This window comes from Medicago sativa, chromosome 4, assembly GCF_051527215.1.
Source record: "Medicago sativa cultivar Bolivia chromosome 4, Bolivia_mono, whole genome shotgun sequence".
Lineage (NCBI taxonomy): Eukaryota > Viridiplantae > Streptophyta > Magnoliopsida > Fabales > Fabaceae > Medicago > Medicago sativa.
This window is the reverse complement of record NC_140752.1, coordinates 91656360-91765344: the sequence shown is the minus strand read 5'-3', so window position 1 is coordinate 91765344 and position 108985 is coordinate 91656360. Positions and strand designations below refer to the sequence as shown.

The following is a 108985-nucleotide window of genomic DNA, read 5'->3' as shown; positions in this document are numbered from 1 at the left end:
ATAAAATACAAGTTTATCTCATTTTTTAAGACTAAGTGACGATTATCATCTAAAATTCACATATACAACTTAAAGATCTTAAATAAAAGTGTCATGAACTCATGTTTAACAATATGGTATTTTTTTTTTTAAGAACAATATGGTATTTTTGTCTTGTTGTAACTCTTATTTCATCTAATTTTTCCTTAAAAAATTACTATCTTATATAAGATATTTTTAATTTATCTTATCTTAATAATCATCAAATAGCAAAATAGTACACAAACTTTGTGGTTTACTCAGTTGCGTTATTTATTGAACAAACTACATCTACTTAAAAACTTTATAATTTGTGCTTAATCTTGTTCAATTTTATTATAGTAAATAGAGTCAAGTTGATCGTTAACTATGAGTGTACAGTGGAAATTCGTTTTTTTAACCTTAAAATCTTGTTTCTCTTATGAAAAAGCAAAAAATCAGCAAGTTGGTACCAAAAAGAAGAGAACATATTTAAAAGTGGTCCACGTGCATAGATAGTCACGAGTAACGTCGGATCGTAAAGAGCTGATTCCACTCCACGTCAACATGAATATGCAAAACGTTAACCCAGAAAGGATTAGGAAATACTAGATTCCTTCCCTAAGCAGAATATATATTTGTATTTTTTGAATTAAAAGAGAAAAAAAATACTGCTAGTACTATTTCCAGATTCCTAGTACTATCATTCATTTTGAGATTAATAGTGCAATCAAAGCAATGAATGTCATGAATGATGATGATAAGATCATTTTTTTTCAAATGCATGACAGAGTGTCGTGTCTGTGACTCGAAAGTTGCAACTACTCTAAATAAATAGTATTAGTATTAAACTTACTTAATAAATATTATTCAATTCAATTATTATAAATAGTTTTCACTCACTGAGATCAGAATTCAGAACCCAATCTTCATTCAATCAACTATGGCTGCGTTACAATCTCTACTCAAGAGAACAACCAAACCTAACCGTTCCGATTTACTTGCATGCAGACCTTTCTCTTCTCTCCGATCCTCCTCCGCCACCGCCACCGCCCCTCAAACCATCACTACTCCGCCGCAGATTCCGCCGTTCGATCACCAGCCTCATCCGTATAATGGACCATCCGCCGATGAAGTATTCGCCAAGCGTAAACAGTTCCTCGGTCCTTCCTTGTTCCATTTCTATCAAAAACCCGTCAGTTCCTATCATCAAACTCATTTATCTTCTTTAATTTCATTTATTGTTATTTTTATAGAAGAAGAAATTGATGATGAATGATGTTTGTGTAGTTGAATATTGTGGAGGGGAAGATGCAATATCTGTATGATGAAGCTGGAAGACGTTACCTTGATGCTTTTGCTGGGATTGTTACTGTTTCTGCTGGACACTGTCACCCTGATATTTTGAATGCCATCTTTGAGCAGAGTAAACTTTTGCAGCATGCAACCACTATTTATCTACACCATGCTATTGCTGATTTCGCCGAGGCTTTGGCCGCCAAGATGCCTGGAAATCTTAAAGTGAGTCAATCTTATATCTTATTATCAGTTCTCTTGTGTTATAGTATGATGGATTGTGATGATGATATGATTGCATGATGCCTCTGGTTTGTTAATGTGTTGGGTTTGATTGTCAACTTTTGAATTGCAGGTTGTGTATTTTGTAAATTCTGGTTCTGAAGCAAATGAATTGGCAATGCTGATGGCAAGATTGTATACCGGTAATCTTGGTATGATTTCTTTGAGGAATGCATATCATGGAGGAAGTTCTAGTACAATGGGTCTCACCGCTCTTAACACATGGAAATACCCACTTCCTGAGGTTTGTTTCTTCATGCTTCATCAGAATATTTCAGTTGATCCTGCATATGATCCTTTTGAATCCAATAGGCGTTATAAATTACAGTATACTGTACAAATGTATTCGGCCAACCATGTTATTTTTCCTAAATGTGGTGGTTGCGGACTTGCAGCTATTCATAATTCATTTCATTGTCAACTTGTTTTACTCATTTGAGGACGGAATTCAAGATTTAGTAACCAAATGTAAAGTGTGCTTTTAATATACTCAAAACTAGTTCTCATTTGGATTTTTTATGACCAGCGTTTGGACCTTTGTGGGCTGATCATAGATATTAGGCAAACTTTAACATTGACACATATAATTCAGACATTGTTGATTTTCTGTTTGATTATTTGATGCCGAAACTAACAAACCATAAATTATTCTTGACAACACATTGATTCTTTTAGGGTGAAATTCATCATGTTATGAATCCAGACCCATACCGTGGAGTCTTTGGTGCAGATGCCAATAGCTATGCTAAAGATGTCCAAGACCATATTGACTATGGGACTTCAGGAAAAGTTGCTGGATTCATAGCTGAAACAATCCAGGTATGTACTATGTAGTATAATCTATCCTGTTCAATATTTAAGGTGGTAATTAGATTGGCCTACTTTTTTATTTACTTTTTCACCATGGCTTATTCTAGGGGGTTGGAGGAGCAGTTGAACTCGTACCTGGTTATTTAAAACAAGTATATGACATTGTACACGAGGCTGGTGGTGTATGCATTGCAGATGAAGTGCAAACTGGATTTGGCCGCACAGGAAGCCATTATTGGGGATTCGAGACACAGGGTGTTATTCCTGATATAGTTACAATGGCAAAGGTATATATATAAAAATCTTATATTTTTATTTAGTTCCTGAAACCTTGGCACCTTAGTTATGCATTTGAAGTGCAGCATTGCCTCTAATGAGGTTTATTAAGCAGGCATGTATATCTTTAAAGCTAAATTTCATGTTTTTCCTTAAATTTTAGCTCGATGTGTTTTGTTCTGCTATCTTTTAGTTATAGTATACTTTTATTTGTGCTATATTTTAATCACAGAATTAGAATATTGTTCTAGCTTTTCATCTTTATCTTCTACAATTACTCCATTGTATCTCATATTAATGTTGTTCTGTAATAGGGTATTGGCAATGGTTTGCCATTAGGAGCTGTAGTTACAACTCCAGAAATTGCAAGTGTGATGGCCCAGAAGATTCAATTCAATACATTTGGTGGGAACCCCGTATGTTCTGCCGGGGGACTTGCAGTGCTCAAGGTTCTGGATAACGAGAAGCGGCAGGCTCATTGCGCTGATGTTGGTTCTCACCTGCTTGAGCGTTTGAGATCACTTCAGCAACGACATGACAGTATGTCATTTTTTAATCTAGCATCTTAGAAATGGTTAATTTTGTAATACAGTTCTTTACGGCATTCTTGCACTTTCTAGCTATCTATGTACATGGATTCTTAGGTTGAGGGACCTCATTACTTGATTTGAGCCTGGTAACTGATCATGATATGTTATAGTCAGGATGTACCTGCATCATAACAAAAATTGTTTCTCAAGTTGCCGCAATTTTTATTATTATTCTCATAGTTATTATATAATTTCTCAGTCATTGGTGATGTGAGGGGAAGAGGACTAATGCTGGGGGTAGAGCTTGTTACCGACCGGAAAAACAAGACACCTGCAAAGGCTGAAACTGCTGTCTTGTTTGAAAAACTTAGAGGTGAGACAATTGTCATTTCATCATGCATATAAAGCCGCTCTTTCTAATATAAGTTCCAAATAAGAAGTATAACTATTTACCTTCATATGGATTGTAGAACTTGGCATTCTAGCTGGGAAAGGAGGACTGCATGGAAATGTTTTCAGGATTAAGCCACCAATGTGTTTCAGTAAAGATGACGCAGGTAGGATTTCATCTAGCTCTTGTACTGAGATGCAAGTTCCAGATTTTATATTGAAGCCTTTAATCCAGCAAAAGTTTTATTCCAATGACCATTCTCTTTGCTTGCAGATTTTCTTGTGGATGCCTTGGACTATTCTATGACAAAGTTGTGAAATGATTATGCATCCTGCTGGCATAAAGAAATTCCTTGATAATGGCGGCAAATTGCTACATGGCAACATCATTTGTAAACATATGTTCAGAAGTGTTTTTACGAATAATGAAATATTCACCCCATTGAAATGGGTTTTTCCTTCTTATAGTTGGTACTTTCTTTTTTTTTTAGTAGATAGTTGGTACATTATTTATGAGTTGAATGTGGACTAGTGTATATAATTCTGGGTTTCATGGCATCAAAAGGCTGCAATCAGTTATAGATTAATGTTAAATTAAAATGTAGGAAAGAATGACTTCACATGCATACCTGCTGACTAAATTTCAGATCATGAAACCATTGACCCGTTATGTAAATTGGGATTGTTCATTAAAGATCAATGGTTCAGATTTTGTTCTATCAAGCTCGACAAATTAGATTTAATGTTTGAAAATCATATTTTACTTCCTTGCCTAATTCAAAACACATCTAGAAAAAATTATTTTGTGATTTCGTGAGCATGCTGAAGAATAAACTTGTTTCGGATGAAACGCTTAATTGATGTTCAAAACACTCAGATTTGCAATTAAGTTATACTACACATTTTACACTACGAATATCAATAGATTCACCATAATCACCTATTCATAAATGGGGAGTTATATTTACAACTTCATAATGCACAACTTTGCCAGCAACCGAGACCCTGGACATGGTTTTTTGAACGTTAACACTTGATAAGCTGGGCCATAATCATGATCATGGAGCTAAAATTACAAGTTTGCTCTTCTATCTCTTGCATGAAGACTATGCAGGTTCACGAGGACGATTGGTCCAAAGTTTGCTCAAATCCCTTAGGCGTTGAAAGTATTCACCCAAAGCAAGCAGCCATCGAGCAGTTTGACGTACGGTAAGTATTCGAGACATCTGTTGCAACGTTTCCTGTCGAAGATGATCAGCCTGTTTGACAATAATAAACTTAATTGGTTCAATTTTCTAGTAGCCTAGTTTAACCTTTTTAATTTGGTAATTTGTGTGTTAATGGAATATACTCTTGCCATGCATACTTCTGATAAAACTTATACTCCTGCCATGGATCAGCATTGTTTTCCACTACTCATAACTGTTGTGTCACACGTTTTCCACTACTCATAACCTCATCTAATCTAAATTATACGAAGAAATATATAACATACATTACCTGGTTCACAAAGCTAGCCAGAGCTTCCAGCCTCTCTATTGCAATATCCATCTGTGGAATGTAAGTTCCTTCAACGAGTTGTCCTGCTGCAACTGTGTCAACAAGCATTCCCTGTAGTTTTTCCATACCTTGTGAAAGGGCATCTTCTGCTTGTCGGCATGACTTCTCAAGATTATAGGCATCAAACCGTTGTTCCTCTGTCAATGGTTCAATTAAAGGGACCAGAACCTGCAAATCTCATCACAAACATACATTATGCCATGGTAGAAATATGACAGCAGAAATAAATAACCCCATGTTGATCAAGTATATCGATTAGGTGTTACCTTTAGAAGTTCGGAGGGTCGAAAACCTCCAATCCACAAGAAAAACCCTTCAGCTGTTGTTTTCCACATGCCAGTGATAACATAGAAAACATCTACTTTTGCAGCATCAGATTTCATGCAAAATAGTTTGAAATAGTGATTCATGAGGCCATTTACAAGTTCCCCAATTTGTATATCACTGATATGAGCACTTAAAGCACCTTTCAATTCCAACATTTGTCTGTTTAGGTCTTCCACCCAGTGTTCATACTCCATCTTAAAAGTTGTTATTTCTGTAAATTAGGTGTATTTAGAGTCCAAAAACTAGTTTGAGAATAGAGTTCAATACAAGAAGGAAAACATACTCAAGGAGAGCCCAAAGCTAATATTATATATCAACCAGAACAGAATGTAGTGTCTAAACTTTACTGCACAGCTTAAGAACTCTCTGAACAATATTATAGTTTCAATTAGATTCATGAAAGTTGTACACAGTGCTGCCACTAGGTACATAATAGCCAGCTTACTTGAAATTTTGGAAGAAATTATTGGATTCAGAGTTTCAAAATTGGTTGAATTCACACCAAAAAATTTCCACAGGAGTAGTACCCTCTAATAAATTTTGTTACTTATTACCTTATTCCAAACATTTCTCTCTGCATTAAATAGTTAAGTGTACTTAACTAAACAATAGTTAATGTTGCATTTGAACTTTGAAAACGACGAATGAATAGAAACAAAAAAATTCTACAAAAGCAACATTAATTAAAGGAAAGGAGGGAGTATCTGAATGTACAGTGAGGTCATTGCTAAAATAGGATTTGAGTAGCTGCTGGTCTGGCCCAATGGTGAGGCCAATAAGCCCTAGTTTAGGTCCACCACCAAAATATATATCTGCAGTAAGTTTTTATAAAGCAAAAAGGACATGCATGCAAAAAGGTTCAAACTAAAGCACATAACCTAAAGAATTTTCTCAAAGTTTGCTTTATCCCTTGTAGTTGATTTTGTAGGTTATTGAGTTTTTTTTATAAGAGTATGTAAATGATTTAAAAATAAACAAAAAAGTGATTTCATCATAGGATAACCACATTTATAAGAGCAGTGACAAATCAATATCAAGAACCAGAATTTAATAACAAACCAACCTGAATTTACAGAGCCAGCAAAACCTAAATTATTAGAATCCAATCCACCACCAATATACAATCCCTGCAATTTTGTTGCATCAAGAGATTGACAAATGAGGAGAGAAAAACAAGTAGATATTGAACAATATGAAGTAGGAGTATATTATTAACTCATCTTCACATTACCTGTTTTGTATGATCTAGCTCTTGCTCTACCTGTAACAGCTTTAAACGACACGATTCTAACTGTTGTATATGAGCCTGTTATGAAACGTCAGGAATCAAATGCTTGTTTGTTTGGTACATCTTTGAATGTATGAAGTATAAAAGTCCAAACCTTTTTCTTCAAACGACTCTTACGAGCAGCCTCTCGATTTTGTGCGAGACGTCTTTGCATCTGCATGTTTCATCACCTTATAAGCATAAAAAAACGCAAGCCAGACATCCAAAATTTGGAAGCAGGGGACCCTCCTAATCTGCAGTGCAAAGTGAGTCCAAAATGTGGTTCTAAAATGCTTTTCGATGTCACTCTAAGTTTCTACAAAGTTTGAGGCATAAGGAAAGAATGGGATGTATCATCAATTTAGTCCATGAAATACTGATTGAGCAATTCAGTTCCTTTAACAAAATTTCAAAATGGTCTCTGAAAGTAAAAAATTTATCGCATCAGCCCTTTCAGATTGGTCGACTTTTCCAAAATGGATTAATGTGATTGAAGTTTTTTTTGTTCTTTTAAAAGTATCAAGTTGAACTTAACATTGCACATGGGTCCCCGTGTAAAAAATAGTCCATACATGTTTGATATGACGGTGGGTTGAACAAAATTAATGTGGTACCTTGATTATGTTGAAGCGACAAAGTGCGGCTTTTGCAAAATCACGATAGCTCACTGTGATTTTGACAAACTCACCGCGATATCAAGCAAGTAGCAACACAATCTTACCTTATTAGTAACTGTGTTAGCTTCTTGGTGGTCATACTTGATAGATGTTCCCAATATTCCAAAAGAAGCATCCTCTGACTATAGGTATTTAGCAGCATAAAAGAATGTAATTAGTAGAAGAAAAATAGTCATTGTCGTATATATATATGCAAAAGACAAGTATAAATTTAGTAAACTTGGACACGAACCTGATTATTTAACTTCGTTTCAGGTTCATATACACTTGTATCACCATTACTCTTGAAATGTTCTTCCCATATAGTAAATTGGTGTATGGGATCATATACACCAATATTTCTTGAGGAAACAAATTGAGAAGATGATGAAGGATCCATGTTCTATAGACAAACTAATTGGTCCTGCCATTTAGTCATATAAACAATCAATAAATTCATACCATGAACTGCCAAGAATCAATAAAATGCCTTGTAAAAGCAAAAGTCAAATTTATATACACACTTTTTCAAAAGCAAAACTAAAAATGATTACAGAACAAGAAGAAAAAAAGTACCGATCATAGAAAGAGCACAACACAAGCAACTTGTTTTCCAATAGTTCAAAGCTGTTATGTTATGTATTGATTTGATTACCTCTTTCTCGTACTTGGTTCTTCCTCGATTTACTCGGAAGATAAATATTTAAAATACTAGAAAGAAAATATATGAGAATTATGAAGCTTTTTTTATTTATTTTCTGAAAAAGACATGCCACCTTGGTGACTCACCATCAAAAAATACAGAACCAAATTCTCAACGCAAACCATTAACCAATTCAATCTCTTCCAATTGCCAGCTCCAATCATGCTTAAAGTTAAATATAAATATAATAAAATAAGTGGCACCACCTATTTACATATTACATTAATGATGATGAATAAAGGGAATTATTTATTAATTGGACATTGTGACATTTTTTTTATTATAATGTAGAAAAGTGGATTCATGGAGACTTGGTGTTGTGGAAATTAGAGAGTTTGTATTTTTATGTGTTTGTTGTGTGTTTGCTGACGTTGGGTCCATTTCTGCTTTACTTGAGCTGTTGTTTGTGCCACACGGAGAGTCAAAACTTTCACACCTATAAATTTGATGTATTTATCCGAAAATAAATATTAAAAATATTTTATGATTATTATGCAATCAGTACGTATGTATAGATTCTCTCAAAGAAGAAGTATGTATAGATTTTTTTATAATTTAAATTATATCACATTTTTCTATATAATTTTTCTACATAAGTAAAAAAGATATATAATTTTAATATTTAAATTACATAAAAATCTATAATTTAAATTATATAAAAAGAGACAACATTTTTTATTCCAAAAACTAATTTTATATAAATTTAAATAAATAGATTAATGTATGTCTATTGTCACATTATCTAATGTCTTTACGTACGTTATCCGCATACATTATGTAACGTAATTACATAAAAATCTATAATTTAAATTATATAAAAAGAGACAACATTTTTTATTCCAAAAACTAATTTTATATAAATTTAAATAAATAGATTAATGTATGTCTATTGTCACATTATCTAATGTCTTTACGTACGTTATCCGCATACATTATGTAACGTCTTTACCAACTTAGATAAGTTTACGGAAATATTTCATATTTAGTGGCAAAGATAACATATGTAAGGGTCGAAGTTCGAACCCCGAACACCTTACTTGTTTATCTTAAAAGGTGAATTTTAACAATTAGACAACTTGACAAAAAATAAACACCAAACATGAAACAAAATAAATAGATACTTTTTACTCAAAAATTTAAAATACGCACTATAAATTGTGAGTATGTGTGAAAGACGTTAAATTTTTTGTTGTTGTTTGAAGCGAGAGCTCATTGTCTACTTGAGCATAATCGCTTGGTTGAATGAGAGTTAGGTCCTGTAGAATGAAATAGACTCTTGACAAATTAAAATTTTAATTTATAAAGGAAAAAATGAGTAATTGCTTACGTTTGATCTTCTAAAAAAATAAGGGACCAGACAATTTCGGTTACACTATGTTTGATTGTAAAATTAGTTCAGAGATAGGATCGTAGGATAAAGTGTGAGGCAAGGGATATGATAAAAACTAAAAATTGTTCGATATCATAAAAATTTACATGATGTTGTTATATCTTGTACTACTCTATTTAATCTCCTATACATACATTTTAACATGGTAAAAATGAACAATCCACTTGGCAATCTAAAATCTCCTAACAAATCAAATGCCACGTGTCATACTATTGTCAAACAACTCACTTGAAATTTTTTTGTTGCTATTAAACCCTTCAAATTAAATTGCGTTGACTTATGGTGGATATAAATCAACATTCATTGTTCGATTTTTTTTGGTTGGTTAAATTGGAAAACCATTGACCCTAATCTTTAGCATTCAAATTAAGTATCGTTGATATAAGGTTAGTAAATCCACATTAATTGCTCGGTTTATTTTTTGTATTGGCAAATCATTGACACTAATATTTTTTTGGTTAATGATAAAATAGAAATTAACGACAATAAAATAAAATGGTGATTTTTTTTTGCTAGAATCGTCAAATTATGGAATCTCCTATCTCCTATACATACATTTTAACATGGTAAAAATGAACAATCCACTTGGCAATCTAAAATCTCCTAACAAATCAAATGCCACGTGTCATACTATTGTCAAACAACTCAATTGAAATTTTTTTGTTGCTATTAAACCCTTCAAATTAAATTGCGTTGACTTATGGTGGATATAAATCAACATTCATTGTTCGATTTTTTTTTGTTGGTTAAATTGGAAAACCATTGACCCTAATCTTTACCATTCAAATTAAGTATCGTTGATATAAGGTTAGTAAATCCACATTAATTGCTCGGTTTATTTTTTTGTATTCGCAAATCATTGACACTAATATTTTTTTGGTTAATGATAAAATAGAAATTAACGACAATAAAATAAAATGGTGATTTTTTTTTTTGCTAGAATCGTCAAATTATGGAAATCAACTAATTCGAAAAACTATGAGAAACCATTAAACATCTGTTTGATTTTAAAAGGTCGGAATGTTACACAAATAATTTTTAATTATTTTCACATGCAGGGTCACAAAATTCATGCAATGGTTGGAAGCAAACTTTTTAACAAGTTTGAACTTTCTTTGAAAGAAGAGGTTGTCTATATCATGTACTATGATTTTTAAAAGTGTCAATGAAATACAAGAAGTCATGACAACATCACATAAAATTGTCTCAAATTTACAGATAAGGCTACGATCTAACCAGTTGATCATGGAATTGTCCCTTATAATTATTATTTTTAACACATCCTTTCAGTTTTTCTTTCAAATAATTACCAATTTGAAGTTATGTCCGGTGAGTTTCAATTCAGTTTATTAAATTTTATTATACATAATAATATGATGTAAAATATTTTAAACGTCAATATTTAACTACATAAGTTTGTATAAATTTTCAAGCTATAATCGGAATGCTATGTAAAGTTGAGGTTTAAGATGAATATATTTTCCACCAATAAATATCAAAAGCACGGGACACATATTTATCTTTGATGCATAAAAAGTATCATTGATGAATAACAAAACATGGGTCTAACATTCGTCACTGATAAGTATAAAGAAAACAAAATAAACATTATCCTCTTATGTATAAAAAAACACGAGACATATGTTTGTCATCGATAAATAAAAAATAACAAACGTGTAATATTTGCCCCTAAAACACAAAAATGTGAAACAATATATATCTTTGAAAGAAAAAAAAACGAGGCCTATTATTTTTCATTAATACATAAAAAAATATGGGACAAATATTTCTTAGTGATAGATATTAAAAAGAAATATGGCACAACTATTAATCACTGAGTCCTATAAAAACACGGGAAAAATATTTGTTACTGGTAAATATTTTTATTATTTTAAGAAAAGTGATGCTAGATGCATTACCCAAATTCATTAAGAAAAGAAAAATAGAAATACGAAGAAAGAAAAGGGAAACTAGGTCAACACATTTTCAAAAAGGCATAAATCTAAAGTTATGCAAGCCTAACTTATTTCTTATGTAATATAGGTTAATTCTATTATGAAGAGAAGGGAACTAACAAAAAAATAAAGGGTTAGCTAACATATATGCGCATGACTATTTTTCTTAATGAATTAATTGATAAACATTATGAAAGCACTAGACAAATATTAAAATACACAGAGAAATATTTATAACTCATACATAAAAAAAGTACGGGACAAATATTTATCACAAGTTTTTTTAAAGTTTTTATCTCTGATAAATATAAAAAAAAAAAAAATTGGTCATATATTGGTCAATAATAAACACATAACATATATTTGTTATTATAAATATAAAAAAAACATAGGACAAATTACGAGTCAAATATTGTTCATTGATAAAAAAAAAAAAAGACTATTAAAATACAACTCATTAATACATAAAAAAATATGAGGGAAATATTTGTTATCAGTAAATTTAGAAGAAGAAAAAAAGGACAAATTTCTTATTAATACATAGAAAAGGACAAAAATTCGTTGATGAATATAAAAAATAATAGAAATATGGACCTGTCCCAGTAAACCACAAAAGCAAACCAAACAATTCAATACAAAAGTGATAATAAAGATAGAATAACACTAAACAACCATTGCCATAGACAATCTCGCGGCGAGCGCACGTAGGGGCGCGAAAACGAATTTTAAATAGGTGTATGGATCGTCAGCCAACCCAGAAACGACCCAAGTTTCAACAGCACCCTTCAAAATATCAGCAGATTATCAACATCCTTTCGAGCCAAAGCAACCAACGACAAAGTCGCAGTGGTCTTGAAATATTAGTCACATTTCAGGTCGAGGCATGAACAAACGACATAAATCTGTCACTGTCCACCAACGACGCAAGAAGCAACCACATCAGATAAAATCCTTTGGGTACGATGAACAAATACTACCGTCAATATAAAGCATCTACGTACCTAGCCATTTCAAGCAACAACAAGATAAAACCAGTCATGTTGAATCGAGATATGCAAATAGAACAACATCATAACTAAAGAACTCATATCTTCAATCCAAAAAACCATATTTATGATTTTCAAACCAAATCACAGGGCTGAAACAAAGCCACCACCCATCTTCATCTCCATGAAACAAAACAAAAACAAACGCCAATAAACAGAAACCAAAAAAACATAGCAAAAACCAAATTGAAACTAACTCATAACCGCGTCGGCACCAAAGCTCTACAAGACAACGACAATGTTGAACGAAACCAGTGACCACAATAGAATCAATACACACCAAGACTATGAAAGGATAGCCATGGCGGCGCTTCATTGACGACAATATGAAACCTATAAATATATTGTTCATTTATACATAAAAACACTGGATATATATTTATCACTAATAAACATAAAAAACATGTGACACATATTTGTCATCATTGCGAGAAAAAATACTGATATAATTAAAAATTCACGGGAAAAATAATTTTCAGTGATAAATAAAAAAATAAAACAATTTAAGATTAAAAATTAATAGTCTATCACCCGTGCATTGCACGGGTTAACACACTAGTATAGAGTATCTTTTAACAAATTAAACTCACCCTAAAAAAATTGTGTGTGATAAGCAAATCATTATCGTAGTCATGGTCATGTTTCCACTTCCACTAATAATATGCGCACCAGGTAGATCATGCAGATTAGTAGGGTTCCCTTGCCAACGTCATTTTTGGATCACACCAATACGGCAATACCCTTTAGTGAATGCAGGAATTAGTTAGAAAATAAAAATGGATATTATAACTTGAAGTCTTTAAAATCTTTATAGACACATGTATGTAAAGGGTTAAATGTTTTGGGTGACTTTTTCGCTTCAAATCTTTCAATGTTATCATCTAGGTCAAATGCCACTTTTAGTCCTTTTAGTTTGACATAATTCTTAAGTTTTATCATTTAGGTCAAATACCACTTTTGATCCTTTTAGTTTGACATAATTCTTAAGTTAGTTCTTTAAGTTTCGAAAGTTTCAATTAGATCCTTTTAGTTTGACAGAATTTCCAAGTTAGTCTTTTAAATTTCAAAAGTTTCAAATGTGTCTTTTTAGTTGATAAACTATTTCATCGTTACCCCTGCTGTCAGTATCCGTTTAACTGATGCTCATGTAGCCATTAAGTTGTTGACTTAGATCAAAATGCAGCCTTTTAAAAGCTTGAGGGTGTCAAAATGCTACGTTTAATGGTCACAAATGATCATTAATAGTGTTAAAAGGCACCATTTACATCAACAAATATCTTTCTAGCACTATTAAACGACATTTATAGTGCTAAAATGATATTTGTGACCTTTAAACGTAACATTTTGACACCCTGGAGCTTTTAAAAGGCAACATTTTGATCCAAGTCAACAACTTAACGGCTACATCAGCATCAATTAATTATTAACTGACGGCAGGGGTAACGGTGAAATAGTTTATCAACTAAAATGACCTATTTGAAACTTTTGAAACTTAAAGGACAAACTTGAAAATTCTGTCAAACTAAAATGATTTATTTGAAACTTTTGAAACTTAAATGACTAATTTGAGAATTATGTCAAACTAAAAGGACCAAATGTGGTATTTGGTCTATCATTTATTTAAACAAATAAATTTATATTTTATCACTTTTATTTTATTATTTTAATTATTAATTAAAAATGTTAAATCTCATTAAAATAGACACAACACTAAAATTTGTTTTAAGAGATAAATGAAAAGTGTTGGTTTGTGGCTTGTAAGATGATCTCTTTGAGTTTGACTTCAAAGGATCGGCGCTTTAAGAGATAAACACGTGAATCCTTTGTTATGATTTGTGATTTGCTATGCTTTGTGATTAATGATTTAATAAATATTCGTTTTCATGGGGATTTACTTCGCTAAGAGGGTTAATTTTTTTGAAAAACCCTTTTGAAATCCAAACATGATGGTCAAACATACGAAGACCTCTGTGTTATTTTGGTCAGGATTCGAACTGAGATGCTGCAAGCCACTACATATTCGAGCTTCTTGAAGGAGACAACATTTGAGGCAAGACAGGGCGCCATAGTTTTTTACTTGGTTCGTGTGTAAATGAAAATGTTGGTTTGTGGCTTTGATTTGCTTTATTGTAAGAAATATATAATCATTTTATTTCTCTATGAATGAATGAGTGAATTTATTTTCAATGATTTGCGTTTTGTTTTATAAATGATATGTGAATTTTCTAAATACACATGTTAAAGTACATATTAATGAACTTATTTAAGGATTTTCTTTAGTTTACTATTTTTACTTAAAAATTATAAATAAAAGATGTTTACGCGTGAAACCCATTTAAAGACTCTTTATACTCTTGAAACATACTTTAAACAATCAAAATTGACAATTGCATATCAAGTTGTGCACTTTTACTTGTGTTTTACACTTTTACTTTCATTTTCAAGATAAAATTTCTTATAATAGGTCCTTTGAACATTACATTTAGACACTTGTTAGCATAATTTTTTTTTGTGTACCTTAGCATGACCTTTTATTCATTAATAAAACACATTAGTTAATTATTAGGTTAGATATCTTTTTGTTGCCTATAAAATGAAGACTTTTTAAGTTTAATGATTTCTAAACTTTAATAGATTTTTTTTAGTACTTATAAATTTTTTGTATGTAGGTTTAGTCCCATCTAAAACAAAATTTGTTTAACTATCCTTAAGTTCTTTTATCTTAAACTTTTAACGATTAAAAAATATCATATTTAATTCAACAAATATCAAAAAAATAAAAATAAAAATTAGTAAATAAATTTTCTATATTCTTCTAAACATGTTCGCGAAAAACTTCTAAGCCCGGTGCCTTTTCTTCTTAATTCCAATTTTTCAGAGGTTTTAATTCTTCAAACCCTCAGATCTTGCTTCTCAGTCTCTAAATCTTCCTTCCTGGTAACCTCTCTCATCTTTCTTCTCTTCAATTCTCCCTAATTCTCACTTTTTTCTTCTTAATCATTTTTTATTTTTTAATGCTTTATTTTCAATTTCTCAGTCTCTGCGTTAAAATTTCTGCTTCTGAAAGTTTTTTTTTTTTTTTTTGCTGCAACACTTAGACTTTTGGTGAGTTGTTCAATTTTTTTTTCATGTTTCTCTATAAATACAGGGGAATAAAGAAGAATCAAGAAATCAATCAATCACTAAGTGAGGGTTCTCTTTCTTCCTCCGCTTTCTCTCACATTCTGCTCTTTTGAATCGCTCAACTTCATCGACGACACTTGAAGTTCAAACACACCAATCATCAACATCAACATGGTAACTACTTTACCTTTCAAAGGCTAACAGTGAATACCATGTTGCGACGAATCAGAAATTTCTCTTTAACAAAATTGAACCACTAGGGTTTATGTTATAGTCACTGTTAATTATTGTTATGTTTGCAATTATCTTAATTTTTTTTTACCTTCTTTTGTTGCAGCTTCCTCTTTCTCTTCTTAAGACTGCACAAGGCCACCCTATGGTAAGTAACAAAAACCTTTTTATTTATTTTACTTTGTGGTTTATAATAATAACTTTTGATTTTTCATTGTTGTTAAATAATGTTTTTTGAACTTGTTGTAACAGTTGGTGGAGCTGAAAAATGGAGAGACATATAATGGGCATTTGGTTAATTGCGATACATGGATGAACATTCATCTCCGAGAAGTTATTTGTACCTCTAAAGTAATGCTCTTTTTTTTAAGTGTTCTTAGTCTTGTCTTTTTAATTTGTTATTGTTGAAAGGCTGGTTTATGAATTTTGATTGAAACTGGGAATGTAGGATGGAGATAGATTTTGGCGGATGCCTGAATGCTACATACGAGGAAATACGATCAAGTACCTTCGAGTTCCTGATGAGGTATGTAATGGTGGTGATTGACAAGCTTTTAGTTATTTATAAAGAGATCAAGGGTCACGTACTATCAGCGTAAATAAGCTGACATCTAATGAGAATTTATTAGTTTGCCACTTCATATCATTAGTTTAAAGATTCAGTTGCAACTTGCAATAGTAGATTGATATGTTGGAATAGTGGATTCTTATTGGATGCACGTGTAAAGTTAGTTTACAATGACAGTGCACTCCCTTTTATGTTATTTAAGAAAATCATTGGTGAATAGGTTGCTAAGAAGGTGAACCTTACCTTGTGATCTATTGGTCATGGGTTTAGTTGGGAAAAACCTTGTGCTTGAGGGTTTAAGCCTCAAGGTTGTGCTCATACTCTTGTCTAGAGCTTCTGCATTGAGATGCCCTTTTAGTGAATCAGATAATTTGTTAAGTGATCTGACTTGTACATAGTTTTGTCAACTAATTTTGCTTTATTGCCTTTGATTTAGGTTATCGACAAAGTTCAGGAAGAAAAGAGCCGTACAGGTACGAAGTATTATTTTGATATCTAGTTTATTTTGAGAGTTCAAGTATGTCATATGTGCGTGTGTGTGATAAATCCTAAATTGACTTGGAATGGGCAAGCTGAGTAAGATATAAAGTGGAAGTACCTGTGAATCTGTCACCTTTAGATTTTGGATTGAAATATGGTGTCAGATCCACCAAAACTACATCTCTGTAGTGTTTTGGATGTCTCATAAGTAACAAACCCAACAAACTTTCTCTGTTGGGTCTAGCACTTAGTCTTTACCTTGATACATGAATATTGGTGTGCTTTTTATAATAAAGATCCATATATAATTTTCTTCTGATTGATTCTGACTTAGGGCACATCTATTTTGTTTATAAATGAGCAAACGATAAATTTATATTTATATTCCCACACAAGTTGAAATGCCATTTTATGCAGTCGTCCAGTTAAATAAAAAATAAAGTTTTCTGATCGATGTCACCTTTTTCAGATCGCAAGCCACCTGGTGTGGGACGTGGTAGGGGTAGAGGTAGGGAGGATGCTGCTGGTGCTGGTGGACGCCAAACAAAAGGCACTGGGCGTGGTTTTGATGATGGTGGGGCTAGAGGAGCCGGAGGCCGAGGCAGGGCTAGCCAAGGTGGAAAGCCTGGAGGAAGCAGAGGTAAATCATAAATGCACTCATCATATGTTTTACCACCTCTATGTGTTTTCTTCTATCTTAAATTATGTTTTTGTTATTATGATACAAAAGACTTAATATTAACTTTTACTTGTTATACTAGATTTATATTCTAATCAAATAAAGAAGCAAATTACAGAATATAAAAAAATAATACATGAGCTAATTGTAAGTAAGAAATAATTTAAGATACTTTGAGAATTTAGATATTATAAGATATTTATCATACGCCCTAATACCTCAAATTCACCATATCATAGTTCAAAGAGTTTCCTGGTATTATATTTTATTTTCATCTAGACTAGATTAGCTCTTGATAAATTAGAAAGTTATTCCGCGTAAAAGGTTATTATTGTTGAAAGAACATCTTACCAATTCTGTAATTTGACGGTTCTAATGTTAAATTTTATTGTTCAACAAATGCATAAAAATTATATAGGCATTTTAATTTTTGAAATGATAGCTTGAAGTTAAAGAATGTATAGTAATCAAATACCTTTTCTTCTTTTGGTAGGTGCTGGGCGGGGTAGAGGATGATCTAAGCAAATGATATGAAGTGTGAACTACTTCCAATGGGCCAGTTTGCTTCTTTGCTCTACTTTCAGAGGCATTTTTGCGCTTGTCTTTATGCGTACCAGCAGCAGACTTCACTGACCGTGTTTCATGTTTCCTTGGATTTTAGCTTTAAAGTATTTTTCTTGTATTTATCTACGGTCTCAAAAATGTTGGTGCTATTATATATTATCCGAGGAAGGACTCTGTCATTGGATCAATTTCTAATACCTTCCAATGGCAAAAGTTTTTTTTTCCCTCTCTTTCCCCGCAGTAAGAAGAGCACCCAACCTTGGTGTATTTGGGATGCTCCTTTAACAATTGTAGATGAAACGTTCGGGGGGTCTTAACATGAACTCATGTCCTAGTAATTTAGACGTTTGTTAGAAATTATCTGTTTTTTTTTTCTTCCTGAAGTTGAATGTTGATTTAAAATGTCTGGAGCAACCATGAATTTGATAAAAGTTGCTAGCAGTTAGCCGTGTATGAATGAAGCTGACACGAATAAGTTATACTGTAAATCAAAATTGTAGTATAAAAAGTCATCTGATAAAAATGTATTACATTAGTTTAGTCGTATCATGGTGACACTAACATAGTTCAAAACTATAAATTTTACATTAGTTATCATACATTACGAAATACCTCATCCGTTTCAAAATACATGTCCAATTTTTGCAATGTGCACTATTCACTTGACTTACTTTGATCATACTTTTTAACTAATGTATAAATACAAATATTAGCATGTAAGATGTTTGATTTGTTTCGACAAATATTTTTAAAATATTAAATTTTAATAATTCTTTACTTTAGATAATTAAAGATATTAACGGTTAAAATTGTGCATATTTTAAAATGGAGGGAGAGTACATCTCTATAATTGTTGGCCTTTCAAATTACTGCACCACTCCCTCAAAAAAAAAATTACTCCACCATATTGAGTAGTGGAGACCCAAAGTTGTTATTTTTCCTTTCTTTCTTTTCATACAGACATATAACTGTTTTATTAACAAAAATTAAAGTGATGTTTAAATCCATGCATATACCATCGATTATATATCCTTTTTTTAATGTAACTCTTATGTCAAATTATATTCAACCCTTAAAAATATAATACAACTATTAGATCTAAAAAACGTAAGTCACTAATTTCATACGACTTTGAACTTGTGTTAGCAGCAAAATTTATAGGAAAATGCAAACGAAAATCATAAGGGCGCAATTTAACAACCTTAAAAAGTAAGCTTTCATGGAAATTAATAAACTCAATGTATTGAAAATTGAACATTTTAAATTTTTTAATAAACATTTTTTAATTATGATTCCTTAAAGAGTGTTCTTATAATACTTGTTAACAAGATCCAAATTTATAAGGATAAAAGTCGTATTTAACTTTGGGAAATGCTAACAAGTGCCCTTAGAATATTTGATAAGAAACCCAAAAAGGAAACTTCATCTTAGAAATGATGTACTCCTCTATTCCAAATTATAAGCAAAAAAACTCAAATCACACTTATTAAGAAAACTACTCCCTCCGTTTCAAAATGAGTGTCGCTTTCGCCAAAAAAAATTGTTTCATAATGAATGTTACTTTCAGCTTCCAATGCAATAATAACTTTTTCTTTTCAATTGTACCCTCCAATTAATATTTTGCACACTACTTCCAAAGTATTACTTTTAAAACTAACCAATAGTTAATAAGGATAATTTGGTAAAATAACCGTTCTCTTTCTTTTAATCATTGCATTTCTTAATATGTGTGTAACCACCTAAAACGACACTCATTTTGAAACGGAGGGTGTAAAACATAAGAATTTAGAGTATAACTTTTTGTGTTTTCTTTGGAATAAGTTTCATAGGAAGATGTAACAACAATTTTCCTTGCAATTTGAAAAGGATGGAGTATTTAACACCTTTAAACTTTTAAAATTGACTTATTTCACTTCGAATTTTTTGAAGGTGAGAAAAACACAAGAAGGGGGGTTGAATTGTGTTTTAGAAAAATTCTTCGTTTCTCCTAAAAACTGAACACACTGATCAGAAGCTAAGTGAGACAGCTTCTGAAGTGATAATCAGAATCTAAATGCAGCGGAATAAAACAGAGAGAGAGAAGAAGAACGACACAAAGCAATTATACTGGTTCCTTCCACAATCCGGAAGTAGTCCAGTCCCCCTTGCACTTCCAAGGAGATTTCACTATGAGTAATATCTGATTACAAATGCTCAAGCACACAAGCAAGAGACTTCCAATGCTCAAGCACACAAGCAAGAGACTTCCTTTGCTCAAGAACACAATCAAGAGACTTCCTGCTCAAGCACAACTGCAAGAGACTTCCTAACTAAACAAAATTACACAGAAAATTGTTTAAGGTTGAACACTTGATATACAATCAGAGGTGCTCACAATACAAATCAGATACAGACTCAATGGACTTAAGAATTTCTAAGATATGACTTTGAGACACAGAAATTCTAAGTGAATGCAGAACAATTTCAGCAGAGGTTTGGTACTTGTGAAAATCTTGTGAGTCTTTCGTTCAGCGTTCTTGCATTACCAATTCTCTAGGTCTTCACTCCTTTATATAGAGGTGTGAAAGAGACGTTGTGAAATTGCCAGCACACCAAAGAGTCGTTGTTGAAGCTTGATCTTTCACCAATGATCTTTTGCCTGATTTGGTTGTTGTCCTATGAAGAACAAATTTGAAATCCATTCCTTATCCAAAGGAACATCTATGCAGGCGAGACCGTATTCTGGAGCTGTTTTCTTGTCTTGAAGTGCAGACACAAAACAGAGTAGTGGAGAACGTGGTTGTACAATTCGTACAAAGTACAATGTCAACGCTTTCGTCCAAATTGCAAACACATGCCTTCAAACACCTTTGAAATGACCGTTGCAAACTCCACTAATCCTTTGTTTGTGTTTTCGAATCCAATAGACAGCTTTTGCATTGATAATTCTTCAATTCTTGATTCTTTGCAAATCCAGTTGATATTCAGCTTCTGGTGAAATGGCTTCTGATGAAGCAGCTTCTGATGATGCAGCTTCTGATGAGATGACTTCTGTAGCTTCTGATGATGCAGCTTCTGATGATGTGACTTCTGGACCTCTTGTCTTCAGGAGCACTATTCTTCAGGAGCAGCTTACTTCAGGAGCGCTATTTCTTCAGGAGCAGCTTGACTTCAGGAGCGCTTTTTCTTCAGGAGCAAGTTGCCTTCAGGAGCGTCCAAGCTTCAAAATTTTGTTGTTTCCATAGCTCTTTATTTGCTCATTCAGAACCAATGATGATGTAACTTTATAATTATGGTCCTGTACACTTGAACAAATATTAGCTAATCCAATTTACAATTTTTAATACCTTGTTATCATCAAAACTCTTTAAGGTTTATTGTTAAACATATTTTGTTCCAACAATCTCCCCCTTTTTGATGATGACAAACAAAAGTATTTAAAATTGATCAATTGTTGTTAATCTAATTAACAAGTTGACTTTGGGGTTCTGAGGTTTGTAAGCTCAGAATCTGAGGTTTGTAAGCTCAAACTCCCCCTGAGTCTGACAGTCTTTAAGGTGAGGTTTGTAAGCTCCCCCTAAGTTCTATCCAGGTTAATTAAATTCATTTTGCGCAATAATTATTATCAGAGCTTAAAAGCAAAATTGAATCATTGAAAGAATTTACTTATAGATAAGAAGAATGGTTCAATTAACTTTACTTGAATTTTGATACTCCTTCGTTCATTAAGCTTATACCAATAAGGTAAAAAGATAGAAGTTTTTCAAAAATTTCAAATGCCATTAATGGGGCTCAGAGCCTTTAAATACTTGTCACATATACTCCCCCTTTTGTCATTATCAAAAAAAATAAAATAAATCTAAGCACAAAAGACAAAAAGATATGAGAAAAACTCAAACGTGAGAGAGTATACTAAGCAATGAACTAAATAAATCAGAGCAAAAATCATGTATATTCAATTGTCAGAAGCAGCTAAACAGTCAGAATCAGTAAGCATTCAGAGGCAAAGAGAATTAAAACAGAATGGTTTCAGAAGCAAGGACTAGGAATTCAAAACAAACAACAAACAAAAAGAAAAACACAAGGGTGTGCAACTAAGTGTTGGTTTGATGTTGTTTCTTCATCTCCTCCATTTCTTCAATCTTCTTCTGCAACAGTTCTTCAAGCTGTTGTTGCCTCTGGAGAAGAGCCTGTTCCCTTTCCTTAGCTTCTTGCTGCTGCTGTGCCATCTGTTTCTTCAGAAGCTTACACAACCTTGCTTCTCTGGTCAAGTAATCCGTTTCTAAGAAGAAAGGCTGGTTTGCCAGGAGCAGTGTAGAACTTCTTACTCTGAGACTCTGATTCAGATGCTCCATTAACTTCCTGACAGAAGCTTCCTTGCTTCTGATGCACTTAGCCCTTAAGCTTTCAATTAGCTCAGTTGCCCGGTTCTGAAGTGATGCCCAGGAGTCTTCATATGCACCTGTGAGATCAATTGTCCTTCTTTGATCCACCAGATTGTGCATCTGACTCAAGATTGTCAGAAGCTCAGAATTGATATATCTAGATTCCAGGATGTTTGTGGGTGGATGTTCAAGGATTTCAAGATCAGAATCACTGATTTCTAAGTCTTGAATAGGGTTAGGAACTGGAATGGTAAGGTGTGTTTGTGTGTTAGAAGATGAGGGCTGGTCAGAATCAATGTGTGTGGTGGAGGTTGAGGCTTGAACATTGACTAGAGAGATGTCAACATCCATGGGAGTTGGTTCAGGAGAGTGTTCAGGTAAAGGTTGAAATTCAGTTTCAGATGGTGGTTGTTGTGGTGAAGTTGTTGTTTGAGTGTTGAGTTGGGGGTCAGTGATGGCTATTGGTGATTGTGGGGGTGTTGTGGGTTTATGTGGTTCAGGTGTTTGTTGATGAGGGTTTTCTGAAACAACATTTTCAGAAGCAGCTGCTTCTGGAGTTGTTTCAGAGGCTTTTTCTGAGGTGGACTCAACATTTTCAGGAGGAATCATGTTGAGAGGTTGAATGTTAAGAGGTTGAGGGTGAAGGCGAAAAATAGTGTCAATGACTCTTTCTCTCTGCTCAGCCAGTTCAGCCAACTTCTCAATAATTATGTGACCAACTGGTTCATAAGTAGTTGACTGAGAGGGCTTATCGTTGGTTTTGGATGATGTTGATTGGCTTTTTACTGGTTTTCGAAATAGTTGAGCTAAGGGTATATCATCATCAGAATCATCAGAATCTGATAATGATGCGGATGCGGAATCTGAAGATATATTAATTACCTTTTCTGGTTCAGGATCAGAATCCTCTTTAGCAGATTCACTGGACACCTGCAACAGTTGCTTGGCTTCTGAAACTACAGACTCTCGTAGCTCAGCAGCAATTTCCAGAACCTTTTCAGCGGCTGCTTTCTTCTCTTGTAACTCTTTTAACTTCAAATCAGAAGCAGCTTGAGCTCTTAAGGTGATATGAGGAAAATCCTTGGTTCTCCTCAAGGCTGGCTTTCTCTTCCTCTTTGGTATAGCAGGTTGATCAAGAGAAATGTCAACACCCATGATCATCCTGGAGTCCATGTCTTCAATGGCTTCTTCAATAGAAGGTACTGATGAACTTCCAATTTTGAGCTTGTCAGCAGCAACTTTTGCCTTTTTAGTAGGTTGTTCAACCTCTAGATATTGCTCTGCAGTCATCTTCCTTTTTGACTTTCTGCCTCTGGCTCGTGGCAGAGCACCACCATACATTTCCTCTGGAATATCTTCCAATCTGATTCTCTCATTGGTTGCCTCAAAATGTTCCTTGATATAGTACAATTGCACTTCAATGGGATCCTTCTTGCAGATGGGTGGAAAGTCCTTCATAAGATCAGACATAACAAGTGATTCACTTAAATCTGTTTGAAGTTTGGTGACTTCACTGATTAGCTTCATATTCAATAGAGTATGAGCATTAATGAATTTTCCAGTTTTTGTGTCAAGTAGCTGATCTGTGAAGCCTTGAGATTGACTGAGACTGTTCAAGATACCTCCTTGATAGAATATCTCTGAGAGGAGTCTTCCATAAGGAACCCAGGGTTTATTCAGTAGCTGACTCTGCTTCAAACACTCTACCAAGTACTTGAACACGTATTTGGGCACATTCACCTTTTCCTTCTTGATGAAGTGCTGGAGAAGGACCTTCTGAGCTAGATTTGGTTTCACACAGTCACCACTTGGAAACAGGGTCTCATTCTGAATCTTCAGAAGCATCTTGGTTTCCATGCTCAATTCAGCATATTTCTTCTCCTTCTCAGAATTGTAAATCACCAAGTTGGCTTGCTTTTTCCAAATGCGTTTTTCAGCAGCATCTGAAAGATCAATTCCAGAGTAGTATCCAGAGGCTGCAGCCTTGAGAACATACTCTATGTGCCATTGTGCAATTCTTATTGGAATACCACAGATGCTGGATCTGATTTCATCTTCAACAAATGGCGCAAGACCCATTTCTTCTCTTGTTTTCCCTTCTAATTCAGGATACATTAGCACCATTTGACTTTCCTCAGATAAGGATGCCGCTTTGTTGTAAAATTTTGCTCTTACCCAGAAGTGTCTAACCAGAGCTTCATATGTTGGTCCATTCAACATTCTGAAATATTCCATGAGTCCTTGCTCTTCATAGTAGCTTCTGATAGAACACCTATGAAAATTCAGAGAATCAAAGTCCACTGGATTCTCTATCTGAACTTGCAAATCCCATTCTTCCAATTTCATGCTTCTTCCTCTGTAGTCATACTCAGGGACCATTCTTGAAGTAGATTCTGAATCTTTTCGTTGCGAGCTTGATGATGCCATTTGATGATTGACGAAGATTTGAAGAAGATGAAGATTTTTAGGGTTCTAAGGTTGAGAGAATGCGCTTACTTCGCAAACGGTTTGAGAGCAAATGTGTTTGTTGTGAGTGAGTAGTGTGTGAATTGACAAAGTGTTAAAAGTAAAACGATTGCAATTCAAAAGAGACAAACAAACATAACATTAATGACAAAATTGGGGGCGCGTGAAAAGTACTTTCAAAGCTTTTAAATCATCATTGCCCTTTTAGTTATACACCAACACATACAGGCCACGTAAGAAGTTCACAGAGTAACTACCAAGTTAGTGGGCCAGAAATTACTTTAAAAAGTAACTCCTAACGTTTCCACTAATCCAACTATTCAGAAGCAACAAATCCAGCTTCTGGACTTCAGATGCTGATGTCATCATCAGAAGCGAGTTTTCCTCAGAACCTCAATAAAGAGCTTCTGATGGACTACTGCTTCTGAACTAACTTCAGAACCTAAAATCCTATTCAGGAGCAAGCAAACATTTAATCAGACACGAAGTGCATGTTCAAATTTTTCTTTATAAAATCAAATCTTTCAACAGTTAAAGGCTTAGTAAATATATCAGCCCATTGATTTTCAGTATCAATGAATTGTATATCTAAAATTCCTTTTTGAACATAATCTCTGATAAAATGGTGTTTGATTTCAATGTGCTTAGCTCTTGAATGCAAAATTGGATTTTTAGACAAACAAATAGCAGCAGTATTATCACAATAAATGGGAATACTGTTAGCAGTTATCTGATAATCTTCCAACTGATGTTTCATCCAAAGTAGTTGTGTACAACAACTTGCAGCTGAAATGTATTCTGCTTCTGCTGTAGACATAGCAATAGTTGTTTGTCTTTTGCTAGCCCAGGATATAAGATTATCACCCAGAAATTGACAATTGCCACTGGTTGATTTTCTTTCAATCCTATCACCAGCATAATCAGCATCACAGAATCCAATTAGCTTATAATCTAAGGATTTCCTATAAAGGAGTCCAAGATTAGTTGTTCCCTTCAAATACCTGAAGATTCTCTTGACAGCAGTCATATGAGATTCTCTAGGATCTGATTGGAATCTTGCACACAAGCATACACTGAATAAAATATCTGGCCTAGATGCAGTGAGGTATAACAAAGAACCAATCATACCTCTATACAGCTTCTGATCTACTTTAGCTCCTTCATCTTCTTTGCTCAGGTTGCACGTAGGATGCATTGGAGTGTTCATCACTTTACAATCTTCAAGTTTGAACTTCTTCAGAAGCTCCTTTGTGTACTTTGATTGATGAACATAGACTCCATCTTTGCATTGATTGATTTGAATGCCAAGGAAGAACTTCAGCTCTCCCATCATGCTCATTTCAAATTCATCCTGCATTAACTCAGAAAATTCCTTGCAAAGAGATGCATTAGTAGAACCAAATATTATATCATCAACATATATCTGCACAACAAGAATATCTTTCCCAAGGGTCCTTCTGAAGAGTGTAGTGTCAACCTGTCCTCTCTTAAAATCATTTTTGATTAAGAAATTACTTAGTCTATCATACCAAGCTCTGGGAGCTTGTTTCAAGCCATATAGTGATTTCTTCAATTTAAAAACATGGTCAGGATATTTAATATCCTCAAATCCAGGAGGTTGCTTAACATACACTTCTTCTTCTATGACACCATTGAGAAATGCACTCTTGACATCCATCTGATATAATATTATGCCATGATTAACTGCATAGGAAAGAAGTAACCTGATTGCTTCCAATCTTGCAACTGGAGCAAACGTTTCAGTGTAATCAATGCCTTCTTGTTGACTATACCCTTGTGCAACAAGTCTGGCTTTGTTTCTTGTTACTTCACCTTGCTCATTCAGCTTGTTTCTGAATACCCATTTTGTTCCAATAATGTTCTTGTGCTGAGGTTTGGGTACCAGATCCCACACATCATTTCTTTGAAATTGATTCAACTCTTCTTGCATAGCTAGGATCCATCCATCATCTGAGAGTGCTTCATCAACTGTTGTAGGTTCAATCATTGAGATTAGTCCAATCATTGACTCTTCTTGTCTGAAATGTGATCTTGTTCTTCTTGGACTATCTTTGTTTCCAATGATTAGCTCCTCAGGATGTGAAGACTTGTGTTTGAATGTGTTTCTGGGAGGATCTTCTTGATGTGAGCCATCTTGTGCTTCATCAGAAGCAGTTTCATCTTGCGCTTCTGATGTGGGTTCAGCTTCTGGACTATCTTCAGACTCAGCTATCTGATCAGGTTCTGGAGTAGCTTCAGGAACCTGTATCTCTGCAAAACTTTCACCCTGCTTTGAAGTTTTATCTTCAAGCTCCTTGTCATCAAATTTAACGTGCATAGATTCTTCAACACAGAGTGTTTCTGAATTATACACTCTGTATGCCTTTGACCTTTCAGAGTAACCTAAAAAGATTCCTCTTTGGGCCTTGGCATCAAATTTCTTTAGGTAGAGCTTGTTGTTCAGAATGTAACAAGTACATCCAAATTGATGAAAGTAAGAGACACTGGGTTTTCTTCCTTTAAAGAGTTCATATGCTGTTTTCTCCAAAATAGGTCTAATATAGATCCTGTTTTGAACATAGCATGCTGTATTCACTGCTTCTGCCCAAAAATGTTTTGGTAAATGGTTTTCATGAATCATGGTTCTGGCCATTTCTTGTAAAGTTCTATTCTTTCTCTCTACAACTCCATTTTGTTGTGGTGTTCTAGGAGAAGAGAATTCATGGAAAATTCCATGTTTTTCACAAAAAGCTTCAAATGGCTCATTTTCAAATTCTCCACCATGATCACTTCTGACTTTCAAAATTTTTGATTCTTTTTCAGATTGAATTTGAGTGCAGAAGCTACTGAATACATCACACGCAACATCTTTACTCTTTATGAATTTCACCCAAGTCCATCTGCTGTAATCATCAACAATGACTAATCCATATCTACTTCCATATAAGGATGCAGTACTCACTGGTCCAAATAAATCAATATGGAGTAATTCTAAAGGTCTTGAGGTTGAGACAATGTCTTTGGTTTTAAAAGATGATTTCACAATTTTCCCTCTCTGACATGCACCACAAAGTGCATCTGAATGATAGTCAATGTCTGGTAGCCCTTTCACAAGTTGTAACTTACTAAGCTTAAAGATTAACCTCCAGTTAGCATGTCCCAACCTTCTGTGCCACATCCATTTCTTATCATTCACTGATAGTAGGCAGATCACCTTCTGATCAGCCAGTTCAGAAAAATTGATTTTATAGACATTGTCAACTCTCTTTCCCTTGAACACAATGGATTTGTCTTTCTTGTTGATTACTGTACAGTTGGGTTTTTCAAAAAGCACATCATAACCATTATCACAAAATTGACTTATGCTCAAAAGGTTATGTTCAAGACCATCTACCAACCATACATTATTAATTGAGGTAGAGGAATTACCAATAGTTCCTGTACCTATGATCCTGCCTGACTGGTTGCCTCCAAATTTCACATTTCCTCCCTCTTTCATTGTTAGGCTGAGGAACATGGACTTGTCTCCTGTCATGTGTCTTGAGCAACCGCTGTCTAGGTACCATGATCTTTGCTTTGGCACTGCTCTTAGACATACCTGCATCATTGACATTTTTAGATTTAGGTACCCATTGTTCTATGGGTCCTGGAAGGTTAGTACTTAAGGCTTTACTCTTCACTTCTTGTACCTTGTGCTGTGAGTTGGGTTGCTTCTGATTAACCATCACCTTAGGTTTTGGTACTTCAGAAGCAGTAACTGTCTTCTTCTGAAACTTAGGCTTCAGAACCCCAGATTTTGGTTTCACCAGACTCTGAGGAATAGGTTCTGATCTTTTCAGGATCCTAACCTTTGAAGTTTTGGAATCAGATTTGATCATAGCCTTTGACTTAGAGTTCTTTGGCTTTGAAGTAATCTTAGCCTTAAAACTGGAAGCTTCAGGTTCTGATTGAACAACAGTTTCCAACTCAGCCCCTTCTGGTACAAAGAATGTTTTCAGACCTTCCTTGATGCATTCACAACAAGACTTTAGATTGGTTTTCTCCAGTTTCACTTCTGGAAAACCAATTCCTCTGCCATTGTTCTTGTAAATGCTATAAATCATAGAAGCCACTCTGCTTCTGTCAATGCCAGATATAATAAAATCTTCAAGAGCAATTTCATGGTTACTTAAAGGTTTTTCATTACACTTTTCTTGTAGCTTCTGACATAAGAACCTGAGCTGATCTTCATATGTTTTACACATGAAGTCAAAGCCCCTCAGTCCTTGTTCAGAAGCTTTCAGATCCAATAAAGTTGATTTTTGCTGTTGTACCAAATCAGCATATTTTTCTTTTAAATCCTTCAACTCATTGGTTCTTACTTCAAAATGTGTAAGAAGTTCTTTAAGTGATTCAACAAGTTCATCTCTGGGAATTTTGGAATATACCTCATTTTCATCTTCTGAGTCTGAATCTGATCCAGCTTCTGAAGTTGCTGTTGCTACCAACCCAACAGCTACCTTTGCATCTTCATCAGCTTCCTCTTTATCAGATCCAGATTCACTACCCAAATCATCCCAGGTTGCCATTAAACTCTGCTTAATCTGCTTCTTGAATTTGCTTGGTTTGAATGTAGACCTCTTTGACTTGTCCTTTGACTTTTCTCTTTGAAGATCAGGGCATTTAGCAATGAAGTGACCTGGCTTCTTACAGTTGAAGCATCCCTTCTGATCTTCTTTCCTTGAGCTTCTGGAGTTACCCCTTCTGGAGAGAAACTTTCTGTTCTTCTTGGCCAGATATTGAAGTCTGTTTGAGAGCATGGCCATTTCTGCAGCATCTGGTTCAGAATCTGAACTTGACTGTTCTTCCTCTTCAGATTCAACCACTTTGAGAGCTTTTGATGACTTGCCTTTGGATGGAAGAGCTATTGATTTACTCTTCTTAGTAGACTCATGTTCATTAAGACTTAACTCATGAACTTTGAGAGAACTAACAAGATCTTCGACACTTAAAGTGTTTAAATCTTTAGCTTCCTCAATGGCAGTCACTTTTGGTCTCCATCTGGCAGGTAAGCTTCTGAGTATCTTGCTTACATGATCAGAAGCAACATAGCTCTTCTTTAGAATTTGTAGACCAGAAACTAAGGTTTGAAACCTTGAGTACATCTCCTCAATAGTTTCATCATCCTTCATTTTGAATAACTCATACTGATGTACAAGCAGGAGAGCCTTTGCTTCTTTGACCTTCTTGCTCCCTTCATAATTTGAACAGAGAGAAGCAAACATAGCTTTAGCAGTGGATTTGTCACTCATCTTCATGTATTCTGCTTTGGGTATGGCAGTGACAAGAGCTCCTCTGATAATATGATGCTTCTTGTAAAGTTTCCTCAGTTCTGGAGTATGTTTCTTTCTATCCACAGCAGCTCCTTCTTCATCAAGGACTAAACCACCAACGCCGTCTTCCAGAATATCCCACAATTCTTCATCTAGGCTCATGATGTAACTGTAAAAATTGGTCTTCCACCAAGAGAACTCTTCAGCATCTCCATTGAACTTTGGAACTTTTCCAACACTTGTTTTCTTACTATCACTATAATCATGTGAGACATTTTTATAGCTAGTGTCACCATCAGGAGGAGGAGTAGTCATGTTTTTCTCAGATCTTTGACTGTTGCACGGTTAAGTGATACACAACAGACCAAGGCTCTAGATACCAATTGAAGGTGAGAAAAACACAAGAAGGGGGGTTGAATTGTGTTTTAGAAAAATTCTTCGTTTCTCCTAAAAACTGAACACACTGATCAGAAGCTAAGTGAGACAGCTTCTGAAGTGATAATCAGAATCTAAATGCAGCGGAATAAAACAGAGAGAGAGAAGAAGAACGACACAAAGCAATTATACTGGTTCCTTCCACAATCCGGAAGTAGTCCAGTCCCCCTTGCACTTCCAAGGAGATTTCACTATGAGTAATATCTGATTACAAATGCTCAAGCACACAAGCAAGAGACTTCCAATGCTCAAGCACACAAGCAAGAGACTTCCTTTGCTCAAGAACACAATCAAGAGACTTCCTGCTCAAGCACAACTGCAAGAGACTTCCTAACTAAACAAAATTACACAGAAAATTGTTTAAGGTTGAACACTTGATATACAATCAGAGGTGCTCACAATACAAATCAGATACAGACTCAATGGACTTAAGAATTTCTAAGATATGACTTTGAGACACAGAAATTCTAAGTGAATGCAGAACAATTTCAGCAGAGGTTTGGTACTTGTGAAAATCTTGTGAGTCTTTCGTTCAGCGTTCTTGCATTACCAATTCTCTAGGTCTTCACTCCTTTATATAGAGGTGTGAAAGAGACGTTGTGAAATTGCCAGCACACCAAAGAGTCGTTGTTGAAGCTTGATCTTTCACCAATGATCTTTTGCCTGATTTGGTTGTTGTCCTATGAAGAACAAATTTGAAATCCATTCCTTATCCAAAGGAACATCTATGCAGGCGAGACCGTATTCTGGAGCTGTTTTCTTGTCTTGAAGTGCAGACACAAAACAGAGTAGTGGAGAACGTGGTTGTACAATTCGTACAAAGTACAATGTCAACGCTTTCGTCCAAATTGCAAACACATGCCTTCAAACACCTTTGAAATGACCGTTGCAAACTCCACTAATCCTTTGTTTGTGTTTTCGAATCCAATAGACAGCTTTTGCATTGATAATTCTTCAATTCTTGATTCTTTGCAAATCCAGTTGATATTCAGCTTCTGGTGAAATGGCTTCTGATGAAGCAGCTTCTGATGATGCAGCTTCTGATGAGATGACTTCTGTAGCTTCTGATGATGCAGCTTCTGATGATGTGACTTCTGGACCTCTTGTCTTCAGGAGCACTATTCTTCAGGAGCAGCTTACTTCAGGAGCGCTATTTCTTCAGGAGCAGCTTGACTTCAGGAGCGCTTTTTCTTCAGGAGCAAGTTGCCTTCAGGAGCGTCCAAGCTTCAAAATTTTGTTGTTTCCATAGCTCTTTATTTGCTCATTCAGAACCAATGATGATGTAACTTTATAATTATGGTCCTGTACACTTGAACAAATATTAGCTAATCCAATTTACAATTTTTAATACCTTGTTATCATCAAAACTCTTTAAGGTTTATTGTTAAACATATTTTGTTCCAACATTTTTCACTTATTTCCATTTTCAACTTCTTAACAAATGCTCTTAGAAAACTTGTTAACGCGACCCTTTAACGTTTAAGAGAAATGCTACAAGTGCTTTTGGAGCATTTATTTAGAAATACAAAAAAGAAACTTTTTATTGAGAATTGTGTGTTCAACCTCGGGACACCATTTTTTTTTTAGAAATTATAAGGATCAAAGTTATTTAATTATGGGAATTTTTATTTTTTTTAGGGAAACTATGGGAAATACTAACAAATATCTTAATTCTGTAAAAAAAAAAAACAAATATCTTAAAGACATTTATTAAAAAATTTAAAATGAAAAATTTACCTTAAAAATTATACATTCAACACATTAAAACAATACTCCCTTCGTCCCTTATTAGATGATCTATTTGACTCTGACACACATACCAATGCATATTTTTTATCTTTAATATCTTTAATTATCTATTTAAAAAAATTATGAAAATTTAATATTTTAAAAATATTCATCGAGACGAATTCAACAACATCTTATATGATATTATTTATCTTTGTATATTAGTATAAAAATACGGTCGAAGTATGTCAGATCAAAAATGTACATTGTTAAACGGGTCATCTAATAAGGGACGGAGGGAGTAGTAAAAAAGTAGTAATTTTTTCAACATAAAATTCTTTCATTAATCATTTTTTATTTTGAAGCCTGGCCTTTAACTTTTTACTTATTCGGGAGCTCAATTAATTGTTTGATGGTGGCATTTAACATGGGAAAGGTTAAAAGTTTCCCACCATGGGAAAGTTAATCTTAACCATTTGATCAAATAAAGAACACACTTTTATGATACACCCACAACACTAGATTTGTTTCCTCGCCATCTTCCACCACTAGTCCACTACTCTCCCCTACATTCTCCTCAACTCTTAGCCTTTTGACGGAAACCATGGACTGTTACCAAAGCTTCTTCCCCTCATGTTGATCTCATTACATCTAACATCCCAAAACAAATTCCTTAAAACATATTTATTGATAGAATTGGCAGCAATTTCCTTTCAAAATCAACAAAATAAAAAACAGAATCATGTAACCAATTTAAATGCAGATCCTTTTTTTTTTTTTTTTGAATAGGAATTTAAATGCAGATCCTAAAATAAATTCCTGGTAAAATTAACAATAAAATCAGAAATCAAATATGAATTTATTTATTTTCTTCCAGAAATCAACTTTCCCCCTTTTCATCAATCTTTACCAGAATACCTATTTAAGGTTTTTTTCTTAATTAGAATGGTTTGAAAAATCTTGTGAACATGGTTTGCATTTTCATGGCTTCTTGTTCAGCTTCCAAAGCCGTGCCTTGCGAACAGAGTTACTGATTTGTCTGTTATGAAAGATAAAAAAAAAAAAAAAAGTTATGAATCGATGTCTGATCTCCCTGGAATCGATGTCTTTGTTTCCTCCAATTTTTTTCCTTTTTAAAAAAAATAAAAATTGTTTGTTGAGGTCATTGTAAACGATACTAAGTTATGAATCTGTTATGGAAGCAAGTCATCTCTTTCTGCCATAGCCGAAGTCTTTGAGGTGGGGGGAGAACAGTGGTGTGGAAACAAATCTAGTGTTGTGGGTGTATGATAAAAGTGTGTTCTTTATTTAATCAAGTGGTTATATTTAACTTTCCCATGGTGGGAAACTTTTATCCTTTCCCATGTTAAATGCCACCTTGTTTGATGGTTTATTCCACCTTTAAAAGGTTCCCTATGCCAGATTATTTAACACCGAAAAATATCTTCGTGGTTTTGATTCCGTTTTAATTTACGAATTTATTATACCCTTGATATTTCAACAACTCTCCAACTCCCTGTGGTGTAGTCAACCCTACCTAAACCAAGTAACTAACCATGGTCAAAGAAGATAACACCTTAGGAATATTGGCAGACAACAGGAACACGAACAACCTCACACGTGAGAAGTCTCTTACACGTGTGAAGTATTTTTACAATTAAAAAGATTTTATAGTTATTTTAAAGAATAAAAAAACTTGACTTTCCGGTGAAGACCGGGTAATGAACAAAATTCATTCTCACAAAAAACCATATCAAATTAACAAAAACCCACACTTGTCCTTACTTACATCTTCGGGCAGCCCGTAATTCCATTTTTACACTTTCTCTCCACTGCCCAAACTACCCGAAACTTCGCTGAGAAATTACGAACCAGTACCTGGGTCTCTTCTCTCTTTCTCTCTCACTCACCTCTGATATTTCTATATTTCGAACCTCAACGTTTCTACGATCACGATCCAACGGTCCAAAATGTATGAAGCTTCTTCTCCCATTTTTCAGAGGTTTTAGTTCTTCAAACCCTCAGATCTTGCTTCCCGGTCTCTAGATCTTCCTTCCTGGTAACCTCTCTCATCTTTCTTCTCTTCAATTCTATTCGTTTCTCACTTTTTTCTTCTTAATTCACTTTTTTTTATGCTTAATTTTCAATCTCTCAGTGTATGCGTTGAAATTTCTGCTTCTGAAAGTTTTTTTCCCTCTTTTTTGCTCAAACACTTCCACTTTTTGTGAGTTGTTTAGCTTATTCATGTTTCACTTTAAAAAGTAAAATTCTAACTCCTCTAAAAAAAAAAAAAGCAAAATTCTAACTGTTGTGTTGTTCTTATGCTTTCCTAATTAGTTTGAATTCTTCGTTGAATAATTTTAGTGAATTTTCATAATTGAGAATATTGTATAATTTATGTATTCTAAGGTTTATGGAGAAATATTAGTTAAAATTAATTTTATTAAAAAAAAACAAAGTAATAATTGGTGTCATGATTTCTGAATCAAGAGCAGCACCTGTCGTGATTTCTGAGATGATCTAACGAACGGTGATGTCGATATCATTTAATTAATTATTAATTAATTATTTACAGGATAATATTCGTTTTGTTGTTTGAGAAGGGACTTGTTTGTTTGTCGTACGAAATGGAAACTGAACAACAGAGTTCGATGATGGACGCCACGCTCCGTTTTGGCGCGTTAACGTACGCCGCAGAAGCTCTTGTAACCATGTTAGCTTCTGCTATTGTCAAAGCCACGCTTTTGGCTCCGGTTAGTACTTTTTTCTTCGTCACTTCACAAACATGTCTTTAAATCTTTAAAGTATAATAAAGAAAAATGAAAAAAAGTGTCAAATTTTTTTACTGCTTTCAACCTTGACTAGATCTAATCTTATCTATATACCATGTACTATCTTTTGATTGAAAGCAATTTGTGTTTTTAGCAACTTCAAAGTTTTATTTTTTTGGTCTAATAGTCTATAATCAATTAGTATGAGGGTTTTCCTTTTGTCTTTATCAACAATATCATATCATGCGCCTAAGCCACGACTAATGCTAATTTGCGCATGTTCACGAGTTATAGGCCATGGTGGCCTGTGCAATTTTTAGGGTAAACGGATATGGTGTGACTGAGAAGGCTTAACTTGAACTTTTTTTGGTTTGGGGTGTGTACTAACGTACGCACCTTTTCTATAAAAAGTAGCCTTTCACTTTTATTCTTTTTTTTTTTTTTTAACGTACGCACCTTTTCTATAAATAATAGCCTTTCACTTTTATTCTTTTTACAAACTTGTTTTTTTAAGGGGAAACTTGCTTTTATTTATCCTTATTCTTATAGAATTAGAATTAAAGTAAAGATCTCGAAACAAAAAATAAAAGTGAAGAATTTTAGAGGAGATTTAAAAAAAAATTTGATACTCCCTCCGTCCTACAATAGATGACCTATTTGAAAATATTCACTATTTTGACCTAATATAATTTGAAGTATTTTTCTACTAATATACAAAGATAAATAATATCATATAAGATTTCGTTGGATTCGTATAGATGAATATTTTCAAAATATCAAATTTTTATAATTTTTTCTAATAGTTAAAATTGTGCATTGATATATGTGACAAAATCAACTGTATCATTTAATATGAGACGGAGGGAGTTTGTTTAATGGGTCTTGTTAACGAGTGCCACTGGACACTCTTAGCATCCCAGATTTATTAATTTTTCTTTTAAAAAGTAAAATATTACTCCATCCGTTTCAAAATGAGTGTCGTTTTAGGTGTTTACACACATATTAAAAAATGCAATGATTAAAAGAAAGAGAATGATTATTTTATCAAATTATCCTTATTAACTATTGGTTAGTTTTAAAAGTAATACTTTGGTAGCAGTGTGCAGAGTATTAATTGGAGGGTACAATTGAAAAGAAAATGTTATTATTGTATTAGAAACTGATAGTGACGTTCATTTTAAAACAATTTTTTTTTGCTAAAGCGACACTCATTTTGTAACGGATGGAGTACAATTTTTAATGCATTTAATGCATAACTTTTCATTAAAAACTTACCTTTTAAAATGCTTAAAAAGTGCCGAGAGTTTCTCGTTAACTTTTCCCATGTTATGTTTAATTCTTTCGACTAGAATTGATTCCAACTTGTTAACTTTTTTTCATTTCCCTTTATTTTTGAGGGAAATGTTAACTTGTGCCCTTAATGCACAAGTTAATGAATCAAATATAAATTGTTTATTGGAATGTGTAAATTTCATTTAATCTTTAACTTTTTAATGAATTGAATGCACACAATTTTAGAGAATATTTCCTATTTTGGTTTTCTTAACATGTGTCCTAAAGGCACAAGTTAACACCACCCTATTTTTTACTATCAATATATAAAATGATTTTTTGTCACTCGGACGGAACATAGTAAAGGTGTGTTGGGTATAAAATACTACTCCATCCGGTCTCAAATATAAGAAAATATTCCTTTTTTAGATTCATTGAATAATTAATGTATCTGCTTTACAATGTAGTCCAGATACATTAACTACTCAATGAACCTAAAAAAGGAATATTTTCTTATATTTGAGACCGGAAGGAGTATTATTTATCTTTGTATATTAGTATAAAAATAAACAAATAAAAGTGAAGGTAAAAGTAAAAGTGAAAAGAAGCGGATTCGTGGATTATTCGGTTTGGATATGCCATTGAGCGTAAAGCACGTACCTCTAACGCGTGTCGTTTTGATGGGTGTGGGGCACACTATTAAGCTATGTCGGTCAACTTGTGTGAACTTTTTTTAGAGGACTTGGTAAATATAAAAAAAAAAAATAAACAAATAAATATTGGTAAAACGAATAGTTTTTTTAAAGGTAACATGGATAACGTTTTTTATACCCATGTTGATGAAGAATTTGTGTGTCTAAGACGAGCATTTCATCTTCACAAAATTAACTGCTTGGCTAATTATTAGGCACCTATTTGTCATTTATTTCTCACTTTCTGATTCACTACGTGGAAAATTTGAATGCTTATTTAAAAGTGCATAGTATGTTCTAAAATACAAGTTCTATTTTAAAAAATAATTGTCCCTAAGGGCAAGTCTTTTTCCAAATAACTACATTTTTTTATAGCTATGTCTAATTAATTGTACCACTATTTTTTTTTTTTTGAAGCAACCACTAATTTGTTTTGTAATTCTTGAGTTGGCTATAATTAATATTACTTGTTTTTAACTTAAAATACTGGCTTAATCGTAATTTGAAATTATCTATACACAATATTAACACACTGAACATACTACATTAACTATACTATGGCTTATTTATGGATACAGTTATTCTTTGAAAACATTCTTCGAGGGTGTTGCAACTTTTTGTTTTAATTACTAAACATCTTAAACACTTGCTGTTCCTCTGTATTACTATCCGCTTTGTTTGTTTCACTTAAATGCATAAATGTGTATATAAGTTTTTATTTTTTTTATTTTTTTATTTTTATTTTTATGATATGTATATAAATTTTTTGGGAAATGTTAACTTGTGCCCTTAAGGCACAAGTTAATGAATCAAAAGTAGAAATTGTTTATTGGAATATGTGAATTTCATTTAATCTTTTAACTTTTTAATAAATTGAATGCACACAATTTTAGAGAATATTTCCTATTTTGGTTTTCTTAACATGTGCCCTAAGGGCACAAGTTAACACCACCCAAATTTTTTTCATAACATTATTAAATGGGTGTAGGAACTCTATGCTTTAATGTTAACCGACATGCCTATAACCAAAGGAGAGAGTAAAACCCAAAGTCAAGACAAGCAACATGATGCTGAAGGAGAAGATGGCAATGATGAAGAAGACGAAGAAGATGACGATGGAGATGGTGCATTTGGAGAAGGGGAAGATGAATTGTCATCTGAAGATGGAGCTGGATACGGCAACAATTCCAACAACAAGAGCAACTCAAAGAAAGCTCCTGAAGGTGGTGCTGGTGGGGCAGATGAAAATGGAGAAGAGGAAGATGATGAAGACGGTGATGACCAAGACGAGGATGACGATGAGGACGAGGATGACGACGATGAGGAAGAGGGTGGAGAAGAGGACGAGGAGGAAGGTGTTGATGAAGAAGACAATGAAGAGGAAGAGGAGGATGAAGATGAGGAAGCTTTGCAGCCACCAAAGAAAAGGAAGAAGTGAATTTAGCTTAGTGAAGCCTCGTATTTGTATTGTTGTGTTCAGATTTGGCTTCTAACTCCATGTTGTTTTTTCAGTACTAAACTTATGTGTTTTTATTTACTTTATAAGGAGGCCTATGTAGGACATGTTTTAATTGATATCTGTGTTTATCATTGCGTAATTAGAATGCTACATTTTACTGGGCAGACAGTCTTATATTTTCAAGAGAAAAATCACGATCCTAGTTTTAAACTCGACTATTCCCCCTTCACTTACCACTGTTTCCGTTGATATTTGATATTCCAATTTCTACTAGAAGGGAAAAAAGGAGAGGTCCTACATCTAGAACGGAGCATCCTCTTCTTCTAGCTGTTGGTATTGGTAGTACTACGTATTTGCATACTATGAAGCACCAATACATTGGTGTCGTTCCATATCCGTTGGATACTCATGGATGCTTTTAACCTGAAGCATCGGTCTTTCTTAACGAACAATTGGCTTCTGAAACAATTAGCTTCCGAGACAAATTTGCAAATACTATCACCAGCTTAAAATGTCTCGAGACCTTTATGGTGAATCCATAGTGGAGACTTGTGCATAAACGTGAGTGGTTTTTTTTATCAATGGCAACGTGAGTAGTTTTTAAGGATTAAGACTGAAGTGATAATAGTTTGTTAGATAATTTTTTTACCTGAAGTGATAATATATTTCTGTAAAAAATAATATTAAAATATTATTGATGTTAAAGTAAATATATAAGTATGCATTAAAAACCTAAAATATATAAGTATGCATTAATAAAACCTCCCTTCAAAAAAAAAAAGTATGCATTAATAAAACTTAATTAAATGGCCCAACTCAAACTCACAAAATTAAATTATATTGGATTTAAAAACGTTTAGATGACCCATATATCTCTTAACTTAACCAATATTTTTGGATTTTAAACTAAATTTAAAAAATTATATTGGATTTAAAAACGTTTAGATGACCCATATATCTCTTAACTTAACCAATATTTTCGGATTTTAAACTAAATTTAAAGAGTGTTGAAAAGAGAATGTCTCTAACATTCCTCTTACATTTATCTCCCTTTTAATATATTAACTTGGATTCTTTCAAAAAAAAAAAATATTAACTTGGATCAAATCTAAAATCGTTCATATCTAAGATATATTATTATTTTCTATTGCTAGACCAAATTCTTAGAATCCGTGTACTTACTTTTTATTGAAATTTCTGATAAAAAAAAAAAATCAAATGGTTTGGGAGCTCATAAGGGTTATGTCATGCCTTAAGGCTCAAGAAGCGTGCGTTAACAAATACTTATATGATTATCCGTCAAAGAATTTCTTACATCGATAGCAAAAATTGAACCTATAACGGTCACTTTTACTAGCGGAGTCAATCTTTGTTGATTTCACTTTTAAAATTCTAAGTGTCAATAGTCATTTTCATCATTGAATATATAGCAAGTACCGATAATAGTACCTAAATGAATCGAAATTTTAAAATAGTTACTGATTTTATACTCTCTTAATCAAAATAATCTTTGATGTTAAAATACTATGTTAATATTGTCAAAAAAAAGTCATATTAATCCCTTAATATACTTTCATATCAATCTCAACAAATACTTACCGTCATATTAATGATTAATTCTAAAATTTTGATTACTCATTACACTTTCAAAAACAAAACTGATTATTTACTAAAATTCTAACCTTTGAAGTGAATATTTACTAAAATTCTAACCTTTGAAGTGAATTAAATTGAAAAGAGACCAGCCATGTGCGAGATGGACAGAGCGGGATACCGTGAGCGGGCAGTGAGTGACCACCTAATGTGGCCATGTTGATCATGTATACTCAGCACACAGAACAAGTTACATTACATACATACATACTCCCTGTCCCACTTTTCCCTATTTCATCTCGTCACGTTTTACATTCAATTCAATGTGCGCTCCCACTTTTTTATTATTAATTAATTAATTTCAAATACCACCGTCCCAAACACAGTCCTATGACTCATTTGTCTTTTTGAAACAAACACCAGCAAAAACAAGTTGCCCCACCCACAAGAAAATGTATTGTTATTCACAAAACAGACAAACCAAACCCACTTTCACAATTGGACTTAATCTCATCCTTATCCAAAACCCTTCCCAATGTCCTTCCTATAAATAACTGTTCAATCACTATTACTTTTTCATCAAGCCAAAAAAACAATATATACCAACTTCTTCAATTACACACAAATACAACAAAATCTCATTAACTTTACACTATAGTAAGAGAAATATCAATATGTCTGACATTGCTATGTTAGTAGCTGAGGAGTATGAGAGAAGAGTCAAGAGTTTAAAAAATGCTGGTGGTGGTGCTGCTGTAGAAACATGGGAGATTAACATGTCTTCTTGTTATTCACTACTGGTTTCCAAGTTGAAGGAGGAGAAGAAGCAACTTGTTCAGAGTGTTTTGGAACCCAAAACTCAATTTGCTATTGCTGCTTCTAACAACTTCTTTTCTGCTTGATCAAATAAGTCATTGATATAATTTACTTACTTTGTTTAGTTTGCTTGCTTAATTGTAATTTATTTTTATGGTCTTCTAGTTTTCATGAAATCTTTTGTACATAGCTATGCTTGGAATATGAATCTGAATTAACGGTTTTCTTTAGAGAATTTCTCTCACAGTTTTTTTTTCTGCCTATATACTCTTTCTTTGTAAGGATTTAATCAAAATTGTTTAGCCACATAATTAAGGATTTAAAGGATATAAAGGATATTCACTTTGAGTATAAAATTGTCTTACCACATCAAAATTCAATCTTAACTCTTTACTATTGCAAGGTAGTTAGAAAATATAGTGTGACAACATGGCGTTCTCTCATTGGATACATGATCATTAAATTACCATATTCTAAAAAGTAGTGTGTGGATCATTTTAGGCTAAAATATGTTTTTGATCCCTGCAAATATAGCGAATTTGGGTTTTGGTCCCTGGTAAAAAAAAAATTTGAAATCCATCCCTGCAAATTTTTTTGTTTTTTAAAATAGTCCTTGGGTCCACTTTTTTGCTGATTAGTCACATTTTTGCTTATGTGGCCCTTGCTGACCATGCAAAAACGTACACATGGCACACATGTGGGAATTGTTTTAATTAAAATATTTAAAAATCATTTAAAATAAAATTAAATTTAGTTTTCAAAATAAAAAAAAGGTTTAATTAAATAAAAAATTAGAGAGTCAGCAAACCACTGCCATAACCACCACCTTCGACAGGTTCACAACCACGGCCATAACCACCACCACCTCTACCACCATAACCACCTCCACAATCTAAAGCAATAAATCCAAATTTTTACTCAAACCAATTCTTCTCAAATTGATTCAACACAAACAAAAGAAGAAAAACAAGCACAATTGATTCAAGGCAATCAGAATTTATCCCAAATTGATTCAACACATCACAGAAGCTTTATGGAATTGTTTGTCAAATAACAAAAACAACAAAATAGCATAAAATCAGAGAAACATGAACCACACAAGCGCACGACGACGACCACGATGGCTTGATATGAAAAGGAGATCAGAAATCGAAAACGATAGAGGCCTACTCGATTGCGGGGGCGGCCGCAGATCACAAGGAGGCGGATCCAGATAATGAAACGAGAGGGATTTGGATGGATTTCAATCTGAATTTCGACCATGCCGTTTTCTAGAATTTTGTTTTCCAGAAATTCGATTTGAAGAAAATGAATTGATGAATGATTGAATGGAATAGCAAAGAAGAAGAGGAGGAAGGAAAAGGAGAGATATATGTGAAGAAGAAGAAGAAGAAGAAGAAGAAGAAGGAGGAGGAACGGCAAATATGTAGGTTTGGGATGAATTTGCTGTGTTGAATTGAGTTTAGCTTGAAGAAGAAAGGCTGAAGGTTGGATTGGTGTGGTTTTGAGGAAGATGGATGTGTGTGTTAGAGATGTAGATCCAGATTTATGAATTAAAATTTGGGGATGAACATGAATTAATTTGTTGATGAAGATTAATGTTGTTTGAAATTAAAATTAAAATTACCCCCTTTTCTGCTGTTTTTTTAATTAAAATTAATTGCTTTTTTTAAATTCCAAAAATATGTTATTTGAATTTTTAAAATGTTTTTAAAATATGTTAAATTGCATAATTGCCACGTGGAGGACATATGGGAAACTTAACACCGTCAGCAACTGACACGTATGCAGAAATGTGACAAATCAGCAAAAAGGTGGCCTCAAGGACTATTTTAAAAAACAAAAATTTTTGCAGGGACGAATTTCAAAAAAAAAATTACCAGAGACCAAAACTCAAACTGGCTATATTTGCAGGGACTAAAAGCATATTTTAGCCATCATTTTATGACCGAAACAAATATCTTCATCATACCAATTGGCTTTTCGATGATGGACGAGTTTGAACAATTTCAAGGCCACCGCTAGTCAAATTATGCGTTATTAAGCTAAAAAAAATATATCCTCAAGTAGATGACAGTAAAGTGGAATTTCACAATTCACACTCCCTTTGTCATTGTCCTTTTACGGAAAGAAAATTGCTGTTGACACATTGCATAAGGCTGTGGCACACATGTAAAATACGATTTTGCCCCCTCGGCAGTTAACTGCCGAGGAAATCCAAAACCGGCTGCAGTTAACTACCGAGGAAAACCTCGGTAGTTAACTGCCGAAATTCAATTAAATCCATCGGCAGTTGAGTGCCGTGGAATCACTCCTATGAATTGAGGAACATCTACGTAATGTAATTGAGGAAATCTTTCATCTGTTCCTTTTTTCCATTTCATCCTTTTCTTTTTGTTTGTCGATGTAGGCTCACACAAAATTAGAAAAAAAAATATTGAAACCACATGCATTTTCAGATCTACAAGCCTCATGCGAGTGTTCATGGAAGGTTTGTGAAAGAGTCCATGTGTGAAAAAGCCTCATACACTGTTGAGACACTTAGATTCCAATTCTTCTCTTCTTCTTCAATTATTCTGGTCCTAATTTACCCAAGATTTTGCAACGGTAGTTTGATCCACATAACAAATTTCAATTGCCTTTTTTTGTTTGATGAATTTGGGAACTACCCACAAAGAAAAAATATTAATTTTGATGGGAAAAGGAAATTTGGGTGAAGATAAAAAATTGTTTGATTGTTCAGGAACAAGAAGTGATTGGGAAAAGGAAATTTGGGTAAAGATAAAAAATTGTTCATGAACACAGTGATTGGGAAAAGAAATTTTGATGGGAAAAATTGTTTGGGTGAATACAGGAACACGAAGTGATTCCTCGGTACTTAAGTGCCGATGGTTTTTTTTCCCCTTTTTCCTCGGCAGTTAACTGCCGAATTAACTTCGGTAGTTAACTGCAACCGGTTCCAAAAATTCGGTAGTTAACTGCCGCGGGGGCATTTTCGTCTTTTACATGTGTGTCACATCATTGTTCAATGTGTCGACAGCAATTTTCTTACGGAAAAATAGGCTGGAAGGTTAATTGTACATTTTGGCTTTATAGCTTTTTTTAATGAGGAATGATATTTTGACATCTAATTTTCAACAACTTTTTAGGGACAACCTTTTTCCTCCATTCTTATTGGACAATAACAATAGAGAGAGAAAAAGGAAGAGAGAGAATAAAGGTATAATGAGAGTATGAAAGAGAGTTGTCACAAAAGTTGTTGAAAATTGGTTATCAAAATATCATTCCTCTTTTTTTATATGCAAATTTGTGTTTATTAATACTACAAATTATACTTTGGGAGACGTAGAGTGTGTTTGGTTCAGCTTTGAATATAATTGATTCTGACAGAATTGATTCTGATAGAATTGATTCTGACAGAATTGATTCTGAGAGAATTGATTTATGTTTAGATACAATTATGTAAAATTGATTAAACAAACAGAATGTTGTTTGGATGATTTTGATCAAAATTGTTTTTGAATGTATAATTACTAAAATAGACATAGCTAAAGGAGAATTGATAAAGAAGGAGAATTGATAAAGGGCAATAAAGGAAAATAATAGGTTGTAATAATAAAATATAAAATTTATTGGAGAATTGATTCTAGAAAAGCTAGAAGCTAGGATTTGTAGCTTCATGGAGAATTGCTTTTGGAGGATAAAAACAATTCTGAAAAGCCAAACCAAACATGTTGGAATATTGTAGAATTGCTTTTGGAATCGTATAGAATTGCTTTTGGCTTTACAAAAGCCAATCCAAACGGACCCGTAATCAATAGTAGAACTGAATTTCGGAGCACGAGACTCGTGAATTACTACCTCCGTTCCTTTTTAATTGTCACATTTTGACATTTTACACAAACCAATCAATAAATGTTGCTACTTTTGATACAATAATTTCTATTTTTACTATAATAACCTTATTTATTTAATATCTCATTACATATATTTCTCTCTCCACAATAATAAATAAGGGTAATATTAGTAAAATAACATTTAATGTTGCATTGAACTATGTAAAGTGACACTTAAATAGGAACAAAAAAATTCTCCAAAAGTGACACTTAAAAAGGAACGGAGGGAGTACATGTGAATGATTTTTTGGCAATGATTAGTGGTATACAACGTAACGTGTGGTTTATAGAGAGAAGATAAGGGGTTGGATGGATGGATTTTTTTTTTTTTTATGCCCTAGTTGAAACCAAAAAATCAAAAAATGCCCTAGTTGAAACAAAAATACCAATACTGCCCTACTTTTTCAGAGTTGACAGGTATGTCGCAAGTTGGACTTGCGACCTACCTATGTCGCAAGTGGGAGTTGCGACCTATATCTTTCTACTTTTGTCTTATTATGCCAAATAAATAAATAAATAAATAGGTCGCAGTTTGGAATGGCGACATGCTTGTAAATAAATAAATATGTCGTCATTGCCTCTTGTGACATACAATAAGACAAAAAAATTGCAAAATTTGAGAGATGGGTATGTCGCCATTCCCACTTGCGACATAGGTAGGTCGCAAGTCCAACTTGCGACATACCAGTCAACTCTGAAAAAGTAGGGCAGTTTTGGTATTTTTGTTTCAACTAGGGCATTTTTTGATTTTTTGGTTTCAACTAGGGCATAAAAAAAAAATTCGGATGGATGACAACATTCAAGGGACAGCACTTGGGTGACATAATGTCACCGTGACATTAAATATGGGCCACACAACACACATTGCCATTTGCATCTGGGCCACACAACACATCCATGAGTACATTTGTGCGGCCCAGATTTAATGTCACGGTGACATTATGTCACCCAAGTATTTTCCACATTCAAGAGGGGCTGAGTTGAGGAAATGGTAAAGAAATCTTCCAATTTACTCAAAGAAGTAACTATGAGCTAAAAAATTTCGTTTAATAACAACTCATCATAAACATTAAATTTCATTAGTCCATGTTATATCTTATTATATGGATATATTATAAACAATAGGATTAATGCCTCAAATAGTCCATATAATTTGAGCGAGTTTTAAAGATAACCTTATAAAAAAAACATAGATTTCATCATTGTAATTTTAAATTTTTCATATTTTAACTCTTGCTCCATTAAAAAATGGTTAATATCTTACAAATCTTTCGTAATTTGGACGAGGTCAGAAAATAGTCCACTTAAAAAAGACATAGATTTGACCTTGTAATTTTGGTTTAGAACTGACAAATGCAAAGGGATGTTAGTCCAACCCAACATCATCAAATTAGTATGCATAAAGTAATCCAATTGGAGATTCCTCTTGCTATCTTGCTATTTGGTTGCAGATTATCAAGGCCAGCACCAGCACAGTAGTCTACTTGAAAAATATTGAGGGGCCGGAGTTACGTATAGTTCAAACAAGATAAACCAAAATTATAATCAAATGTTGACAAAAAAAATTATGAAATACATTGTTGGGAGCATCATGTCATAAAGAATTATGGCTTAAGTGCAATTTTGCCCCCCCTATTTTGGCTGAATCGGAATTTTACCCCCCTATTTTAAAACTCGGAACTTTACCCCCTCAATTTAATGTTTTTCGGAATTTTACCCTCCCTATTTTGAAACTCAGAATTTTAACCCCCCAATTTAATGTTTTTCGGAATTTTACCCCCCACCACATTTGATGTTATTATCCTCCTAATTAATTATTTAAATTAAATAATTTTTAGTTACAAAAAATAAATAACTTTTTAAAAAAATAGAAAAAACTTTAAAAAATACCTTAAAATGCAGAAAAAATTCTAAAAAAAATACTAGAAAATAAAGATAAAATGTAGGAATTACAATAAATGAATAATTTTAAAAAAAATCAAAAAAACTTTAAAAAATACCTTAAAATGCAGAAAAATACTAGAAATAAAGATAAAATGTAGGAAATAAACCATAATAAACGAAAAAAATTCCATTAAAAATACATGGAAAAACAGTATAAACGAAAAAAAAAAATACATGGAATAATCCATTAAAAAAATGTAGAAAAAATTCTAAAAAAATGTAGGAAAATTCCATGTATTTTTTTTTCCGTTTATACTGTTTTTCCATCTATTTTTAATGGAATTTTTTTCGTTTATTCTGGTTTATTTCCTACATTTTATCTCTATTTTCTAGTATTTTTTTCTGCATTTTATGGTATTTTTTAAAGTTTTTTCGATTTTTTTAAAAAATTATTTATTTATTGTAATTCCTACATTTTATCTTTATTTTCTAGTATTTTTTTTAGAATTTTTTCTACATTTTAAGGTATTTTTAAAAGTTTTTTCTATTTTTTAAGAAGTTATTTATTTTTTGTAATTAAAAATTATTTAATTTAAATAATTAATTAGGTGGATAATAACATCAAATGTGGTGGGGGTAAAATTCCGAAAAACATTAAATTGCGGGGGTAAAATTCCGAGTTTTAAAATAGGGGGGTAAAATTCCGAAAAACATTAAATTGGGGGGTGAAATTCCAAGTTTTAAAATAGGGGGGGTAAAATTCCGATTCAGCAAAAATAGGGGGGGTAAAATTGCACTTAAGCCAAGAATTATTAAGTATAAATTTACTCCGTTATTGTTCACATTATCAATTATCGAAAACAAAAAAAAATTATACCAAAAGCTCGATAAAAATAAAATAAGTTATGACATAACAGATCATCAAACCACCTTTATAATATCATAAAAAGATTATATCATTCTTCAAGATTAATGTTGAACATGCACTTTTGTAATTTATTTCTCTATAGAAATTTCTTATGCATGAAATTATAGCGAGGTCTGTTCGGACAATGCCGATGTGGTGTGGGCTCATAGCATACGCAATTTTCATGTTCGCAACATCCATAATAGCCATGCTCTATACAATTTTTGTTGCATTCTTTCTCGAAGCATTGTCTAATCACAATTTTTCGCTGCGCAGAATCATAAACTTTATGCTCGATCACTGTTCTACCATTTGCACTGCACCAAAAAATTACAGTCCATAAAAAATAAATTAATACACAGATGAAAAAAATAAATTAGCACGTAGAAGGAGCACATAGCTTATTTACCATAGCCACATTATGAAGAGAGTTAGAATAATAACTAGAGAAACCATATTTTGATTTCTCATTTTCTTAACTTGAAATTGTTTGTCGTAGTCTATGATTCTAAGCAAGTGTGTGTGTGTATATAAAATAAATAAATACAGACATGGGAAAGAGATTGAAAGGGAAATTATAATATATTTGTTAAGTTGTACGAGTTTATCTATAATTTATTTTACAAAGGAAATTTTTCAAATATATAATACCCCACTGATTACAAATTAAATGTATACAAATAATAATGAAATATATTTTATTTATTTAAAAAGATAGTAAAATAATCAAGGATAATATATTAAATAATTTATTTTAAACAATATAATTACTTAATCTAGATAATTTTCATTATACTTAATAGTGATAATTGTTAATTTGGTGAGTTTAATTATTCAAAATATAAATTAAAAAAAGGGTATCTATTGAAGGAATATATTTTAGAAGGGTTTGTTTAACATGTGCAACATTGCACATGTTAAAACAACTAATAGTAGTAACTTTTATTTTGGAAAACAACAATTATTCATACAAAAGTTTTATATTTAATATTACATGTACAAGTTTCAATACAAAATTTCTATTTTAAACTTCTTAACATGAGCAAATTTGCACATGATAGAAAAAACCCATTTTTAGAACAGTACAAATTTTTTTTTTTTGACATAATAGTACACATATGGTCAGATTTGGAATATAATCAAATCTTGGAGTAGTCAATGTTTGTCTCAGGCAGGTCGGGAGGTTCTAATCAAATTCGTATTGCAAAATATTCCCGTTATGTTATGTTATGAGTGTGTTTTTTTTTGGGAACTCTTATTAATGATATTGGAAAGATGATGATTTTTTTTTATGGGGTCATACTACTAGCAATTCTAGAGGATTACATTGGTTCTCATGGGAACATTTAACTACATCAAGTGTTTGGTGGAATGAGATTCAAGAGTCTAAAAGCGTAGAATCTGACAATGGTTGGCAAGCATGCTTGGAAATTGATTTCAAATTCAAATGCAATAATCACTGGACTACGCAAAACTAAATACTTTTCCTTAGGTGATTATTTTAGTGCAGGTCTTGGCCATAATTCGAGTTATGTTTGGCGCGGACTCATGAGTGCTAAAGATGTTCTTCAACGAGGCTTCACTGGAGTATAGACTCAGGTGAGTACATACCATTGTGGTATCACCCATGGCAGTTTGATGAGGGTCATCTTTCTCCGGTTTCCCAACAACAGTTAGCCTGGTCAAATCTTATCGTCTCATAGCTTTTAGTACCGCATGCTTAGCAATGGAATGTGGGGTTGGTCAATACATTTTTTTATTATGCTACAACTAATAGAATCCTTAAAACTCCTTTGTTTGATTTGGTCTTGTCTGATGCTCCCACTTGTAAATGTACGGTGGTAAAAAAAATTCAACAACTTTCAACACCCACTTTTTCAATTCCCAACACTCCACATCATTTTCTCTCCCTTAAGGCAAAGTTTAATTTGGACCACTACTTCTTTGGGTTCAACTTGGACCAGTTGAATGTAAATCATTGATTTAATATAAATAAAGTTCAATGGTGTAGATTAAAGATAGGGAACCTAAGATACAAGGTGTATCCTCTCTCATGCCTGCATGTACTTGGCTGCACTGAATTTTTTTCTTTGTAACTATTTTTTTGGTAGAATGCTGGGCATGTTGAATTGTTGGTGAACTTTTTGGCAGAAGTATTATGTCCTATTTATTGTTGTTCGAAGTGCTCTATTCTTAACGATTAGATTTTTTTTTGAGAGGAAGAACTTTTTTTTTTGTTACAGATTTATTAGAACGCTTACTAAGATATATATATATATATATATATATATATATATATATATATATATATATATATATATATATATACACCCTTCAGTCACAAATATAAGCAAAAATTTACTTTTAGGTTCATTTAATAATTGATGTATGTGGACTATTAAATAAACCACATACATCATTTATTGAATGAACCTAAAAAGTGAATTTTTGCTTATATTTATGGCCGGAGGGTGTAATTACTAAGTTTTTTTTTTTTTTTTTATATTTTTGATATAATCATTTAATTGTTTTCTTTGTGCATTAAATATTTACGTGCAATATAACTTTAAGGTAGATTGAAATTGTATTGAGTCTAATTCGTCTGGGTTCGATTAGTTAAGAAATAGTTCAGCTTGAAATTCGACAAATTTAATACGAACTAGCTTGAATTCGTTTCTGTTGGAACAAAATGTGTTTAACAATGAACCTTAAAGAGTTTTGATGATAACAAGGTATTAAAAATTGTAAATTGGACTAGCTAATATTTGTTCAAGTGTACAGGACCATAATTAAAAAGTTACATCATTTATTGGTTCTGAATGAACAAATAAAGAGCAAAAGGAATCAACAAAATTGAAGCTTAGTGCTCCTGAAGGCAACTCGCTCCTGAAGAGAAAAAGCGCTCCTGAAGTAAAGCCGCTCCTGAAGTTAGTAAAGTGCTTCTGAAGAATAGTGCTCCTGAAGACAAGAGGTCCAGAAGCCACATCATCAGAAGCTGCGTTATCAGAAGCCGTATCAGGATGCTGCCAAGGATAAAGGAAAGAAAAAGAAAATTGGTGTTGCCTCTATTCCTCTGAAAAGAAGAAAAGGTAAGGCAGATCTGGTAATCACCAAAGAGCAGCTGGAGGAAGCTTTTGAAGCAATAGAGAAAGAGGAGGCTGAGCCCAAGCTGGAAAAGAAGAAGGCTCCCCTTCAACTTGTGTGTCCTATGATTGAGATGACTCCAAGAAGGAAAAGGATGGCAGATGAACGTGCTTCTGATATTATATCAGACAAAAAGGAGCTAAAAGCACAATACATTCAACAAAGGGATGACAAGCTCAAGGCTTTGGGTATGGAAGACTGTGATAGGTTCTTCAAAGAGAAATTGACTGAAGTAAGAGCAATTGCTGGTAAGACTGCTGAAGACAACGATGAAGGTGAGAAAAACACAAGAAGGGGGGGTTGAATTGTGTTTTGAAAAATTCTTCGTTTCTCCTAAAAATTGAACACACTGATCAGAAGCTAAGTGAGATAGCTTCTGGAGTGATGATCAGAATCTAAATGCAGCGGAATAAAACAGAGAGAGAGAGAAGAAGAACGACACAAAGCAATTATACTGGTTCCTTCCACAATCCGGAAGTAGTCCAGTCCCCCTTGCACTTCCAAGGAGATTTCACTAAGAGTAATATCTGATTACAATTGCTCAAGCACACAAGCAAGAGACTTCCTTTGCTCAAGCACACAAGCTAGAGACTTCCTTTGCTCAAGCACACAAGCTAGAGACTTCCTTTGCTCAAGAACACAATCAAGAGACTTCCTGCTCAAGCACAACTGCAAGAGACTTCCTAACTAAACAAAATTACACAGAAAATTGTTTAAGGTTGAACACTTGATATACAATCAGAGGTGCTCACAATATAAATCAGATACATACTCAATGGACTTAAGAATTTCTAAGATATGACTTTGAGACACAGAAATTCTAAGTGAATGCAGAACAATTTCAGCAGAGGTTTGGCACTTGTAAAAAATGTTGTGAGTCTTTCGTTCAGCGTTCTTGCATTACCAAAACTCTAAGTCTTCACTCCTTTATATAGAGGTGTGAAAGAGACGTTGTGAAATTGCCAGCACACCAAAGAGTCGTTGTTGAAGCTTGATCTTTCACCAATGATATTTTGCCTGATTTGGTTGTTGTTCTATGAAGAACAAATTTGAAATCCATTCCTTATCCAAAGGAACATCTTTGCAGGCGAAGCCGTATTCTGAAGCTGTTTTCTTGTCTTGTAGCGTGGACACAAAACAGAGTAGTGGAGAAGGTGGTTGTACAGTTCGTACAATAGTACAATGTCAACGCTTTCGTCCAAATTGCAAGCACATGCCTTCAAACACCTTTGAAATGACCGTTGCAAAGTTCCACTAATTTTCTGCTGTGTTTTCGAGTCCAATAGACAGCTTTTGCAATGTAGATTCTTCAATCTTGAATCTTCTGCAAATCCAGTTGATCTTCAGCTTCTGGTGAAATGACTTCTGATGAGGCAGCTTCTGATGATGCAGCTTCTGACGATGCAGCTTCTTCAGCTTCTGATGATGCAGCTTCTGATGATATAGCTTCTTCAGCTTCTGATGATGTGGCTTCTGGACCTCTTGTCTTCAGGAGCACTATTCTTCAGGAGCACTATTTCTTCAGGAGCGCTTTTACTATCTTCAGGAGCAGCTTGACTTCAGGAGCGCTTTCAACTTTCAGGAGCGTATTGCCTTCAGAATCGTCTAAGCTTCATTTTCATTTGCTCTTTATTTGCTCATTCAGAACCAATTAATGATGTAACTTTTTTTAACTATGGTCCTGTACACTTGAACAAATATTAGCTAGTCCAATTTACAATTTTTAATACCTTGTTATCATCAAAACTCTTTGAGGTTCATTGTTAAACATATTTTGTTCCAACAATCTCCCCCTTTTTGATGATGACAAACAATAGTATTTAAAATTGGTCAATTGTTGTTAATCTAATTAACGAGTTGACTTTGGGGTTTCTGAGGTTTGTAAGCTCAGAGTCTGAGGTTTGTAAGCTCTAACTCCCCCTGAGCTCTAACTCCCCCTGCATAGATGTTCCTTTGGATAAGGAATGGATTTCAAATTGGTTCTTCATAGGACAAAAACCAAATCAGGCAAAAGTTCATTGGTAAAAGATCAAGCTTCAACAACGACTCTTTGATGTGCTGGCAATTTCACAACGTCTCTTTCACACCACTATATAAAGGAGTGGAGACTTAGAGTTTTGGTAATGCTGAACGAAAGACTCACAACATTATTACAAGTGCCAAGCCTCTGCTGAAATTGTTCTGCATTCACTTAGAATTTATGTGTCTCAAAGTTTCATCTTAGAAATTCTTAAGTTATTGAGTCTGTATCTGATTTGTATTGTGAGCACCTCTGATTGTATATCAAGTGTTCAACCTTAAACAATTTTCTGTGTAATTTTGTTTAGTTAGAAGTCTCTTGCAGTTGTGCTTGAGCAGGGAAGTCTCTTGATTGTGTTCTTGAGCATAGGAAGACTCTTGCAAAGTGTGCTTGAGCAAAGGAAGTCTCTTGCAGGTGTGCTTGAGCAATTGTAATCAGATATTACTCTTAGTGAAATCTCCTTGGAAGTGCAAGGGGGACTGGACTACTTACGATTTGTGGAAGGAACCAGTATAATTGCTTTGTGTCGTTCTTCTTCTCTCTCTCTGTTTTATTCCGCTGCGTGTAAATTCTGATTATCACTTCAGAAGCTGTTTCACTTAGCTTCTGATCAGTGTGTTCAATTTTAGGAGGAACGAAGAATTTTTCAAAACACAATTCAACCCCCCTTCTTGTGTTTTTCTCACCTTCAGTTTCAAGTTCACGAACAAACCAATTCAACTTGTTTGTTTTAATCAAACGATTTAAAAGTCATTTTTTTTTTGTCAAAAATAATGTTGATTGGTATTTGTTGAATTCATGTGCTATAGAAAATGTCATTTATCAAATAATGTTGCAGTCATTTATCAAATTTATTAAGTAATATTAATTTTTTTTGGTAGTGTAAGTAATATTAATTTAACAATGTAATATAATATTAAAATGTGTTGACAGATTAACAAATTAAAAAAATTTAACATTTAATTTAACTTAGAGATTTTGTTTTCGACAGTAAATTAGAGTGATTTTGTGAGAAACAACACTCAGTAATGGTTCCGTTTATATTTGATATAATAAACTGAAGGTTTTCTTACAATGCTTTTCCCATGTAGTGTGTATGGTAGCTTTAACTGGATATAAACCTACTATAGTGGGTCATTCTAGTGGTCCAAGTTGGACCCAAAGTTAAATGGGTGCAAACTAAATGGACCCCTCTCTTAATTCAATACCCATTCAATTTTATCCACTCCAATGGTTTTATCATTCAACACCCTACCCCGCCATCTTTTATTTCTTATTCTTATTTTATATTTTTGTTTTTATAATTACATAAAAATACAATTATCGTTTATAATTAAATTAAAAAAGGCTTAATTTTTAATTTTTTTTGTAAAAATAAAATGTATTTAAATAATTTATTTTTATTTTCTTAACTTAAAATGCAATACAACAACAAAATGATTATTATTGGGATTCATTTCACTAAAAAAAGCACTTAAAATCCAAAAGAAAAGCTAATAATAAGATTAAGAGAGTGAAAAACTTGATTTTTTTTTCTGTGTCCAAATCAAATGATCCAAGTCTCTATCTGTAGAGAAAAAAAAATCATGAATTTTGGTAAAAAAATAAAAAAATTATTTGTAATGAAATAATTGATCCCAAAACATTAAGAAAATGAAAAATCTAAGCAACCAATCATGTTGCAACACGTGGCCCTCCATTATCCAAAGTCTCTTTCTCTCTCTGTGTTTCCTGTCAATTCGCGTGCCTTGTCTGGCTGAGCAGCTCACGCGCCAGCTTTGCCCAACCAGGATTCACCACGTGGCCTTTCGGTGCAGAGTTTCAACATGTTTAACATTTTCATCACCTCTTTCCTCCACCTCATCTTCAATAACCCCACTCCAATGGTTCAACATGTTTAATCTTGCTTTCAATAGGCTCATTGTGGGTGGTAAGTTTGAAAAATGATGGTACGTATACGGTGCTTAGTGCTTATCCTCATATTACGTATGTTAATATTAATATGTTGCACCATCGAGTGACATGACATTGTAATATTATCTGGAATCTTAAGCTACCTCCCAAGGTTAAGAATTTTATTTGGCGAGCTTGTCGCAGTTGTCTCCCTACAAGGTTACAAGTGTAAAGTCAATGTGTTTTTTGTCAAAGCTCTTGTGCGTTTTATACATTTCACACGAAAATAGTTTCCATATTTTCTTTGAGTACGACAAAAGTGTTGCTCGTTGGAAACATACTAGTATCTGACCCTCCCTGCTTTCCATTATTGATCTTATTGATAGTTTTACTTCAGTTGTTTTTGCCTCTTTACGACATCTCGATGCCCAACAAAAGCAAATTTCTTGGGTGACATTTTGAAGTATTTGGAAGCACAAGAATAATAAGGTTTGGAATGAAACATTTGAATTTATTTCGTTGATTTATGAACAGGCGAGCAATCTTTTCAATAGCTGGATCAATGCCCAACTTATCAGGACCTCCGTCCCTAATCATACTTCTCACATAGAGACGATTGTCTGACGAAAACCAAGTGTGGGTCGTTATAAGTGTAACGTGGATGCCTCTTTCTTTCATGTGTTAAACAAAGTTGGCCTTGGTATATGTATTCGGGATAATGAGGGTGGTTATGTGTTGGCCTTGTTATCTAAAATAAATTTTGAAAACTTTTTAAAGAAAAAAATAGTACTCATATTAGAACACATTGCTCACTTATTGGTTATCTTTCACCAAAAGTAAATCAATATAATTTATAAGTGATTAAATTTAGGGTTAATTATGTTTCTAGTCCCTATAAAATAGCGACCTTGTAAGTTTAGTCCCTACTTAATTTTAATAGCATTTTTAGTCCCTAATTTTGTTTTTCTGCACTGAGTATTAGTTCCTACTCAATTCAAATTTGTTTAATTTATGCTTAAACTCTTAAATTTTTGAACAATTTTTTGCAGACATGTTTAGAACATTACTAAAAGTTCGTCCGCAAAAAATTATTGCAAAATTTGATTTCTACATCCAGATTTTATTACTTTTTATCTTTAACTTTTGTCGTTTTAAAAAATTCATATTTAATTCATTTCATGTCAGAAAATTCTAAATTTTAGTAAACGAACCTTTCATAGTGTTCTAATCTTGTCTCAAAAAAATCGTTCAAAAATTTAAGAGTTTAAGGATAATTAATCAAACTTTGTTTTAGCAGGGACTAAAATTATAAGTAAATTTTTTTTTTATAGGGACTAAAAATGCTATTAAAATTAAGTAGGGACTAAACTTACAAGGTCGCTATTTTATAGGGACTAGAAACATAATTAACCCTTAAATTTATTTGCTAAAAAAAAGTGATTAAATTTATGCATTTGAAGTTGGATAGTGAACTGCAATGCTCTTCTTTTTTGTCTCCAATAAGAGAATGATATAGTGAATGAATGCATCTTGACATTTGAAAACTCTCACAATTATAAAGAGGAATGAGATTTAATTTCTACATGTTATATTCATGAAACAATGTCATTTCCATCTCCTTTAAACCAGGAGACTTGTGAGAGTTGGAACATTCTAAAATGAGTGGGTAATCACTTGTAGTGGGATGAATATTTTTATCCTTTGTTAGTGTGGTGCTCAGGTTCGTATGGGTGTCAGTATCGGTAGACATTGTGTGAAAATATGATGTTCAAGCAATTAACATGGTTTGCTATTACCTTAATGCAAAAAAATTCTCAATTTTTTAGACTCTCCTTGTGATCCAACACAACTAAAAGAACATTTTTAACTTTTGTTTCTTTCATTTTCTACCCAATGGAAGAAAAAAAAACTCATCTCATCTTCTATTTTTATTTCTCCTCTCTAACTTTCTTTCCAAGAATTAGATATAGCACTTATGTTTAAATAAACTACTACATATTTCTTTAAATATAAGTCATATTTGAAAATTGTTCAAAAAAAAAAGTCATATTTGAAAAGAAAAAAAAATTTGTCTCTACTATCGAACTTTTTCTAAATTACTATATGAATTAATTATTATTTTATATACAGTTAAAACTCTATAAATTAATAATGTCAGGACCGGATAAATTTATTAATTTAGAGAGTTATTAATTTATCGATAAATTAATAATTATTAATTTAAAGAGTTTTTAAGTAATTGTACTGTACATACCAAACAAAAAGGCAAATTAGTCTATGCCTCTTAGAATTACGTTGCAGCGAACCTTGGGACTCAACGTAAATTAGTAATTATTGTGTTCATATGCATTGGAAATCAATAATGACTTTTGAAGTACAGTAAATGTAAACAAGAGGAACAAATGTGTTCAATGTATTCTTAATATATTTTTTCAGTTTCTATGAATTATTAATTTATGATTTTTCTTGGGACCGAAAATTATAAAGGGATCTCCCGAAAAATTATTATCTTATTATTTTATCGAGTTTTTCAATTTTTTACATTGACCCAAGTCGGGACCGAACAAATTTATTATTTTAGAGAGTTTATTAATTTAACGAATATTAAATTAAAGAGTTTCTACTATAAATTACTATAAATTGTCTCTACTATCGAACTTCAAGGCAACCGCACATCACTTTCTTTCGTTAGATTGGAAGCTAATGCTAGACTATCAGCCCACTAGCACTTAACGCCGTAAATTGTCACTCACTTAAATGTTGGCCAAATTGTCATTCAATTTCATGTGATGTTAGTAAGAGAAAGGTTTATGCGTGTTGCTCTATTTTAATGCAGTTAATAATTTCATATCGTTGTAGTCTTGTTGACCGTACTATGATCCTCCGTACAATGAGACCTACAACAGTCTGTATCCATAATTGATTTGGAGTGAAATACCAATTGCCAAAGATAAGAGAACGAAAGTTGAGAGGCGGATGAAAAAAATACAAAAAATTGAACTAAACCGTTAAACTGAGCCGAACTAAAACAAAAAAAACTAAATCATTTGTGACAATTTTGGGACAGTTTAGTTCAGATCAAGACAATTCAATTCGAAACAGTACGGTTCGGTTTGGAACAGTTCAGTTTGGTTTTGAAAACTTCTAAAATTCGATTTCGTTTGATTTTTTATATTTTTTCAACGATACCAATAATAACAGTTCGGTTCATCTTAGAACAGATTGGTTCGGTTCGAAACACAAACAATTCGATTCGGTTCAGTTTTCATCCAGAATCGAAGCATGGCCACCCTTAGGTAAAAGTTGTAGATATGATGACAATGAGTGGTTAACGAGTCTAAAAACGAGGTTAAAGATTCGTTATGTGGCTACTAACATGTCTTAGTCTCATAGTTTTCATCTTAAATTTATAATAATACATAGAAAGATAATGTAGGCCATAGTTTTTTTAGTAAGAAAAACTCTACATTCTCTACTCTCTTTCTCCTTCACTAATCGAAGAGTGGTGATTTTAGTTTTTTTTTATTGAAGAGTGGTGATTTTAGGTCTTTTTTTTTACTTAGAATCACGCTTATGTATCTTTTTTTCCGTTCTTTCAATCTAAATAATTGGTTTCCACGTATATCAAGTTTTTCTGTTGTGTTTTTCGTAATTTCGTTGTCTGGTGTGGTGTTGTGTTGTTCGTCGTTTTGTGCAGTGTTGTTTGATTTTGTGTCTTGTTACAATGTTTGTTTGAGCGTCAACATTGTAGATCCAGAATTATGAGTATTTCAGTGACTCAAATTTTATCATGTTAATTGCAGGCATTTACTTGTTGTATGATATTAACTTGGTGTTGTAAGTTTGTTTGTAGATTCACCATTTACGTTTTTAGGGATGTTGAACATATTATTATATCTGATGTACTCTATTAATTTGAATTTAAATGAATGAATAACGTTTTGTTTTTAAAAGAAAAGACGAAATTTGCATTCAAATACTTTTATAGTCAACAATACGTTTTTTTTACTCAACAACAATTATAATGAAGTAATGCCACCTTATTTTGTCCAAATTAATTTGAAGAAGCTTTGAATTTACCATATAAACAGTCGAAATGAATAATTATTGAAAATTCACACATAAGTAGATAAGTCGGAGTTCGAACTTCGATCATGATTTTCAATCTAACAATTTCGATATTTGAAGAGCTTATCCCTACTCTAATTTGCAACCACATCCCTGTTTTTAGTCATTAAAGGTGTGTATTCACCTCTCTAGCAACCACAACACTTTATTTCTAAATCAATAAATCTTACAAGAGATACTAACCAATTTTGCCGAGTTCTACATGTTCATCCTCAAATTCCAGTGGGACCGTGTTTCTTCTACCTTCTAATCTGAACTTTCGCTTGCATCGGATCGAGGATGGCGTGCACGAGTGGCGTTATTTTGTCCTTATGTGCTGAATCGGCGCAAAAGAGGGATGTTTGTGGGTAGACAGGATATTGGAGTTAGATCTTCTATTGGTAAGTTGCATGTTTGTCTCACAAAATTCAAATTGAATCTGCGATGGCGTCAGAGCTTGCCCCCCTGAATTCAAATTTAATCTGCTTTGTCTGCGTTTTGGTCTTTGTTTGTATTCCTGTTTTGCCCCTTATTGAGGTCTTTAAATACCTGCATCTTCTGGTTGATGTATTCACTTTCACAATTCGCAATTTTCATCTGTGAGGAGAGATTGTTGTTACTTTCAACTTTCAATTCAATATCGATCTGTTATTTGAGTTTGTTGTTTGGCTTGATGTCGAAGTCTGTGATTGATAACTCATTTGACTCAGTGTCCGCTGTATCACCTGGTAGGGAGGGATGGCGGCTTAAGGTAAGGGTTCTGAGGTTGTGGGAGGTGCCAAGCTTCTTGAATCCTGAGCAGCCCAATTCCATAGAGATGGTTCTCATTGATGATAAGGTAATATTGATTATTGTTGTTGATTTCTGTTTGATTTTATTAGTTTATCACTTGGTTCTATGAATTTGGGTTGAATTATTTTGAAGAGCTTGCAATCAGTATTTGATGTTTTGTTGACAAAGCAAATAGCAGATAACTGAAAAGGAAGAGTAGGAATACTAGAGTTCTTTCACCCATGCTAATTACGGTTGTTTAAGAAATTGACATTTATAATCTATATAACTTTGAAACCTTATTTTCATTCTAAAGATTTATTAAAACAAGAAACACCCTCTTGAACTTTGATAAGCTTGACTCACTATTTCCTTTTGTTTGTATTTGTTTCATGCAAACCTGCTAAAAGCTTACATTACAATGTGGATGGGTTGAGTTTGGTTTAGCTTTTTCTTTTTCAATTGCTAATTCCCTAGACTAAATCCCCTATTAATAAAATAAACCTCATTATTTGAGATAACATGGTGGTGAGATTAGAGTATATTACCATTTAATGCCAAAAATCCAAGGGATCGGACAATTTGGTTCTCTGTCACGTTAGATTTTCTGGGTGGGATTTTTTTTTTTTGGAAGTTGTAAAAGAAAAGGATTATTAAGTCAAAATTCATCACAAGATAATTTGTTAAGCAGAGAATTTATGCATCAGAGAATAGCTAAAGCTTAGGGATTCTACACTCAAACATACAAAAACAAACTATGGGTGAACCGTGTAGCAGTCCCAGTGCAATGGCAAATCCTACTGATTGCTTTGTTGTAGAATATATACAAGACACGATATATAGTATGCAGACAACCAAGTAGCCACTATAATATTTAAATTAATTCATATGAAATTGATAGAACATTTTTTCTTGATTAAAATGACGGATGGAATATTAATGGTGATAGCCATCTGGTAGTTCTTGCCTATGGCCTTCTCCAGGGCTAGGACCAGAGTTGTTAATCTCCTCCAGTAATTTCTTATTATGTGCTGAAGTACTGCTTATTACAGCACTATTAGTATCATTATGTTGTTGTAGTGGCCGGGCCATCCCATGTTGGAATTGGAAGCTCAACCCAAACAAAATAATAACAATAATAGCAAAGTAATATAATTTCACTAAGCTTCCAACCATTATTAGGCTTGGAACGAGGTGTATGTGATCTTGCTAATGTATTGATGTATATATGATTACTTCTATAGCTACTTGATATATATAGAAGAGCATGCTTCATGCATTGCTATTTATAGTGTTGCTCATAAGGAGTTTAATTGTTTTGAGACACCAACTCTTAATTTGCTAAAGTCTACGCTATCAAACATGGTGTATTTGTTACCTGCAACAAACAAAAAAATGTCACCAGTTTCACAATACTCTACTCGCTACTTACGACAATATTAATATAAATGGATAAGGACATTCAAAATCTATCAAGTATTATAATTCATATAACACAACTTCCAACAGTGACATCAACATTGAATAATAAAAAAAAAACTGAAAAAAAAAGATTAATAATGGGAATGTGTTTAAACTTTAAAGAGATCAATAGGATATGCATAAGTTATTTTAAAGAGATCAATAGGATATGCATAAGTTATTTGTGGGTGAAAAAATGTCAATAATAGTGCTTTTTATATGTGTTATGCTCCTGCAGAAAAAAAAATGTGTTTATACTAAATAACGTACTCTATTTGATATTGTTCAGGTAAAAATGCAGTATCCTCGAAGATTAACCAATGTTGCAGTTGATTTTTTGTTCGTGTGGGGTTGTACCGGATGCATGTGACTGGGAATTCTTTACACTGGAGATTGTCCTTCGAAGATACTTCATTGTACTGATGAACCATTGTTGTAGTTTCTAATGTTTAGTGTTGTTCTGTGTTAAAAGATAATTTGATCGTGACAATGTTATGTAGAATAAAAGTTATGTCTAACTTTACAAATTGTGTCGTGATTAGTTGGTATTAATTGCAATAAATGTAATCCGTAACCTCATTGTACTTTCCTATCGTCTGTCGTTATATTTATGACAAGTTTCTAATTATAGTTTGACTGTTAATTGTTTCGGTACAGTACGTGTTTATCCGAATTAAATTATTCGTCTGTGTGATTCAAACTGTAGCTTCGAAAGATATTTGACAACGCGCCACGACGCGCCATTGTTGCACATTCGTTGTCGCTTGAGTATACTGCCGAATTTATGCTTTAAGATTTTGGTGCATTAGTCCGTAACTGTCACACCGGTTCAGTCAACCCGTGCATCGGCACGGGTTACACACTAGTAAAAAAACAAAAGTATCACTTCCTACTATCCATGACTCTTGTTAAATTCTTGATTCTTTTTTTTTCCTTTCAAAACAATTGAGGTTTCAAAATAAAGGGATTTAGTGAGGTCTACAAAGGGAATAACCTTAGATTTTTATGAAATTCCTATAGTGGATAACTAATGGATTACTGAATAAAGGGAGTTACTCCTTCGGGGACATCCGATAAAAGAAAGGGATTTAGTGAGGTCTAATCCCACACAAAATTCGCAATAGATTAAATGTAGGATAAATTACATTTTTGGTCCCTTAACTATTTAGGTAGTATCACTTTGCTCCCTTAATTAAAATTCGATTTATTTTGGTCCCTTAACTTCTTTCCGTTACACATTTTGGTCCTTTCCGTTAGTTTTAATTCAAAAATGTTAGGTTTTCTTCATCTTCTTCTCCTTTCTTTTCATATTCATATCATCTCCATCAACCTTCAACAACAAGAACCCCAGAAAAATTCCACAAGAAATTAATCAATATACTACAACTAACTCGTATGCTCTTGCATGTGTCTACCCTAGGTGGTGGGCACTAGTCGCATTAAAGAAATTGCTCAGACCCCTAGGATTGTTGCAACCAACATAATATAGAGTCAATTGATCATGCATCAAATTCTTAACTGCTTCACCTACATTTTATCAAAGGAGGGTCTTCATAAAGAATTTTCATGTCCATCATCTACTACGCATAGTAACTGGACCAAATCACCTCTTTCAGATGGAAATTTAGCTTTAAAACCAAAAACAATATTTTTGTTTTTTGAATATTTTTAATGCGGACTCCAAAAATCAAAACAGTACCATTTCCAAAATCTTGCAAGAGATAGGATTCCATCACTGCCAAATTTGATCAGAAATTCAATTAATAATCATAGATCATAGTAGTATCTGTTGGGGGAAGAAAAGTATTTATAAACTTTGATAATAAGTTAGATCATTGAAGCCTATTTTTAAAGAGGAATGATATATGAACATCATTTTTGTATACCCAACAACTACTTTATTATTTTTTAATATTTTTTTAGTGATTTTGATTTTCGTACTCATCACAATCTTAAAGGGTGTTTCATTAGTTGTTCAATTTTGATTGTACAAATAACATTGCTCATTTTCAAAGTACACAGCACAATCGAACAACAACTAATTTTTTGAGGTTTTTTTGTTAGAGCATTGATATTTTGACACAAAAACTGCCGGCAGGGACATCTACGAATTACATCTAGTATTAGTATAGGTGTTGATTTGATTGAAATAGAAAGGTAATCATAATTAAAATATGAAGTTTGTTACTATTTGAACAATCAGCAGTGTGACAACTTTTGAAATAATTATAAATTTATAAAAATAAAATAAAATAGGTATTGACATGAAAAACAAAACAATTGAGAGAAAAAATAAAAACATAATACGAGTATGAGAGATAAAGTTGTCATAAAAGTTGATCAAATTTGTGTTCAAATATCTTTTATGTTACGATTAATAAAAGGTAAATGTAATTAAAAAATGTATAATAAAATAGTTTTAGTGTTTAGATTTGAATTAAAATATCTTTTTTATTTTGATTAATAGTAACTTTTTATTCATGTGATATAAAGTATTCATCGTTGTTTAACATTGATTAATCATTTCTTAAATAAATAGTGATTAATACTGTCGAAAAACTTTTTGAACATATAAGATGAGATTTCCCCTTATCCTCAATATATAAGAGTTTGAATTTAAGCCTCTTTCATTTAGTTAAAGTATTAGAGTTTTTTTACCACTTAGACCAAACACATTAATTATTACTTAAATCTAAAAGAATTCCACTCTATCTAAAAGAACAACAAAATTACTTAAATCAAAAAGAATTCTACTCTATCTAAAAGAACAACAAAATTGAGAATCTAAGATTGTAAATTATGCCGAGTATACATGTATTAATTTTGAAGAAACCCAAAAGGGAACAGAGCAAGTTACAAGTCTCTCTTTACATGCATGAAACTTGGTCTACAACATTAATCATCTAATTTAAGACAAATTTCTACTAAAAATCAGAGATATCTATACCAAATACTACCACCTCTCAATGAAAATAACAAACTCATAAACTCATCATCAATCCCATCAAATTCTACCTGATTTTGAAGCAAACAATACTTTGAAGCAACATCGTCCGACAAAACTTTGTTCCTGCAAAGTGGACAAGTAGCACAATATTGTTCTTGCAAGAACCATTTGTCCAAACAATCCTTATGAAATGTGTGTTCACAGTTCAAGCTCCTAACAATGTCCCCTTCCTCAAACTCAGATAAACATACCCTACAATCTATGTGCTCTGCTGCAGGCTTCTTCAACCTTCTAGTGGGGTTCTTCTCTTCAATGAAATTGAGGTATTGGGTTGTGGTAATTGGATTTTTAGTTGACTTTAGGTAACAAATGACAAGGATAAATTCGATCAGTATATATGTAAATAGGACTAGTGTTTTGACATAAAGCTGATATAAGAGCTCAGAGAGAATTGTCATTGTTTGTTGGTGCTATTCAATTTTTTCTGATGTACTAACTTTTTCTTCCATTTTATACAAAAAGAATGAATGCAGATTGGTCAGGTGCACTTTAATTATAACCTTTTGGGGAAGGAGAGATTGTTATTTTCATTTTTATTTGTATGTCACAAAATAATAAATATTTTTTTAAGTTTGGGTTATGCTAACCGGTGTTCTAAAAGCACTAGTTAAGGAAACAAAAAAAATGATAAGTTTGCATTGAATTTAACAACTTTTTAATTTTAAAAAAAAAAATCAAATCTATCACTTTCCGTCATTTCTCGATACAACATTTTAAAATTTGTCCTCTTAACCAATGCCCTAAGGGCGCTTTTTAGCATTTCCCTTTTAAGTTTTGTACGCGGTTTTTAAAAAATAATTAATTGTGTTGATTTAATGATAAAATTAGGACTCTTTCTGTTTTAAAAATACACGTTGCAGTCAACCACTACACATACACAACTTTGATCATTAATTACATGTAATAAAAATTTGATATTTTGAAATAATTTATTGAGACAAATGAAACATCTTACATACAAATATTTGTATTTATATATTAGTTAAAATATATGATAAAATTAAGTTATGTGAGTAGTGCATATTGTAAAATTGCAACTTATGTTTTAAAACGGATGAAGTAGTTTATAAACAAAAGCCAGCACTTCATAATTATTAAGGTAGGTGATTTCTCATCAATATAGGCAAAAAAAAAAAAGTAATTTAATGTGAAAATACACTCCTTTACGTCTTCCAAAGCAAAAGTTACTATCCGATATACTATTCACAATTCACACGCGGTGCATAATTCCAATATCCAAGTTTACAATTTTATCTAGTTTAAGCTAGGGGCAATTTTGGTATAACACCAATAAATAATAAGGAAAAAGTTAACTGTTTTTTTTTTGGTGGTGAACTGTTGCTTATGTTTTGTAACAAGTGAATGAGTTAACATTTGTTTATAATATGTTTCGGAGTGAGTATCATTTATTAAAATAATTTTATTAATTTTTTTTGAGGAAAAAAATAATTTTATTAATTGTGGTTAGTGGGAATGAAATGTAATAAATAAGGGTATAATAATGAAAAATATAAATAAGTATTTTTGAAAGAAGGAAAAAATAAATAAATATTACATCTGTATTTTAAAGTGACAATTATTTTGAAGCAATTAAAAAATGCTGAAGAGACAATTATTTAGAGATGGAGAGAGTATTTATAATAATGAAATGACATAATTTCGTTTTTATTTTTTTTTTCCTCAAAAAAATTCTTTTCTTTTTATTTTTATTTTATTTTTAGAATTTAATAATTATTTACTAGTAATATTAATTTATTCTTATATCACTTAGGAATGTCAACATTTATTAATTTGAAATTATATATGTATTTTTTTAAGATAAATTATGTGTGTGTGTCTATATATATATAATAGGAGTTTGTGGTATAAACTATAAAATTCTAGTGGCGAGGTGTGGAGAGGTGGGAGGTAGTATTGCAGAAGGAGGGAGGTTTAATTCGGTTTGGTGGAATAATTTGATCAATATAGACGAGGGACTGGTGTTGGAGTGGGTAGGTGGATTGATGACAATTGACAACATTGGTAGAGATATAGGTGATGGTAATAATACGGGGAATTAGTCACTTTAGTCCCTGAATGGGAGATGATTCGTCACTTTAGTCCCTGAATGAAGAGAAATTGCAAAACAGTCCCTGCATGGTCAATTTCAAGGACTAAAGTGACTAACGGAATCTACATTCAGGGACTAAATTGACTAACGAAGTTTGCATTCAGGGAATAAATTGACTAACAAAGTCTACATTCAGGGACTATTTTGCAATTTATCTGCATTCAGGGACTAAAGTGACGAATCCCTTCCGATTCAGGGACTAAAGTGACTAATTCCCCTAATAATACTCTTTTTTTGTGGGATTCTTGGATTGACGATGTGGTGTTGAAAAATACTTTTAGTTGCCTTTTTGATCTATCCATTAATAAAATGGCAGTGGTGATTGAAATGTATGCTCTTGGGTGGGGGAAGAGGATGGAGGCGTAGGTTACTAGCACGGGAGGAGGAGCAGGCGCAGTGATATGCTGACTAATATTATTCTGTAGTCTAGTATTTCAGACAGGTGGCTTTGGCATTTACATGCTTCTCAATCTTACAATGTTACAAGTGCCTATCATTACTTGATTTCGACGCTCAATAACGGGGAGGCGAATCATCCAGAATCAATTTCGAACAAGGAGGTCTCTCTCAAAGTCAGCTTGTTTGCTTGGCGTTTGTTTCAGAATCGGTTACCAACAATGGGCAATTTATCAAGGAAACACGTTCTTCAACATAACGCTCAACATTGTGTGGATGGGTGTGGTTCTATGGAAGACCTTCATCACTTATTCTTGTCTTGTGACTATTTTGGAAAAATATGGGATGACATTTTGGCTTTATAACCAGCGCAAGTAGCAGATCATTTTTACCAATTTGAAACTCTACGCGGCTTTTCTAAAAGTGTCCTCTTAGTATTTAATCCCATTTGGCTCTCTTGTGTCTGAGAAATTTGAAATGGAAGAAATGATGGTGTTTTTCGTCAAAAAAGATCTTCTTTTTGTTTTTTTTTTCTTTTATCAGACTGTTAATGTAATTGTTTTGACTTTCCTGTTTTCAGACACTCATTGTGCCTGAATTGTCAGGTTTTGTGAGTAATGAAATTCCATTTTACCTTCTTCAAAAAAGATATAATCATAAATTCATATTAAAATTATTTAAAAAAAAAATCATATTAATAATAACTTAGTAAAATTTGTGGATTTTTTTTTATTTCACTTAATGAAAATAATATATATATTTTAAAATTACTAAAATATATTTATAAGGAGCTTATTGTAATCTTATCATATACGATGAACCCTCATCACATCCAGCAGTACATTCGGAGATGTTTTTCTCCCCATTACTGGTTACATCTATCCCTATGACTATGACTACTAGCAACAATCAATCCAGTTTAAGGAATAAAATTAACTTTTCACAACAAAGCAATATACATTGTTGGGTTGAGGGAAAATCTTAGCAGCACAATGACAACAATCTTGAGTCCATCTCAATCACCAGCTAACGGACGATCATACTTTTGGCAATTTTGAGACCAAATGCAAGCTAGGTCCCATTGTTCGTGTTATTTAAAAGTTATCCTTAGCATCGATATTCAAACAATGTGAGATTTTTGGTGGATCGATTCTTAGCATCGATATTCAAACAATGTGAGACTTTTGGTATATAAAAAAGTTAGTATTTGTTAAGCTTTGTGGTGCAAAAATTGATTTAGAATAAATTCATTCTTATTAGAAGTGAGTTGAACAATACATTTGAATGTAAAAATTAATTCTAGAATCAAAAGCTCTAATTTTTAGCTTCAAGTTAGAATAAATTAGTCAAAATCAATTTTATTTAAAAACAACCAAATATATCAAAATCAATTCTACACAACTGAAATCAATTTTGGTTTCTCTTAAAGTGGAACTAAGTCTTTTATAAAAAAATTGATCAAGCAAAACAATATCACTATTTGCCACACTCGTTGAAAAGGAAATCAGTGCGCAAACTTTTTTATCAAACTTAAAACTTTATCGGATATTGATCTCCTCGTCCATCCTTATCCTTCAGATGATATTCTAAGCCTTCTTAAGAATGACGCAACAAAAACTTTCTTCTCTAGAGAGACTGACTAGTTCTTTGTTTTTGTCTTTCATTTTTGTTTTCTTTTTATCGTTTTGATTAGCTTTGTAAAAAAAAAAATCTTCCATGTCAATCTCTGGCAGAGATGACATGATCCAATATTATAATGTTGAATTCATTGAAATACGGTTGAATTGTAAATTTTCCCAAATGCTCATTGGTGACTACGGGGTTTCAAGCCACACATTAAATGTGATATACCTTCGTCATAATCTTTGCCTGTCCATTTTCAACATAGTCTTCTCGTGTTCACATCAATTATATACAAGCACACAAACATCGAAGTTTATGACAATCTCTCGGGTGCAATAAATATTTGCTCACGAGACTTTGAACTCATTGCTCACTCCTTTCTTACGTCGGAATGTCGATTATTACCATAGTTACTGCAACAGACTTTTCTGCCGTTGGTTCTGATTTTGTATTTGCGTCACTAATTGAAGCTATTATTTTGAATCTACGTTAGCAAGTCGTTTCTACCATTGATTTTTAAACTTCAAAATGTATGGTCAAGAAAAAAACTATCACTCAAGTCAAGTATCTTTTAGCTTGTAAAGTTCTAATACTAATTTTTTAGTCACAACCCATGTAACCATGTAACAGTACCAAGAACCAGAAAATAACCATTTGGCATCAACAATTTCTTCCCGTGGGGGACACAGGGACACTGGCGTACCTGCCAAGATGAATATCTACAGAAAAAAAACTTCCAATGCCAAATAATAAGAAAATCAACAAGCTGCCAGGGAAAAAACTCTAAACAATTGTCTACTGCTTAATACTTCTGCACAGTGCTGCCAGTTTTGCTGCAACTTGCTCTTCGGATAGCGGTAAATAGTAGATTTGAGGAGTTGCTATGGTTTTGCGAAAGATATCATCGATTGTAAGAATAGGTCGGTCAACTTTCTCTGGAAGGGGTGATGGTGGTGGAAGCCGTTCTCTAGCAGCTGGTGGGAGCTTTGACAATGGTGGCGGCAGTGGAAGCCGTTCTCTAGCTGCTGGCGGGAGCTTTGCCGAAGGTGGTGGCGGTGGAGGCTGTTCTCTAGCTGCTGGCGGGAGCTTTGACAAAGGTGGTGGTGGTGGAAGTTGTTCTCTAGCTGCTGGCGGGAGCTTTGACAAAGGCGGTGGAGGAGGAAGTGTGACAGGAGCGAGAGGTTGCTCCTTGTGCTGATGGGGGAAAGGCTCTGGCAGTGAGGTAGTTGTTACAGGAGGAACTGTTGAATCATTGTTGGCAAAGGCAACATGAGGAGGAGGTTCTAGCTTCATTCTCACTTCTTGGGGTTCAACATACTCAGCAACTAAAAGGCGTCCACCCTTTGGAGGCCATTGAAGATTGTAAACAGCATCTCGGGTCTCAGTGGCTTCTTCAACAGTTGAGTACTACATTATGTCATTAGAAGATTACTTAGAATCATGTATCATTAATACAGCGACATCAAAAGGGAACCTTACTAGCAGCGAAACAGAGAAAAAAGAATTAAGCCTTACACTGACGTAGCAATGGGTTTTTATTTGGTCCATCCAAAAACTGGTGACATTCCCAGATTTACCAAGAAGTTCTTGCACTGCTTTTAAGGTAAAAGGTCGGATGAAACGATCAATCCTGAGGGAATTAGTTGGGGGCCTTTGCGATGGTGGAACTATATGATGAAAAGCAAAACTATTAGACTTGAAGCAACAGAAACGAAAAACACAAAACATAAGGAGTAAGGACACCATAAACCATTAAGTAATTTATCAGCAAATATGTACAAGTATATGGACACTCAACTAATCAGTGATTATTTATGTTATAAAAAATGAATAGAGTATCTAATTTTTTTGAGTGCACTAGGTGTGCCCAACACGTGCTTCGCTAAATGTAACCGATTAGATTTAAAAAATTGAGGAATTGTCTATGTTTTCCCCTTTTTCTTATTTAGAGCTACAAGACAGAAATTCAAATTTGATACTTATTCATTCAAGACCAGGAATAAGATAATCAATTCTTTATAGTTTCCTTGCAAAATAAATGTCTGACTTACCGATGCGTTCCTTGGGTGCATCATCAATTGCTGAGGAATCAGACCAAGACAAATTGCGCTTCAAAGCAATTGGCTCACCCTTTGGTGCAGTAGCAGGTCTGACAGTAGACATTTGTGAATCTGAACCTTTAACTGTTTCAGATTTCCATCTTTTTTGTCGTTTTGGAGGCTCATTATTCTCAACTGATGTTTGATCTGTGGCACAATTCTCCAAATAATTAAGAGGGCTAAGAAGAACATAAATGTGTTCATCATTAAAAAAAATGCATAGCATGGAGAAACGCAGAGCATAAATTGTACATATAGTTTCTTGTTTGTCCAAAGGAACGCCCATAACAAAAAAGTCCACATAAAAGGAATTGCAAATGGAACACAACAAGTTAATGAATGCAAGTATCTGAAACTATATATGCTCTCATCATCATCAATGTTATTGTCATAATGAAGTAGTAGGCAAGCAACCAAATTGCAGGTAAAATAAATTCTTGATGCCTCACGTCGCTTTTCACTCCACTTATAAAGCATCATTATGTTAGAATTCTTATTATGGAAGTTATGGGCAGTTACGGGTAGTTATTATGTCAGTTATGTTTAATTTTATTTTAGGAATAAATAGAGAAAGGAAATTAGAAACTAGTAATGGGATGTTTTTGAATGGTTATGGGTGAGACCAAGCTCTCGAATTCTTGGAGGGAGAGACCAAGCTCTCGAATTCTTGGAGGGAGAGACCAAGACTCTCAAATTTCTTGGATAGTAAATTGTGTATAACATATCTATCATTAGTTTATGTGTAAATTCTATATTATCTATAGTGTGTGTAGTTGTTTGTTGTAAGCGTTTTGGCCATCAATAAGAGACAGTTTCAACAATAAAAATGTTTTTTGGTACCAGTTTCTAACACAGTAGTTGTTGCCACTAGAACTGTGAGCGTTAAAAGTGAAACATGGTGAAATTTTCTTGCAAGAGACTCTTTTGATTAATGATTCGGATAAGATATGATAGGACATTATGTTGTCGTTTGAATCATGACGAATTCAAGTGGGATGAAGCTTAGTTGTATTAGAAACTAAGCCACTGAGAAAGGAGAAAGTGTGTTGAAACTAAGTGTGTGTTTGGATGGAGGGTTTTGGAGTGGAGAGGAGGGCTTACTTTTCATTTTTAAATTTCATACACTATAAAGTGTTTTTTAAAATGAATTAAGTGTGATTGAAGTATTATATGATCCTATATCATGTTGTTATTTCAATTTTTAAAAATATCAGATATATTTCAAAGTATAAACTTAGCCCTCCAAAGCCATCCCCTCCAATACCTCCAAAAACCTCCTCCCAGTCAGACCTTAACGGAAATTTTATTGATCAAAAGACAACAGTTGCATACAAAGTTTGGTATTTATATGAACACCATCTCTCTAACTGCTTCTAAATGAATTAGTTACAACTAACTCTTGTTAGTTATGTTGACACTGGTTAATTGAGCACAGCTGAATACCAGATCTTGGAATCTGTTATTCGGCTAGTTAGTCAGTTACTCCATTCAGTTGTTATTGTTGTTGTAGACTCTTGAATAAAAATATTATTAAGTAAAACACCAGAGTCTATGGATCAATTTACAGTCTCCACATGAAATCAAATTCCCAGACTATAAATGATATATATCACAATTCAACATGAATAGAAAATAAACAATGTACATTCAGACAGCCAAAATGTAATACAAAGTACACGACACTGTAATCAAATATGTCGAATGAAAAATGAAATCAAGACTAAATAAAAAAATATGTGAAGCATACCCTGAAATTTTTGTTTCTTGACAAGAGAAACAGAAGGAATATTATTATTGTGCTGGGTACCACCTTTTTCTGAGGATAGACCATCTCCCACCGCAATAGCATCACGCTCCTCATTCCCAACAGGCACTTCAACACTTTCCCCCTTTTCTCTAAGTTCATCAACATTAAAATTGGAATCAAATTGCTTGCCCTCCTCTGGAAAATCCTCTTCCATGGAATCATCACCAGAACTTCCATCCAAGTTTAACTTTTCTGGATAACCAACATCTTCACTGATATTGGTCTTGTTCATGTCTGGACTTCTGTTGTTACTGTCATTTTCCTCCGCAGATGCCTTTTTCTCGTCTAGCTCTTCAACATCCATTGAATGTGATTCATCGCTAACAGGGACATCAATTTTGGATGATGGTTCTTCCACCATCTCTGACCTAACAATTTCTTGTTCTAATTTGACATTATTAGCAATTATAGTATCCTTTATTTCATTCTTTTGATTAATTGACACAAAATTACTAGAAACAGAATCAAATCTTACTTGTGACCCTAAACTAGGGTTGACCTCAGATACCTGATTTTCAAGAAGCAAAGAGTTGGGCATGAGATGCTCACATGGTGGCTTTAAGTCACACTCCAGCTCGGGCTTTGACTCCTCATTACTCAGCCTCACATTTGACTCCTTATCCTCCTGCTTGGTTACAGAATCCTGACCATGACCATTCCGTGGCTTTGCACTACATGAATCCTCCTGACCGCTGACTACTACTTCTGTTAAGACACTCTCGGTGACTGTAACAGAGGTCTCTCTAGTAGAAGAGTGAATTAGGTCCCCTGCCACATTTGCAGAATCTGCACCAGCTGATAAATCCATTTGTTCCACTTCTTGTTCCACCATTGCACTATTATCATTGTCAACCGGCTTTGTAATACCATACTGCTTATCACTCTTTCCACTTTCATTGTTCACAACATCTGGAATCTTTTCTTCATTTTCGGTATCAGTTGGATGAACTACTGCACTGTTACCCTCTTCATCTGATTCAACACTTTCAGAACTTTTCATTACACCCCTGTCAACTACTGCATCCTTTAGCTCAGCAGCACTTCCATTGAAACCATCAACCTCATCCTTCCCGGAAACCTCAGCATCTACACTTTCAGTGGTAAGGGATTCATCCAAACAGTTAATCAAATCTTCCTTTAAACCTTTTGTGACTAGTTTTGTACTCTTAACCTCATCATTCACCTCAGTAACATTCAATTGATCGATAGGAATTGGATACGTCGACGACATTATTAATCCAAATTAACTCAGTACTCTAACCTGAAATCAGTAATAAAATTGAGCACATGATCAGCAACAATGCTGATAACAACGAAAACAAACACATTAATCAAAACAACACATAACCGTTCAAGAGAATCAATCTTGAAAAAGCACAAACAGTGAAGATACTGAAATACTCCGATTGAAGACACATTCAATTGATAATGAAACGGAATGATCAAAGAAGCTAGTTGGCACAAAAATCAAACGTTGAAATTGAACATTTACACATGCATTAGGTATGAAAAGTAATTATTATGGAGAAAATGAGAAAGCAAGATTCTAAGAGGATCGTTGTATTACTCACAGTCACAGTAGAAAATGATCGTTTCTGGTGCGAACGAAAAAGGATCAAGGCTTTGATGAATGAGAAATGCGAAACCCTAATTTGAGAAGAGAAGAGAAGAGAAGAGAAAAGAGAGCGTTAGAAGATACTAGAAGCTTAAGCTTTAAGGAGTCGCTCCATTTCGTTTCAGAAAACAAGTCAAGTACGTTTTGTGGGGTTTATGAGGCGTGTCTCCTTTCAGCAACGCTGTATGTGTGAGTGCCTGTACCGTATTTAAACAACTAATTGATATGATTAAGGAAAATGATAACCTTTAGAATGTAAAAAAATGTTCTTTCTGATATAAAATTTTGTTTTTTGTTTTTTTTATAAATGTCTTAATAATACTAATTAGCACCATCCTATAATGAAATAAATCAAGAAATAGAGGTGAAAATAGGTCAGACTTGTTAACGCGAGTTTACATTCGAACCTAATCCAAACTTTTCTTTAAAATAAATAAGGTACGATTTTCAAAAAACATATTTAGTTAAAGATACGAAACTTTTTATAAGGACACAGGTAAGTTAATAAGTGATATCTGATTGGTCCACTTGAATAAATATCAAAATCTTAATTTCTTTTTTGAAATGGAAAAAAATATTTTATATTATATTATATTTATACTTTTGTGTTAAATGTTCTAATTTTTTTTATTCATTTAAGCATATTAACTTACATTAAATTATTTATAAATTAAAAACTACTGGTATAAAATATAGGGTGACATTCTTAGCAAACCAGAGTTCTAAAAAATTATTAGTCTTCTCTTCTCTATTTTAAAAAAATATGGTATGACATAGGTTAGATTGTAAGCTCTTATCGGTCGGTCTAACTATTTTCATCCATAATTGTAAGATAAAATAAGAAAATGTCAAAGCAACCAACGAGCCTTCTTTTAATGACCTAATATATAATCAGATTAGCCCAATCTAAAGTTCAGTTTGAGGTGACATTTGCTGATATGCCCTTTTTCTTGTTCCTCTCTTTACCTTCCAACTCTATCCGTTTCTTTATATTTAACCTTGTGTAAGAGAATATCATATGATAAGAGAAAAGTGTCGTATGTTAGATGAATATGATAAGAGAAACTGTATATGATATTATATTATTTCATATCTTAATTCATTGTTCAATAAGATAATATGATATGTTAATTCTTACACTTGATTATATTCTACCTCTTTGGTTGAAATACAATCTTAAGATGAGTGATTAGTTAAAAATCACCAGGATAAAATAATAATATATTGAAATTTAAATTTAAATATAGCTTGTTATGCATTAAAAATATGTAATAATTTAAAATATAGCTCAATAGCAAATATAACATGTTTGAATTGCCTAACTGATTTTATATTAACATAGTCTTTTGCAATCGAGCTCAAAATCAACATTGTCTATCTGAGGATCACAAATTCATCTTCTAGCACTTAAAAGACCAAACATTTCTCCCCCAGTCACCTAAGTTTGGGATCTCCGACCATTCGATTTTGGCCAGAACAAAGCACTCTTGATCATCCTGCAAACACACCCCAATACCAACATGATTTTTCCTTGAGGAGAGAGAGGCATCCATATTGTATTTCAGCCGACCAACCATAGGCTTAGTCCACTCGTTTATAGAGACAACCTCCACACGCAGCTGCATGATAGACCGAATGTATCGTGCTCTTCTCCAATATTCCAAAGGTAGTGTGCCTCACATGACTGCTGTTTGGCAGCTATGTTACGTTCTCCCATATCTGAATGTTGCGACTCTTCAAGTGCTTCAAAGAAGAACAACAAAGTGGATCAATCTGCACTCAAAGTCTGAAGAGCCATAAAGACCAAGTCCTTAAGTGAATTACATTGAAGAAGCAACACTTATAAGTCTTCCCAAAGGTCAACAATTTGAAAACATAAGACACACTTTTGGAACTGAAACGAAGAGATGCAAATTCTTATCCTCAACTTGGACACAGGAAGCACGTGATGTACGGCAAACTACTCCTTTGTCTTTACATATAGATCTGTTTGACACACAATTTATACATTACACCAGAGAAGATTCTTCACTCTAGGAGGGATCTCGAACTTTCAAAATAAGTGCCAATCCCCAGTGATGCAGTTAGATTTAACATTATAACAACTTTAACTTTGTTTATAGCCTAATAGTTGATTTTTTTAATATTCACTTTAAATTATATAAACTGTAATAATATTCTTTCTATTTCTTATTTTTAAATATTTGTACATTTTTTTACCTACTTCATAATCCTCTTTTTTTACTCAGCTATTTCATAATCCTTGAAAAATGATAAAGTAAATAATTTGGCATTTTTATAATTAAAACTGAATGAAAATTACAGAAACATCAAGGCCTCACAGAGGGAAAATACATGTAAAACTTAAAACTTGCTGACACTCTTTTGAATTTAAATATTTTAATGTATAAGAGAAACGCTGGAAACAGTTCACTACCCAAGACGATGCATATCTCAGCTGAAATGCTTTCTGCTATGCAATTCTGCATCGATCACATGTCCATATTGATTCCAGTATCGCAGCATGGTTAGAGAAGTATCCAGTGTCAGATTAAAAACAAATCTACTCACTCTCTTCATCACTATTGTCTATGGTCAAATGATTCATGTTCCTTTCAAGAGGTGGAAGCCCATCATCAGAATCGGAAGAGTTTTGATCATTATCTTCATTTTCTTGCCTAACAACTGCCATGCAGCATAGGAGGAAAAAAACACATTAGAGAAAAATTCACAATATATCAGAGGTATCTATATGTCTCTGATACAACAAAAAACCTGCACAGACAATGTATGCAACAACTAAACTTTTTCTCACTAGATAAAAGATTGAACGCATGGATCAACCAACTTCATACCATAACACCCCGTGTAAAATAGATATATAACAAACACAGACCTTCACTATCAGTAGGAGCCTTTGGAACCTGACGCGCTTGTGATAGCCAATCATTTTGAACAGAAATAATTTCAGCACTGTTTTGGCATTTAGAGTAGGCCTTCAGTAATTCCCTGTATTGGTTAAAAGAAAGTTCTGAATATAGAAAAGTCTATGAAGCCCCATATAATTGAGAATCAAATTCGGTGAATCGCATGTTAGACACGGATTTCATGGAAACGAAACAATTGGAATGAATTTGGTTCACAATTGGAATGTCTCTCCATAAACTCCTTTAGTTCACAGTGGTTTCACATAGAAACATAATAGTACAGTGAAATTGTGTGCTAGGCTACATATTAGATCTCTCAATTAAGGTTAGACTACAATCAGATACAAGAGTAATCAAGGGGCTAATCAGGAGCTAATGGCACGCTCAACCTAACAATCATAGCTAGTGAGGCCCTAGTTATCTATACATAACTAAATCAATTCTAACATGAATATATCAAATCATTTCTTAACAAAAAAATTTGTTCATGGCTACATACAGAGATGGTTTTAATTCCAGTATTCATTTGTAGGTACTGCTTACTTCAATATCAAACTTATAAATATGCTTCATAAAGGACAAAGAGAAAGTTATGTAAGTTACGTTACGGATAGTGTTTTTATATCATGAACTACAAGGTTCGAAAGAAATCAAGAGGGACTCTGGATACCCTGTTGCTTTTTTCATTTAACAGTGTGGGATAAATTTATGTTATGCATGTGCTTGAACTTATACCCTTGTAAATATCATAAGTGAAAATAACCTAGATAGCAAAGTGAAAATATAAAAATTAAATAAATGAATCATATCATACTTATTCAGAGACGAAAAAGCGTGACCCCAGTTAAACTTGCCAAGCAACAGATTTGCTGTTTCTTCTTCTCCACTGCAAGATATAGCAAAGAACTTCAACCAAATAGTTTTCATTTCAATAATCAAGCATCATATAAGAATGATTCTATGTATATGCCACCAACTGCAAAGTAAATTATTAAGTTTGGGCCTAAATTTTTATTCAAATTTTGTTCCATTTAAAAACGCATTAGTAATAGCATGATCTGTTGTGTTTGTGTACAGCACATTGCGGGCAACGCTAGTCTAGTAGAATATCAGCCAACATAAAAAATATGGGACACACAATTTCAGATACAATTTTTGCAGGGGGTGAATTGTAGGAATAAACTCAAACCAAAGTGTCTAGTCAAAAATAATTATAATGCCATTTCTATACCATATTGTCAAAGCAGCAGCCAAGGCCTCTACACAAGATAGCTGACATGGCCGACCATAATTTATTGGGTTTGCCGCTACAAGCCATGGCACTGCAATAAAAAGAAATCATTACATTATTTGTGATTGAGGCAACCCTAAACGAGGCAAAAAGATTAAATGCAATGGTGCTAGAAGAAATCTTTAAGTATCGTGGTGCGACGTATTGGGAAAAACCCAAGTGCCACATCGGATAGATAAGACTCTTGAGAAGAGTTTATAAAGGTGAGGCAATCCTCACCTTACAAGCCGGTTTTGTAAGGATGAGTTAGGCCCCAAATTTCAACATGGTATCAGAGCTTGTCGAATTCAAGGGCCGCCTAAACCTATTCATGCACCAAGCCCAAAGAGTGTTGGGCGTGAGGGGGGTGTATTGGGAAAAACCCAAGTCCCGCATCGGATAGATAAGACTCTTGAGAAGAGTTTACAAAGATGAGGCAATCCTCACCTTACAAGCCGGTTTTGTAAGGATGAGTTAGGCCCCAAATTTCAACACGACGTTATTGCCAGATAGTAGCGGCCAGTCGACCACAAGCCAAACCGCTGCAATAGTGGTACCATGTCCGCTATTGACAACCTGGTTCTACACTACAGTATTTGAACAGAATATAAATAATAAATAAAAATAAAATACATAAGCGTATAAGTTCATACAGAGGCGAGGAGCAGCGCAGCGCAACTTCACAAAAGGCACGTCATCTAAGCGTGCCCACGAGCAATCCACAACAGCCAATCCTTTATTCTGGATTAAAGAGTAATCTTCTCTGGAGACACATTGCTTTCCAACTGGACTGTAAAAACACAATTACAGTAGTTATTCAGCGAACAAAGGAACTTGCAGAATTGCAATATAGTTTATACAGCAACAACTCAACAGCCAAAAGAGAAAACAAAATATTGCTTCACAAGGTTAGCAACTTAGCACCCATTTCGTCTAGCTGTGAAGTTTTGCTTTTAAAAAAAATTATTTCTTAAAAACGTTAATAAGAAGGTTAACAACAGAGATATTTTATGACCAAGTACCTTAAAGCAATTCCCCCAAAACCATTAGTCACACGTAACTCCTGCACAAGATATATCAGATTCAGGACCACTGACATATTATATAATAAGCATATTTCGATAGTGTAATTCGACCTTCATAGATTACATAATCAACAACAAAGAGATGCAAACTAAGCAATAAGCAGCTGCTCACAACACAGACAACCATTAACCAACCAGCCTTTTATATCATCAATTTTTTGTTATAGATACCACTAGATTTTTTGTCCAAAGAAATTGTATAAAAAACAAGCTATTTAAGTATATCTACAGATACTATGATATCTCTATGGACCAGTATTACCACAGATTAAAGTAATTGTGGGCCTGTGGCATTACAAAAACTCTACAAACCTACCCATTCATATAAGTAAACAAAAGCTTCTTTTTACATGTTGCCTTGCCCTCAAAAGGCTTCCTCCATATGAAATATTAGATTTGGAATTCTCTCATCTTACAGAAATAGCCTCTATGCCTCTTCATACTTCAAGTATGATAATGATATTCTCTTTTCACTGTATTTTTCTGAGCTTTTAAAAAATATCTTGTTCAAAATTTCATGTATAGTTTTAGAGGCCCAAGATTACTCCAGTGAAAGCATGTGAAACAAATATCAATTAGAGGCCTTTGATCCAATGTGATCGTCCAATATTTTGCAACTAATTTAAACTAATGACTCTGTTTCTACTCCTAGCATTCAAAACTATTTTAATTTTATTTTATTGTATTTGTACCAGAAAAAAACAAAAACTAATCTTGTCATTGTCACTTACACTTCAACATCAAATTAATGCAGGTACAAGGGATTCATGCATATGCCAATATGTATTTGCACTCACAAGCACACACCTATTGAATGTAAAAAATAATGAGTGAATGAAGAGAAAAGATAAGAAATACTTGCTTTTAGAAAACCCAGTCTTGAAAGCTTGCGCCCGGTGCACTTTTTGGCATCACATTGCCCAAAATCCTGTGTCAACAGCCCAATGACATGCATGATATTAGATCCAAATTCGGCGGTGATGTATACAGTGGTAGGATTTAGCTCCTCTAGAGTGGGAATAGTGGTTACGGAACCAACTTTGGGTTCCATAAAAATCCACAATCGGAGATACTCTTAGAGGAGGAGGCTAAACGCTAAAGTAAGGCTTGTTTGGATAAACAACTTAATTAGCAACTTATAGCACAAGTGCTTGTAATAATAAGTGCTTGTGTATAAGCTAACAAAGGATAAAATACAGTTAAATTATGTTCATAAGGTATCTTTGAGGACATATGAAAATAAGCTGAAAACAACTGTCATACCCACATTGCAAGCTTGATTTTGGGTTGTGTGAGTTCCTCTGATTCTTCATTATCACCCTCACAAGGTTCTGCAGTTAGAAACAAGTTATATAATTTGAAAGAAAAAAAAAATAGTAAATGAATTGAAGAGTGATGAACGAACCTTGAACGCAGCTTTGATTTTCGTTGTCTAGTGAGAGTTGGTTGTGTCGACTGGATTGAGCATGATTGGGGCGATGATTTCTGAATCTGTGTTGTCTGTTATTACCGCCCATCTCTCTCTCGCAAACAATTCAACGCTTCAGTATATTCTTCTTGCTTCTTCTTAATACTTTACTGTTCGGTTCGTGTTTTTTTAGGTTATATATCTATCTTCTGCATCAACGCAGTCAAGGCGGTTTGATCATTAAAAATATGTTTTCTCTTGTTAAAAAAAAACTAAGTGTATTTTTGATTCTCTAGCTTTTAAAATGTTGCGATTTTGATTTTATAAAAAATGATAAATTTAGTTCTCCATGTTTTAATCTCTTTACAATATTCATCATTTTGGTAAATTTGACTCAATTAACGTTTATGTGGCATGTAACATGTGTAATGTCTAGATTTAAAAAATAAAATAAAAATGTCATGTGTTTACTAGCTGAATTAAATAAAATAAAAAAGGAAAGGAAGAAAAAGAGGCATGTGAGATGAGGTTCCAAGGACAAACCGAGTAACATCGTTAATCTCCTTCTACTTCTCTTCATCTTTTTAACACACCAACATCATCAAACCTAGCAACTTCATCTTCTTCTCCTTCATATTCTTAACCTAATTGTGTGGGGTCCACTACCTGGACGCACCCACCTGGGATGACGTCCCCTCCACATCATCACTCTTCCTGATCCTAACGCTCTATCTCTTTCGAGGAGCATGGCGCATAGCTGCCTTTTCGGCTCGTGCACTCTGTGTCATGCTCTCCCTCCCTGCTCTCAGTCTGTCCGGTCTCTCAAACATATCTACACAAAATTTTTAAAAGCATAAAATCAATGATTTTTAAAGAGACATAGTGTCATTTCTAACAAATCAACAACAATAGTTCGATTTCGGCAGTGTCATTTCAATCTCTAACCTATCACATTGCATTTAAACTCACTATAATCAACATTAACATTACTAGACAACACACCCATGCTCCGCACGGGTGAGTTATAAGTAAAATGTATCGTTGGCATATATGAAGAAAAAAAGATGGTTAGAAATTTAAATCATAAACAATGCGGTAACTTACACAAAAAATAACACTAATAAGAAAATAAAAATCACATAAATTTGCAATTCTTGCAACAAAAAAAAGTGTTGGAAATAGCTTTGCAAGATCATAATGAAATCTAGTCATTCATTCAGAAATTTAAAGACAGTAATCATTGTCTACAACCCATTAGTTCAATAAACCATCAAGAATTATCTATAAAAAAAATATGCGAAACTGAGAATTTCTAACTAATTTCATCATTAACAATGCAAAATCAAAAAAACAAAAAATCATTGAAACATTTTATCTTCACCTAGAGTGTAACATTCAATCAACGTAAAATCTAAAAATTTCTAAACCCTAAACTACCACGTTAGAGTCAAACTTACTTTAAACAACATCTAAACTACAATTTCTAACATATTTGATCATTAATAGACCTAAAAACTAACATGCAAATCAAATCACTAATGACCTAAATATGTGAAAAAATTTCAAAAAAAATAAGAAAATAAAACCATAAAAAGGTAATGCAATAGGATAATAAACACTTACTTGATTTTGGGATAGAAATTGACTTTGATTGACTCAAGAATGAAGAAAATCGCATAAAATGAGAGCAAAATCACACCGTGGGTTTGAATATCAACGATGATTTCTATTTTTAGGTTTGTTGTTTGATAACAACATGCAACGTAACTTAAGTCACGTTGATTGTTCAAGCCAGGTCAGCTCAACTTGTTCTCACTCAACATTAGTTTGACTGTTCAAGTCAGCGTCTCTGAAAGCGCGTCTCAACTTCACGCGCCCGGTACGAACGAGTTGCACCCTAGTCCACGCGCGACCATACCCAAAACATACAACCAATAGAAGGCTCTGGATCACAACTTAATGGACTTTGAATGATCAGATAAAGACCTATTAAACCAACACCTTGAGGGTTATAAAAGGGGGACACTTATGAGGTTTAAAGGGACATATTCGAGATAGTGGAACATTGTATTTTTTATCTAAATCTTATTTAGAGTGCTCTTGAAATTCCACCTAGGACATTTCACGCAGCTCTCCTGTTGTAATACATTAATCATTTTCTATATTTGTCACAAAAAAAAAATTAAATTTTCTATAGTTTGTTCCTTGCATCGCACGGTACGCGCCCTAGTTTATAATGCAAGAAAAAAACAAATTGAGAGGAATACAATTGCAGCACACATAGAGTGGCGAACCCTAGCATTACCGCCACACCTTTGCCTCTTCATCGTTGTTGTGCGATTCTCCAAAGACACTGAACCCTAGCGTGCTATTCTCTCTCTTATCAATTTGTTGGTGAGTTTACCTTTTCCTCTTCTTAGTGGTAACATGCTCTTTGATCCACATTGGCCATGACATAGCATTAAGCACTATGAATATTTAATCATTTTGGTCTATAGCTTTTGTTCATTTAATTGGTTCTCTCGCTTTAGGTTTCATATCACTTAAGCTCTTATTTTATAAAGTTTCAATACACTTTTGTTTTAATGCAAAAAAGACACACTAGTACACTAATTTGCGTAGGTGTACAAGACATAGAGAAAGAGGGAGGAACTACCAAAGGGTGTCTTTGATCCGCTAAACAGTAAGCACCGATGAATAGCACAACACAACACAAGGTAGAACAACACATGACAAATTTTTATGGTAGTAAACAATTTTTTGTCTTATACGATGTTTTATGGATAAAAGTCTATTTTGTTATTTTAGACAGCTTGTGTTTTTGGACAAAAAGTTGTGATGTGGTTTAGTGGACAAGAATTTCAGTTTTTGTAATATCTCTTGCCCCCTAGTTTGTCCCCCTCCTTCATTCTTTAGCAATTTAATAGGAATATGAATGAGATTGGTGCACTAGGCTCAGTACCTGTTTGTTATCACCTATGAAGCACCGACACCGGACACAACACTTACACGTCAACACCGGTAATAATTTGAGAAATTGAACGTAATCATATGTGTCTGAGTCGTGTCCATGTTGGACATGCGACATTGACACATGTTGGATAGGCCTTCATTAGAAGTATCAATGTTATAGAGGTTATCACGAAGTCATTGCAACCTGTGGTTGTTGATTAATATGGTATCAAGGTAATGTTACTTTGTGTTGAATTTAGAAAATGGAACGTATGATAGAATTTTGATAGCTTGTTGAACAGTCTGCATTTGCACCACAGCTTATCCTCCTAGTGTGCTGTGACAGGAAACATTATATTCAAACATGCATTATTCTTTCTACACCGTGTTAATATAGAATATTCTAATATGTCATTTTGTTATAAGAACCAATATCAGTATACAGTAAGGAGGAGTGTTTGTGAAAATTACCTTTACCATTCACTTGGCAGCACATCAACACCAATTTGGTATGACCAAGTGAAATGGGGAAAAGTGCATTTTGTAGCTATCTTTATTGAAATTTTTCATTCAAACAACAGCAAGGAGCAATTTTTAGTCATATGATAGAGATTTTCCAAATGGCAACCCTAATGGTATTCTCTAACGATCAAATTTCCCCTGACTTGATCTCTGAGGCATTTGGCTTTAAACCAATAGTTCCTGCTTTTTTGGACCATTCTTATAATATATCAGTAACCTTATAACTAGGCCCCTGACTTCATCACTTTTGCATGGTGTGGATACATATAGAAGAAGTGGACCCTTACATTGTATTTAATCAACTGCTAACCTTCCTTCTACCATGAAAATATGCAGATCTTCATTATGTCACAGAGTATCTCTCAAACAGAATTTCCCCTAAAACACTTGAAATAATGTAGTGCATCGGCTGATTTGGGTTAAAATATTTTTTTATTGGAGTCAAATTGTTTCTGATTTGATATGTTGCTTAGCTTTACTAAATTTCATTTACTTACCTAGTAATTGCTTGTTGAATATTAAATTATCTTCAGGGAATCTGTATTTCAGAGGATTAAATTGTAGCAGTTGCCTTTGTCGTAGTGTAAGAAATGTCTCTGCAACTTTTTGATGGAAGTGATTCTGAAAATGATGACATCTCAGAAATCAAGTTAAACGAGGAATATGCTCGTAGGTATGAGCACAACAAGAGACGCGAGGACCTCCAGCGTTTTGAAGAATTAAAAAAGAAGGGCCTTATTGATTCACCTTCACTCTCAGAAGATGATGAATCTGAGTCCGAATCATCTGATGACGAGTATGAGATAAACTTCAATTCAAAAAGTGAAAAGGAATTCTTTGATGCCTTAATTAAGGTGAAGAAGAAAGATCCTGTTCTTATGCAAAAAGATGTTAGGCTTTTTGAATCTGATCATAGTAGTCAAGATGGAAGTGATGACGACAAGAGTAAATCAAAAGATAAGAAGGACAAGAAGGCAATGTATTTGAAGGATGTGATGGCAACGCATTTGATTGAGGAGGGACCAGATTTTGGTGATAAAGAGGAAGAAAAAAATGAACATAAGAATGGTATATCAAAAATTGTTAAGGGTGAGAATGCATTTTCTTTGAATCAAGAGGAGGCGCACTTTGTGAATAAAGGTGGGAAGAAGACTTATGGTGATGAGCAAGAGGAGTTGAAAAGGGAATTTCGGGAAGCAGAAGAAAAGGGGGGTTTGGGAGATGATGAAGGGGATTTTCTCACCTTGAAGGAGGAGGCTTGTGAAGACAAAGTAGATAGTGATGACAAGGAATTGGAGGAGAAACTGAATGATTATTTTAGTGGAGATCATGAATCATTTCTGAGAAATTATTTCATGAACAAAATGTGGATGGACAAGAATGCGGAGAAATCAAGTGTTGGAGAGGAAGATTTGCAAGAGATTTCAGAGGATGAGATGGAAATTGAGAGGCAAGAAGAATATGAGCATCAGTTGCAGGAAAATTCAGGAGATAAGAGTGTTTGGTCATGCTCGTAAGGTGGAGGGATCGGTGAGGAAAAAGAGAAATACAAGGAAAGAGCAGAGAAAGAGCAAAGATGAGAGAATGGCAATAGCACAAAAGGAAAGGGATGAGGAAGTTAAGCACTTAAAGAATGTGAAGAAGCAGGAGATACAAGAGAGGGTTAAAAAGATAATGAAGACTGCAGGAATCGATGACGTTGATAATGAAAAAGAGAAAAGTCCCGAGAAAGGTAGTCGGAAGAGGAAGCATAAAACTTCGCTTTTGGAGAAAGCAACAGCGGAAATGATGGATGAGTACTATGGAATAGATTATGAGGACACAATTGGGGACATGAAGACAAGATTCAAGTATGCCCAAACAAAGCCTAACAAATTTTGCATGAGTGCTCAAGAGATACTATTGATGGATGACAAGGAATTGAATCAACATGTTCCCTTGAAAAAACTTGCTCCTTACCAAGAGGAGGAATGGAAGCTCAGAAAACAAAAAAGATACATGCTGAAGATGAGGGCTAAGGAGCTCCTTCATGCATCAAGTTTGGACAAGAAGAAAAATAAGAAGTCAAAGGTTGATTCTAGCAAGTTAACTTCATCAAACAATGTTGTGGAGACAGGAACTTCATCAAACAGTATTGTGAAGGATGAAAAAGCAAACACAGAAAAATCAAAATCAAGGAAAGCCAAGAGAAGGGAAAACATAGCTAAATTAAAGTTGTCAAAGTCGAGACTTAAAGCATATGGAGGCAAGTAAAACCAGGTAATTCCTTTAGTGTGAGGTTAATTTGATTTGGTGTCATAAAAATGGTCACAACTGTTGTTAAAAAATGGTTGGTTTAGTAAACATTTTAATATGGTTTTTTTCCCCCCTTTCATTCAGTTAGTAATAATGTGTTTGTGTTTTCATTGTTTTGCAGTAAGGACCTGCTAATCATCGAATTTCATGTTAATCTTATACTCCAAAGTACAGTTTGTTGGCCCGAGTTCTAGATGGAGAAAAGTTTTTGTTTGTCTTCCTCGTTTTCTTCGTTGGATACATTATTAATGTATGAAATTTGCTAACGGCAGACCGTCTTCCTGATAGACAATTCATTTTTAACACAAGCTGAAACTATCGAAAATCATCTTATTCACTTCTTGATGAGTCAAAATTGATTCTAGAAGTGTAAAATTGATTTTTACATTTTAGATGTTTTCGAGTAGGATCAATTTTATCTCGAGAATTGATTTTAATTTGAAGTTAGAATTTGTAATTTTGCATTCTAATACTGATTTTTAGCCTCCAATTTTGTTTTATTAATTTACTTTTACATAAATTTATCCAAATAAAATCATTTTAGATTCAATTCACCTTTAACTAAATGAATTTATTCAAAATTCATTTATCATATGTCATTGCATAACAAAACACACACCAAGCGATTGTGAGAAATTTGAGTGCACATTATTTACAACTAATCATAATGTTCTAATATGACATGTTGGGTTCTGGAGAAATTTGTGTTAATATCATAAAATTTTAAGGCAAATTTTTTAACAATTTTTAATTCATAATTATCTAATTTTTGAAACACAAATTTCTCACAATAATACTAGAACATTACGGTTAGTTGTAATTTATCAAATTTAATTTCATCAAATTTTAACAATAATACCAAAACATAATTTATCTTTTAAATTTTTTAACAATAATACTAATCATAATGTTTTAACATCATCAAATATTTAATTCATAACAAAACACACGCCAAATGATTGGGGAGAGGATCCTTTCAGGTGGAATACTCTACGGTTTTCTATGGTGCATGTATCCAAAACCCTTTATAATGGATTACCAAAATCACACTTGAAAAGAAAATATGGGAGACAATCTCCTCCCGATTGATCCCTAATATCATCGAATTTTAACAATAATCATCTTTTAATTTATCTAATTTTTGAAATACTACATTAATTTAACTATAATTTATAAAAGCGTACAATATTTTAATTTTATTAATAATTTGAAAACGTGGCCTTCTTTTTGCTATAATCAAACAACGATGCACTATGTAATTGTTCCTTTTTTCTTTCTTAAGGATGCATTATACGTTGTAGCAAAACAATGACCTTAGATTGAAAATGAAAATTCAATAGTGGTTAAATGAACAAACAAACACAGCATCATCTTCATCTGTATAGACATCTAATTTTTTATCTCACAATCAGGATATTTATTTAACAAGTTCCTAAACAGGGAGAATGATCCCCAAGATGGTGTTAGTTTCTACTCCTTTTGGCCTCAAATATAAATAAATAGTTTTTTCTTCTTCAGATTTATTAATTAATTGATCTATATTATAAACCAAATATATTATTTATTTGGTGAATATTTTTTGACAGAAGTTTATTTGATGAATTTAAAAATGAAATCTTTGCTTATATTTGAAATCAAAGTGACTATATAATTAAGATATATTCTCTTCGGTTCGAATATGAGTAAAAAATAGACAAACAATGTTGATGTATCTGATTAAAAAATTTAGTCTCAAATTTTTTTTGTCTACGCTTTTGATCTCTGTTTTTTAGTTTTATCATGTGTTCATTTTAATTTTTGAATGAATTTTTGCCGAAATATTAAAATATTATAAGAATCCATCTTAAAAAGTGCAAAAAAACTTAAAATATTATTTAATTCTTGTTAAAAAAAATTAAATTTTTAGAAAGATTTATATAACATTCTAAATATGATTGAAAAAAAAATCAAAATTTCGAATGATATATATAAATTAATCCTTAAAAAAATGATATATATATATATATATATGAAAATTTTAAAATTATAGAAAAATTAAAACGAAGAGTTCAAATATTTATAGAGATTAATTAAAAGGAAGAGTTCAAATATTTATAGAGATTAAAAATCAAAAGTTTTTTTTTGTTTTGTTGAAGTTTTAGTAATTAAGTAATTATGATTTACTTATGGACCCAAAAAATGAAGTTTTAGTAATTATGATTCCACCCTGATACATGATCAAAATCACATAAACATCAAGTTTTGTTTTGAGGTTAGCTTGTAAGTTTGGGGGTGCGCCACAACGAAGGCAATCGGCAAAGAAAGTAGTTCAGTCATTTCCGCAAACACCTTGTTCTCCATCTCTCCGACTCTACCATGTTCCGCAGGTAAACGCACTTACGCTTTTTTCATAGTTTCATTGCCGATGCAACTTTACGCTTTCTCAGTTCGTGATGTCGATTAATCGTATCGTGCTTGCTCTTTTGATTTTCACTGTTTGCGATCGAATTCTTGCGTTTGTTTCATCATTATGCTTATTTGACTGCAGGTCCATTTTGCAATTTTCATCTCGAAGACAATCCTTTAGAACAAACCCCAGATATTTTAGTAATCAGGTACCCAACTTCTACTTCTTATTTTTGCAATTGATGAAAATAATTCAACTAGCATATAGTTTTATATGAAATTGTTGCAACTGATTTATCAATGGAACCTAATATTATTATATAATGTGAGCATTGGAATTAGCATTGAAAAAGGCAAAAAGAGTGAATATTATTCCTCACTTTCAATGGTTTCGCAATCCATCTTAATTTAGTCACCAACTATTGAAAGTTAAAACCTTTAAATGTCTCTTCTGAAGTTCTTATATGCAACAATAGAATTGTAAATGGACTAGAGAAATATATTAGGAGAGTTGAAGGTTGATTCAGGATACATGAGGGTAGTAGTAATTATGTTATTTATTTGCTTATTTCACTTGTGCATAGCACAATCATCATTAACTTCAAATACCGATATACTGCAACACTGGTGCTTGAGTAGAACTGCCATCCCTCATTTTTTTATTTTACTAATTTGAGAATAAAATAAACATAAAAGTGACGAGAATATTGTGTTGGATGTGTGGTACAACTGGACGAGATAGTATTAGGAATGACAACATTGGAGGGAAAGTTGGGGTAGCACCTATCGTCGAAATGATGTGAAAACTCAAATGTGGTTTCGGAATTGGGTATATGGAAAGAAGACCTGTAGATTTTGTAGAAACGAGAGTAGATCAGATGGAGGATAGTCAAATCGCTAGAGGTAGAGGAAGACCTAGAAAAACTACAAGAGAAACTACTAAGGAAGAAAGAGACATTACTGAGTTGGATAGAGATATGATATATGACAGAACATTAGGGCATTATTTGATCAATGTAGCTGACTGTATTTAGTAGGATAAGGCTTGGTTGCTGTTGATTACAAGAATGTAGGGAAGGAAAGGTGTTAATGTTGAAACACTTGTTCTTGCTATACAAATACATTCCGTAATTTACTACTTAGGTTGTTGATTTAGTAGTACTCGTTTCCAAATTTTTGTCAGTTTCACATGTCTTCCTTTTCTAATTTATTACCCTTCATTTCTGCATTACATATTTCAGAAGATACCTTCACATCTATCTTCTCGAAAGAAATTCTCAAATGCATCGAAACCTGGTGGTGCCTCAGCTCCTTATTCTACAGGAAAGCCGCCCGAGTCTCATGGTTCTAAGTCAAAGTCTTTTTTAATTGGAGGTGCTGGTGTAAGTGCTGTTCTTCTGGCAGCTTATCAATTTGGTTTCTTAGATAAATACGTTGAGAAGGAGAAGCTTAGTATTCCCCAAGAAGCTCAGATAGATGGTACCGTTGGAGATTTGGAGAGTGGACAACATTCAATAGAGGAGTTAATTTCACCCACTAGTGAGAAATCTAACAATGAAAATCCTGTTGTAGAGCATGCTGAGCAGAAGGTTGATACCCGTCTTTCACAGCCAGAAATTGCAATAGAAGATTCAAGTGATAAACCGATTCCTCTGCAAGATACTTCTGATATTGCTGAAGATCATAATGCTGGTGCAAAAGAAAACCAGTTTCCCGAATATCCTCAAAGTAGTCTATCATCTGATGATCCTAGTAAAGAGAGTGTGGTGCAATCTGATGGAACTGTTGGCATAAAAAGCACCGAAGCAGATGTTACCCTAAAACCGGAAGAGGCAATTCAACATACATCGCCATCTACACAGGACAATACATTTCTAGATGAGAAGGGGACAGAAAATATTCAACCAAAGCAACAAGAAATAGAGGAAAGAAGGGAGGTACGTCTGAGTTTGTCTTGATATACAGGTTAATCATTAATATCATCTGTGATCTTTTTGGTAATCATGCTGGTTTAAATTTTACAATAGACTTATCAGATGATTTTGTTATTCCCTGGCATTCAGACCAAGAGCCTTTTTCCTTACATTTTTTCTTTCTAAATTGAATTTTGACATTTATTGATTATTATTATTATATTTTCTGTTACTCCATGGCAGAATGTATTAGTTAAAGATATGGAACAACCACCTACCCTCCTTGAGGAATATCACATAAGGAATAAGTCGGAAGGAACCGCTCCTATTGGGCTTACCGAGAACAGTCATTTTCCTGAAGAAAAAGAGGTTTTTTTATGATCCTTTATTTTTTTGTTAACATTTTAGTGGTACATTCTTTTTATGATTCTGATCATGTGTGAAAGCTAACTTCTTGAAACACTAGGCATTTAGTGGTGCAACGGAGGACTTGAAAGATGGTTATGTGACTAAGGATGGAAAAGTGGTTCTTGATTTCGTACAAGCCATCCATGCTGCGGAGAAAAGGCAAGCTGGAATAGATGCACATGCTTTTAATGAAGAGAAGAAAGCATTGAAGGTTAACTTACTCTCTAATCTATGCGAGTAGGCTTAGCATTTGTAGTTTTTTTTTTTTTTTGTTTATTGATGGGTTTGGTATACTAATTTTTACTTGCATCTTTGTTTGTGCTAGGAAAAATATGAAAAGAAGTTGAAGGATGCAGCTGCCAAAGAACTAATGCTTGCTGAAGAAACTGCAATGTTGGATAGGGTAACAATGTTTTTGTTATCTTCCTTTTTATTCAATTTAAAATGATATTTGTTTGTTCATTTTGGTCTTAAATACCTGGATTGCAAAAGACAATAACACAGGCTACTTGATTCAAACAAACAATAATTTCTGTATGTGGGACTGCAGTTTTGTTGTTCAATGTATATGCATTTGACTCGTTAGTTACGTGGTCTCCATTGAGCCTAATAGTTCATATTGAATTTCAATGTACAATTATATTGATTTGACTTAATATCGATCACACAATAATAATCAGAATCAAATTTGAACTATCAGCCTGTCAAGTTTGTTTTGTAATTGTAAAGTTTGTCAACTGATCAAGTCGGACTATTTCTTTTATATGTGCTGTTTGGCTCTACAATGTTACCGGGTCTTGAACTTTGCTTTTATCTCAATACTTTATCAGGAGCTTAAGAGAGAGAGGGCAAAAGCAGCTCTTGCTATTAAGTCACTTCAAGAAAAAATGGACGAGAAACTAAAGATAGAACTTGAACAAAAGGTGCACATTAGGTTTTATTGGCAGTACAAGTACTGCCCCCCGCTTCCTGTATATATTAATATTAGATAATATTTGTTAAAGTAAGTGGCATTATTCATAATTTCAGAAAATCGAAGCAGAAGAAAGTTTGAAGAAAAATCAGGAGTTAGCACAGGCAGAGTTAAATGCAGCCATAGCAAAGGAGAAGGCAGCCCAGCTTGAAAAAATGTCTGAAGCAAATATTAATGTGAGGCTTACTCTAGAATTAAGGATGTGTATAGATACGCCCATATTTAAATTTTTTATAGCTAACTTCAATTTATGAAAAGGGATATGATTTTCATTAGGCAGTAGCATATAGAAGAATACAATAGCCATAATAGTTTTGCTTGGGTATAAAGCCGGGGCAACTTCTACTATGGGTAACTTATGAAAGCATGCAAATAAATTTAGTTCTGGATTTAACTTCCTTATGCAATTTTGAGTATACTACATTCATTAAAACCTGCTTAGTAGGAAATTACATTCATGGTCATTTCATTACTTGAAGCAAGTTTCTGAACAGAGAAAAGTTAGTTTGCCAATGTAAATTCTTGGTCTAACATATAATAAAATTCCCGTAATTCTTAGCAAACAAGTGCTGCATGTTCATTTACATGGTAGGTTAGTTATGGAGGAATTTTCGTAAGAGTACAGATAGCAAAATAATAGAGTTTCTTTATGTACTAGTTAATACCAGATAACTTCCTTCAATGCTCTTCGTGATGAGAACCAAAATAACAGCAAACCTGTCATTGTTTGAATCTTTTCTGGTCTGTGATAGAACTTTCTGTACATCCCAAAGACCAAAACAAACGTTGAATATATTTTTGGTAGACAACATTCAGTACAGCTGTACCAAGGCTGGTGTGTTCACCTTGAATGAAAATACAAAATATGTGAATTTCACTTCTTCATTTATTTTTGTATATGGACTTGTGTTGCTTCTTTGAGGTTGAAAGGTGGATACTACATGTATTTAACTGAACTAATTATTTTGTCTATGGAAAACATAATTTTCTTTTCATAATTATGTTTTGCTAGACAACTACGGCATGGTTGGCTTGAAATTATTGGAAAACTGCTTGATTATGCAAACATAAGCTGCTAAGTTTGATCAAGAAATATTAATGTTAAAAAAGGCAAAACACAGGTCGACTTTTGATAGTTGCAAGGTTGATATCATATTTTTAGCTAATAAGGCTCGATTTAGAATTCTTATTAATGTACGTGCTTCTTGGCTTTCTTGTAATTATCAATATCTTTCATATCATATATGAATGTTGATAATTGACTTGATTTAAAAATTTCTTTCCATCTGATTCTCTAGATAAATGCCTTGTGCATGGCATTTTATGCTCGATCTGAAGAAGCTCGTCAAAGTCATGCTGCACAAAGTTTTGCTTTGGTAATCTTTTTTCACGTTTCTTTTTGTTTTACCAGTTTCCAATTCTGCTTACCACTTACCAGTTTCTTGTTATCTGTGCATGAATCCTGCAGAGAGCACTTGCACTTGAAGATGCACTGTCAAAAGGATTGCCAATTCAGACAGAATTAGAATCTTTGCAGTCTTATCTTGAAGGCACAGATAAAGATTCAGTGTTGGATTTGGTTCTAGCGTCCCTTCCTGAAGAGACAAGAAACAACGGCACGGACACGCATTTGCAATTAAAGCAGAAGGCAAGCCGTGTTCTTATCTGCTGTTGACTTTTTGGGTTACTTGTTCGTTATAAAATTGCTACATTTCTTCTGTCAATTATTATTTTTTAACCTTGCAGAGCTTTCTTTTGATTATATGCTAGATGTTGTTTTCTCTCGATGCTTATAGCATGAATATGGATCTCTTTAAATTGATTTTTTTACTTATATTAGTGACAAATCCGTTGGTTATCTTTGACATTCAGTAATGCTCATATATCTTTTGAAGCTGCCTTATAAATTTATATAAAGCATTTGAGTTGACTGCTGAAGAACTTTATGGAATTATTGAACATTTTTTGTGATTTCCTGAAATGTAGTTGACTGTTACTACATCAATTCTAGATTATACCATACAATATAATTTTAGATTTCAATCTTGCATATTTCTAATTTATGCATATTCTGTTGCAGTTTGATATCATAAAAGGTAATGTACGACACTTCGTCTTCTTCCCACCAGGAGGGGGAGGTATGTTGGCACATTCTTTGGCGCGTATAGCATCCTTGTTGAAGGTACGTAGATAAATTACCAATATGGCATTTACATTTATGTGTGTGCTTAATGGGAAAATATAATTAGTTGGGGAGGTGAAATTCCATGGAGACATAATTTGTGTTTTGATACACTGGCTACCTTTATTTCTTTCTGGTGCCCTAACTCTCATTTTCATCTCTATCGAATTCATCCTGAAGTACAAACTGTTGCGCCATATTCAGGTTAAGGAAGCTGACCAATCAGGTGATGGGATTGAATCTGTTATTAACAAAGTTGAGAGTTACTTGGCAGAAGGAAAACTTGCTGAAGCAGCAGATTGTCTAGAAGAAAGTGTGAGGGATACCCAAGCTGCAGAAATTGTTGCAGGTTGGGTGAAGCAAGCAAGAAACAGGGCTATTTCTGAGCAGGCTGTAGTTTTTCTTCAATCCTATGCCAATTCCATTAGCCTTACATGATTATCAAATTTTGAATATTTGACAAGACCGTGTTGATTTAAATACCTAAAGGTTGGAGAGATTATTTGGTTCCACCAAGGATGCCAACGGGAGTTGCCTTGACCCACAAGAAAACAAGTTAGCGTTTTCATAGCAGTTAAAATTCATTGATTCTGTGATATCTGTATAACACCACTGGCTTCGGTGATTGGAACAAAGTGATTTGAGGCTCTGTATATTTTCTCTTTCACGAATGATTAAAATGTTGCATTGTTAGTATGGAAATTTCAATAATATACCCGCGGCCACAGGCGACCAAGACAAGGTTGGACGTCAAATGTCTATCATTGCTCTCCATACAAATAATAGTTCAAGATGGTTTCCTGAGCGATGATAATTGTTCGTTTTTGTTTTTACTACCTGCTAAGTTAGATATCATGCTTATTTATATTCAGTGCAAAATGTTAGATACCATCTTTTGAGCGAATGAATAGAGTTTGTAAACTTCTTTTGGGCAGAAGAGTCTGCCTATAGTTTTAAGTATAAAGTTATTCATCAACCTGTCAAAAAAATAAATTTATTAATCAAAGTGGAGGTTTTTAATAAACGACGAGGTATTTAATTGGAGCAATCTTGTAATTGGATTGTTGAAAAATGAAAATAAATAAATTTTCACATCCTAACGATTAAAATTAAATGAGAAAAAGAAATAAATATTTACTAGTTCAATCATTTTACTAGATACATTGCACATATAACAAACATCCAATCCACATCCAATCCAACCAAGGAAAACCTCTGCAGATTGCCTTTATTTGTTTAAAGGAAAATGATATAAAACGGAAACAGTGGTTGTTTGGTTCAATCATTTTGTCATATCCTAGATCCCTCTCCGGGACAAATATTTTTTATTTTTTTATATATATTATTACTATATCAACACTCATAAGAGTAACGTCTACAATCTCAATCACCAGCAGTGACATATCAACTTCTGTTATGTGAGTTTATATTTTGGTTGGGGAATTGAAAAAATAGACCCTCTTCTTGTAATGTAAAGTAAAAAAAATTGTCTGTCCCCCGTGATCTTAACCCAGTTGATAAGGACAATACATAATATATGCAAGGTCCGGGGCTCAAACCCTGGACACCACAAAACAAAACGTAAAAAAATTTGTCTGAAGTGTTCACATTCCATTGCGGTTAATTTAAATTAATGATTATATATATAAACCAAACAAGTTATTGGTGTTTTAGCTAGCTGAAATGTCCCAATCAGCAGGAGAATATTAACAGCAAATGCTTACGGGGCGCAGCTGCAAATAACATGGCTCGTTCTTTGTTGCTTGATTTGATTTAATTATATCTAACTCAGTTGCTAATACAGCTTGTCCAAATAATAATAAGATTTTTTTAAAGGTAATAATAAGAAAATAGACAGCCCTTTATTAATAATACACGCACACTTGAACTAACCAAAAGATGAATAGACTTGCTAATTGAGGTAATTTTTAAATGGCTTTCTGGTTAGCTAGTTGGTTAAGCCAAACCTGTTTGATCAATAATTGGAGTTCGGTTCCCAACTTTAGTTTAAGATATTAGAAATGAGAATAGCTCTTTACATTTTATTTTGATTTTCAAAAGTTTTATCAACGGAAGATAATTTTGTTTGATATACTATTCAACGCTAAATATATACACATCTTTTGGCAGAAATTCAAACCTTAAATATTGTGATAGATCAATTCATTTGGTTAAACTTAACTCTCTCATTATAACTATTTTTCTTTACTTTTTCATAGGTTTCCCTTAAAGTAATACTTTTTTTTGAGCATTCATCCAATATTATACGCTGATATGTGTTCAATCAAAATTTAAACATTGATCACGTATAATTCTCTATGTTAGACCTAACATCTATTGTTCTCATTAATATAATTCTTTCTTTTTTTGGGTACAAAAAAGGAACTAAGCCTTAATAATTGAAATTACTTACTATTGATGAAGTTAATTTTTTTAAATAATATTGAACAACTTCTTATAAATATGCATATTTGTTTGTGCATGCTCTTCCGATGACACTGTCGTTGCCAACTTCTTAAAATTTTACTAGATCTAGTAAAATTTAGTGGCCCTAACGAGTCTTGAGATGCAAATCAATTAAATTATACTTTTGATATATAAAAAAGTGACACTTCTCTACACAATCATCTATGCTCTTGCCCGCAACGAATGTTCGACAGAGAGTTGGCTTTGATTTGACTTTTGGTCTTATGTGTTATTTAGGCTTTGAGAAATGTCTGTGTCTTCTTTAATAATTTGTTTGATCTTTCACTTTTCTCAAATGAAAATAAAATATTCTTACGAAAAATGGTTCTTGAAGAGAAAAAGTTTACTTGAAGAGAGAAAGTGATTGTGTTCACTATGTATAATCTCTTTTTGTTGTTGTTATTAATTTTATTTTTCAGAGGTGTTGTTGTTATTGATGTGAAGAATAGCAATCACATATCAAATTTTAATTAAAAGATGTATCTATATTTAGTGTCGATACATCTCGAACATAATTCAATTATATCCCGTAAAGAAAACATTTTAAAAAATAGAAATTATGTAAACATATAGTGGTGTTTATAATTGTGAAAATAAAATAAAATATAGTTGTGTTTATTACATGAGTGTTGTTGAACACCATTGATGTTCGATGACTAACTAACCATCAATGGAAGAAAATGTTAAATATACGTTGATGACACGCTGTTTAAAATCAATCATTGTTTTGATGTTGGCATGCGTCTTAAAGATGCTAGATGTCATTTTATCAAAGCAAAAAATGCTAGATACTACAGTGTGTCATCTCTGATGGAAGCAGAAGCTTGTGGACTCAAGGAAGTAATTTTGCTAGGGTAAATGGATGTGTTGAATGTATCAATTAGGTCAAATTGCAAGCTATTGGTTGATAACATATTGGATAGATTTGTAGATCAGTCTAATTTTGGCAGACTTGTAAATGATTGTATGATGGTTCTTAGTTCTTTCCAATTATCAAAACGGTAAGATAAATTTTATTACGAGACAAACAAATTTTAGTCTTCATTCTTTAACAATAGCGTTAAAATTGTATGCAAGTCATCATATCTTTAATTATATACCATCTTATATCTCTTCTAGTTTGAGGAGCAATGAAAAAAATATAACTTTGTTCCCTTAAAAAAAAATAACTTTGTTATTGTAAAAAGAAAAAACTTAAGTGTTGTTTTATGATTTTATTGTAACATTCATTATTTTTTTAATTAAATTAATCATAAATACATCACTCTCAACTCTCAAGTCTATTATACCTTACTATATATTGGATATGAATCCACTATCTTTAAAGCGGAAAAGGCACCGTATCTCTCACTTATGGCACACGCTAATCTTATTCAATATAAAAAAATAATTTTATAAATGTTGTGTGCAAGTGTGAGTTATATGTCTCACATCTGATAGAAAAGTAAAGGTTGAACACCCTATAAGTAAGAGGCCCATAAACTCATTGCCTTAAGATTTTGGGTAAGAGTGTGGCGTCTCTCGTTGTTCTAACCTCGATGTGGACGATCTCCCGAGCTCCCCTGAGTGACCCAACAATAAAATGTTATAATTTTAAATTTATCTTAATCTTTTTTATTTTGGGTAGAAATTTATCTTGATCTTTATTCATACATACAAAAAAGGTAAGAAACACAACACATTGTTTTACAGTTATGTTGACTGTTGAGTAGAAGAAGAGTGAATCTGAAGCCGACGCCAACCTGTGAGTGAGTGAGCTTCAACTTGGCACTTGTCGGTAAACCAATCCAATCACTCACACCGTCAACATGAAAATCAAAATATAGTAACGTAAGACACAATCAAATTAGCAACAAAGTTAAATAAAGCAATAACAATTTTATTATTATTTATAATAATAAGGTACAACTATATTTCTTTCTTCTTTGTTCCTCTCTCTCTTTCTTCTTATCTTCTTCTACCAATTCCAATTCCAATTCCAATTCACACAATTACATGCATTTTCATTCTTTCAAGGTTTCACTCTCTTACTACTTCCACTACTACTTTGTATTTTCATCATCATGCATTTCACTTTTTACATTATCATCTTACACTGTCAGTGTTGATCTGAGCTACTTTGGATTCAATTCTTGTGTTTTTGCATTGATGATTTGATTTTCACTTTCAGATTTGTGATTTACATTTTTTTTTCATGTTTTAAACTAGGAGGAGCATTTGAAGAGTGTCTCTTCAGTGTAGATCTGAAGAAGGGTCTCATCAATTTTGACTCAAAGAGTGAAGAGAACAATCTAAAGCTGGCTACTACACTATCTTGGAGGCATGCTGCCAATAATGGCAGCAGCCATGCTTCCACTGATCTGGTTAGTACCTTCATACATCAATTTTTTCTTTCTTTCTTTCTTTCTTTTTCCATGACCCATTATTTCAATCTAATCCTACTTGATTTGGGTTTTATAAAGTTCACAACTTTAAAAGAATTATGGTCAATGTAACCATTTTGATTTAGTATGCAACTTCATTTTGATTTTTTGTTTAATTCAGATTTATTTCCTTTTGTACTCGATGTTAGACAATGTTAGAAAGTTTAAAGAAAATCTTAGATTTAATTCAGTAATATAGTCCCCACTTTTCTGCTACTTATTTTAAATTGTCCCTTGGCAACATATACATGACAGTTTTGCAGATTGAGAGAAGTATAGTTAAGGAAATGACAAGAAATATTTATTGTAGGATCTCTGACATTATCAACTGAGCAACTCATGCAGGGGAAAATATTTATTATAGAATAGCAGGCATTATTAACTCAGCAATGCAGCTTGGGGGGTGCAGGGCAAAACTAGAAAATGTTTAATTTTCTTGATTGGGAATGTAATAATCAAGTTGTGATATATGTTGGTTTACCTATCGACCGTTAGAACCTGATCTCCCATTTTATCTTCTCTTTCTTATAGAACACATTACTTAGGGGTGTTTGGATGGAGGGTTTAGGAGGGGGAAGGGAGGGGAGGGATTAATTTTCTTTTTTATATCACGGACTAGATAACATTTTTTTTTTTTTTTTAAATAAATTAAGTGTGATTGAAGTATTATATGATCGTTTATCATGTTGTTATTTTATTTTTTAAAAAAACTTTTCAAATGAAAAGTAAGCCCTCCCCTCCCTTCACCTTCTAAACCCTCCATCCAAACACACCCTTAGTTTTCCACCCCCACTAGCTTTATGAGCAGGACAAAGAAAAAGAAAAAACAACAAATGCTTTTAGGATGATCAGTTTATATTATTTTTAAAATTGTAGTTGATGTATTCAAAAATACGTAGACATGTCATTTAACATTCTGCACCTTCATTATTTTGTTTGCAGGAAAGGAATGGTGATGGGAAGGCTCAAGATTCAGAGCCCCCAACTCCTCATTCTGTTCTGAAGATGGGACTGAGGTTGGTTACAAGTTACAAATATACCCTTTTTTTTCATGAGTAATTTACAAACTTTTAAAATCAGTGATGAATTACATGCAATGCGTCTAGAATAAAAAAAGTTATTTCTTTAAGTTGATACATTTTGTGCATTAGTGTTTATTCTACTGCTTGCTGGCAAGTAAGGTGAGTGTCTAACACTGTGAATGTGGGGTACCTCTTGTATTAGTGTTATCATCAAAAATAGAACATTTTTTATTAAAGAATGTTATATAATAGAAGATAAGGTTGTTTTGGTTCTGACAATATTATATATCTGAATTAAGAATCATCTGAATTTAATGCTTCAATTTATGAACAATCGATAGTCAAATTTGTGATCACAAAATTTCGGCATCTTACGTTCTTAATTGGTTGCACTTGCAGAGATCGTAGTAGCAGCATGGAGGATCCAGATGGGACATTAGCTAGTGTTGCCCAATGCATTGAGCAGCTGCGCCAGAGCTCGTCTTCTGTGCACGAGAAAGAGTATTCCTTAAGGCAGTTATTGGATCTCATAGATACGCGTGAAAATGCATTTAGTGCTGTTGGATCTCACTCTCAGGCAGTTCCAGTACTTGTTTCCCTTCTTCGGTCAGGTTCGTTGAATGTGAAGATCCAGGCAGCAACTGTTTTGGGCTCACTTTGTAAAGAAAATGAACTGAGGGTGAAAGTCTTGCTTGGTGGATGTATTCCTCCATTGCTTGGTCTGCTGAAGTCAAATTCTACTGAAGGCCAAATTGCTGCTGCAAAGACTATATATGCTGTCTCTCAAGGTGGCGCGAGAGACCATGTTGGCTCAAAAATATTTTCGACCGAAGGAGTAGTACTGGTGCTTTGGCAGCAGTTGCGAACTGGCCTGAAAACCGGAAACGTAGTTGAAAGTTTATTGACGGGAACATTGAAAAATCTCTCCAGCAATGCAGAGGGATTCTGGAATGCAACAATTCAAGCCGGAGGAGTGGACATATTAGTGAAGTTATTGGCAACAGGGCAGCCTAGCACTTTAGCCAATGTTTGCTTTTTGCTTGCTTCTGTAATGATGGAGGATGCATCTGTTTGTTCGAAAGTGTTGAACGCAGAGGTGACTAAACAACTCTTGAAACTATTAGGCCCCGGTAATGATGACCTTGTTAGAGCTGAAGCAGCTGGTGCTCTTAAATCTCTATCTGCTCAGTGCAAAGAGGCGAGACGGGAGATAGCCAGTTCTAATGGCATTCCTGCTTTGATCAATGCTACCATAGCTCCTTCTAAAGAATACATGCAGGGTGAGTGTGCTCAAGCATTGCAAGAGAATGCTATGTGTGCTTTAGCAAACATCTCTGGTGGTTTGTCTTATGTCATATCTAGCCTTGGTCAAAGCCTTGAATCATGCTCTTCCCCTACCCAAACTGCTGACACTTTAGGGGCTATAGCATCAGCTCTTATGATATATGATAACAAGGCAGAATCTACCAAACCATCAGATCCTTTGGTGGTTGAACAGACATTACTCAAACAATTCAAACCTCGCTTACCCTTCCTTGTGCAAGAACGGACCATTGAAGCTTTAGCTAGTTTGTACGGCAATCCCATACTCTCAACTAAACTGGAAAATTCCGATGGAAAACATTTGCTTGTTGGTCTGATAACGATGGCTGCTGACGAAGTGCAAGATGAGCTTATAAAAGCTCTTTTGGCACTATGCAAAAATGAAGGAAGCCTATGGCGTGCACTTCAGGGTCGTGAAGGAGTTCAGCTGTTAATATCTCTTCTTGGTCTTTCTTCAGAACAGCAGCAAGAATGTGCAGTTGCATTGCTTTGCCTTTTATCTAATGAAAATGATGAAAGTAAATGGGCAATTACAGCCGCTGGTGGTATACCCCCACTTGTTCAAATTTTGGAGACAGGATCTGCAAAAGCAAAGGAAGATTCGGCAAGAATCCTTAAGAATTTGTGCAATCATAGTGAAGATATACGTGCTTGTGTTGAAAGTGCAGATGCTGTTCCTGCATTGTTATGGCTATTGAAGAATGGAAGTCCTAACGGGAAGGATATTGCAGCAAAGACCATAAATCATTTAATTCATAAATCTGATACTACCACTATCAGTCAGCTTACAGCCTTATTGACAAGTGACCTTCCTGATTCTAAGGTATATGTTTTGGATGCTTTGAGAAGTATGCTTTGTGTTGCTCCTCTTAGCGACATTTTACGTGAAGGTAGTGCCGCTGGTGATGCATTTGACACCATGATAATGTTATTGAGCACAACAAAGGAAGAAACTCAGGCAAAATCTGCATCAGCTCTGGCCGAAATTTTTGAAGCTAGGAAAGATTTGCGTGAAAGTAGCATTGCTGTCAAAGCTCTTTGTTCATCCATGAAATTGCTTGATTTTGAATCTGAAAATATCCTAATGGAGTCCTCAAACTGCCTGGCTGCAATATTTCTTTCCATCAATGAGAACAAGGATGTAGCAGCTGTTGCTAAAGATACATTAGCCCCCCTAGTTGCACTAGCTAACTCTTCAGTTTTGGAAGTAGCAGAGAGGGCTATAGGTGCTGTAGCGAATCTTATTTTGGATATTGGAATAGCAAAGAAAGTTGTTGCAGAAGAAGTTATCTTGCCTGCTACCAGAGTATTACATGAAGGCACAATTTCTGGAAAAACTCATGCTGCAGCAGCAATCGCTCGCCTCTTACATTCTCAGAAAGTTAATAATGCTGTTACCGATTGTGTGAATCGTGCCGGCACTGTTCTTGCATTAGTTTCTTTTTTGGATTCTTCTGCCAGTGGATCTGTTGACACATCAGAGGCACTGGAAGCACTTGCCATTCTGTCTAGGCCAGAAGAGACCGGTGCAAACATTAAACCAGCATGTGCAGTTTTGGCTGAATTCCCCAAAAGCATAAGACCAATAGTCCTGTGCATTGCCAATTCAACACCGACATTGCAAGATAAAACAATCGAGATTTTATCTCGATTATGTAAAGACCAGCCTGTCGTTTTAGGAGACACTGTTGCTTCTGCCTCTGGATGTATATCTTCAATAGCAAAGAGGATAATTAGTTCCACAAATGTAAAGGTCAAAATTGGTGGAATTGCGCTTCTTATTTGTGCTGCAAAAGAAAATCCTCAGAGATTGGTGGAGGATCTCAATATATCAAACTTGTCTGCTAACCTTACTCAGTCTCTAGTTGATATTCTTATTTCTGCACAGCCTTCTTTGGGTACTCACGGTGATGATGATAATGACAAGGAATCCATCAGCATATGCAGGCATACAAAAGAAGAGGCCAACAACCATGAATCGAAAACTGGAACTTCTACTATACGTGGTGTTGATTTAGCTATATGGTTACTGTCTATTCTTGCTTGTCATGATGAAAAAAATAAAATAGCAATAATGAAGGCTGGAGCAATTGATGTTCTCGCCGACCGGATCTCTAATTGTTACTCACAATATTCTCAGGTATTCAAGTGCCTTTTACCTATCTATCGAGAAGAAAGAAATAAACAGTCGATTTGATTCTGATCTTAGTTATTACATAACAGAGAAAATTATGCTTTAACCTTTCCAACTCCCCTCCACTCGCATTTTGTCTAAAATAAGCTTTAGTACACACAGTTTTTAATTACGAGTACTACTTACACATACCAAGTTTCAGAACCTCTGCAATCTAAACTGAATCCCCTCGATTAAAACATCACATTTGATCATTTTCTCAATTCAATTGCATAGAATTTACCAAGGTGAATTTGTTATTTATCTTCTGAAACATATAAGTTGGGGATATAGAGTAAAAGATGGTACATTTTTTTTTTTTTTTGTAAACAGTAGAAAACCAACAGAATCAAATGAGTGGAAAGGATGAGATAACAAAAAGTAATTTAAAATAGTGAGGGTTGAGGGTGACTGTGAAGTAAGAAAATAGTTAAAGTAATTATTAATGTTTGAAGTTATACTAAGTTTGCAAAACTTGTTAATAGGTTACCTTTTTACAAAACACGATGATAAAACCTTCTTTACTTGTATCGTAATCAAATCTCGAACCTATATTTATTGTAAAAACATGTTTTGACATTCTTTTTAATATTTTTGATTTCAGAGAGGTGAATTGTGATTTTTCCAAGTAAATATTCACTTATTTACACATAAATGCATCCTTCACTTTAAAAGTAAAACATGCATGCACCCTCTTAATGATTGAAATAGTAAGATAACAGATTACTATATTAATGTTATACTATTTTTGTATATGAACTCTGTTTGCTTCTTTACGGTGAACATGCAGAATGACTACAAAGAAGATAACAGCATGTGGATTTGTGCCTTGTTGTTGGCAATATTATTTCAAGATAGAGATATCATACGGGCACATTCAACCATAAAATCTGTACCAGCACTAGCCAATTTATTGAAGTCAGAGGAATCGGCAAACAAATATTTTGCTGCACAATCAATAGCCAGTCTTGTTTGCAATGGTAGCAGGGGAACACTTCTGTCTGTGACAAATTCTGGGGCAGCAGGTGGACTTATCTCTTTGCTTGGTTGTGCTGATACAGATATCCAGGAACTTCTGGAATTATCAGAGGAATTTTCTTTGGTGCGTTATCCTGATCAAGTGGCTCTAGAGAAGTTGTTTAGAGTTGATGATATAAGAGTTGGTGCCACTTCTCGGAAGGCAATACCTGCCCTAGTTGATCTTCTCAAACCAATTCCTGATCGGCCAGGTGCACCATTTTTAGCTCTTGGACTTTTGACTCAGCTTGGTAGAGATTGTCCGCCAAATAAGACTGTAATGGTAGAATCTGGGGCTTTAGAAGCTCTTACAAAGTATCTTTCCCTTGGTCCACAAGATGCAACCGAAGAAGCCGCTACAGATCTGCTAGGAATTCTGTTTAGTAGTGCTGATATACGAAAACACGACTCTGCATTTGGTGCTGTTAATCAACTTGTAGCTGTCCTACGCTTAGGAGGAAGAGGTGCAAGGTACAGTGCTGCAAAAGCATTGGAAAGTTTATTTTCGGCGGACCACATTAGAAACGCTGACATTGCTCGACAAGCTGTTCAACCCTTGGTAGAAATTCTTAACACTGGTTCAGAAAGGGAGCAGCATGCTGCAATTGCTGCATTGGTTGGGTTACTGAGTGAAAACCCGTCAAGAGCACTTGCTGTTGCAGATGTTGAGATGAATGCAGTAGATGTTCTTTATAGGATCCTTTCGTCAAATTGTTCAATGGACCTCAAAGGGGACGCTGCTGAATTATGTTGCGCTCTTTTTGGAAATACAAGGATTCGGTCCACGGCTGCTGCTGCACGATGCGTTGAACCACTAGTCTCTCTCCTTGCAACCGAGTTCAGTCCTGCTCATCATTCAGTTGTCCGGGCATTGGATAGACTTGTTGACGATGAGCAACTGGCTGAATTGGTTGCTGCACATGGGGCAGTCATTCCTCTTGTTAGTCTACTGTCTGGTAGAAACTATGTACTTCATGAGGCCATTTCCAGAGCTCTGGTCAAGTTAGGAAAAGACAGACCTGCTTGTAAAATGGAAATGGTAAAAGCTGGAGTCATTGAAAGTATACTCGACATCTTACATGAAGCACCTGATTATTTGCTCGCAGCTTTTGCGGAACTGCTGCGTATATTAACCAATAATGCTACCATAGCTAAAGGACCATGGGCTGCTAAAGTTGTTGAACCCTTGTTTTTGTTATTGGCAAGACACGATTTTGTGCCCGATGGACAGCACAGTGCAATGCAGGTTTTGGTTAATATCCTAGAACATCCACAGTGTCGTGCTGACTATTCATTGACTTCTCACAAAGTTATTGAACCACTTATCCCTTTGCTTGATTCACCGATATCGGTTGTGCAACAGTTGGCTGCTGAGCTTCTTTCGCATCTGCTCCTAGAAGAACATCTTCAGAAGGATCCAGTGACTCCGAAAGTAATTGCCCCGCTTATAAGAATTCTCGGTTCTGGTATACCTTTACTGCAGCAGAGAGCTGTAAAGGCCCTAGTTAGTATTGCACTAACATGGCCGAACGAAATTGCCAAAGAGGGTGGTGTTGTTGAGATTTCCAGAGTGATATTGCAAGCTGATCCTTCCCTTCCTCATGCTTTATGGGAATCTGCTGCGTCTGTTCTGTCAAGTATTCTGCAATTTAGCTCTGAATTCTACTTGGAAGTGCCTGTTGCAGTGTTGGTAAGGTTGCTTCGATCTGGCTCGGAGAGCACAGTTATCGGTGCATTAAATGCACTTCTGGTTTTGGAAAGTGACGATGGAACTAGTGCAGAAGCTATGGCTGAAAGTGGTGCAATAGAGGCTCTCTTGGAGCTCCTAAGATCTCATCAGTGTGAGGAAACCGCTGCACGACTCTTAGAAGTACTGCTTAACAACGTAAAGATCAGAGAAACGAAAGTCACTAAATCAGCCATCTTACCGTTATCACAGTATCTTTTGGACCCACAAACCCAAGCACAGCACGCAAGGTTATTGGCAACGTTGGCTCTTGGGGATTTGTTCCAGAACGAGGCTCTTGCTCGATCTGGTGATGCAGTTTCTGCCTGTCGTGCTTTAGTGAACGTGCTTGAAGACCAACCAACCGAAGAAATGAAAGTCGTAGCCATATGTGCTTTGCAAAATCTTGTGATGTATAGTCGACCAAACAGAAGAGCGGTTGCAGAGGCCAGTGGTGTTCAGGTTGTATTGGATTTGATAGGTTCAAGTAATCCTGAAACTTCTGTTCAGGCTGCAATGTTTATTAAACTTCTGTTCTCAAATAATACTATTCAAGAGTATGCTTCTAGCGAAACAGTCAGAGCAATCACTGGTGAGTTTTACCTTGCTTATTGTTAAAATACTAGAAAGTTATATATGTGAATATATACGGCACTCTATATAATATCAAAATATTCTAATATATTAACATTTGTATCTTCAGATTTTGATGTGTTTAAACATGGTCTAACAAAATTTTGTGTTCTTGTAGCCACTATTGAAAAAGATTTATGGGCGAGTGGAACCGTGAATGAGGAATATCTGAAAGCATTAAATTCTCTATTCAGCAACTTTCCACGACTGAGAGCAACCGAACCGGCAACACTTAGCATTCCCCATCTGGTAACAGCCTTAAAGACAGGTTCAGAGGCTTGTCAGGAAGCTGCATTGGAGGCACTTTTTCTTCTCAGACAAGCTTGGTCAGCATGCCCTGCTGAAGTCTCAAGAGCTCAGTCAATTGCAGCTGCAGATGCTATTCCTTTTCTGCAGTACTTAATCCAGTCTGGCCCACCTCGATTTCAGGAGAAGGCGGAATTTTTATTGCAGTGTTTGCCAGGTACATTGGTGGTGATCGTCAAGCGTGGTAACAATATGAGACAGTCTGTTGGAATCCCGAGTGTTTACTGCAAGATTACACTTGGCAACTCCCCGCCGAAGCTAACAAAGGTTTTCTTTTTATATATTTTCACATATATCTATTTTCGTTTTTTGTGATGGAACATTTTAACTTTTTATTAATACACAATCGTCCCTGAAATTTGAATATTACTAAATTACTGATGATGATGTGGTGATCAGGTGGTCTCAACTGGTCCTAACCCGGAGTGGGAGGAGAGCTTTACATGGTCCTTTGAGAGTCCTCCAAAAGGCCAGAAGCTTCATATTTCTTGCAAAAACAAGAGCAAAGTGGGAAAGGTAGGTGTAATTGAAAACTAATTTATTGCATTATATAGTATATATTCAACGTCTCCTATCTTGTTTTTACACTTCCACTTAACCCCTTATATTGTGATTTGTCAACAGAGTAAATTTGGAAAAGTAACAATCCAAATTGATCGAGTGGTAATGCTAGGAGCCGTAGCTGGTGAGTACACTCTTTTGCCTGCAAGTAAAAGTGGACCCCCAAGGAATCTAGAAATTGAATTTCAATGGTCTAACAAAGTAAGTGATACAACAACTGAGACAGTTCAGCAATAGAGGACAAGCTGTGAAGGATTTTTTTGGATTTTTTGTTTTTTCCAGAGAAATCATGTGTACATAGCTGTTGTTTATTTTATTTTTTGGTCTATAGTTCAAAACAGAATATTTTTCTTTTGTCATTATATTCTTTTGTAACTTGATCCTTCATTTCCTAGGATAAACACTAGGGGGTACGAAGATCATGCTTGCTTTTGTGTTTCTTGTATGATTCTTTGAGTGTGTTCAATTCAAAGTAGTGTAGCGAGTCTGTTCTATGCTTTTGTTTGGAACTGTACAAGTACAACTTTGATGTATAAATATAAAGATTGACGTGTGTTTACATATCATAATAATTTGATGAATATATATTTTTTTTTGACAGTATTCAAATATTAAACATGAAATGACAAATTAACAAGTGCATTATATACCTCTAAAAAAAATGCATTATACAGTAAGTGGTAAAGGGAAAATGGTCCTAAGTTTTGTAACAACTACGAGAGATCGCCCTATAGGGAATTTCACGAATATTGCATTGCATAATATCTTACCTAATTTTGCAATTTGCACCTATGTTAGGAAGAGTAGATAATATATTGAATGTGTTCATTTTGTGCATAAATGTTTCTAAAATACTACATCCACTTGTCTATGATTATATTTAAGTCTAACTTCTGATATTCCAAAATATTTAGTAGTATTATTTAAGAGTATATTTTAAAAAAATAATAAATATCTCTTATTTTTGTACCAAAAAGAAAATATCTCTAAGGTCTTGTATTAAGCGACATAAAATATTTTAGTAGTATTATTTAAGACAAAATGATGATTCATGGTTAAGTGGTTTACAATATTGTTCTCTCTTTAGAAAATTAGCCACTGAACCAACTTTATTGCCCTCTGCAATGTGATGACTTAAGATTTAGGATCCGTTTGCACATGTACGTTACAAATGTGATGTCTACTTGCATGATTCATTCCTACTTCGCCAAAGATGATGTGCTAAGATTTTTCTCTT

General features: G+C 33.7%; 10 protein-coding genes, 1 long non-coding RNA gene and 1 pseudogene across 22 annotated transcripts; 8 read left to right on the top strand and 4 right to left on the bottom strand.

Moving 5' to 3' along the window:
* The first annotated feature begins 914 nt into the window (after positions 1-914).
* On the top strand, positions 915-4145 carry LOC146933748 (alanine--glyoxylate aminotransferase 2 homolog 1, mitochondrial-like). The gene is made up of 9 exons (XM_085705516.1): positions 915-1192; positions 1288-1518; positions 1649-1819; positions 2251-2394; positions 2493-2672; positions 2976-3201; positions 3451-3564; positions 3662-3748; positions 3856-4145. The coding sequence occupies exons 1-9, from the start codon at positions 941-943 to the stop codon at positions 3897-3899; spliced, it is 1449 nt and encodes a 482-aa protein (XP_085561642.1). The 5' UTR covers positions 915-940; the 3' UTR covers positions 3900-4145.
* A 293-nt stretch (positions 4146-4438) lies between these two features.
* LOC146933747 (transcription factor TGA1-like) lies at positions 4439-8243 on the bottom strand. 8 transcript variants are annotated; one of them, XM_085705523.1, is made up of 10 exons: positions 8181-8243; positions 7645-7815; positions 7457-7534; positions 6851-6910; positions 6700-6774; positions 6532-6595; positions 5608-5679; positions 5408-5499; positions 5082-5309; positions 4439-4840 (listed from the first exon to the last, which is right to left on the bottom strand). In XM_085705523.1, exons 2-10 carry the CDS (start codon positions 7789-7791, stop codon positions 4688-4690), a joined length of 969 nt encoding a protein of 322 aa, XP_085561649.1. In that variant the 5' UTR covers positions 7792-7815; positions 8181-8243; the 3' UTR covers positions 4439-4687. The 8 variants fall into 8 exon arrangements, with proteins under 8 accessions (XP_085561649.1, XP_085561648.1, XP_085561650.1 ...); XM_085705522.1 differs by lacking the exon at positions 8181-8243 and adding an exon at positions 7968-8088; XM_085705524.1 differs by lacking the exon at positions 8181-8243 and adding an exon at positions 7968-8088 and having other exon boundaries at positions 4439-4807.
* A 7082-nt stretch (positions 8244-15325) lies between these two features.
* Positions 15326-18487, top strand: LOC146933746 (sm-like protein LSM4). Its single transcript, XM_085705514.1, has 8 exons — positions 15326-15422; positions 15634-15782; positions 15946-15987; positions 16092-16190; positions 16288-16365; positions 16844-16880; positions 17357-17527; positions 18060-18487. The coding sequence occupies exons 2-8, from the start codon at positions 15780-15782 to the stop codon at positions 18080-18082; spliced, it is 453 nt and encodes a 150-aa protein (XP_085561640.1). The 5' UTR covers positions 15326-15422; positions 15634-15779; the 3' UTR covers positions 18083-18487.
* On the top strand, positions 15326-38793 carry LOC146933745 (uncharacterized). Of its 2 annotated transcripts, none has more exons than XM_085705513.1 (3): positions 15326-15422; positions 35011-35188; positions 38159-38793. In XM_085705513.1, the coding sequence occupies exons 2-3, from the start codon at positions 35063-35065 to the stop codon at positions 38606-38608; spliced, it is 576 nt and encodes a 191-aa protein (XP_085561639.1). In that variant the 5' UTR covers positions 15326-15422; positions 35011-35062; the 3' UTR covers positions 38609-38793. The 2 variants fall into 2 exon arrangements, with proteins under 2 accessions (XP_085561639.1, XP_085561638.1); XM_085705512.1 differs by lacking the exon at positions 15326-15422 and adding an exon at positions 34340-34494.
* Positions 38794-40791: 1998 nt separating this feature from the next.
* On the top strand, positions 40792-41273 carry LOC146933744 (uncharacterized). The gene has a single exon (XM_085705515.1). It carries the CDS (start codon positions 40897-40899, stop codon positions 41122-41124), a length of 228 nt encoding a protein of 75 aa, XP_085561641.1. The 5' UTR covers positions 40792-40896; the 3' UTR covers positions 41125-41273.
* Positions 41274-58993: 17720 nt separating this feature from the next.
* On the top strand, positions 58994-61764 carry LOC146933743 (uncharacterized). 2 transcript variants are annotated; one of them, XR_015007550.1, is made up of 3 exons: positions 58994-59290; positions 59622-59727; positions 61411-61764. It is a non-coding gene; the product is annotated as an uncharacterized LOC146933743 (long non-coding RNA). The 2 variants fall into 2 exon arrangements; XR_015007549.1 differs by having other exon boundaries at positions 59048-59290; positions 59600-59727.
* A 2147-nt stretch (positions 61765-63911) lies between these two features.
* On the bottom strand, positions 63912-64683 carry LOC146933742 (uncharacterized). Its single transcript, XM_085705511.1, has one exon. It carries the CDS (start codon positions 64524-64526, stop codon positions 64053-64055), a length of 474 nt encoding a protein of 157 aa, XP_085561637.1. The 5' UTR covers positions 64527-64683; the 3' UTR covers positions 63912-64052.
* Positions 64684-68826: 4143 nt separating this feature from the next.
* On the bottom strand, positions 68827-73954 carry LOC146933741 (SAP domain-containing protein). Its single transcript, XM_085705510.1, has 6 exons — positions 73920-73954; positions 73735-73810; positions 72104-73424; positions 70309-70503; positions 69773-69924; positions 68827-69664 (listed from the first exon to the last, which is right to left on the bottom strand). Exons 3-6 carry the CDS (start codon positions 73392-73394, stop codon positions 69053-69055), a joined length of 2250 nt encoding a protein of 749 aa, XP_085561636.1. The 5' UTR covers positions 73395-73424; positions 73735-73810; positions 73920-73954; the 3' UTR covers positions 68827-69052.
* A 2095-nt stretch (positions 73955-76049) lies between these two features.
* LOC146933740 (RNase L inhibitor protein-like protein) lies at positions 76050-80637 on the bottom strand. Its single transcript, XM_085705498.1, has 9 exons — positions 80466-80637; positions 80324-80391; positions 79923-79988; positions 78998-79038; positions 78629-78765; positions 77937-78027; positions 77520-77591; positions 76675-76787; positions 76050-76463 (listed from the first exon to the last, which is right to left on the bottom strand). The coding sequence occupies exons 1-9, from the start codon at positions 80575-80577 to the stop codon at positions 76342-76344; spliced, it is 822 nt and encodes a 273-aa protein (XP_085561624.1). The 5' UTR covers positions 80578-80637; the 3' UTR covers positions 76050-76341.
* A 3852-nt stretch (positions 80638-84489) lies between these two features.
* LOC146933739 (uncharacterized) lies at positions 84490-86498 on the top strand (annotated as a pseudogene). The gene is made up of 2 exons (XR_015008440.1): positions 84490-86201; positions 86359-86498. The product of XR_015008440.1 is annotated as an uncharacterized LOC146933739 (transcript).
* A 2000-nt stretch (positions 86499-88498) lies between these two features.
* Positions 88499-94912, top strand: LOC146933738 (MICOS complex subunit). The gene is made up of 12 exons (XM_085705509.1): positions 88499-88603; positions 88765-88831; positions 89864-90559; positions 90779-90904; positions 91002-91154; positions 91269-91346; positions 91774-91866; positions 91973-92092; positions 93215-93292; positions 93385-93564; positions 93997-94098; positions 94303-94912. The coding sequence occupies exons 1-12, from the start codon at positions 88593-88595 to the stop codon at positions 94534-94536; spliced, it is 1938 nt and encodes a 645-aa protein (XP_085561635.1). The 5' UTR covers positions 88499-88592; the 3' UTR covers positions 94537-94912.
* A 3307-nt stretch (positions 94913-98219) lies between these two features.
* LOC146933737 (protein CELLULOSE SYNTHASE INTERACTIVE 1-like) lies at positions 98220-108320 on the top strand. Of its 2 annotated transcripts, none has more exons than XM_085705508.1 (8): positions 98220-98466; positions 98773-98927; positions 99930-100003; positions 100409-103472; positions 104296-106840; positions 107000-107454; positions 107587-107703; positions 107812-108320. In XM_085705508.1, exons 3-8 carry the CDS (start codon positions 99993-99995, stop codon positions 107983-107985), a joined length of 6366 nt encoding a protein of 2121 aa, XP_085561634.1. In that variant the 5' UTR covers positions 98220-98466; positions 98773-98927; positions 99930-99992; the 3' UTR covers positions 107986-108320. The 2 variants fall into 2 exon arrangements, with proteins under 2 accessions (XP_085561634.1, XP_085561633.1); XM_085705507.1 differs by lacking the exon at positions 98220-98466 and adding an exon at positions 98492-98580.
* Positions 108321-108985: the final 665 nt, after the last annotated feature.

What these genes read in the sequence shown, in the direction of transcription:
- LOC146933740 (XM_085705498.1), bottom strand. Translation starts at nt 80,577, where the DNA reads ATGGGCGGTAATAACAGACAACACAGATTCAGAAATCATCGCCCCAAT. An exon ending in AAATCAAGCTTGCAATGTGG is followed by an intron (nt 79,989 to 80,323) that starts GTATGACAGTTG and finishes CTGTTGACACAG; the next exon opens with GATTTTGGGCAATGTGATGC. An exon ending in GCTGCTGCTTTGACAATATG is followed by an intron (nt 77,592 to 77,936) that starts GTATAGAAATGG and finishes TATATCTTGCAG; the next exon opens with TGGAGAAGAAGAAACAGCAA.
- LOC146933745 (XM_085705513.1), top strand. Translation starts at nt 35,063, where the DNA reads ATGGAAACTGAACAACAGAGTTCGATGATGGACGCCACGCTCCGTTTT. An exon ending in AAGCCACGCTTTTGGCTCCG is followed by an intron (nt 35,189 to 38,158) that starts GTTAGTACTTTT and finishes AAATGGGTGTAG; the next exon opens with GAACTCTATGCTTTAATGTT.
- LOC146933746 (XM_085705514.1), top strand. An exon ending in ACCTTCGAGTTCCTGATGAG is followed by an intron (nt 16,366 to 16,843) that starts GTATGTAATGGT and finishes CCTTTGATTTAG; the next exon opens with GTTATCGACAAAGTTCAGGA. An exon ending in AAAGCCTGGAGGAAGCAGAG is followed by an intron (nt 17,528 to 18,059) that starts GTAAATCATAAA and finishes TTCTTTTGGTAG; the next exon opens with GTGCTGGGCGGGGTAGAGGA.
- LOC146933747 (XM_085705520.1), bottom strand. Translation starts at nt 7,791, where the DNA reads ATGGATCCTTCATCATCTTCTCAATTTGTTTCCTCAAGAAATATTGGT. An exon ending in CTAACACAGTTACTAATAAG is followed by an intron (nt 6,911 to 7,456) that starts GTAAGATTGTGT and finishes TGAAACATGCAG; the next exon opens with ATGCAAAGACGTCTCGCACA. An exon ending in AGAGTCGTTTGAAGAAAAAG is followed by an intron (nt 6,775 to 6,850) that starts GTTTGGACTTTT and finishes GTTTCATAACAG; the next exon opens with GCTCATATACAACAGTTAGA.
- LOC146933744 (XM_085705515.1), top strand. Translation starts at nt 40,897, where the DNA reads ATGTCTGACATTGCTATGTTAGTAGCTGAGGAGTATGAGAGAAGAGTC.
- LOC146933748 (XM_085705516.1), top strand. Translation starts at nt 941, where the DNA reads ATGGCTGCGTTACAATCTCTACTCAAGAGAACAACCAAACCTAACCGT. An exon ending in TCCATTTCTATCAAAAACCC is followed by an intron (nt 1,193 to 1,287) that starts GTCAGTTCCTAT and finishes ATGTTTGTGTAG; the next exon opens with TTGAATATTGTGGAGGGGAA. An exon ending in ACTTCAGCAACGACATGACA is followed by an intron (nt 3,202 to 3,450) that starts GTATGTCATTTT and finishes ATAATTTCTCAG; the next exon opens with TCATTGGTGATGTGAGGGGA.
- LOC146933738 (XM_085705509.1), top strand. An exon ending in CTGCACAAAGTTTTGCTTTG is followed by an intron (nt 93,293 to 93,384) that starts GTAATCTTTTTT and finishes TGAATCCTGCAG; the next exon opens with AGAGCACTTGCACTTGAAGA. An exon ending in ATTTGCAATTAAAGCAGAAG is followed by an intron (nt 93,565 to 93,996) that starts GCAAGCCGTGTT and finishes ATTCTGTTGCAG; the next exon opens with TTTGATATCATAAAAGGTAA.
- LOC146933742 (XM_085705511.1), bottom strand. Translation starts at nt 64,526, where the DNA reads ATGACAATTCTCTCTGAGCTCTTATATCAGCTTTATGTCAAAACACTA.
- LOC146933741 (XM_085705510.1), bottom strand. Translation starts at nt 73,394, where the DNA reads ATGTCGTCGACGTATCCAATTCCTATCGATCAATTGAATGTTACTGAG. An exon ending in CAAGAAACAAAAATTTCAGG is followed by an intron (nt 70,504 to 72,103) that starts GTATGCTTCACA and finishes ATTGTGCCACAG; the next exon opens with ATCAAACATCAGTTGAGAAT. An exon ending in TGCACCCAAGGAACGCATCG is followed by an intron (nt 69,925 to 70,308) that starts GTAAGTCAGACA and finishes TTCATCATATAG; the next exon opens with TTCCACCATCGCAAAGGCCC.
- LOC146933737 (XM_085705508.1), top strand. An exon ending in GTTACTCACAATATTCTCAG is followed by an intron (nt 103,473 to 104,295) that starts GTATTCAAGTGC and finishes GTGAACATGCAG; the next exon opens with AATGACTACAAAGAAGATAA. An exon ending in ACAAGAGCAAAGTGGGAAAG is followed by an intron (nt 107,704 to 107,811) that starts GTAGGTGTAATT and finishes ATTTGTCAACAG; the next exon opens with AGTAAATTTGGAAAAGTAAC.